At 43.2% G+C, this 120,861-nt stretch overlaps 1 protein-coding gene across 2 annotated transcripts; it reads right to left on the bottom strand.

The window, feature by feature from the left end:
* Positions 1–44,284: 44,284 nt before the first annotated feature.
* On the bottom strand, positions 44,285–120,207 carry MICAL2 (microtubule associated monooxygenase, calponin and LIM domain containing 2). 2 transcript variants are annotated; one of them, XM_058806461.1, is made up of 27 exons: positions 120,175–120,207; positions 96,057–96,408; positions 78,539–78,746; positions 77,791–77,907; positions 76,733–76,834; positions 74,743–74,898; positions 73,441–73,541; positions 71,024–71,281; positions 70,133–70,248; positions 68,977–69,103; positions 68,698–68,788; positions 68,458–68,605; positions 66,424–66,623; positions 65,429–65,541; positions 62,298–62,369; positions 61,573–61,722; positions 60,354–60,458; positions 58,944–59,162; positions 58,640–58,741; positions 57,914–58,042; positions 52,279–52,377; positions 51,786–51,866; positions 50,249–50,435; positions 49,084–49,172; positions 48,660–48,759; positions 45,748–45,805; positions 44,388–44,470 (listed from the first exon to the last, which is right to left on the bottom strand). In XM_058806461.1, exons 2-26 carry the CDS (start codon positions 96,318–96,320, stop codon positions 45,765–45,767), a joined length of 3,375 nt encoding a protein of 1,124 aa, XP_058662444.1. In that variant the 5' UTR covers positions 96,321–96,408; positions 120,175–120,207; the 3' UTR covers positions 44,388–44,470; positions 45,748–45,764. The 2 variants fall into 2 exon arrangements, with proteins under 2 accessions (XP_058662445.1, XP_058662444.1); XM_058806462.1 differs by lacking the exons at positions 51,786–51,866; positions 52,279–52,377; positions 57,914–58,042; ... (1 more) ...; positions 58,944–59,162; positions 60,354–60,458 and having other exon boundaries at positions 44,285–48,759.
* Positions 120,208–120,861: the final 654 nt, after the last annotated feature.

Below are 120,861 nucleotides of genomic sequence, written 5' to 3'. Positions count from 1 at the left end.
TGCTATCAGTTATAAACAGGAATGAGCCCGAGGCTGAGCACAATCCTTTCCTTACATTTACCCTCTGGTTCTAGCACCAGTTACTGTCTCAGGCCTTTTCTCTTTGGATTTCAGCCTGAATTTCACACATTATTCTCTTTTTGCAGAAGTGCTGCTTATACAGTGTATGTATCATTTTAAATAACATAATAAACGACAGCTTCAAAAGGAGAAATACAACATCATGCACTTTTTAAAATATGCCTGTAAACCTGTGCTATTTACAAACAGAGCAGTGACCCAGCTGAATCTCCATTTGGAGCCAAATGACTATGCATGGATGTCAATATAGGATTTTGTGGGCACAGCAGAAGAGAGAACATTTTGGTAAGCACAAGTGCACTTGCCTTTGTACCCCTGTGTTTGTGGTAAATACAGAAGGAACAAGCCAGATACCTCACAAAGAGCAGTGGGTACTGAGCTGTGCAGTACAGAGTGGTCAGAAATCAACAAACATTTGTCAATTCCCTCACAAAACTCTTAAAAAGACACAGAATCGTTCCTATTTCTCAGCACTCAGTATATGTAAATTAATGATAAATACAGTGTTACTTATTTGATAGCCTTGTGAACTATGGGAGTTTGACATCACAAGGTGAAAAAAATTAAATGAAACAAAGTGTTTAAGATGAAATTTATCAGATCCGGAAACTCAAATTCTGTGTGCTTTAAGTAATGATGCTAAACATCATCCTGGTATTCACTACTTTTGGTAACATGTTGTTACATCAATTAGTCATTCATAAAAACTGGGCCAAGTTTACCTGCCTTTACAACTGTCCTTCTTGAGATAGCTTCAGGAAAAAAAAAATCAGTATTATGTTTTTTTTTTTCCTTAAGAAGTTTCAGTTGTAGCCTTTGTTTGGGCCTGTAGTTATGTACAGGTGTGTTACACAAATGTTCTAGCAAGCACAATACTGGCATGCAGTGACACCATGATATTCCCAGAAAAATCCCTTCACCAGGATTTTTCTCCTGAGAAGCTGAAAGCCTCAGAAAAGAAATGTGAACAATAATTATCTGATTGCTTGGAATGTGGTCTGGAGGTTGCTCGAAAACAGGTACATCTTGGATTGCTTCCATGTGAATTGTTTTTAATTAATGAACAATCCCAGTCCAGCTGTGTCAGACTCTCTGGTCAGTCACAGGTTTTTATTATTCATTCTTGTTAAGCCTTCTGATGTCTCCTTTCTCTTTCTTTAGCACAGTTTTAGTATATAATTTCTTTTAATATAATATAATATCATAGCATATAATAATAATAAATCAGCGTTCTGAGAACAAGGAGTCAAATTCTCATCTCTCACCTCATCCTGTGGTTTCTTCTGTTACTCATGAGAAGCAACAGAAGAAACCACAATTTTTCTCATAAATATCAGGCAAAGAGATCTGTGTGAAGTCCAGCAAGTACCTTGCCCATTTGAAGGAACAGCATTTGCATGCTGCCACGGCAAACCCATTGTGCTAAACAATGCCAAAATGTGTGGTCAATGAAAGCCCAGCAGGGACAGCTTAAAAACAAAAATCTTAACAGCAGCAAAGTCACAAAAGCTACACAGTGTCTCCAATCTGCTATGCCACATCCTGTTACTTGCTCAAGCAAGGAAGAAAACAGTGTATCTCTCATGGAAAATAACTACTAAACTAATGCAAAAATCTTAGTTGAAATCAGAATGCATTGGGCTACAAAACAGAAGTTTCAAGGCACAAGACCTTTAAATTTGTTTCCTATGGTCAAACACACTGAAAATCAGTGAGGTGTCCTTTTACCTTGGAGGCAAATGGGTTGGTCTTGGTTCAAACAGTGATTTACAAAATTGTTTTCCCCAAGCTTTTTATAGAATCACAGAATTGTTTAAGTTTGAACAGACCTTTAAGATCAAGTCCAGCCATTAACCCAGTGCTGCCAAATCCACACTGAACCACATCCCTAAACACCAACTGAGTTTCTTTAGACCTGTGATCTTTTGAAAAGGGGATAAGGAGGGTGTGTGCATGCACTGTGATTAGAAGAGCCCCAGTAAATTCCTGTGGTGGCATTTCTATTCTGCTCCTGGGACAGAAAAGTCCACAAGATGGAAGGGAAAGGACATGACAGTGAAAGGAAAATCTCAGTTCAAAGATGCCAGAAATGACACTGACCTCTGAAGAGAAGCAGCTGTCTGTCAGAACCCAGGAAATTCCTCTGGCTGCCCCGGAGGACTCAGGACCCTGCCCGGGGGGCTCAGAGACCTTGGCACAGAGCCCAAGACCCTCCCCTGTGCCTTTGATTTAGCCCTTGGAGCAAATTACCACCTTTATCTGAAGAATTACAAGTCAAGAGAGTTTAAGTAAAATAATAGTTTGTCACAGGGTGAAAAATAGGATTTTTGGGTTTTTTAGAATGGGGGCTTGGGGTCCCAAGATGGAGGAATTTGGGTGTACCCTGTCCTTCTTCTTTCTTCTTCTTGGCCTCCATCTTCCGGGTGATGCTGGCACTTTTAGATTGGTTTAGGGTAGAAGCTCACTGTCTAACATAGGTGATAGGTGTTGGGAAGTTATGGTAAATAATGTACACGTAGATTTTAGTATAAAAAGATAACACTGCCCGAGGGTGTGTGCCTCTGTCCTGCTGAGCAGATCTCAGCAGGCCAGAGAAAGAATTTCATAGATAAAAAACAATAAACAACCTTGAGAATGAGAACTGAAGAGCTCTGACTCCTTCTTCGACCGCCGGGCTGGGAAGAGAGACTTTCTAACCCATCTCGGGTCACTGTGAGCAGCAGAGATTCTGAGAGCTGTCCGTCTGTCCTGTGAGGAGGAGAGACCCGTCCATCAGTCCAGAGTCACTGAGCAGGGCACAATCATGCTGGCTTATCCTCTTCTCTCCTCTGGGCAGCACATGGTCTGGGTCAGTGAGACTCTCCCACTGCTGGAAAGCAACAAAACAAGATGACCTGATAGAGGGAAAGTTAGTGCCATTGGAAAATTGACAATTAATTGGCAATTATGATTTTGATCACCATTTTGTCAACATTTTTCCTTTGAGTCTTGAAGGAGCTGTTGTAATTTGTGTGTCAAGCCCAAGGAAAGCAGCTGGTGAATTCCTGTGTAAGTATGTGTGGAAGTTGTTGGTCTCCTGAGGTTTGTAATCTCTTCTGTTAGAGATGCCCCCTAACCCCAGTGTCATTATTTCTGAACCACAAAAGGAATCTGTGCGTGGCAAGATGCTGTGATTTACTTACCAGTACATGAGTTCAGAAAATGATTTAATTTCTTTAGCTAAAGATCTGTCCTCATCTCCCATTATTGTGCTGTAGGTATCAGTAGAAAGAAATTTCTATGGAAATTATCTGGGGACTTCAAGAGTGAGCCAGAATTTTATTCTTTCAAATAGATAATTTCTCACAACCAGCCCATTTAGACACACTCAGTACATTCCAGCACATCACGTTATACCCCAAAATGACAGTGCTATACCCCAAAATGACAGTGCCATCAACTTGAAAATGAACAAATCTATTACAAATGAGGGAGCCAAGTTACAGAAAACATTGAGCAGCAAGAAAACTGATAACCAAACCTGTGTTTAAATACATTTCTAGTAGCAGCCAACCATAATAAATTGACCTGGCAACAGTGCACATAGCTTCTCCTTTTTTTAACACCCTTCTCTACTCTCACAGTACACAAAGACCTGCTTTAAACGACTTAGGAGTTTATGATTTTCTAAGTCACTTGCACAGTTTATTTTTGGGTCTGATCTTGTGAGGTAATTAATATCAGGCAGGGCAGCAGTAGCCTGACAGGTTTTTCCACCCAAGAGCAGACAGTTTTGGGTGGAACCCATGTAACCACCACAGGGCATCTAGAAAAGTGCTTCTTTAGCAGAGAATGTTTTTGATGTCCATAAAGTTCTGATGGCCCTCAGCTCCTGCAGACTCTGATACTCTCAAGAGTGCAAGTCTTTGAAGCTCAAGGGAAAGCACCCTTTGGAGTTTGGTTTTATAGCTGAACAGGTATCTATCTGCTGTAAACTGAAATCTCAGGGCATATTTGCAGCAGCAAGACTAATGTGAATGGGACTACTTAATTGTAAAAGTGAGGTGAGAAAACCAATCTTTGATATAACTGGAGATTTCTGCAGAATTCTCCTCCTTTGCCAAGCTCTAAGAATTTTGCTTTCAAACTTTTGAAAAATACCTTGAAATCATTATGATTTTCACAGAAAACGATGACATTCCCTAGACTGTCTTTTTCTACAGGACTGCATGAGGGAGGATTGGGGACAGTGATAAAACCCAGAAATTTTCTCCACCGAACTGGAAATACCAGCAGATCTCAACAGAGAAAATGAAAATATTTATTGCTGCTCTGCCTCTCCTACTTTGTGTCAGTCTTAAGTAATAGAGTTAGTTTAAAGAATCAATCACTGCAATCCATCTCAGTAAAAATGCCATCTGAAGATCAGGTATGCTTAGCCTATGAATGAGAGGGGGAAAAAGTCTGGTGGTAAATTTTGGAAAACACTTAAGTATTTCTTCCATATCTTTTCACTGTGATGGAAGACAAATTGTATGTTAAAGCCCTGAATGCTGTGTTTTAAGGGTATGCCTTCAAGTTACAGTCACTGAGAACACTGTTTAAAATCTTAATTCATATTTAATTGCTAATTATGTACCAAACCTGTAAAGCTGTCTACTCTACAAGGCATAGTTTTGCTGTACACAGCTGTTAGAAATACACATTTTTCAATCAAAATCAGAGACAACATCCAAACTGTAAGATGCAATCATACACTCTTACCCTCTCCAAACAGTCTAATAAATAGATATAAATAAATATTGCAGAGCAATAGTATAAAGCTTGCACCAACAGAGGTATATTATTTATCTGTGACCAATAGCAAAAACTTGCTTTTACCTTTAGAAAGGATATTTCAAATTTCTTGCAATAAAGAATGAAAAACAAAAACAAAACCAAACCAACCCTAAAGATAACTCAGAAATTATTGTGACAGGATCCAGTGTGTCTGTTACTTTACCAGTACCCACCAAGAGGTTTTTCAGTTTAAAGCTTTTTTAATAGGAATGCTTCTATCTTTGGCTGTACCACAGGCAGATGCTGCAAATTTGCACCATTCACAAAATAATGAGAACATCAAATCTTCTCAGAGCACGAGGTAAAATGATAGTCAAAAAACAGTCTTTCAGTTTCTTCTTGTTTTTTCCAGTTAGAAAATCTAGTGTATCACACATACAGCTGGGAATATTACCAATCTTAAATTGGCAGAATTATCTCAGATTTAAGAAGTTATTTAAATTAGAATATCTGCATGCCTTTTTGCCAATATCTACAAATGCATGTACAAAAAAGATAGGAGATCGTCCCTTTAAGCAAAAAATATGCATATATTCTCAAGCAGCAGGATAAATGTAATTGAAATACACTCACAATATTTTCTATCAAATGTTGATACTAAAAACTCAACATTTTTGCAGTTCTTTTATGGGATGGTTCTCGGGGAAGTCTTTAACTACTATACCATTTATTACACCCAACAATACAATTTGTGATGTGTTTTGTGAAGAAATTGTAAAGTATGCCCTAGTAAATTCTGCCCTATAGTCCAATTGGGACTGAATTACTATTTTTAAATTATCTTTTTGCTGATTTTAAAGACCTTAGTCTCTGATATACAGAAACCTTTTTGTGCATGTAACAGCTGTAAGGATAGTCACCCCTTTGATAATCCCTTACACTTTTACAAAATGCAGGCATTTAATAATGCTTTAACTTCTTGTTCAAAAATACACAGTGCAATAAAACTTATAAATACCTGAAAAATTAATTTCTGGTGTTGCATTTACAGTAGTTTTAGCAAGTGCTCATATGTAGTTATTAGTCAAATGACTCTTCCTCCACCAGAAATAGAGACTAACCCTATTTTTATGAGATGCTTGTTTTCTGACTTTTCTATACTTGACCACGGCTTGGCTGTGCCAAAATATTAACAAAGCCACACAGAGATTCAGACAAACAGATGGAGAGTAAGGCTGTCTCAGAAATACTAAATGATGTCATCATGTTCCTCAGAAACTCTACTCTCAGCATTAAAATAAAATTCCAAGAGCATAATGGAGTTCTGATTTGCCTTTCACTGGCCCTGGTGCCTGTCAGACAGACACATTCAGTCCAAATCTGGATCCCAGTGATCCTTTGAGCTCACAGTGAAATGACTGTCTCTGGTCTAAGCAAAAGACCTGCTTTAAAGCTTTTGATAACAAAATGACGTGCTTCCCAAATAAGTTGATTTAAAATTTGAATTCCTTCATTTTCCAGAAGAGTGTATCTCCGTGAGAGGGAATACTGCTGAAAGGATGTTTATTTGCATGTGGCTGTTTAAATCCTGCTCAGCTGATAACCTGTAGATAAAATAAGGCTTTCAAAGTGCTGGTCTTCTGCTCTTTCTTTCACTCTCTGCTCTTCTAAGGCACATACGAGTCTGTCCCTTTCTTCAACCACTTTCATCATCTCGGTAAAAATTTCATCCTCCTCGTTCAGATCCATCTCATCTTTAAGGCTGTCTAAAAGGCCACAAAAAAGAGGTTAAGAACCAGATCACTGTTTGCATTTTAACTGTTGGTGCACAGCTTGAATTAACATTATCATCAACGACAAATGTAGTCAGTAGCAATTAGTATGGTTAAAGTTACAGCTTAGGAAAATTTTCTCCTGGATTTGGGCCACTTGAAGTTGATCATTTGGGTTCCTAGAGTCTATAGTTGATCTGGTACAAAATTTAGACTGGAAGGGATAGGAAAAGCACTACTTAATTATAGAAGCAATTAAGCTGTAGTTTAAATTTAGCTCACAAGGTAAAAATCCCTACATGAAATGTAGTACCTGTAAGGAAATGGAAAGCATTTTTCAGAAAATGTAGTGAAACCTGCCATCACTTGCAATCCACATGCCTAGAACAAATCAGGATATTTTGGGATACTCAGTGCTATGGAAGCACTCTTCTCCCTGCATTGCTCCTCCCCACGCTCCTTTTCAAATCCCAAAGGAAAGGACAAACCCAGGCTGTAATCCCAAGTACTTCACAGCAGTCCCAAAACACTGTGGTGCCCAGCAATACTGCATAAGAGCAGAAAATCTCTTAGGTGACAGAAGAAGTCACTTTCCATTGGTGTCCATCATCAGCTGGCCTGGAGAGCTGCCTGAGGGAGCACAGGAGCCTCAGCCACCCTTTTTGGAGCAAGCAGGGTTGGCACAGTCTGTCCCTGGGGGCTGCAGCACACTGTCCCCTCTGACTTACCATCAATGGCCATTTTCTCTCTCAGCTTTTGCTCCAGCCTGCTTTGGTGGTCCTCCAATTTTAGCTCTTGGGCTCTGGGTGCAGCAAAAAGTATGTTAAAGAAGCAGCTTTTTTCAGTGAAGACATATATGTTAACATGATTTCAATTCTGGGATTCTGTGTTGTGTTTATCTGGTATTTTCTCTTGCCAAAGCTGAAAGGTCTGCCTGTGCCAACATCTCCAGAGCAGCTCCAGGAGTACCACTGCCACCTTTTACATTAGGTATGGGGTTAAACTCCCCCATGCACAGCAATGCTTAAGGCTTTGAACCACCTGTGCTTTGCTGGTGGCACCCACATTGTAATTCTGCATAGGGCTGAACCCACACATGAAGGGCCTCCAGAGCTACTCTGGATTTTATTCCTCAGCTGTCTCAAATGCAGCACACAGGAAGGTGTTCAGGTGTATTGTGAGTTGTGAGTACATTTTTCCCTCTCCCCTCCCATCTTTAATACTTCTGCTTGTTCTTACTTACATAATCAGGAGCTCAGACTCATAACGCATTAATTTATTCTTCTCCATGACCAGCTCAAACCATTCATGTAGCATCTGATTTTCATCCTTTGTGCCTGAATCTGTGGGAAATAGGAGACTTCAGTGTGCTTTCTTTCCAATGCTTTTGCCAACTAAGCTCTCCTGTGTAAGCCCACATGACTCCAAATGGAGATGGTTTTGGTATGACTTACCCCAGTAATGGCTGAGTACAACAGGTATGACATTTTTGTCTATATTTGGTTGACACTTGTGGCTTATTGCAGCTAAAGATGCATTGGATTTAAAAAAACTTTCGTCCTTAAGTTTTTCCTTTCAAATAATCACATATTGGGCACTATTTCTGTCTCTTAGCTCAGTGTCTCCTTTGAAACTGGGCTTCAGAGCTGAACTGTGTCTTGGTGGATATTCCATTAACACCATCTGCCTTCAGGATGTGCACACTGGCAGCTTAATCCCTGCTTCCAGTGGGCATCAGACACACCACTGCAAATCCTCTCCAAATTTCCCTTCACTTGTCAACTGGCCTCTAAATCTGTATCTGCTTTCAATGACAAATCTATGATAACTGGGTGGTTTTATAACACAGGGCATCACTGATGGACAGCCTTTCTCCCAAAGAGCTCACAGCTTGACTCTGCCTCGCTGTAGAAAAGGGTGGATCTCTCTCACTGGGTAAGGACCTTTACTCTCCTAAAATACCATCTGAACAAAACTCCTTGGCAATGAAGAACCCCTGGGTGTTTTCAAATGGCAAGTCAGAGCACATATGTATTTCTTTTCCTTGCTGTCCTTTTTAGCATCCTCGTGACTTCACATTTCCCATTCATTTTTTCACAAAACAAAGCCACCCCATCTCCCTTTGATGCAGAGTTACAGCAACACTGATGGCACTGCCAGCACACCTCCCACATCTGTTCTGCCTGTTCCTGCTGCTGCCACACTTTAGAAACTCTGTCTCTCTAATAAAAGACTGTGTATTGTAGCTTGATTGAGGTAAGCAAAGATACTGCAGTTTGCAAAAAAACACTCGTTTTCATAAAATCCACAAAAAGATGCAATAAAAGTAGCCCTTGTTTTGCCTCCTCCTCCATCCCACAGAATCCCCCTAAGTGTTCCCAGTGGCATTTTTCCCCTGAGCTTTTCAAATGTTTGTTACTAGCAATTTAAATACTTATTTAAGTCTGATGGAGCGCTCAATGCCTTCCAAGGGCAGAACAAACCAAAGAAGCATTTTGGATGATACAGTTTGACAGATATTTTTAATAGGTTAGAGGAAAAACAGTTTGTGAGTTTGTTTTGTGAGGCATGTTGGCTTTTCCCTACAGCATTGCTAAAGCAAACCTGTCCTGGTTTACCCAAGTCTCTTGACTGAGATCCATTTGAAAGTCAGCCATTCTTCTTATTACATCAGAGGCATTTCTATTTTCATCACTTTTGAGGGAATTGTATATAGGCTGTGGAGGAGTATTTACTGAACACTCCTCTCAAAACCTGAACCTTCTCAGACTGATGCTTCACTGTCCCTTCTTACAGTCATCACACAGTAAAGGGATCTTGGCCAGTTTGCACCTTTTTAGGTACAGTTAAACCTCATATTCCTTATTTCTATTGCACCTTTTTAGGTACAGTTAAACCTCATATTCCTTATTTCTACAGGCTTGCAACTGATTTCTTTTGACTCTGTTGAAAATTCCGAGACACCTCAGATATGTTTTTTGTGAAATCAAAAACTAGCTCCAACATGTGCAGATATTTATTCACCTTCCAAAGCATGGAGACATTTCCTAATGTTCTCTCAACATAGGTTTTCTTCTTTACCATCATTGTTCACGACTTGATTAGTCAACTGAACCCTTATGCTAATTTCAGTGGAAAACGTGTTTTGAGATTTTTATTTCTGTATTTTCTTGTAGGCAGAAGCTCTCCATAAGCCTTCACAAATGTCAGTGAAAAACAAAGCAATGGTACATCACTGATTTATTATTTGGTATTTTGAAGCAGAATAAAGGAAATAACGAATATGAAAAATTATTCATAGGACTGATATTATTTCTTCTCATTTTTGGGGGTGGCTTTTTTTTGGGGTTTGTGGTTTTTTCCCTAATGCATGAATTATTGTCACTACAATTACAAGATCATCAAAACCTCATTTTGCTCATCAGTCTTCATGGCAGTTGTTTCGCACCCACGCATGTTCTCTTCTAATTCAGTTGAGGAGCTAATGAATAACTCCCCCTAACAAAGAGGCCATTCATCCCAGGCTTGCAGAATTATTAGAGGAGAGTTGCGTAAATGTCACTGCAAACTGCTGTTTGCAGGCCTGCCTCTAAATTTGGTTATTCACAACCTTTGCAGCTCAATATTATTGCTGAACTGTGATCGTTTTCTAATTACCTTAATAATACCTATTAAATCACTTGAATTGCATAAGCGCAGACCTGCTTAAATACAACTTAACCTAATAAACACTAGTCATTCATTAAAAAGTAATGCTCATTATTTTTAGGAAGCTTGAACAGAATATTAAACTCAGCAGTTCCTGCATCATTACACATATGTTATTGTGAGCAACAAAGCACTCACATTTTGTCTGGGGAGCTCATGGCTTTTGCACCAGAAGAGTTATTGAGAGACAGTAACATCCTACCTTTCAGTATCTGCCCTATTTGTAACTGGCCACCTACACACAAACAATCAACAGGGAGAAAAAAACAGTACTTTCACCTTAATGAGGGCAATCCAATTACCAGGGATGGTAAGAGAATGAGAAGTATCGATCTCTTGGCAGGCAGCCTTCTTTAGGAAATGCGATTGTCAAAACAGCAACAACAAGAAGTGGCTCTAGGCCATTTATCCTGGCATTCTGTGCCTATCCCAAGAGCTAGAAGCTTCTCGTCCCTCTATATTTTTGAGGTTTACAAAAAAGAACCGCCTTCATAAAAATCAGAAGAAAAAAGCTAACTCTGTAATTCTCACAGCCTTTTTAGCAGACTTTCTCACAGGCAGTGAGTGGAGTGCTATTTGATAAAGGGTTATGATTTCATTTAAGAAAAATAGATTATAAATTTTTAGATAAAATTTGGAATAGGCTGACACAGTCAATTCTAGGAAATTAGTTAATAAATATGAAAGGTTGGGTGAATGCTCTCTTGCTGAACTTAGTGTTCAGAACAGGGGTGAGAGCTGCTATGAAATGTGGTCAAAAGACCAGCATGGAGGGGTTGGACTGGATTGCCTGGTTAAGACAACAACAAGATCAGGTGCCAAAACATATCTGGGTTTTCCATGTTGTGCAAGTGCCTGTCAGGAGAACACAAGGCTGCCATCCCCTGCCATCCTCTGGGGGAAGAGCTGTGCTGGTGGGGTCTGTGCCTGTAGCCTGCTGTTGTTATAGCATGGCCACTGGCTCTAATCATATTAATGGCATTTCACACTCCAGGAAAGTCATTAAAGACTCTGTTACTAGGCACGGGCTGCTGCTGGCTTGGTAACTGAGATACAGCTCCTGGAAACCTCACTGGTTCCCTCCACAAGATGAAATTTAGCTCAGGATGGGACTTAAAAAAAAAAAAAAGTGTGGGGGAGGTGGTGTTGGGGGAAATGTAAATTCACATTCAATAGCATTGTCATTATTTCCAAATCTATGATAACCAACAGAAAATTTAAAGTATTCAATGTAAAGGTGCTTGAGCTAACAGAGAGTTTGAGAAAAAGGTTTATCAATCATTTTTGTCGTGCCAGTTATTGTTCCTTTTCGGATTTTGCACCAAACTATTTCCATGACAACCATTAAAACCCTGTGTTTTGGAACAGGTTAAAAATCCCACCACAGGTTAAAAATCCCACCACTGAACAAGCAAACTGCTTTGTGTACCTGCTTCTCCTCTTAGTTCTCTCTCCAGTTCGACACCAAAAATCTCCAAAGTTCTTTGTCTTTCCTCCAGTTCTTCTAACTGGCGCTGGATTGCCTGCAAAAATGTAATGATAGAAAAGCTACAGACACAGCTTCAAAATTCAGAGCCAAAAGATGGCCTCAGTTCTCAGAGAAACAGCTTGGAAAGGTCTTGGAGGAGTCGTGGCTCCTGCCAACTCATTGCGTGTCCCAGGCACCTAAGCAATTCAAATATGCCACCAGGTGCCTGTCACAACTTTATCTAAGTATCACAGGCACCAAAAGAACCTCAGCTTTTTCTGAGTTGTAGCTCTCCCATTGTAAAAAAAGAGATCACAACATTTCTGTGTCTCACAAGGTGCAAAAAGTCAATATTTTCACATTTAGAGACATAGATTCTGAGATATTACATTAGTAAAGCTCATATAAATAGGGAAGGTTTACAGCTGGAAAGCTCTGCTTGCTTTTTTATTGTCCATGGGAATTTTGTTTGGTTTGCTTTCATATTTCACCACATTTTGACCCAGAAAGAAAAGGATCTAATAGCTGTGACAATTCAGTGGCACTTCAGGAAGGATTTCTACATCCATTGTCCATTCCCTCTGAAATAAGACTTTTAGAGGTGTGGTGGGGATAAAAAGCATGAAGCACCTTAAAAGGTTGAAATGTCAAAGAGAGATGCTCAGCAGTTCCCATTTCAGTCTGTGTTAGGGCATTCCAAGCCAAGCCCTCAGCAACAGCCTAACAAATACAAAAGATCATTCAAAAAGTTTGGATTTCATTGTCTCCACAAAGCATTGAAACAAGAGTAGTCACATATGCATCTAATGTCACCTGGAGATCATTTACAATTCTGAGATAAAAAACTAAAACACAGCTTCTCTTCCCATGTATTGAGCAGGATACATCTGAGATCAAATTGTGCAGAAGTGCATGTACAAATCTTAAACTGTAATTGGAAATAATCACACATCAGTAGAGTCCAGAGCTTTCCTAGCATGCTCTGAACAGCAGGGCCTGTATAAAATGAAGTGGCTCTCTGTCATTAAGGGGAAAAATGATTCACTTTCGTTGTTGTAGCAGGGAGAGAACAAAAGCCATCACTGCATTTTTGTATCCTCCTGTCATGCACAGAGGTAATGGCTCAGTTTCATACATTCTACAGGGCTGATGTTACTTCCCCTTTCTATCTCTCTCCCTCTTCAGTTCCCTTCTCTTATTTCCAGCCACTATTCCCTCTTGTTCTTCATGCACATCTACAAAATCATGATGCCAATTATGATGATCTCCAGGGACTGACATGGGTTTGTCAGGGCCCTGGCACAGGCCCCTTCCTGCTGCTGCTGCTGGGGCATTTCAGCACAGAGAGCAGAGAGCCATGCTGAGGAGTGAGGGGAGCTGCAGAGCCCCTTTGGGTCCCCCCATCCTCACCAGTCACTCCTGGGGACAAAGGGGACGTCTGTGAGCTGCATTTTCACCTGTGCTTTGTGAAGCCTCTTCAGCTCCTCTTGTTTAATCAACTGCTTTGTCTCCTTCTCCAGCTTCCTTCTCTTTCTGAGAGCCTTTTTTGCCTATAAGAGACACAGAGGGAAAGAAAAAGGCAATCAAAGCACGAGTCTGCCATTGCAGCTTTCCTCAAAGCTCCCCCAGAACCACGGAGCCCCTGAGGGTGGGACTGACCCTGGGGACAGTCTGAGCCCATCCCCTGCCCTGAGCAGGCTCAGCTACTGCAGGCAGAAGGGAAACAGCCATGTAGGAGCATTTACAGGCATTTGCTATGCTGCCTTTAAAGCTTTACAAGCTCCCAAGGAAGCCCTCAGTGGGTGTCAATAAAACATTTCCAAATCACAAAGCTGGCTGTATACAACATCCCACTATACACGGCCATGCAGAGGCTGGGGAAAGCACCAGTTTAAGGAAATGCAACCTATTTCCCTTGCTGGAGCTCTAAAGTGGTGAATTCACATCATGGGACACTACTTGAAGCCCTGTGAAACCTTCCCTAACGCCATTGCTGTGCTGCATTACAGAGACTTTTGCTTTTCCCCAGGGCACTTATTGCTGCTGTTGGGAGACCAGGACAGCACAGGGAATCAACTGCCAGGGAATCACCTGCCATTTCTCCATCTTGCCTTTGACCCAAGCTGTCCTGAAGTGCTTCAAGGCTGTGGTGTTCCCATTTTGGAGGAGGCAGGATACATGAGCACCATAGACGGGACAAAATTAAAAACTTACCCAGCCAGGAAGTCACTAAAATTATTCCCACCAAGTTTTGCCAGACACAAATGGTGGCACTGGCAAAATAGCAGCCAGAAGTGGCATGAAAAGGGATGGTAGGAGACTGCTGAAAGAAGCACACCGAGTGGGGAATGTGCATCCAAACTGAGCCACTGGTAATGCCCATGTGCAACAGCTGCTCCTTCTTCCCCTTTCTGGCAGCTTTCCTGGAGCTCTGCCTTCTCCCTGCCCTGGTCCTGCCCTGCCTGAACTGCTGGGGTCACTCCTATCCAGCTTGTTCCCATGTCTCCCCTTCTTTTCTCTATTTTATTTAAACCTGCTTTAATTCCCCATGACATTATTGTACTGCAGATTGCCTTTCCTGTAACAGGCAAGATGAATGAAGAATTCCTGCCATCTCAGCACACCCTGACACAGAGCCACTGGGGACAAGTGCTGCCACACATTGCTCTGCTTTGGCTCCACTTTTTCCATTCAAAGTCCCACTTGGAACAGATATTTTTCAGTCTTTTTCAGTACTTTGCTTTCCTTCCTCTTCCCCCCCACCCCCAAAGGCATTAAATCAAAAGGCCCCCTCATACTATAAATCACATTTACTGATATCCTACACAGGAAAGAGATATAACACCTTTCTGGTGGGCCTTCAGACAACAGAAGCTGTGTTTCCTCACCTCAGAGCTGGGTTGGAGGGTTCAGGGGGCTGTAGCCCCCAGCTCCTGCTGTCAGCCCTTTTGGGGTACAGGGCCTGGGGGGGATTTATCCTAATCAGCACAAGTGGGTGAGCCACAAACAGAGTGTTTTCCAGGCAACCTGCCTGCAGCTCTTCTCCAATGAATCTGCATTCCCCCAAAGGAAATCTGCATCTGTTTGGTTTGGTTTTTTTTCAATAGCTTGCTTGTTGGGCTACTTATTTAAGGCCACTTAAGGATCAGCTTCAAAGCAGCTTCAGTGAAACATTTCTGTTTGTCAGATGAAGACCTCCTCTGTCAGTGCTGGTATAACCAGGGGAAATTGAAGGTCCAAAGAGGCAAAAGAATTGTTGATGTTCATCAGTCTTAATGTAATGACATGTAACCTCCAATGTTCCAATCCCCACTTTGAGGAACTGCTGCATGTTTTAGATCAAAATCATATGACGAATTTTCAATACAGCCCAACTAGGGAAATACCTTTCTGTTTCCAACTCAAATTACCTTGTGTGTTAATGAAGGCTTGGATTCAAACTCCTCATCAGAGGATGAAGTAGAATAGTCAGTAGCTTGTTTTCTGACAGGTATGTGTTTATATCCTAAAACACAATAATAAAACGATCAGTGAAGCAAAAAATACTGTTCTTTAACTTAAACAGACACTTTGCACCTGCCCTGAGTACTAATCAGCAGCACCTAGAGCAATTTGGACATTCAACTGACAACACTAATTAAATTTTTTATCCCTGTCAAAAACTGTCTGGCCATATATTTTATTTTTTTCTAGGTACTCCAAACAAATAAATTAATTCCTTGAGCACCCTGCATGTAGCACGCTGTTCTGAATGCACTCAACATTCATTAAAATGTATATCTGAAGTTAGCCATATTACCCAAATGATTGTATAAGGCTCACTATACAGTGTAATTGAATGCACAAAGTCTGAGCCAGCTCTTAAACAAATTACCCTTATGTGGCTTGTAGCATCTGGCACCCATTTTTACTACATGACATCTGCTCAGTGTAAAATAGTTGGCGTCAGAATGTCTGGTCATATAAAAAAATCACAAATGTAATCAGAAGCAAATGGACTAAGAGAACAGGGCTTTATCACACAGCCTCATGCAACATAAATATTTCATTAATTATGTCTAAACAAATGTCACTTATTTTTCTGCTTTAGGAATATTATCACATCATTGGGCTGTTGATTAAAATGCCATAAGAAGTCAGGAAAATCTGTACATCACAACAATACACTCCATAAGGAAAACTCAAAGTCTGCCTTTGGAAGAAACATGCTTTCAGAATTATAAATTAAATTACATTTAATTGCAGCAATTTCATCTTGCCTGTTTTTCCAGCATCTTGTTTCAACTGGGTGTAAATATTTGAATTTCTTCTTAATTTGTCTAATGCGTAGCTTCATTCTCTTTAATTCAGAAAATAAAACCTCTTTTGGAACATCTGTCTCTATGCTTCAACCTGCTGCAGGGTTAATGATTAACAGCTGGCCATCTTGGAAATGTACATAATTTAAAGCTAACACTGTTAGTTTTTCTTTGTATCTACAAGGCAACAGTTGGCTTTCTAGGTGTGTTCAGATTGAAATCTCCTCCCCTTCTCCCAGTGTAGATATTTCTTCTTTGCCTTGCTCTGGGTCCCAGGTCTGAATTAGGACTTTTGCCTCCAGCCCTCATTTAAACTCAGAATCCATGAAACGTTGTTCATCCCATTGTCCTCCCCTTTGGGTGATATCAATAATTTAGGAAGCATTACAAGGTCTGGAGGAGAAGCAGCCTGCTCCATACAATGAGACAAACAAGCAACAAAAATCCCCAAACCAAAACCCAAAAAAACCCCTCCAACCAAACAGGGTGAGATAGGCAGAACTTAGCCAACAGCTGTGAGAATTTGGACAAAACAAACATAACAATGTTCAAACTTAGGGACTTTACTGAGTCATTAAGATCTGACATTTAGAACTGCAGTACTAAAGTTAGATGATAACAATTTGCCTCCAAATATGACAAGCCTAAAGCTTGAGCTGCTGCGGAGCTGATATCAAAAATGTAGGTTCTTTTCCAAATATTAACTCAAGTCCTCCAGACATGGGCTTTCACTTTCCAGGCATCTCATTCCTTCAGACTGGGAGTTATTTATTGCATATTTCTTATTTCCTGAGTACTCTAGCATCTCCCTCATTTCCAAATTAGCATATGTCATGCTAGAGCTTTCCCTCCCCATGGAACAAGCCCTCAGATGGAAGTGCAGTGCTTTTGAGAACCTCTCCCTTAACATGAACACCCAAGGTACTCATGTTCCCAGGTAGCCTGAGGTCCCCTGGAAAGCAAGGGAGCTGTGATGTGAAGAGCTCCTGAGGTGATGCCCTGAGTTAGATGTGGGAGCATTTCTGATTGTCCTGCAGATTCCCAGGGAAACCCAGCCCTGGTGTCCATCTGCCTGTCACAGCTCACTGCCCTTTCCTCCCTGGGCTGTTTTTGTGCCATGCAGCCTGAACACACAGAATGTCTTGGAGCAGGAACTGTTCTGATTACATGATGCTGTATTCATCTCTTGGCTTCCTCCACAACTGTCCAAGACTGCATATTTTTGTAAAGTCATGGGATTAATCCTGACCACTGTAAGAACTTCAGTGTTTTACAAGAGAGAGAGATAAAGTTACACACATCTCCTGGGGCACTGGTGTCCAAAATGAGATGGAAGCTGGTAGGAAATGGAAGGAATGGTCAGTAGGAATCCAGAAGAATGAGCAGCAGAAAGAGAGGACTTGGCTTGGTTTCATATCTCTGCTTCTCCACAGATTTCTCATGTGGTCTTATGCTTGTAATGAATTTTCTAGTGCCTCAGCTCCCCTTCTAAAATACAAAATCAGTGCAAAAGCAGTGTCCTCACTGAGCAGACACTGCAAACACACAGAGCTTCTGGGGCACAACAATGCAGTAATGGGAACCTGAAACATTTGCAAGCAATCCCTTCCCAGTCTGAGTGAGCACAAAACCAGCAAAGAGAGCTCACAGCACGTTAAATTTCCTCATCAGCTGAATTGGCTATCCTGCCTAAAGTATCAGTAATTAACATGGCACTTTGGCATTTTTTTTAATTTCAAAAGGTCAAGTAGGCTTAGGAGAGAACAGTTAGCCATCTGATTGAACAATTTCATTGATCAGTTCTTTGGGGGCAGTTTTACTGCAGGTTGGAACACAAAGGAAGCATCAGAGGACAAAAGCCTTAAAGATATTTGTGCAGTAAATAAAAAATCTGAAATAGGTGCTGGGAGTACTTTTATCCCTTAAAGAAATTTTCTGAAATTTGTAGTAAATTTCAAGAGAGGAAAATAATAACAAGAAGTGTGTGCCTAAAGCTTGTCATCACTTCATGGCTAAAGTTTGCCAAGCCTGGGCCTCTGACAAGGGCCTGTATGAGACAGAAATGCCATTTCTGAGAGTCAAACAGGACTCAGCTCTTTACTAGTTTTACTATTTACAGATTTACTCAAATATGAATGTTTTAAAAACTTCAGAGAGCTACAATGTTGAAACATTGAAGATAACAGATTACTGGGCAAATCACTAGATTAGAGCTTCATTTTCTTTTTTTTTTCTAAACAGATTTTGTATTGCCTATATTCAATAATTGTAATAATTTAATAATTTCTCTTCTGGCTTGGACAGCAGAGGAATCCAACATGTTACACCAGCATGTTATTTCAAAATATTTTCAGCATAAATCAAGTATAGCATTATTCAAACTTGCAAGAACTTTTCCCATTTCAGTATGAGCACAACATACCAATTACTGCAAAAATATTTCACACCTGAATCTGTGCTGCACTTAATTCTTTCTGAGGCTCTGCTCACATCACTCAGACTGCTCTTGGTCTGGCATCAATATTTCTTGGACTTGTCTGCAGTTTTAATACTAACCTTTCTCTAGCAAGCAAACAAGAAAATTGATGCCTTTTAATCACTGCCAAGATAGACTCACAAATAGGTCAGAGGAGGTCAATAAGGTGCTCTCTCCTCTCAGATTGAACAACAAGGGGATATTAATGACACTGCAAAGCTCCCAAAAGTATGTCCACAGTGGTCACTGACAGCAGAGCTGAGGAGACACGTGCTGAGGAAGCACAAACACAGAGCAAAGCTTCTTGCTGCTGCAACCATATTGCTTCAGTCTCTGGTTCCTCATGCAGGGAAAACAAATATACTCTGCACTGCAAAAACTGGAGCTTTTGGTGCTTGTCCTTCTGCTTGCCTGCTCTCGTCCCCCTTCCACAGCCCAGTGTCAGTGCAGAAGCTGCTGTGCCCAGCGTGCCACTCTGCCTTGCCACCCCTGACCCAAACATGTCCCAGCAGCAGGGAGCAGCAAACCAAACTCTGGTCCAGCAAGATGCTTCTGCTTGCAAGTCCACTCCACTCCTTTAAATCTGTAGCAACTCCTGAACTTTAGCCACAAAATTGTAGGAAATACCTAGAAATTAAACATAGCACACCACAGGTGTGTGCCTGCACGGGCATGCACAGGTCTTTCAAAGGTTAAGTGCTATTACACAATAATAATAATAGTGATGATGATGATAACAGTAATAATAATAATAATAATAAAGTAATTCCTCTGGTGTCCTCACCTGTGAAAGGATAGCACAACCTCTCTGGAGAATGGTCCTTAAGGACAGGCAGAGATGACACCAAGGAATTCCGTTCCCTCTCATGAGCTTTGCTTCTCAGTCTGTTGAAGAGTGACCCTTTCTGTGCACAGTCACCCAGACTGTCCTTGGGCTCTGCAGATGAAAGGGGAGTGGACTTTTCCTTACAGACACATATTTCATCCATGGGAGTCCCCAGAGGACTGTCCTCAAAGGTGAACTTTTCTAGGAGTCCTGGGACCTCCTCCATCCTAGTGCAAGCTGGTTTCTGAGGTATATGGGCTGTCTTGGAGGGCCTGTGGGGTGTGAAGGATACCTCCTCCCTGGAGTCCCTTAGAGATATCCCTTCTGAACCCACAGAAGAACGAGACTGATTTGAGTAAGGGCTCCCATCCCCTACATATTTTCCTGCCCACTCCCTTATTTTAGGATGCTGTAACTGAGTGTTGTTGTTGTTCCTGTTCCTTTGGCTCAGGGAATACCCAGGAGCGCTGGGGAAGCTGAAGAAGGCTTGTTCTGAGGAGGCTTTGACTTTGGTGTCCAAGTCCTGCTTTAATCCTTCTGGAGCTGAGGTCAGAGGCTCCCAAATGGACCTTCTGATGGCATTGGCTATGAGCCTCAGTGGGGACTTTGGCTGGGTGGCTGCATGCTCCCTGGACACCACATCTGGAGCCCTCAGAGCACCCTTGGTGTGCACTGATGAAGCTGGTGGAGAACCATCTGCAAATAGGGGCAGTTGTCCAGGGCAGCCAGGGCGTTTGAACGCTTCTTTTGTCCAGGCAGCATCCCTTTTGTCCAGAGCCATGGGGGCTCTGTTCTTTGCCCAGCCTGCACTGCTCCCTCCTGGCTCTGTCCTGTCTGAGCCACACAAGGGCTGCTGCTGCCTCTGTTTTGCCTCCTTAAATTCTTGCTCAAACTCCTCTTCTGGGTGCCTGGTGGCTTTGCCATCTTTCTCTTTCAAGTCCAGAGATGACTGTGTGTTTGTCTCCCTGTTAAGGTGCTCTGGTTCAAAGGTGTATTTCCATGTTTTTTCCTTCCAGCCCCAGGCTGAGCTGTCACTGTCTGTGTCTTCAGGCTCAGGAAAATCAGCAGCCAGTGTCTGATTCCCAGCAGGGCTCTGTGGAGAGCCCGTGGTGCTGCTCTGAAAGGGACAGTGGGGAACATAGCAATGGGTGTCTTCAGGCATCCCCCTGGCTTTTTCTTTTCTTTGAAACACCGGGCTGCAGGGTTTGAAATGTCCTCTTGGAATTTCTGGTGATTTCTTGTAAGAAGCCAACTGTGAAGTACATTAAAAAAAATTATTTTAGGGATATAAAAACACTGCTTTGTGTAGCTTGTATTTCATAAAATATTTTATTCCACTTTAATCTCAGCATAATAGTAATGAACATAATGTTTAATTTATACACAAATACACGTGTAGATGATAATGTGAGAAAAGCTTTTCTCCCTAAAGGGCTAATATTTCTCTAGGAGTAGCAATCTAATAATAGTGGAAATTTTAATAGTCTAAAAATAATGTTATTCATCTTTATGAATTACCTTTAATATTTTCTTTAGAAAGAAACAATCCTATATCCAGGAAAGCAGACAAGAGCAGATCTGCTCTATTCTCCTGTGCATTCCAGTTGCATCACCTTAGAGTTTTGAGCAAGCAAAAGAGACCATTATCCATCCTCTTCAAATTTCTAATAAACACTACATGTTTATGTAGTGCAGGTAGGAATGGAAAAAGTGACCCAGGAAAGATTATAAAATGTAAAATGGTAGTTTTATACAATTAAATTAGTTCCCTCTCGTGGTTATTTTTCCTTTGGTAAAGGCTTAAATTCATTACTCCAGCCACCAAAATCTTCTGCTAAAGATAGTAACAGGGATAAATACCCACTTTATGTAGCCAGCAGAACAAAACTAGAGTTCTTCCTTCCTTCTTAAAAGGGAGGCATTTTATCATCAGTGCTATGTGATAATGGATGCTGTGAAGATTGAATTCCTGCTTCCACTTCTGTGCCAGATACCCAAATTCACATGGGTGAAGCCATTAATCTGTCTGACTTTTCACTTCCCAGAAGCAGCAGAAGCAAGGCAATAATGATTGCACTTTGTTTGATGACTAAAGTTGTTACTGGCCAGGATTTTGGATTAAAAAAGAAAAAACAAAAAACCCACAAAACGTAAGAAACAATAAACAAATAAACACCCTGTTAATCCTTGCTTTCCAGCGTAAGGAAAAGGGCTGTGAGCAGTGCTGGTAGGGCAGGAGCTGAATGGAGTCAGGCAGTGCTGTGCAGCTCTGCTCCCCTGGGACCTTCCCTTCCTGGCCCCATTGTCCTGCACCGGATCTCAGCCACCACCATGGACGTGGAAGAGTTCATTTTTTTCCCAACACAGGCCCAGAGGTCAAGTAATTTTAGTCATGTTTAACCCAAGGGTGGGACAAGTGTCCAGGGCATGGAGGATGTGTGCTGGTCCCTGCTCCACCTGGCTCCAGGGACTCTTTGCTCAGGATGGGCAGTCAGGACTCCTGCACTGCTGCACTCATGGCAGGCCCACCCTTCCTCATTCTTAAAAAAACTAAAAATAAAAAGCCTTCAGAAAACACCATGGAAATCTGAGGTCCTGAAGGACCCAGAAGATGCTCCTGAGCAGTGGGAGTTGTGAAGTCCTTTTCCAGCCTAAACTATTCTGTGATTTTATGACTGATGCGACAGATTAGTGGCTAACTCCTTGTGTGACTGAGGCCTGAGTCTCACAGACACTTGATTTGGGAATGATCACATCAAATCCAAGTCTCTTCCCTCTGTACAGCACAAGTCTGGCTCCACCCTCAGTGGTCACTGTGAGGACCAAAGCTCTTTAAAGGAGCAGGGACAGCTTGCTGAGAGTCCCAGCCATCCTGCTGTGCACAATTCCCTTTGTACCTGTGTCTGGGAGTGCTTCTCTGCAGCACCATGCTGGCAGCTCCCTGAGCTCTCCTTCCCTTGTGGCCCAGGTCTCTTGCTTGACAGCAGAGGAAAGCCTGCAAAATACACAACTTTTACCCTCCCATTGGTATTGACTTTGTCTATAAATATCTAAAATGAAGCCTGCAATTGAAGAAGAAGAGCAGAAGATTAAACAGCCTCCTGAGTAGAGTTAAACCTGAAGAACTGACCTGCAGCATGGAAGTTTATGGCCTCACTCACATATGTGTGTGCCTGCTGTGCCAAACACATGTTGATATTTTCAGTTCAGGACCTGAACTGCTTCCACTTCAGGGCTGGATGTAGTGAAGCAGCTTTGGAGTTCCAGGAAACTTCTGGAAAGCCAGTCCTCTTTAGAGGGCCTTCAGGCCTCAGAAGCAGAGGCAGTCAAAGCAACCTGTGACTTTTGAACTTTGGGTAATTCCAAGAAATGAAGGAAATGGATGACTCCTGAGAGGGCTGTCCATCAGAATGGGGACAAAATAGGAGATGCATCCACCTGCAGGCAGCAGGGACAGAAAAAAAGTCCCCCAAGTCAGGACAACAGGCAACAAGATCTGCTGGGATCAGGCAGGGTAATTAATTACTAAAGGAGGCAACACCCACCTGAAGGGAGGCAGGAGAACTTTCCCTACTTGTGCCTATGGGAATTTTACATAACAAATAATCTTTGGACAAACAAAAGTATCCTGATCCAAGATATTATCATGTCCAGCTATAACATGACAAGTATATTCACAGCTCAGTCATTAACTCCCAAACCCAAGCATTAGTCTATGGGGAGAATTCCTGCCCACCCCAGCTCTCATGGGCACACATGAGAACATTGCTCCACACAAAGCCACAGCCCCCACCTGTCACAGGGAAAACAGTTTCGTTCCCACCAAGATGCTGAACCTGTATTTTCAGCTTTGCTTTCAAAACAGGATTTAAAATTTTAAAAAAAAAAGGTCCCTAGGGCACTATCATGATCTTCTTGGCCCCAAATCCCAAGATAAATTAGGAGCACGGTGTTCCCTGTGGCTGTGCATGGGGATTAAAGGTTTTGAAAGGTAATATCCTGCTCTGAGCCTTTCAGCCAATATAGCCATGACACTGATTTCCTCTCCTTGGCTGCCTATCCTGTGCTGTTTATGAAACATATGTGTTTGGGGAAATATGCCTGAAAAGGAGACTGAGGTTTTTTTCATGTGACTGATGATCACATCAATTCCTTTAATCAAATTGGATTAAATATAGAAACTACGACTTACAGTCTTCCTCCAGAGAGTAAAAAAAGCTTTTATTCTGCTCCCAGTGTATGCTGACTGTGCTTTACACCTCATTCTAACAGCATACTTGAGCTGCAGGCAGACTCATGCAGCACATTGCTTCCCTCTCAAAGGCTTTTAGCTCCCTCTACAGCCCTCGAGCACACGGAAGATTTTAACAAAATGATGGAAAAATTAATTGGCAAACCTGTAAGTAATGCCCTTGCTGAGAACAAGCTGAAAATCAGTCAGAATTAAGAGTGACACCCCCTCCAGTCTTCTCTGCTTTCCTCTCTAACAATCTTTCTTACCCCACACACAAACCTGGATCAAGAACCATTATTGATCTTTTAAAAACTGAGATCAATTCAGGCAAGACTTTAAATCCAAGCCTTTGGTGGAGCCAAACTCTGCTGTCTCTGCCAATTCCCACGTGCTCTACAGTGCTCCAGAGGCAGAGCCAAGGCTGGCAGGGATGCCAGGAGACCCTGGGGACACCGTGTCCCACCTGCTCATGCCAGGCATGGTGGGGCACCCCAGGAGCCTCTCAGAGCCTCCTGGCACAGGCAATCCCAGGGCATGCAGCCCTGTCTGTCTGTCTGTCTAGCACAGCTGCCTCTGCAGGAACAGACCTTCACAGAGCTTGTGGGAGCCTCCTCTCAGGAGCATGGAATGGCTCTGTGTGTGCCCTACTGAGATTTACGGAGTTATCCTGAGGCACCCAGGCCTCCAGGGCACTGTGGGTGGGCAGTGACAGTGCTCATGTGCACCTGATTGAAGGCAAGGCTGATGCCAGGAAGAGGAAATGCATCTTATCTCATCATTTGAGATATAAAAATTCATCCCACAGCACAGGGACTTGACAATAATCTCAAAGCTTTCTTGTGCATTCAAAGCAAGCTGAAATGCCTCTGCTTGAGCACCGGTCCCAGCATGGGCACAGGGATCCTGCCTGCTTCAGCAGCAAAGCCATAACTTCTCTGGGATGCTGGGCAGCAGCAGAAATGCCCCTGGCTGCAGAGGGCAGCTTGGGGCAGGGTTAAAGAGCAGCTGTCCCCACCATTCCCAAATCCTGCTGTCCCTGTGCCCAGGCACTCAGTTCCCTGCACAGATCCCACCCTGCTGCTGCTGGACACGCACGTTTCACACTCCAGCCTGCCAACACCCCCACTCCCAAACACAGCTGCACCTCTGGGGGGCTCTGGGGGCTGCTGGGCTCCCCCAGCCCCTCTCTGGTGAGGCCATTCCCAGCAGGAACCTGCCAGTCCTTGGGGCACAGGCAGGGAGGTGGGGGCTGTGCAGGCACGAGGGACATCCAGCCCCAGGCAGCAGGGCTGAAACCAGGGCTGGTGTCTGTGCTATTCACATTCTCTGAAATATCCCCTCTCCCAGGAGTTTCACCTGGGAAGCTGGGAAGCCTCAGAGAAAAAGGGAAACAATTCTTATCTCATTTGCTTCTCCTGTGTTGTGCTCATGTGCAATGTGTTTGGAGATTGTTTACCCACAGGTGATTGTTCCATTGGATTCTGCTGTGAGTTTCACTCTTTGGCCAATCAGGGCCAAGCTGCGTCAGGACTCTGGAGAGAGTCACGAGTTTTCATTATTATCTTTTTAGCCTTCTGTAAGTATCGTTTGTGTATCTTTAGTATAGCATTCTTTAATATAATGTAGTATCATAAAATAATAAATTAGCCTTCTGAGACCATGGAGTCAGATCCATCGTTCCTGCCCCCATCTGGGGGGAACCCAAATACAACAGGTGTATTGTCTGGGGACCCCAGCCCAGGAGGAAGGTTACCTCAGCTGGGAGGGGTGACCACACTGTGTATCAGAAATTAATAGAGACAATCTCTGTCAAAATCACTGCATTCCTGTGTGACTCCCACAGGGAAAGGCAGGTCAGACCAAAGCAAGGAAAACTGCTACAGGACAAGAACCACTAACACTTATTTTCACCATCTCACCTCTTGGGATTGGCTTTGTCCCTTTCACCAACCCAGAAATATCACCTGGGGGTTTTTTACCCAACAGAAAAGAAGTGACAGCACCAGTGGGAGTGTGTCAACAGGCACCTCCAGGAGCACTTCCAGTGAGTGACACCAGGTCAGCCCCAGAGCCACACCTGATCAAAGACAATCAGTGCAGGCAGGCTAGAAACAAAATCTGCAGCTCTGGGACAGGACTGTGTGTTCCCACCTGGAGAATGAAGTGGACACCACCTGCCGAGGGTGCAGTCACACAGAAAGGGAGTTTGATCTTTTGAGGGTAAGAAAATGGAAAGAAACATTTGGTGTGTTTTAGATCTCTTGTTTTCTCAACTAGTGACTCAAAATACAAAACTAGTAGTGACTAGTGACTCAAAACCACAGAAACTCTAAAGGAAAAGAGGGAATACAGACAGCTAAAGGACAAGAAAACAGCATGAATAGTAGATACAATCACTTCTCAGGCTCTACTCACTTGTTTGGATTTTTCTCCTCCAATTCTGATACTTATTTAACGCCGTGGACTGGAAACTGTTGGCTCTCTGGAGTGCTGGGCAGAAACAGAGGGGACACAGGGTAAGCTAATGCAGCACAAGCCGGAGAGCAAACGTGGAGCTGGGGAGAACAGGAGGCAGGAGGAGCAGAACCCCAAATTCCTGGGGCAGGGGCTCCGTTCTCCGAGCAGCTGCAGCCGGGAGAGGGCAGCGCGCATCCGCAGGGATGCAGGAGCAGCTCCGAGCCCTGCCTGACCCCGAACCCAACAGGGATGGGGCAGGAAAACAGCCCAGCAAACAGGGATCCACCCCAGCAAACAGGGACGGGAGCAGTAAAAACACCCCAGCAAAAGGGATGGGGGCAGGAAAAACACCACAGCAAGCAGGGATGGGGCAGGAAAACAGCCCAGCAAACAGGGATGGGGCAGGAAAAACAGCCCAGCAAAAGGGATGGGAGAAGGAAAAACCCCCCAGCAAACAGGGATGGGGCAGGAAAAAGCCCCCAGCAAACAGGGATGGGGCAGGAAAAACAGCCCAGCAAAGAGGGATGGGAGAAGGAAAAACACCTCAGCAAACAGGGATGGGAGAAGGAAAAACCCCCCAGCAAACAGGGATGGGGCAGGAAAAACACCTCAACAAACAGGGATGGGAGCAGGAAAAACACCTCAGCAAACAGGGATGGGGCAGGAAAAACACCTTAGCAAACAGGGATGGGAGCAGGAAAAACACCTCAACAAACAGGGATGGGGCAGGAAAAACACCCCAGGATGGAGCAGGAAAAACACCCCAGAAACAGGGATGGGGCAGGAAAAACAGCCCAGCAAACAGGGATGGGGGCAGTGGGAAACTGGGGACGAAGAGGGACAAAATCCTTTGGTGGCTACATGGAGCCACAAGCTGCTGGGCACCTTTTGGTCTGCTGCTGTCCTTTTGCATCAAACAAGGGCTCCTTATTCAAGAGGGGATTTAAATTGCTGTGTAAAATTCCCTCTTTTCTGCTAGGATTAAAAATGCATATATGGATGTGGGAGTGGTGGGAGATGGGAAGAAAGGAACGCTGGCAGCCTTTTATTTTCTGCAGAACCATGTCTTTGGCTGTTTTGTGCACATCTTTTAGTTGTGACCAGCTCCAGAGAAGAGTTTCTTTCCAGTCTTTGAAGGCAGACTGCTCCCAAACCCCTCCCCACCTCCCTGCTAGCTATGTCCTTTCCTCCCTGTGCTTTCACTGGGCACAAAACCATGCAGCAGCTACCTGTAGAAACCCAAATTGTTGCAAGCAGAGCTCTCCAGTGATTCCCAGCCTCACCCTTGCCTAGGCAGTGCTGCAGATTACCTAACACCACCCTAACAGTTTACTGGTGGGAAAACATCCCTCCCACCCCTGCAAGCCAAGCACGAGGCACAGCTCCTCCAGGCTACCCTGCGCTGTGGGAATGGTGCTTTTGGGCAGAAAAAAGACAGAAAACCCCCCAAAAAGACAACCTGGCCACACTGCAGGAACAGCCTCCACTTTGAACAGTCTCCCCCAGTCCTACCTGCACCCTCAGAGAGGCTGCTGGAGCACCCCCACGCCAGGGTACTGCTTACCATCAGCCACTTTGGATGTTTTGGAGCTTTCCTGGGGCACCGTGGGGCTCCTGATGAGCGATGCCCACCTCGGGATGGGGCTGGAGCAGGCGGGGGGCGAGGCTGGCACCAAGGGATGGGCTTCACCCACCTCTGAGCTCGAGGAGCCCCCGGGCACATCAAACTCCAGCTCAGAGCTACAGGGGAAAGGGAGAGAAAAATGCGTGATTGGCTTTTGGCAAATATTGAAATGAGTATTATATGGGTTGTGTTAGAAAGTGATGCTGTATTAATTCTCTTAAGCATGTGGTAAATATAGTTTTAGGTTATAACATCATGTTAAAATAGAAACTATGCTATGTAGGGTACTTTTTTTTAAAGGGAGGACTCACAGTGAGACAGCAGCCACAGGACACCTGAATCTTTCAGAGAAAGAGAATTTATTGCTCCATTAGCAGAAGAAATGAACTTCTTCCCACCTCACTCAGCCCTGAAGATGCCGTCAGGATTCAGAGGAAGAAGCTGACACTGCCCAGACAGAATCCTGTGTTTGAATGGAATTTATGCATCATGTATGAGGTGTATGAATATGCAACAGGCTGTTGCTTTTAAGGGTTAATCCTCTGTTAACGTGGGTCCTTTTTCAGGCTTATTTTGCCCAGAAAAGGTACCTGGATCATCCATAACTCTTTGTTTTTATTGTCTCAAATTGTTCTAATCCAAATTGTCCAAATTATTATTACTCTAACTATATTACTATTTATATAACCATTTTATTACTATTAAACTTTTAAAAACAAGGGATTGGCAGTTTTCACAAGGGCAAGATGGAAGTGGGACATTTCAGGGGGTGCAACCAGCACCAGCATGAGCCCTGACAGCAGTGTGGGTGTTTCAGAGGAAGAGGTGCCTGGCAGCCAAAGCTGATGGCCTCATTTTCCTCCTTTCATCACCACGATGCCAGGACTGTGATTTGCTGTGGGTGCTACCCAGCTGAGCTATCCCCATTGCCATCAGAGTCTGGATTTGCACTCACAGCCACAAGGTTCAGCACCTGGGATCAAACCCCTCAGTGCTCACACAGCAAGGCCAGGCACTTCTGCCTGCAAGTATGAACTGAGGGAAACAGCATTTGCAGTGCTGGGATTGGCCTGGAAACAATGCACCGTGCCCTGTTCACATTTTTCCTGCAGATTTGTGAAAATATGAGGAGAAAGGAGCCTGGAGGAGAGGCGTGAGGACAGCCACAGGCCCAGCAAGCAAGGCTGAGTCAAGAAGCTGGAGAAAATTGTAAGCATAAGTCTAGAGAGAGAGGATTGGGTGAAGCTACTTAAGCAGCCTTCAAACGTGCAAAAGGTGTCTGTAGGAAAGAAGGAAACAAACTCTGCTCATTCCTGGGAGCCACTGGGCCAGCCCATGGAACAGTGAGCAGCACAGGGAGGCACCTGAGCTGATCAGAGGCAGATTATGGCATCCCCTTGAGTAAATGTAATTAAAAATACACCACACAAACACACCATGCACATCCTGACCTTGCCTCAGGGCACAGCAACCTTTTGAGGTGATTATTAGCCCTTTTTCTAGTAACCAGGCCATTTTTTTCATTTCTGAAGTCCAGGCTGTAGGGAACAGACACCATCAGCCCTTCTGATGTGACCACGTTGCCATTGCAGCCACACATGAGTGCACTGCAGCAGGATCCCTCTCAGCCTCTTTTGCATGCCAACAATACTGCCAACCTAATTTATTCCCACCTAAATCTATTCCTCTGATGATTAATAGCTGTGCCTCAAAAGAAGAGGATTTCACATTGCGAGCAGTCCTGCTGGCATGGCAGGAGAACGCTGCTCTGTGTTTGTACAGAAGAAAGCAGGGTTTTGTTGTCACAGCCCAGCAGGAAGAAGAGGAAGAGGAGAGGCTGCAAGCCTGTACAAAGGCACACATTTGGGTAGCACCCACCAGTGCTGGCCCCCAGCTGCGCCCAGATCCAGCCAGCAGTGCAGGGAGGCCAGGGCAGGCAGGACAGCAGGGAAGTGAGCGCCTCTCCAGGTGCACTGCTCTCTGAACAGCAGGCTGAACCACAGTGGCCTCGAATGTCATGCTAAAACACACTTTTTAAGCTGCCTTTCAAGCAAAGTCAACCATACAGATAGATACAGACATATATATGTAGAAGTATAAATATATGAAGTCTTTGACCCTGTGTGAGACCCGGTGTGGATGGAGAGACACCACACTGAGATTGGGCAGAACGCCACACCAAAGGAAAGGAAAAAGCCCTGCCATGAACATTGATTGATATCTTTCTGTTTTAAAGAGCAAAACATGTATTTTCCTTGGCCAGCAAGGAGGTAAGTGCTCTAGTATGAGGTTTCTCCTCTTGTCTCTGCTGGAAAGGGGGTCATTATTCACATTATTCAAAGCCTGAACTGCACAGCTGTCACTGCTGGTTTTCCCAGTCCCCCCGAGTTCCCTGCAGCCGGCCCAGCAGTGCCATTTGTCACTTGCTGTTTCTCTTGTCCCCCCTTTCAGGCAGGGACTGTCCTGCTGGAGCAGAGGGGGCATTCACTCCTGTGCCACTGGCACCCTCTGTGCTGTCACCCCTGTGCCAGGTCCTGCTGTCCAGCCCCAGGGGAAGGAGCTGATCCCTCAGATCAGGGGATTAGCTGGCTTCCATCACTGCCAGGACACCAGGAGCTGCAGGGTGCTAGCAGGGGATGCAGCACATGCTCTGCAGAGGAGCTGTCAAACAGGCAGGAAACCCTCCCCTGTGTTCTCCATTTCCTCATGGACAGGCTCATCCTTCCCTGTAAGAGGACCCAGCACTCACAGGGCACAAACCCCATTTACAGCCACCTCAGGGAACAGCAGGAGGTTGCATTTCTCAGGGCCAGGCTGCTCTCTAAAAGCTGCACACAGCACTACAAGTGGGTGTTTAGAGGGTGTCAGAAATCTGAATGAGCTTCCCAGCAGAGCAGCAGTGTTTGCATCAATTGGTCTCTTGGGTTTGCCTTTTCTCCTTTTTGTTTTTCACTTCCCCTCTTACTGTTTAGTTCTCAGTAAGGAAAACTGCTTTACTCAGGGGAAACCAATCTAATCTTCAGATGGAATGAACTGCCACAGAACCCTGCCCAAAAGCAAATATATTCTCATGACTATGTAGAAATTGGGCTTCCTCTGACAGCTCCCCAAGGTTCATCAAATTTCAGATTTCTTAGGGATGGGCAGGCTCTCAAAACCCAGGAGAGGCCCAGGGTGTGGAGCTGCAGGATGGGCCCAAGGTGGGAGGTGGCCACGTCACAGGATGCACCTTTTGCCATAACACACCCACTGCCCAAATCCCAAATCCCTGTGTAACAAAAACTGTCCATTCCAAGAGCTGAACCCAAGCTGATCACAGCAATGCTTTACCCTCTGATCCAGGCCCCTGTGTGGGATGGGAATGTTTGAACATTTCCTGCAAAGTGATTCATGTGCCTTGTAGGGATTTATGGTTGCGGTTAAGAACAACTGTTATTCTGAGCATTTGTGAGGTTTTTTTTTTTTGTTTGGTTCTTTTCTCCCACCCTCCTTTGTTGTACATACATCCAGTACTATATTATGTTATGATTTTCTTTAGCATTCCAGAGAAAAGCAAACTGCTCTTGCAGCTTTAGTTGTGTTTTAGGTACCTGCTAGCATCACTGGTGACTATGACTCGAACAGCCAGGAGGTTGTGCTCAGCCATCTCCTCCTCAGGGATGACCCAAGGAGAAAAAGGAAAAGCAAACTGGTCTTGCAGCTTTAGTTATGTTTTAGGTACCTAAAAGCAAACTGCTTTTGTAGGTTTAGTTGTGTTTTAGGTACCTAAAAGCAAACGGTTCTTGTAGCTTTAGTTGTACCTTAAGTACTGCTAGCATCACTGGTGACCATGACTCGAACGGCCAGGAGATGCCCAGCCATCTCCTCCTCAGGGATGACCCAAAGAGAAAAGCAAACTGCTCTTGTAGGTTTAGCTGTGTTTTAGGTACCTGCTAGCATCACTGGTGACCATGACTCGAACAGCCAGGAGGTTGTGCTCAGCCATCTCCTCCTCAGGGATGACCCTCACGATGGCCCACTCGGGGGAAGGGGGGCACAACCAGGGCTCCAGCTCCTGCTCTTCAGGGATGCTCCTTGCCTTCTTGGGGGAGCTGGGCTCATCAGCCACGGGCAGGCAGCAGCCTGGAAGGCACAAAGGGGACAGCAGGCTGTTAGGGGAGGAGGGAGTCCATGGGGCACCTTGCCCCTGCACTTGAGTGGTCCTTGGCTGGTGGTTTCTGCCTGGGGTCCCCAAAGGCACAGGCAAAGTGTGTGCACTGACAGCCTGGCATGGCAGAAACACCCCTCCAGCCCAGGACAGCCCTGTCAGGGCTCCTCAGCTTGGATCCAGAGAGAAGGAACCTTCAGGGGCAGCCTCAGCTTCTGCAGCTGCGGGTCCGTATTGTATTTGCTGGCACCCCCGTGGCAGGCAGGAATGATGGATCTGACTCCATGTTCTCAGAAGGCTAATTTATTATTTTATGGTACTATATTATATTAAAGAATACTATACTAAACTATACTACAGAATAGAGAAAGGATACTTACAGAAGGCTAAAAAGATAATAATGAAAACTCGTGACACTTTCCAGAGCCCCGACACAGCTTGGCCCTGATTGGCCAAAGAGTGAAAACAACTCACAGCAGAATCCAATGAAACAATCACCTGTAGGTAAACAATCTCCAAACACATTCCACATGAGCACAACACAGGAGAAGCAAATGAGATAATTATTGTTTTCCTTTTTCTCTAAGGCTTCTCAGCTTCCCAGGAGAAAAATCCTGGGTGAAGGGGTTTTTCAGAGAATGTGACAGGTCCTGTGATATCAGCCTGGTGCCTGGTGGCAGCAGTGCCACACGTGCCAGCCACACAAGTAGGGATTTATGGACTTTTTTCCAGCCTCTTATGGACCTGTGTGCATGGCAGGAGGCAGATGAACCAACCTTGCTTGGATGGCTGAACCTTCAGCCTCACCCTGCAAGTTTAGGTCAGTTTAGGACAGCGGGAATGAAGAAAATAAACACAGACCTCCTCAGGTTATTTTTGATTGCGTACAGCAAATACAGAACCTGGTTTGTGAAAAGCAGCAGCATCCCAGCAGCTGAACAGTGCTGTCCCTGAACTTCACATTCAGGCAGGGGAAGTAAAGAGTAAAGCCATGTTTCCCTCGCTCAAGTGGTTGAGACAGGAGATCATTTCTCCCTGTGAAATCCTTCACTTCTGAGCAACCTTTTCTACCCACAATTTCCCACCCAAGCAGATACAAACATATCAGCTGCAAAGTTCCCTGGGGCTGGGTGCAGAAGGGACAAATGACAAGCTCCAGGAGAGTGGCTGTGCCCATGTGTGGTGCTTTACCTGCATTCAATTCAACACTGTCCTTCTAATTTACACCTAGACTGGGGGAAAAAACATCAAACTTGGGACATGGCTTATTTTCTGATCTGCTGGAGCAAACCATCCAGTTAACATCAATTAAACTATTTAACTTGCAGTGCCTCCATTTATTGCAGGAGTGCACTCACTCCATCCTTCTGTTTGCAGGAGTTTTTAGCTTGAACACGCTCAGGCCCTGCATCCAGCTCAATAGCACCACAGCAGCCACATGTTTCTTGACTGCAGAGGTTTCATTTCCTCTGGGAGATGTGAGGAAATTCATACCTCTCTGATTTTTATGTCTGACTTCTAGTTCGGCCAAACCAGGCCACCCACCCAAGGATGCAGCTAAGGAAAATTCAGTGTTCTGAGCCAATTTGTAAACCCCAGATCTTCCAACTCAGCTTTCTCCTTAAAAGATGGTGCATTTTACATGAAAATCAGAGAAGCAAATGCAAATAATATTTTACCAGCTCGTTCTATAAGTTCTGCACCCATGCTGGCAATAAACACTGCCCAAGGTCACTTCAAGGGGCTGCCAAAGAAAGTCAGTTTTGCCATCGGCTCGCACACTCAGTGTGTTCCTTCCCACCCCACTCTACTATGCTTTCCCTGCCACACTACCAGGAAAGAGGAGAAAACATGTTTATGACTAGCAGACACACAGCTGGAGACCATCAAAACCCACAGCCAGCCAGACAGACAGACTACCTACAGTGATTGCTAGCACGGTTCCTGAACGTGAACACATTTCCAGTCAACACGTCCCTCTGCAATGCCTTGCTGCACATCCAGTTTCCAACCATAACAGAGCTGGTGAAGGACCTCAGGGTGCCACCATCAGGACACCAGATGACAGTGATGGATGGCACCATTACCTCTCTGAAGAGGTAAATTTCTGTGCTTGCTTTTTTCTATTGCATTCTTCTTTTTTTTTTTTTTTATTTCTTTCTGGCATTACAACCTCTCCACTTCTTGAACTCTGCACCCAGGAGCTGACCCTCCCAGCAGGCTGTTAAAACAGCATAGTCCTTTCTGAGCAAGTTCAGTTTACATCCACAGTGATGCCAAGCAGGTTCAAGACCAGCACCCCTGCCCATGGCAGATCTCTGTAGATCCCTTCCCACTCAAACCACTCAAGGATTTGAAAGCAAACCCACTCCTTACTAACATATTTTATCAGTATTTGTAGTGAGACATATAAATTGAATAAATTACATTGCACTCAGCTCCATCAAAGCAGAAACTTGACCATCTTGGTGTTCCTGTGCGTGGGACACCCACATGGGCATGTGAACTCCAACACTGGCTTACACATTCTGCAGGGACTTCTTTACAGCTCTTATTTTGCACAGCTAGAGAAGAAGGGCTATGTGAACTAATTTCTGCTGAATCAGCCCAGAGGCTGAGTACTCACACAAAGGTGAGGCACACATTTATGCTGCTGGACAGATGTTAGGCTAAATTAGAAGCAGGTCATTCAGAAATTTCCAGCCTCACAGCTCTCCCTGAATCCTGAACAGCCAGCCATCCTTAGTCCTCAGTGAGATGTCAGCACAGCAAGGCTGAGCAGGAGGACCCTGATTTTCTGGAATTCTGACTTCAGGGTGGAAAGCAGGCTGTAAACCTCAGTGCCCATCATAGTGCAGATTGAGACTGCCAGGACCTCAGAATGCCAGTGAAGGACTTCAGGCTGCTGTTGCTTGAGTCCTTTACTAACTCTGTGCCTGGCTCTTGAGTATCTCCAGCAAGGGACACTCCACACCCTCCCTGGGCAACCTGCACAGCCACTGCACAGCACAGAAGCTCTTCCTCATGTTCAGGTGGAACCTCCCGTGCACCAACTTCTGTCCATTGCCTCTTGTCCTAGTGCTCAGCGCCACTGAGCAGAGCCTGGCTCTGCCCTCTTTTCACCCTCCCTTCAGATACTGATAGACTTTGATTAAGTCCCTCTCAGTCATCTGTTCTCAAGGCTCAAATCTCTCAGCCTGTCCTCATCAGAGGATGCTCCAGCAGCCTAATCATTTCCTCCCCAGGACAGGAGGTTTTTGACTAGAAGCCAAGAGGCTGAGTCAGAGGAACTGAGTTTATCTAAATTAAAGCTGCAGAGGCATGGTGTGTGCAGGATGGAACAGGCACAGCCCTGTTCCTGCTGTGCAGAGGGTGCCATGCCATGACCTCTGCGGGGCCTCACCAGAGGAAGCCCCACTCCTCAGGAAACAGGCCCTCAAAATAGCATTTGTGTAAGGAATTACTTCATTTCCACCGTGCTCACTCCACGCGTCCCACTCCCTGTGCCTCAGCATCCTACAGACTTCCAGGAGGGAATTTGCCTGCTACACAGCACACTTTGGGCTGGAGGCCCTGCTAATCCTTGGCCTAAACACCCAATTGACCCAGGGAAAGGGGGTTTGTCATAGATGCTACGTATAAATTCGTGCTGAGGCTATAGTAATCTCACCTGAAGAAAATCCTGGCATGCCAAAGGAGGATTATGGAGAAATTCCCTCTGATGAGATTGCAGCAATATGCACCAAGATCCTAGCCTGAATATTCATCTCCAGAAATGTTGATTCCAGAGGATTATTCATCTGACCAAACCCCAGCAATATGCATTGAATATGCATCATCAGTAAGATAAATCTGTGTCTCCTAGAATGTATATTGCAGGAGATTTTCCTCTAACAAGGTGAATTATTTACCAGCTTTGGGAAACTCTCAGCAAGAGCAACAGCAAGGAAGGAAAAACTACATGAATATGCCAAGAGGATAAGATCAACATAAGAAAGCATGAACCCCTTCCCAGCAACCTTCAGAGCTTGGAAATGCATAAAACAGACTTAGTGAGAGCTGTCTCTGGGTGATGCACAGAGGAGAGGAGCCATAGTGGCCCCCCATCTCACCCAACGCTGTGAGCCTGGTTCAGCACTGATCTGAGCTTTGCTTGTGGCCTTTTTACCTTTGTATTTAAATTATGGAATAAATTCTCCTTATTAATCCAACTGCTTAATTCTTTTATAACAGGCTGCAGGAGCAGGACAAGGCCCTGTGGGAAGGTGTGAGCATTGTGTCACCCACATATGATGATCCTTCTCATCCATAACCCTGCCCCAGTCTTTGGCTGACTTGCATTTAGAGCAAAGAACATGGCTTTAGAGTTTGTGGGGTTTTTCTGTTTGTTTGCTTGTTTGGTGGTTGGGGTTTTTAACTTTTTTTTATGCAAGCAGTGAAGCTTAGCTGCCTTCAGCTGCTTAAGAGCAGCAACACATCCAGTGATTTGAACAGAACAATCACATATTCATCTGGCCTTCCCACTCAAACATGATGAAAAATGTGGATAAAAACAATTTCTCCTTTGTCTGCATTTCAAAACTCACCTCACCCTCCTCACATGGGCAGAGAAACGACTGTTTTCCTTACAGGGCAAGGATTTAGCTAAGCCCTGTGGTAACTGAGAAGTATTCCCAAGGCTTCAGCTTGCAGGGCTTGTACCTGGGTTGGCTCTCACCCAGAGGTCAGAGCTGGTCAAAACTGACTCCTATCCATGGGCTTGGCCAAAGAGCCCCTGCAAACCCCAAGGACAGATACAGATACAAACCCCTTCCCTTTAAAACATAATTTTTCTCTCCATTAAGTGTCATGCCAAGTGTTTTAATTCAATGTTGTGCCAGCTCATCTTGGTATTAAAGACAGAAATGTCTGCACCAGGCCTTGAATTAGTCAGAGATGCAGCAGTGAGGGACAAAGACATTATAAAAGACCTTTCCCTCCATCTCTCTGGAGATGCTTTCCCTGGCTGAGCCCTTCAGGAAGCTCATGGGCTCAAGGCCTTGTCTTGCTAACCAAAAGCAGGCAAACTCAGCACAGCTCTTCTGCTTGCTCAAAGTTCAGTGCAACCCTGAATTTGCAAGCCTCTCTCAATGACAGACTTGTAAAATTCACATTGCTTACAGAGTGATTATCCACCATAACCTAAAAAGCATTTCTACCTTTTTTCTTTTTTTAAATAACTTTTTGTAATGGCAGCCTCAGTCTGGATGCATTTCAGCATCTAACAGGGCCTTCATGCAGCACCACTGTCCTGCAAAGGCTCGGTGCCTGTCGCAGACATCCTTTTCACTAAAAATCCTTTCTTTAGGATTTTCCCTTCTGGGAAGCTGAAGGCCCAGAAAAAGAATGGAAACATTGGTTATCTGCTGCTGTGGAATGCAACAGGTGCACCTGTGATTGGCCCATGTTGGATGTGTATAGTTAATGGCCCATCAAGGACCAAGCTCTCTCTGGGACAGAGTGGGAGAGAGCTCCTTTGTTATTCATTCCTTTTCTATTCTTAGCTTAGCTAGCCTTCTGAGAACTTTTCCTTCTATTTCTTTTTAGTATAGTCATAATGTACTATATATATATCATAAAATAATAACTCAAGCCTTCCGAACATAGAATCAACATTCTCGTCTCTCTCTTCACCTGCAAATCCTTGTGACCACAGTCACAGGTGCCCAAGGCAGGAACATGGCAGTGAAACCTGATGTCCCCACAGTTGTTGCCTTTCCTAATGGAAATTCTTCCAAAACCGTGCCTTGGATCAACCCATTTGGAGAGCCAAAGTGATCCCAAGGTCCAGAAACAAGAATAGAGAAATCTCCTGGGATGTGGGGTCAGGGCCTCTGGCACCTCAAGAGGTTTTGCTGATACTTTGGGTTTCCTTTCTTCCCTGGGTATGAGGGCAAAGCTGACAGTGCAGCAGAGCAGTGGAGAGACCTTCCCTGTCTGTATTGTGCTGCCTGTTGCAGACACGAGCCACATGGATATTCTTACAGCCTGAAAGCTTGCAGTGACACCCTGCTCGGAGGTGAGATGACAATGGGCTTTGCTGAGCTGATGAAAACACCCTGGGAGTCCCTGGCACGGGTCCCCTTCAGAACCGTGCCCAGCAGCAGTGTGCCACTGCAGCTGTGCCAAAGAAGCTGCCCTTTCCAAAGGGGCTTAGCTCTACCCACCCGGGACACCCTCTCTGATTCCCAAGGCAAGGCATTGATCACTGCAGCATCCCAGTGCCCCCAGCCCTAGGGCCAGGGCTGGCACCAGGCACGAGCAGGAGATGCTGGGTGTGCTGCCAGTCCTGCCACACAAGGCAGCCTGACTCCAGCCCTGTTGGGGAAGATGAAACAGGAAAGCCTTGTAAATATGATTGTCTGGCAAAAGATTTTGAGAATATGGAAAGTATAAGTGAGATTGAAATGAAAGCAAGCTTTGAGATACCTTAGCTACTGAACAACTGGAAAACAATGGTGTGGCTGACTGAAGGCAATCCCCTTTTGATGGAACAACACCCTCTGCTTGCAGACAGGCCCAAGGCTCAGAGCAGACCCTACAGCTTGGCAGAAGGGGCCCAAAGAGGAGTTTCAAGGGTTTAAAATGTAACACAGTATGGTAATGTAATGATTCTTATAGGCTGTATGTAAATGCTATAGGATTTGTATCTTGTACTAGATTGGTTAGTGAGAATTAGAATATTCAGCACAGAAATTATTTATGGTATTGTAAAGGGGACCTCGCTCTCTTAAGCTTTTGCTCTCTTACCCCTTTTTACTCTCTTATCCTCTCATCCTCTCTCCCCCTCTCTTCTCTGGGCCCTGCTCTGAGCTGTGTTTGGCAGCTCCCAGCAGGGCCCTGCACCCAGGCCCTTTGCAATAAACCCCAAATCCCAGCAGGGCCCTGCACCCAGGCCCTTTGCAATAAACCCCAAATGCCAGCAGGGCCCTGCACCCAGGCCCTTGGCAATAAACCCCAGTTCCACAACCTGGCTTCAGAGATCTCTGCTCTCTGTCTGTCCTGACCATCCTACCCCCAAAGCTCCTATACAGCCTGGCTGCTGCTGCTGCTCCTGACTCATGTGCCAAGGCAGATGACACTGCTGTGACCTGGCACGGAGGTGACACGGCCCTGGGAACCTGCCAGCTTCAGGCAGAGCCAAGCTCCTGCTGGGGCAGCTGGACTGGGTCAGCCGCCTCCTCCCCTGCCCACAGTGGCACAAAGCCTGGGCTCTGCCAAAAACCATTCCCCTCCCTGCCAGCAGCCACGCAGCTCAGACACCAGCTGGCCCAGGGCAGCTGCCTTTGATCAGCTCCTCCCAGGAGTGGCTGCTCCCCACGTGCCTCTCTCCAGCACGGACAAAAATGGTCAAAGATGCTCCAGTGAAAATCCCCAACCAAGGCAGCTGCAGCCAGCTCTCCATCAATTGGATGCTGCTGGGCCACAAAAAGCAGGAAGTGTTCCCATTTCTCCTCCCTCCTCCTCTGTAGCTGGTTTTAAGTTATGTGAGGGGAATTAATTTTTAAGCAAATCCTGTGGGATTTTTTGGCTAAAGTGAGTCAGACCAAACGGGAGCCCCACATAAGAGGAAAGGGGGAGTGAACCTCACCAAGTCAACCAAAGTATGAAAGCTCACACAAACCCAGAGAACATCTCTGAAGGCAGATGAAAAGCATGAACAGAGGCAGGAAACAAATTTTAAAATTATATCTACCTTTCTTTTTTGGCCTACAGCACACTCAAGGTATTGGTGGTCAGGAACAACCAGTTTTATGGGGAGGGTGGTACAGAAAACAACAGCAAGAACTCCTGATCTGCCCAGCCTGGGGTCCCCACACACAAACACAAGGTCTGGGGGCTGACCAGGTGGAGATGCCCCAGCAGGACCCTCAGAGGGGACAAGAAATTATCCCTCCCTGCTGCTGGCAGTGAAAGGGGACCTCATCCCTGCTCCTCAACTATGGAAAAGTAGACAAGAAGCAATTCCTTGTGAGCCTTGTTTGGGGGATAGGGAAGAAGAATGAAACCTCCTGAATTAGTTATCCCAGCCTGCAGTGGGGATGTGATGTTCTGTGGCACACCTGAGGGCTGTGAAGCAGGAACAGTACAACAGTACTTACCCCAGGAGCCCCAGCCGCTCAGCACTGGCACGGGGCTTTCTGGTCCTCAGCTGAAAGGCACCACCAAACACAGAGCAGGGTGTGGGTGCCTGGCACCCAGGGCTGGCAGAGGGCTCACCCTCCCTGCCTCATTCCAGGCTCCAGCCTTGCTGGCACCCTGCGTTCCCCGCTGGCAACCCTGCGGCTCCTGGCCTGCCACTGCACTGTGTCACCTCATCAGTCACCCACAGGGCAAGGGCACCCTGCCTGGCCTTGTATGGAGCTGCTGACTCAGGCACTGAGAGCACTGGGCAGCTCTGAGGTGGAGTTACTCACAAACGTGGGCAGCTCTGATGGTGAAAGCAAACACCAGCTGGCATCACACACCGGCATTAGGAAACTCGGTCAGCAGACCACAAATTGATCTGCAGCACACCCAGCCCGCTTACTGCCTGACTCCTCACTGTGCAATAAACCAAAAAAGCAATCTGAGTCCAGCTTACGAAACAGCAGTGCTTCAGGAGAGCTGTGGGGACAGAAGGGAGGTGTGCCAACAGCAGAGCTGTGCAAGCACTGCTGAAATGAACCCAGTGAGCTCAGGGGCAAGATCCCGAGCAGAAAGCACTGTCCAGGAAAGCACAGCCCACGTGGGACTGGCAGAGGGAATGGGAAAACACCTCCAGCTTGGTCAGACCTTGGTGTTGCTGAAATACAGGGCTCAGCAGCCCACACGAGTGAGACCCAAGCTCAGAGCTGTCAGAGCTTCAGCTGCATCCTGCAGCCTGAGCTCAAAACACACAAGGCTGCATGGGAGCACTGCCTGTGTCACAGCTGGAAACTCTGAAGGAAGACATCCCACTGAGGTATCCCACAGATCTGCCTTAGGAGGCTATCAGGCTTCCAGCAGCATTCCCAAACTGATGTCCTGTCCCAACTTCAGCTTTTCATCCCACCTGCGAAACCACCAGGTAGGTTTTTGCCCTTGGAAAAGGATTCGTACAAAAGGTATGGTGGCTGACATTTCACAGATTTCAGTTCTTACCACATCTCCTCTTCTTCCTCCTCACACTTCTAACAGAAGCAATTTCCACTTTGTTGTGGCCAGCACATGGCGAAGAGTGAAGGGCACTGCTGCTCCCATTATCCATGGGGTGGCACTGAGCACCAGATCAGCTGCCTGCCTTCCAACCAACACTGCCTACAGAGGCTTTCCTGCCACCTCTTCCCATCCCTGGTGCAGGGATGAGCCCCCTCCTGCTGTCCCCATGCCAGGAGACCATCTCCTCACTCTCCTGTGAGCCCATGCCAGCACCTACACAAGTTCCTCAGCAGCAAAACACTTTCTCCAAGTCTCCATCACCTACTTCGTAAACACTTCTGAATTCTGACACAAAATAAAACCATGGAATTTGGAGCTCTCAGAGCCAGCCAGAGACTCCCATGATTTTTTAATGCATCTGAGGGCACAGTGCACATATATGTGCTAATACAAACTGCACAAAAATTAACAAAGGAGAAAAAAAAACAACTTAGAGGAAACCTATTAGATATACTGAATATGTGTCTTTAGGAAAAATTGATCTCAAACAAAACCTGCTATGATAGCATACTACTTCTATCACTTTAGAGTAAATATATATTTAATTAGAGCAATCTGTGTTAGTCTGGTATATTAAGGCATGTATTAGTTATGAATTTGGAGTGCAGCAACACCACTTTCAGTTTCCAGTGTCCTTCAAAATAGTATTTTTGGACACAGATTCAAAGCACTAAAAACCTTAAAACAAAGACATGAATGAATGAATACCTACAGAACAAATGCTGAAAGGGCAAATTCAATACTATAGCAACACAGAAATTTCATCATTTCACATTTCAAAAAAACAGTTCAGAAATTCCATCAATTTCAAACAAGTTTGGAGCCCACCACCTGATGAGATTAAAGCCTCACTTCTTTTATGTGAGCACAGCTCATGAAGTAAAGGAAAGAGACTTGGGGAAATATTTACATGACTAATATGTATACCTGCATCAGGCATTGATACATAACGTCTTCTTATCTTCAGTGACATGATCTTTCAGGCAAAAAAAAAAATCAAGTCATCTGCAAACATATCATGTCTTTGAAAACATAAATATTAATGCAGAACTCAGTGCATTTCAAAACTCAGTGTTTTGATTGGAATGTGAGGAATGAGTGAGCCAGAAGTGAATTAAAGCCAATTATAGTAACTAATTGCCATAATGCTGTGGAAAAATGCAGATCATAGTCTTTGCTTGAGGTTGGAAGACATACAGAAGCAACTTTCACTGGCATTTTACAGCTGTAGTAATTTAGAAGAAACTCAGAGGAGCAGAAATTACTCTTCTTGGTAATGAAAGGCTGGTGTTTGAATTTGAGCAATTTTGAGAAGTTTTGTCTGTATTCTTCTATTCAAATCAAGTATGTTTAACACCTGCAAGATCTTTTTAATTTTAAAGGCTTAGCACAATTATAATAAAGGTGGGTTACCTTTAGTGGATGCTGACATGTTTGATTTTCATTAACAGACACCTAGGCAGTTAATGCTGCTTGACTTTGAGGATGAAAGGCTAGCCTGGCTTTTCAAAAAAAGAAAAGGCTCTGCAGAGAACTCCAGGGCACAGCAGGAGGAAGATCCAGGTCTCCTGCTCACACAGCAAGAGAAGGAGTCCCAAACCAGCTTGTTACATTCACACAGCCCTTAACCCACCAGGCTCTCCCTTCAGCAGCACCACCAGCAGCAAAACAGGGAATGTGTGGTTTTATTGTGTACTAATTTGGACCAAGAGCGAGGGAACCAAGACAAACATCCTCCTCTCACGCTGATCACTTTGTCTGTTTTATCTCTTATCCATACACTGTGTCCTGCCTTGCCCACGAGTGCGTGGGCTGTCTCCTGCAAGGTGATGCCCCTGCTGACAGGATTGCCTGTGTTGTGACTGCCTGGGCCTCCTGCACCTCTGGGAGAATAAACCCAGGCTCTAACGCCACCCCAGTTCCAAGTTACTGCACCGATATTTTAGCAGGAATGAGCAAAACTTTATGAGAACAGCATGAACAGCTGATGCCTCTCAACGCTTCAGTGCCACACAAATCATCACCTTCTGCAGGCAAAAATGCTCTTCTGATGTTTCCCTGTCACTGCCTCGGCCTAAAACTGTAAACTGTGCAGAGAGCGAATTCAGTTTTACCCCAATTGCTTTGTCTGATACAATCAAGTGCCAAGGATTGTCCTCAGTGCCATTTGTTGCCCCATGTTTTCATAATGGATATCATCTTCCCCTCAGACAGCAAACTTTTAAATGAGCCTGGTGGCTTTTCCTTTGGCAGGGAAGATGGAAGAGTTCATTGAGAATAATATTTGCTATTCTTTGGCAATGATGTTGTCTTTAGCAACAATTTTTAAAAAAATAATTTCTGTCATTCAAACAACCCCAGTGAGGTTCAGTTTTAATTCATTAAGAAAAATAAAACCACACAATCTTTCCATTAAACTCTTGGGACTATTCTTTCTGGGATTTGTTTGTTTTCTGTTGTTTTTTTTTTCTTGAAATGCAAAGGAAGAGATTATAGCTTAAGAATTGCAGAGTAAGCAAAAGAAAGAAAATGAAGGGGAGGAAGACTTAGGAAAGTTCTTTTGGAGAACCTGTTGTTTAAAAAGAATTCCACCACCAGCTTAAAATACAAAAATTAAAATAAAATTTTAAAAGAGTAATTAAATAAAGCAAGGCAACTGTTAACAGGCAATGGGTCACCACCAGCTTCAGCTTCCAGAGGTCCAGCAGGTACTGGGAAGAGCACTCCAGAGCGAGTAGCAAAGGTAAAGATTTATCCTGGGTTATTGCCTGCTTTTCCTGAACAAAACAAAAAACCCAAACACATTAACTAATTACCTTTATGACATATGTTAATATGTAAAATAGCAGTGTAAGGAAAGGTAGCAGAGGCCAAAGAGAGGAGGACAGCGCTGTTTGTGTGTGCCCCCATGCCCACCAACACCAGCTCCTCATCCCCAGGAAGGGTGAATCCCAGCACCAGTCACCCTGGCCAACTCCTCAGGGACCTTGATGTGCATCACAAGGGACACACATGCAATGACACCACCACAGGGAAACTCTGGGGCCTCTGCTCGGGCCACAAGCAGGGTAACACCACAGCATCCACCACAAGAGGAAGGTGCAAACCCAGCGTGAAGTCACTACTAAGTCTCTGAACCCAGGAAATCTTTATAAAAGGAAGAGATGAAACAAGGAGACTTATAAAGAACTACATTTATTTTTGTTTACAGCAGATATCATAAATAAAGCTAAAACAATTTTCACCATGTGCAAAATACAGAATTTCCATGTGAAAATTTAAATACAGAGTTAAAAACTATTTAATAAAAATATTCAGTTAAGATTATAAAGTAAAATGAAGACAGAAGATTTAGGAAGAGAAGGACAGAATCCTCACTGAGCAGGAAGAGCAAGGAAGACTCTGCAACAGAGAGTAAAAAAGCAATAGGAAGGGTTTGAAATGGCAGACCTTTATGTCATTACCTTCATATTAAAGCATGCTGAGCTTTGTAACAACACACGGCAGCCCTGAAATACACTGGGAGTCACATCCCAGCCATTTGTGCAGGAAATGACGTTTGAAACACTGAGAGATTCTGTGAGGGCACAGCATGGGACTTTCAGAGCCATCAAGTCATTTTAGGATACCCACACAAATAAATACAAGTGGCTGAGTCGTGCAAATGTACAGACCAGCAAGATAAGAGCTCTGGCCCTGCTGCCTTCCACATTCCTGGCTGAGGTGTGTGAAATGGAGTAGATGGCAGAGGATGTTTGGCCCCTCCTACAACTGCTCCTAAGATCAATTCCCAAAGGCCCTTCCTTCCCTTTGAGAGGGGTCCTTGGCAGGGACAGCTGGGTTATGACCACATCAGCCAGACCCTCAGTGTACTTGCTGGTCACCCTTGGGTCTTGCTGGGATTCATTTCCCCTTCTAGACCGTCACCTATACAAACTGAACCTTATGTAAAAAATTCATACAAAACAATGGTGGGAGTTGGTCATGGAGAGGGGAGCAGCAAGAGGAACCCAATCATCAGAGTGCCAGGCAAGGCCCAGGCAATAAAACCACCCAAACCAAAGCACTCTGGCATGTTGGTAGTTCAGCCTGAGAACTACATGCACTTTTAACTTATTACCTTTATGACATACGTTAATATGTAAAATAACAGTCAATTTTAGGCCTGTCTACAATGTCACTTGGGGTGGAAGATTAGAACTTGCATAGTTTAGGCTACTTTGCCTACAGAACCTTTTACACCACACTTTTCCAGTAGGAAAGCAGGGAAGTGCTCAGACACTGCTTGCTCATTGGGTGTGTGAGCTCAGTGCAAACAGGTGCTCATGTTAACCCGGAGAATCAGCTGGGCAATCACACCCTGACCTTATTACAGATCTTTCCTTCAGTTCTTTGAAAGAAATAAGGCTTTAACAAGTTCTTTCAAGAAACCCTCTACTGTCTAACTTACCTTAAAGGCACAGGGAAGCGCACATGCACAGACACAGAGAGAAAAACATTACTTTTTCTAGAACTGTGAACTCAGCAACAGGTTAAATAATCATGCCAAAGCTCTATTAATATACCAGACACACAGATTGCTTCAACAGTTAAAAAAAAAAACAAACCAAGAACACACAATGAAATGCTTTCAAACAACAGGGTTAGTCATGTAATTTTGGAACTGGAAAAAAAATCACCTGAGAGCAGAAAGGCTTCAGCCAGTGAGCGGGTGCAGCACCGGAATGTTGAATTGGACTAAAAGCAATGAGGGAGATTGGCAGAGAAGACAGCAGGGAAGAAAACACAGAACTTCACTTGGTTATGTAGGAAAGCATCAGGAAGATTACATAGGTACAAAGAATAACTGGCCAAAATGGAACTGCCTTTTTTCATTTAATTATCAACGAGGACAAGCAGGTATGAGTATTACTAGCACAACAGCAAGATGAAGAAGTCAAAAAATTGAGCAATTGGAGTAATACCAATAAAATAACCCTCCCAACAGAATCATCTGCAAAATCCCAGTGGAATATGCATGGCAATTAAGATTCCTCAGGAAAACATTTTCATTACTCAAGTTCCTGAACTCTGCTGTGGAAATGTAGGGATTTATGCCCCATTATACAAATCTATACAAAATCAATACCATATTTTAATTTGTTTTTAATCTTATTTTTACACTTTCTACTAGTAAGATTCATTTGGTTTAAGTTCATTGGCCAGAGATTTCCAAGTTTCTTGGAAATCTTCTACATCTTCTACAAAAACTTTTGTAAATCACCATTTTCCCTGCGTTTACCCTTATGCTCTCTCTGCCATAGTAAACAGCAGGAGAAAACTTTAGGAAGAAGTGTTCCTAAAGACTCTCCTATTGACAAACTGAAACCAAAACTGATGGCAGCCCCAATTTGGAAACTCGACTGCCCAGCAGTTTGCTGTGCTGCAGGAGTAACTACACTACAGACTGCCTCCTTTTTAGGGTGAAACAGTTTCTATCATTAGAAAAATTATTAAAGAGAGTACAGTGTTTCCAGGTCAGGTTTTTTAAGTACTGTAAGAAAGGTACAGATACATTACATATATACAGATGGCCACCATGTAACTAATTAGTGCTGTGTCCACTCAATGTCATAGCAAAGTTTGGCTGAATACATGTTTGAGCATTAAAGGCAATTTTTGTCAAAGGAATGCTACCTTATATCTAATAATTTTCTTCAAGCACTTTTTCAAGTTCTGTGCATAAAAATAACATTTTTTACCCCAAAATACATAACCACTCTTAAATGTGAAAAGCTCATCCTCATAGTTTAAACAAAGTCAAACTATCTAGTAGGAAGATCCAGTTTGCCATTTATTTTAAACAGCAGACAAATTTCCTTTTCATACCGAAGAGGCAAAACAATTCAAATCATCTTTTCCCACATTATAGCAAATCAAATCAAATCAAAACAAAACAACAAACCCCAAGGCCTGCCAGCCCATAGGCAGCACTGTCATTTGGGACCACTGGCAGGTGATCCTCAGTTTTGGTACTAACTGAATGCAACAGTATTTCCTATTGTTTATGACACATTCTTCTGGCTACAAATAAATGCTACAGATGCTTTTCATTTTAGGCTACACATATTAGATTTACCTATTTCCTGGTAAACTTCTGAATATAAAGAAGTACTTGAAAGGCAGGGAGCATGCTTACCTCGCTGGCTAACTAGGCTGAAAGTAATGAGCATTGGGATGTCACTGTGTCCTTGCTGCTTAACAGATTAAGGCAGACCTTCTGATTAAGGCTGAGGGACATCTGAAAGAAATTTACTCATCTGCTGCTCCAGATAATAGAATTTCACCTTTCTGCCACTAGGTGCACACGTTGCAATTAATTACCCAAGTAAGAAGTTATCACCTAAGAATACATTTTTTGGCTTTTGATGTTTGTTCTAAACCTGCATTTTAAAAAAATTCCAAAAGAGACTGGGAGCAGTGCCTGCACAGAGGCACAACAGGAGTGACTTCACTTACAGAGGAGTGCTCCATAAATTGATATGCCTCATATCAGCCACCAAATGAGGAAGCCTTGACTTGAGGAATGTTCAGTCTACTTCTTTCTACCAGTTTCTTTGACTTAAAATTTCAATCAAGTCTTCACTCAACTATCATTTGCTCTTCAAATTTATTGAAAAACTTCAAATAAATTAGTAGAACAGATAGTACCCACTATCAACAAAAGGTATCCATCACATGTAAAGCAATGTAAAAGGCATTTGACTTGGAGCAATGTGAATTATGTACACTATTTTTTTGAAACATATTAACGCAAGTAAAAATCTCATAACCTAGAGCAAAGATGAAAGCAAGAAGAAATAAAAGCTACGTGCTTTACTCAGGTTTCAAATCCCAGCCATTTGTCAGAAATATTCCTGAAAGAACACACATTTTTTCATGGTCTAACGGAAAAAAGAAAAAAATAAGCTGGGGAGAATAGGAGGAAAAATGGTTTCAAAATGTACCATCTTCTCCAACAGTCTGATCACAGAAAATAACAGAGAGGAAAATAATCTAGAAAATATCCTTCATATGACTCCATGTTATGGAAATGTGTTTGGACACTGTCCTTCATGCTCTAACATACAGTACATTTTGTGTTGAAAATTTCAATTGTACCTCGCTTCCATCAGAAGGAATCTACCATTCAATGAAGTCACGCGTCACATTGCACGAAGAGCAAAAACAAAGCCCTCCAAACCAAAAATTCCCCTCGAGAAAATAGCCAGGCTGTTAATTTTGAAAATTTGAAAGGCACAACTGAGCAAGACACGCGGAAAGATTCAAACCCTACAGAATCTTTTCACCCATTCAAGCATGTTTTCAAGTGATAGCTCTGCTTCCCGGTACATGTGAGTGAGTACCTCTAGGAGAGCGCAGAGGAGTGGCACCCCAAGGCTCAGGAGTTCGTACAGGTAGGTATAGTTATATGCATTGTCCCTGAAATGGAGGTGGGTAGCGTGCAGGACACCATGCATCCAGTTAGACAGGCGGCTGGGAATGTCAAGCAGATCCCTGGTCACCCGCAGGGGCCAGCTTAGCGTGCCCCCTAAGAAGGAAGTCAGGATACCTGGGGACCTGTCCTCTGGACTGCTAGCAGTGGACAAACTGCTTTCTGTGGTGATCTCTGTGGGTTTGGCTTCCACTTTCTTCCACGCGTCTATCGCCTCCTTAGGAAAAGCGGTAATAAAATAAAAAGTGTTAAATATGTTTCTAAAGTATGTAAGTCCAGTTTCTGCTACTGTCTTCAAGTCTTTACATACATTTTCATTTCCAGTTGCTCTGAAGTTCAACTTTACTTTGCATAGAAAAGCTAAATTCCATTGAGAACCAGATTATTATTAGATATGCCAAGCTCACAGAAGGAGGAGGTTTGTATTTTAGCACTGATTTTCCTGCACATGAGGTAGAAAACATCCACACACACACATGTATTTCACTTTGCCCCAGATAAAGGTGCCTCAGCATTGCACTGACAATAAAATTTTCCATACCTTTCCATGGATCTGTATTGTTGCCCTTCTCTTTCTGTGTTTCGTACTGATTTTGCAGTGTGTAAAATGAGGTTTACAGTAAAATTTACCTACAAGAGGGAAAAATCATCAGTTACAGGATATATTATCTATACATATATGGAGTGAAAAATCACTGTTGCATCTATTAAAAAAATGAAACCAGGATAATGAACAGTTGGGTGGCAAAAGGAAAGGGAAACCTGGCACTGATTCTGACTAACAGCTCTGAATAGGTTTCTTTTACAGATTTGCACATTAGTTCAGCAACACAAGATCATTTATCTACCTCTCAGGTATAACATTAATAAACAGCAAAAAAACAACATCCCATAAATACAAAGTTACAAACCAACACAAGACATCAAGCAGGAAAAAAAAGAGGTCAATAATCTGCTCAGAAGACATCTTTTCAGAATCTCCACACTTAAAAAGAAAAAGAACCACTTTGACCTTGAATCTTTAGTATTTTTGCAGAGGGAGATCAGGTTAATACTCTGATCTACTCAAGTACTTTGGAAGGGACAAGGGAATTTCAATTCAGTTTGATAACTCCGTTCCAAACTTTAAATGAAAAAAACAAAAAAAGAAAAACGAAGGAAACCCCCAGGATTTAGGTGGGATGAAGCACCCAAGATCTGAACCTCTTGTTCTACAGCAGCCTGGAGCCTGGAATAAATCACACTGTGCTTGGTCAGTCCTACTGCTTTCAACTCCTGACCATAACACTGTAACAGAAATAACCTGCATCCATGTAAATCTGCCACTGTTATGGCTTGTCCTTATAGATCATGTTATTTAATGGCCAGCTTTAAATGGAGATAAGAATAACTTTACATTATTGGAGAAACCTCACCCCTTTTTTCCCCCCTTACTCTGACCTGTGATTTGACAAAGTGCATTTTGGTTACTCAACTTATTTTCCACTGAGGATTTCTTCATTTACAGCTCAGGTCCGTTATAACTCAACTCTTCTGAAAAACTAGGACTGCATGTACAAGGACTCAAAGATCAGCTGGGACACAAACAGCACACTTGGCAGACCTCCTCCTGACCGTGCTACCAGGACAGACCTTTCTCCTTAGTTCCAGCAAGAGCATCAATCTCAGACATTTTAAAAATACTCCCAAAATAGCTCCTCCATTACCTTCTTCAACATCAAAGGCATAAATTCCTAAGCGAAGTGTTGTAGAACAGATTTCACACTTGAAGCACTCCCTGTGAAAGAAGTGGCCCTCTGCACTCAGCCTCTCCATGACATAGACCCGTTTCTTGCAGAAATAGCAGATGTCACTGCCCCCGATGGACTTGGGGAATTCTTTTCGCAGAGAACCCTGTTCAAAGATAAAAACAGAACATAAAGCTGTGGCTCCACACCCAGATATAAATCCTTATGAAAGAGGCAGCTGCTTTAGCTTCTTGAACAGTTGTACAGCACCCTCCAAGCAAAATTACAGTACGCATCAGTCAGCTTTTTAATTAATCATTATTGCAATTCTGTAGGTTTATGCAAAAATTAATAAATCAGACATCACAAGGACTTTAAAGGGGTGACTTTGATGCTGGACTTGCATACAGTTTCCCTCTGGGAGTCCACCAACATTTTGATTACTCAGGTCCAAGAGCACCATCATCCCTGAGTGCTCCCTCATCACCCTGCACCGTCCTGGCTCCAGGACTCGTGTCTGTCTCAGAAGGTAAAGACACACCTCACCAGCCTCAAACAGCAGACTTGCATCTGCAGCCAAGCAAAAAAACACCCTGAACTCAGTTCAGACACAATCTGGAGGAAAATGCAGGCTTGTGCTTTAAGTTCCAGGAGGAAAAGCAGTCTTCAAACACTCCATCCTTCCCATGGCCACAGTCGTGCCCTCCCCTCTCAGCCGTGCTCCTCCTGAGACCACAGCCCAACCTGGGGCTTGGTTAGCTTTAAAAATCACTTGGTTTCCTACCATACACATTCAGAACATTTTTAATGCATTCAAAATACAATCCATATTAACCACATGAAACTATTTTGAAAGTTTGCTGCAATTAGGCTGGTAATGAACATTCTTTAATTGCCACAAATTTCATCCCCTCTTACATACACATGCAAAAGGTACAGAAAAGTGAACTAGAAATTGATTGGATGCCACTGGACTTCCCTTTTCTTATTAGAGGCAGGTATGAGGGTGTTACTTTGAATTACTGTATTATAGTTGGTACAGGTGAGCGTGCTGTGCCTGCCACGTCCATCACCACCTCCCTCCCCTTCCACTATCCCTGCTGCCACAGGAGAGTTACCACATGTGGCATGGAGGAGGAAAGGTCCAAGGCATATTCAGACAGTAGCACACAGTCCACACAACTCATCTTCCATTTGTGAGCAAAAGGCAGCCTTGGAACAATTTTAATGTTAAGTAGAACTCACAAATGTCATTGTCACGTAGTCTTGTGCTTAAAAGTTGAGAATTCTATATCAGATCTGCCATTAGTAACCCATTTTGCTCTGATGGATCATTTTAGAGCATGAATCTTTCCAAACAAACCACCATGCAAATGGAAAACCACACAGATGTGCTTTTAAAACCATGGTGTTAATAGATCAGATAGCTACAGTGAAGCTGAAACAACTGAGTTTAGTGCTGGCTGGTAAGTAAAGTGTCATCAGAACAACACAACCTTACTTGGCTTCCCAGTACCTGACAGCCCTGAGTGGTGGAGGCAGCAGATGGAAAGTGAGGAATGGGGCAAGAACCTGCAGCTCTGTCCAGAGACCGCTTCTGAATTCAAATTCAACACAGAAGAGTGTCAGAGTTGAGAAACAGCCCTCTTCAAAACGAGGCACAGTGATTCAGCACTTGAGTGTTAAAAATAACTGCATAAGCATGTACTGCACAAAACTATCTTTAGAAGCCATCCTGAGTAGTAACTGTCTTCTGTTACTACTTCTACAGTAATTACATTTAATAAAAGCCTCCTGAAGTTTTAATTCAGTAACAGAAATAGAAATAGAAGACGTGGAGAGCAACATTTCCATCAGCACATTGTGCTGATGTGCACTTGATTCTTTCATAAAGTGTTAGACCTTTCATAAGGCCTCAAGTGCTCCACATCTGGGGTCTTAATCAGGATGGCATTCTGGGAACATTACTCTAAAGTCAAGTTACTGTTTCTTTGTGGGTTTAGTCTTACCAGTTCAAGCTGTGGCTTGGGTCTGTGATCATTCACATACAGATTTACAAGAACTTCAGCCACAGCTCCAATTGCACGTGAGACCTTTCCTACAGTCATCTAACCAGGAAAGGGAGGAAGATGAAGAATAGAAGGAAGAGCTTTAGTTACCCTTGAAAGAGAATTTAAAGACAAAAAAGGACAAGAATGATTTGGGCACATGCAAACATCGATACAGGGAGGCAGGAGAAAGAGCAGAGGGGAAGCCCAGCAGAGCACAAGCATGTCCATGCGTGACCAGCGTGGGGCCACAGAAGGCTTCTGTGCAGCCCACAGACTTTTCCCTGAGGATGATCCTGATGGGAACAAATGCTTCTCCTCAAGGCTTCCTGCTGTGTCCATGAAAGGCTGAGCTGGGAGCCACTGCATGGCTATCTGAGCTGGACGTTCTGACATTAAAAAAACCCCTATTGTTCACTTCAACTTCTCTGGGACTTGGTCATAACATTTCAGAACAGAGGGTGGGATTGAACTCCATATTAACACTCCCCAAACTGTGACATTTCAGGGAACATTCTATGAAAATGTATGAACCAAGTCCCACACAGAAATGTTTTGTTGGTGCTCACAGGGCAATCATTTGCCCTCTCCCCAGTGACTCATGGCAATGCCAGGGAAGACTGGAGAAACCACGCTCATGAGAGGGAAACTTCTCCTTTAATCTGCTTCATCACACTGCTGCAGCCATGAAAATTAGGCTGTTTTTAACCAAATGCATCAATCAGGCCTGCAAGAAGGCAGCAGTGGCTTAGGCTGTGCCTCCAAAAGCTCAGGAGACAGACCAATGACTGCATGGCGTGTGCTTCCCTGCCCAAACCCCTGCCTGGGCACCGGAACAGGGGAAAAGGGTCTGTGCATGAGTGTGCAAGGGGCAGCAAGCAGGCAGGTACTCTGCTTCTGGAAAACAGACAGTAAAGGCTTCACAGATTCACAGAAATATCTTCTGCTCTAAATCAAATTTTCTGTATTGACTGGGATTCCAGCTTTCTAGTCAATGTAAGGTCCCACAGTGTCCCTGGCAGCAAATGCAGCAAGGGCCATCCTGGTCTGGCCAGGGGTCTGGTACTCTGCTTCTGAACTCAAGGCACTGCTTTTTTCCATGAGGACAGATACATGACATCATATCTAACACTCCTTTTGCCTCTCACAGAGCCCAGATTTCAAGGAAGTCACCCTCTTCTCAGTGAAATAATTTGTCTACTGCCACCACACCAAGTCCTGCTAATTGAAGGTTTTAAAGTACCAGAGAGTTACCATGAAGAAAGGAAAAAATATAAATGCAACGGTATTTGGAATACTTTAAAACAATTTTAAAGCATTTTTGATCAAGTTTAAAAACACTTATAATGCACTGTGGGTGTGTTTTCAAAAATTATTAGGGATTAAAAAATTCAAGGGAGTATGTCCAACCCTTTACAGCTCCCCTTATCTTTTGAGAGTTATCTCATAATTAACTTGATGTCCAGGCAGGTACAAAATATACACATTAAGACTACAAAGGCTATTTAAGGGACAAATTTCTTTCCTGTTTGGTTTTAGTTAGTATAAAAAGACTTAAAAATATTATTCAGTATCTGGACAATTTGTGGGTAACAACTGCAAAGTGAACTGCTAATTTCATACTACAACACTGTCCCAAGTGGCACATCAATTTATAAACCCCTACAAGAAGTGCTACTTGCTACTACAGGAAAACTATGTTCCTTTGATGTTCCTTTGATTTTTTTTTTAAGAACATGGAACAAAAAAAAATTTCCTCCCCAAATTCTGCACTTGTGAATATCCAGAGCCATTTCCAGGCCATGTTGTACATGTACAAGTAATGTACATGTAAATGTACAAGTTCTTGTCCACAAGATCCAAGGTAAAAGAAAGTGTTCAAAGTCAGTTGAAGCAGAAAGTTTTCCTTGAACTAGATAAATACTGGAGCAATCAGTTAAATAACAAGGTTGTGCTTCAATTTCAGGAAAAGTATCCTTGAGCCTGAACTACACCTTGAAATTCTTCAGGTTGGCTGATTTCTGTTCTCCATCCATTGGAACAACCTATGTCAACATTAAAGCAGTCAAAACAAAAAAAAAAAGCATGTTTATACACACTTTAAAAATGCTATTAAAAGGAAATGTTCCTATAACAAATGTGAATTCACATTCCAAGTAAAAGCAAGTGAGATCTCACTTTAATTTAGCAACAATGCCCTTAAAACCATGCTTTAACTTTTGGTCAGCCCTGACTTGGTCAGGGCACAAGATGTTTGCTGTACATCCCTTCCAATAGAACTACTCCGTTCTGCTCCAGTGCCACTCAGTCACCAAACAGAAGCATCAGGGCAGGATGAGGATCCATCAGGGCAGCCCCAAGGGCACCTGCCACCCTCAGAGACACCAGAGAATGTCCTCAGTGCCCCTGAGGCTGCTGCTCTACTGAAGGCACACACAGCTTTGGATTGCTGGGGCCACTGTCTGTATGGAACAGGCTCCTGCTCACAGCTCAGGCACCTTTAAAGCCCTGGCTGAACAGGAATCCTAAAGAGTTACCTTACATGGTGAATATCAGGCGACAAGCAGAAAACACTTAAGAATCCCAAGAGTTTGTGATTTCCTCAGACTGTTGAGCTGCAGTGGCACACTGCTTTTCAGCAGGTTGACCAGGGTGGTTATTGCCATGGGAAGAGAAAGCTGCCTTCTGTATTTCCCTGTGTTATTATTCAGAACTGCACAGCCAGCCAAGTAAGCCTCAGTAGCATTCTCATAAAACAAAGGAACTATGCTCTCTGCCTCCAACAGCATACAATGCTTTCCCTTTGTTCTTTCATATCCTTAATGATTTTCCTGGTCTTATTTTGCTTTGAGGGTGATTTATTTACTTTGTGTACAAGCTGCTACGTGTATTTTCCCTCTGAGATAAACAACATTTGAGTAATAAGTTACTGTGTGTAGGAAACACCCCAGCCCTGCTTACTGCTGGCAATTAGAGTCACGTCACTGAAGGGAAGTTGTTGGTCCAAGCTCTGCAGGGAGTAAATTGATTGCAAAAACTTCCCAGTTCTTACAACACACAGTGAGGACTCACTCATACAAAGCTCAGATGAACAGTGTTTTCTGAAGGTCAATTCAACCTTGAGCAGAAAACAGGAATAACCAAAGCCCAGCCTGTAAAGTAATATATGCTAACTCATTATTCTAGCTACGTGAATTTTGACAGCTGATTGAAGCTAGAAGGTACTTTTGATTACTATTGACATATTGCACACAGAAGGTAATTCTTACTAAGTTGTAATGACTGCATGTCTTGAAAGAAACAATACAGTCCCACAGTCTTCTTTTCAAGTGCTCCTTGCAGGACTTAGACTTAATAACAAGTTTCTGTAATTACAGAGTATGATTTCATAGCCACCCTTTTCAATAACTGTGTCCCCATAACTAACACTGTTCCAAGCAAAACTGAACAGGTGCAATGGTTTGTCATGTCTGGTAACAACCTCAGAACTCACCTGAAATTTAAATGACAGCACTAGCTATTTAAAACCACGGGAGGGTGCTGATATTTATAGGTCATACATCATGAAGCCTTACAGAACTCTAAACACTTCTATTACCTTCTGTCTGTCTGCCGGGGAAAAAACAGAAACACTGACAGCAACACACAGCAGATCTTCCTGTTGGTTTATCAATCCCAAACCACTTTCTGATACTGAAGTCTATACTCAGCTAATGATACTTCTCAGAACAGAGAGCAGAAATTCACATTTTGAGACCCATAATCCCCCTCCTCAAGATAATGGAGAAATAGGCAGTTCCTGGCATATTCACAGCAGAGGTCCAAACATACTGTTGAACAGCACTTGAAAATGCACTATGTGCATCTGAAATACTGTTGAATTTTTATTTATATAGCACTGCATATTTAGTCAGTGTTTTATAGAGCAGGATAAAATTTTCACATTCTGAAAAGTGTGCAATCTGTAAGGATAAAACACAGGGACAACTATTTGACCGTGAAAGGGCAGGGACAGATTCTATTACCACCTGTGCCCCTGAAAGGAGGAGCAAAGATCACCTGCTCATTACTAGACCTGCTGTTTAAAAATTCTCCAAAATGCCACACAAAATGCACCACATTTACACCTATGAAATGCATAGTGTACAAGAGGCTGGCAGCCTGTACAACACATGGAACTGGGTATGTAGGCATCAAAATGCTCATGCATGTAGATCTGCCAAAGTGTAAATGTAGACCTACTTAACCAGCCAAATATTTACCCAGTGAGATGAACGTGTATTTACTGTGCTGGTGACAGAACTCGATTTTCTTGCTTCAGCTGAACTGCATTCTACCAGTATCTCTAGAGAGAGCACTTTTCAGCTGAAGTAAGCCCAGCCTGAGTGAAACCAAGTAACAACAAACTATTGCCACACCATTTAAGTACAAAGGCAAACTAATCAAGGCAGGCAGTGCACTGTAAACAAAATCCAGTTTTTAAAATATCCAGAAAAAAGATTGGTCGGGACAAAGGTTCTCCAAGAAGTGATGTTAAAATCCCAATGAAATTATTTCTCACAGAGTTCCCATATGATTAAAAGCCTATTTCTCATATTCTAAAGGGTTTTTTCAGATAGCTTGGGTTTGAGTTTTGGGGTTTTTTTATTCTCTTTGCAGAGTCACAATAGTCCTCCAAATCAAATGAACATCAGCTCCCAATCTTTTGGAAACCATGACTTAGCTTAAAACCCATCACATGCTACACCTCTTAGCTCATAAAAAGTAAGAGGTAAATCCAGGCAAAGGAATTACTTTGAAGCTGAATGAAGGGAATTAGGGGATTACTGCAGCAAGGCACCTGCTGAGCTTGCAGTGTCCTTGAAGGGCCGTGTCCCCTGGATTTCCCTGGGGACTGGGAGCCAGGCAGTCACTGCAACGCAGCCCATGAGCATCAGCCTCTGTAGTAAGAACTGAGTATCTCTGACCCAAGTGTCACCTCCTTCTTTCCAAGTATGGATGTTTCCAGAAGTTCTGCGGCTACAAAGAAATGTATTCTACCTATTCACATGCAGAAGCAAGTTTAAAGTACTAATAATTAAACAAACAATAATTAAATGTCTGTATTGGTAAATGCTTGTACAATTCTAAGACATGTCCAGTCTAAGATGGGGTTAAAATAACCATCATTGTGCAGGTTTTCCCCTGCAGAGCAGATGGATATTCTTATGAAAAGAAACATAAATGCCACCCAAGAAAACTAACCAACCCCACAGCACACAGTTTGCTTTATAATGTGAAGCTTTCCTCAGCATGCCTGTGGTATCATTCTACAGCAGATCATTTAAAATAAGCAGCGATGTAAAATTTTCAGAATTGAAGTAAAAAAATGTTAACCATTTGCTTTGTTCTTCAGCTTTTACCTAAGCCATATCTGATGACAACATTTCTCTTACAAACATGCAGAACTAACAACAGCAAAAAAAGGAAAGCTTGATTTAAATGTGAATTACAACCCATACAACAGGTTTGCTGGCTGCACCTTCCATCCAAGCCATTTCTCAAGCAGCTTGAGCACAAGTCTGGGTTTTACATGAAAAATCTCTTAATAGAGTACCTGTTGAGAAGAAACAGCAGAGGAAGCTGAACCAACAGATGATGAAGCAGCAACAGCTGAATGATGAGGTGGAGGGCAAGAGGGAGTTGGGGGCTGAGAATGGGGTAAGCCTTTAGTAGGTAGCTTATTCTGTGTAGAGCAGAAACAGGAGAGTTATCCAAGAGACACTGACATCAACACAGGTTAAGTTCACAGTCATGCATCAAAAAAACCAGAAACATAACAATGACAGATCTACTCTTCTTGCTACCTCTGCACAGTAAGGGCCCGTGGAAATCATCATGGCATCTTCATGGTAAATGGTATTATTGTACTATTTCTTTAATAGAAATATTCACAGTGGGCAGTAAGGTAAGATAGTACTGGGAGAGAGCATAATGAAATCCAGCAAAAACCAGAGTGCACCAAGTACCATTTCTCAGCAGCTGATCAGAAACTGTGAGCCAGCAGTGTGTGCTTAAGCACAAGACAGTTTATTTGAACACATTTCTCTCCTGCTAAAGCACTCTGATTAGCTTTAGGATTCAGATTGTTTCACCTCAATTGAACTATACAATAATATTTAAACAACACTTTTTACTGGTTTCAGTGGAACCCACATTACTTTTCAGATCCACACAGAATGAAAGGAAGTTAAAACCAAAACTACTTTAATTTCTTTCCCTTCATGAATTCTTATACATCTTCCAAATAAGCAGTTCTTCAGGTGCAAAACTTAAAATTCACCTTTGGAAACTCCATGTATCCAAACATTGAGGCAAGATGTGCTGCTTTCTCTTTAATGTTCTTTTTATGGAATTCCCTATTTGCTATGGTCTGAGCTCTTTTCTGCAGTGACAGCCAGGGAAGGACAGCCAAGAAAAGAAAGAGAGAGATTTCAGTTAAAACCACATCCATCAACAAAACACAGAAGTTTGTAGAAAGACATCTTATTGTCTTAATACAACCTACAGTCAACAGAGAACAAGCCAGCAAAACCACAGTACACAGATTATCACAGAGACAGAAAGGAAAAGAAGTTGCTTGTCACCTGTTTCATTTTTTCCTCCAGGTGCTGAAGACGCTCAAGCACTCCAGAAAGTACAAATGCAGCAGAACAGGCAGAGGCGAGATTTTCAGAGGTTTCTGACAGACTGGGCTGGGGATCTGTTTTGTGCACAGTCTTTGCTCTCCTGGCCATATGATCAGAACCATTTAAAGACTGTTTGGGTTCCCTGACCTCGTGCTCACTCCTAGCTACCACCTGAAACTGGGAAACACTTGAAGTGAACAAAACTCTGCTTTCTGCACTACCATGCAAGATATGCAGCTTTTAAGGATGCTTCCAAAAGAACGGCGCAGTCATGCACATAACCAGAAATAAAATATTCTCACATCACTCTTTGCACACTGTCTACTGCACTTGTGGCGCTTGTGCACATGCACTGAAATAAATCAGTCCTACACAACTTGTGCAGGCCTTGACATCCTTCTGTATACTTGTGAGTTTTTGTGAGTAACCTTGGACAGCAGCAGTGCAGAAGAACATTTTACTCTAGGGTTTACAGCAAAGGTTTTGGGTTGGGGTATTTTAGCAGCACATCTGCCTAAAACTAAGCTTGCAATTATATTTATGAGGATTTCAACAGTCATTCCTGTCATAGTTCTAGATCTAGTCTGACCTAAATCAGCATATCATGTATTTCAGATTTAAGGCATTTTTTGAGGAGTTCAGAATGCATCTCTGAATTTGAGTTTTCATATAAAATACGTTCTGATCTGCTGATTTCCATATGCAACACGGATCTCATTTCACTGCAGACTGCCCTTGAAATGCCATTACAGGATGCTTACTTCAATTTAAAACTCTGATGAAAAGTGAGTATCAATACTGTTTGAGATGAGATTGCTTTCAGTCAAAGTACTAAGAGAAAAATTTAGACTACATTTTTCCCCATATATGTGATGCTGCAAAAGAGCCTTCAGCAGAAATTCTTACCACAAGTTTTACTTATAGAAATAAAATACCTGGGCACCAATATCAACTTTTCCATGCTCAAGCCAGGTTTCTCTCTTAGCCTTATCATTACAATAACCCAAAGCACTGGGTATATGCACAAATTTTCAGGTACTGCTGTAGTTTTCTCATATGTTAAAAGCAGCTGTGTAATTACATTCATACAATTTGGAGTCTAGATACGGTAACACAGAAATCAACACTTATGTTTTCAGGGTATTTCCATACTTTCAGAGAGTTTTCTTGTCTGGCAAAGCAGATGTAAAATAGCCTTTACTTTCTACTGGCATTTTTACAATTCTCAGCTAAACGTGTCTGTGAACTCTGCAGTTTCCATCCAAATATTGCTTTGTATCTTATGTAGCTCTGCAATAGCAGCGAGTTCCCAGCAGTGAGAGAAATGCTGTGCTTGCCAGGTGTTTGTTACCCACAGGAGCTTCCTACCTGCCTTTTTGGTTGAGGTGGAAGAAGGCTTGGATCCATAGGTTTAGCAAAGCGAGGATTAACAGGAGGGTCAGAGGAGAGCAGGGCTGGTCTATCTGTTAGCTCCTTGTAAAGCATTTTTAAAATTGCAAAGACAGAATGAAGGAGAAGAAAAAAAAAGGAAGACAGTAAATAGGATTCAAAGAATTTCTGAGGCAGAAAGAAAGAAAAGCTTATTTTAAAGACGCATTACTATGAAGCTTAACAACACATTTTGCATATTTTTGCCACCTACCCATTTTATTAGCAACTTCTACCATCAAAGATATACTTCAAGATGAACACATTCAGTACTTTTAAACAGAGTTTATGATCAAAATAACTCCCTTCAGCATGGCCAAGGAAATCCCTGGCCACTTACCACACACTGAAAGCTCAGGGCATTGACAAGTAGCCAGGCAGTGTGCAAACAACTTTGGCTCAAGGATAGACAAAGTCACTCGACATCTATAAAGCCTACAGTACTGGAGGACCTCAATATTTCAATAAACAAACAGATACAAGGATGAAGAATTAAGAAAGTCACCATCTTTGTCAAAACATCCACACTTTGCTCATCCTTCCTTCAGGTCTTTCAGATTACAGATCTAAACTCTGCTAATTCCAGCTGTTTCTGGCTGAAGTGTGATTTTGAGCTTCTCCCCTCTACCTTGGCAGCATGGGATTGTTTTTAAAATACCTCTAGTCACACTAACAACAAACCATGAAAACGCTGTACAACGCACAAAATATATTCCACTCTGCCTAGTTTTGGAATGGAAATGGCAGCCAGACATATCTTGCAAGAGATTAGGTTTCCTTTTAACACTTCCTAGGTTTTCCATAAAGACAGACTCCACAGGATATGCAGTGTCCTTTATTTGAAAAACACAGGCCACAACAGGCCTTCTGCAATACTGTATGCAGCCACCTTAGACTTCCAAATAACACAAATTCCACAGGCTGGCCTCCATGAGATTCCTAGACACTATAACACAGCAATATGTTATTGTTAGATGCATTAGTCAATCTATATGACTTGTATTGAGAGAAATACTTTTAATTTGCATAAAGTATTAAAAAAGACAATCCACTCCAAACACCTAAGAGACTCCTGTCTTCCTGGGAAATCTGCATTACCTCCACAAGAACGGACTACAGCTCAATTTCAGAGATGCTTTCATGTTCATCTCTAACCTACCTGTCTCCTCAGAACTGTATTTGAAGCATTCTCTTCAAACTTTGCCAGCAGCTGAGTTGCCATAGATTTGACTTTGTTCTGGTTCACTCCTTCTCTGCATTCACTCTGTTCTTTCCCACTGTTTGTCCCCTGGCTTGGAAAGCCTGAAGTCTGCAAGGAAACAACAAACTGTGTATTTCTTATGTTTCCTACAACACTCATGAAGGGAGAGGAGGAAAGAGGTAACATCCTTTTCAGCAAAGGGTGAAAGGAAATATAGTCTGCAGTATATTAAAATGACATGTTTAGCATGCAAAAGTCACCCAAAAAATATTTTCTTGGGTCCCAGAGTACAGTAAAAGGGAACATTAATCGGTGCTGCTAATCATAAAGCAGAGTCACAAAGGTGACTAATCAGAGAAGGGCTGGAAACCAAGTTGCAATGTAAACTCTTCAAATAAAAAATTGTCTAAATAGACAATTAGGAAAAGGAAAAACAAACCAATACCTTAAATGTTCCTGTGTCAGAACAAAAACTAGTGTAATTTAGTTAATGCTCTACTCCCTCCCAAATGATTAAAATTAATTTAGCTCTTCTTTAGTGCACACCACAGTAAATTCAAGATTTCAAGGGAGAGGATTTTTCTGTGCCATGCTCCAAAGGCCAAACCTCGTCCCCCCAGCTCCCACTGCTTTCCCAGCTCTGGTGCCCATGTGGACACGGGTGGGCACCCCTGAACACCAACCTGCTCAAAGACACCAAAGAGGCCTTTCCGACGCCTCTTGTTCGTCTCATTCTCTTCTGTTTTCCCTTCAGCCTGAAAGGGCAAAGCCAAAACAAGTTCCATGGGTTACTGCAGCAATTCCCAAGTTTACCCCAGCAGCTCCTCCCCAGGAGCCCAGGAGAAGCTCCATCCCCGGGCAGATGAGTCTGGGCTGTGCTCAGCCAGGCACACACGGTGAGCAGTGCCAGCATCAGGGGGTCTCGCTGTCCCCCTGTCAGAGCCCCCAGCTCACAGGACTGCTCCCCATGCAGGCGTTGGGGCAGTAAAAGCCATCACACAGCCCCTGACTGGGAGCTCTCACTGCACTCCAGTGCATGAGAACACGTGCTTGTACACTGTGCTGAACAGGCCCCACAACTTGGTGTTTATCTTTCCCTCTTTCAGTGCTGAGGAGTTTAGAATTCATAAAGTATTAACACATCCTTGAAGAAAAAGGTTTTACAGCATGAGTAATTCTCTGAATTTCCAGCTAGACTGCACTGTTTTCCAGAGAAGTAACAAAATCCAGAAACCCCTCAATCTTTGACTGTAACCCCCAAATCTCTCTTGAACCATCTGTCTGCATGCAGATCATGAATTCATAGCACAGTCATACTTTCATTTTTGGCTGCATTAAAGGTCTGTCTCCCTCATAAGGTTCACCTCCCTGACTATGGCTGAACATTACAGCACTTAAGCAAACAAATTGCTTATTTTATGCTCGAGCCATGAACATATTTCACTATTTTACTCAACTAGAGATTACACAAATCAGTAATACTTCATACTCAGTCTGCACAAACTTGAAAAGTAGTCAATGCTGGCAAATTTTTATCACTTCTTATAACATTCAGTCGTGATGATTTGATACGGTGATAATTTATGAACAATAAACTATACTCCACTTATTGGCATTTGCCCACATTGTAACTTAGTGTCGTGTCTGCTCAGCCAACTTAAAAAACAAATAAAAGGAGTAAAAGGAATTCCTTAAAAAGAAATAAAGAAAGAGCAAAGAATGCAGGCTTCCTTTTTACATATAGACTGTAATAAATCATTATGCAATGAAGACAAGTAATCCCAAACAACCTGTGGGCAAACACCAAAGGATTCAGATGACAATATTTCAATTACTTTGCTTTACTACGTTGTCTTTCAAGCAGCGGCTCAGTAAAACCCAGCTTTGCACTACCTACAGTCATCAGTCCACCCAGAAAGGGTGAACACAGAGCAGCACAATGTATTCTGCATAATAGCCTGGGCCACATAAAAGCAGATTTTGCTTGAGTGAGTGGAGCAAAGCAAGATGCTGCCTTTCAGAGATGGGGCAGAAAGGACTCTCATTAACACGCTGACTAAGAAGTGAAAGACAAAGCAATTTAATTGCCGAGCAGGACTCCAAAAGGGCTGCGCCCTGCATTGTGTAAACACCTCCATTCATTTATTAGTCTGGAGCACAGGAAATCTCAGTTCCTCTCCAGCCGGGCTGACACTCCGAGGAGAATGGAAAACATGACCCAGCCCAGCACAGGCTGCCAGAACAGCCACAGCCAGCCCAGCTCCAGGCCCCGCTTCCTGGTCTCTCACAGCCCAGATAAGGATCCCTCCTCCAGCCCAATCCAAGGACAAACTGCAAGCCATGGAAGTTCAGAGAGCAACACTCTCTGCTCTGCTAAAGCCTGGACAGAACATTTGATATATATACACCTTGATAATGCTCAGCACCATTTTCTGCAGGGGAAAGAACCCTAAAACTGAAACCACAGCCAGACCCTGAACTCAAGCAATTGCTTTCCAAGGAGCTTAATCTCTCAGCTAGTTTCAGCTGGCTATGGCACTCCCAAGTCTGTCCTACTCCAAGAACCCTAAGCCACCTTGCTTGGTTTCACAGCCCATCCGTGACAGAGCTGCAAAACCTCGCACACAATGCCTTGTTTCCCAAGCTGATTTGGGAAATAACACTTCCACTTCTCATTTCCAATGGGCTCCCCTGGTGTGAAACCAGAGGGGCCCTTCAAAGCAAATCACCTCGTGCTTTCATGTACTGCCAAGAACTCCAGCTCCTGCTATGACAGAAGGCTTATTTCATGACAAGAGGTTAATCAGAGGCTCTATGGCTCAGTAATGGAATGCTCTCCCCACTGCTAAAAGTCTGTTTACTTCTGCAAACAACTCGTTGAAAAACAACACTGTGGTCATGATAAAGGTTTTCTTTCTAAAGAAGTCACCCACAAGAAAAAGCAAAGTTTATTCTGCCTGTTTGGTTTCTCACAGCTTGGCTATCTGGGAACCATGTCACTTAGTTTTGTGTATATGTGGGTGGGAGGAAAAATTATTTCCTAACAAGGATATTTTAAGTTACTGGACAATTGATCGTCCATAAGTTTTGAAAAAGAGTTTGCAGGATGGAAAATATTCAGGACAAAAGTCAGTGTAGGAAGTATCTGGAAATTCTGGAGTAATTCTTCAGGTGAAAAAAACAGAAATCACATTTCTACAAGACAAGAGAGCAACAAATTTAAAAAGCAGTATATTAAAATACTGAGAAATGCAGTAGATGTGTACATGTGTTAACTCAGGCCTCGGCAAAGCTTCAAGGCTCTGTAGTCCTTAATCACAGCATACATGGGCATGGGGCTTTTTTTATAATACAGGGATATAACAGGGCCTGTCAGTAAGTTTTCATTAATAAGTAACCAAGAGAGAAAAGTACACGGGCATGACTAAGAGATTGTTATCCCAAAGTTGCTGATCAACCTGCCCACTGTTTGTCACCATTGCAGGTTTCCTCTGTAGGAGCTGGAAAGCTTCTCTTCAGAACCCTGACAGCATCCACAAACTGTGCAAATCACTGCTTTTTTCAACAAGCAGCACTCCCTCCCAATCAATAAACAGTCTAGCATAGCACTGATTATTTGAACTGGTATAAAATGAAATGGCTGTATATTTAACTCCAGGAATACAGAGCTACAGGACTCTTTCTTACAGGTAGAAATAGCTCAGAAAATTATAGCAGTGTATATATAAACCCCTTATTTCTGAGTCTGAAAGGTTATTTTCATCTTTTCAGAAAAAAAAAATATTCACAGGGCAAGTCTTGCTTCACAACTCACCTTTGGTACTCGTTTTCTTGGTAAAGTTAAATTTATATAATTATTAAAGATGAAATTTGATGATTTTAGTGAATCAGGATCATTATTTTCTCCATTTTGCTTCTCAGCAGCATCTGTTGAAAAAACAACTGCTTAGGATATTTACTTAGATTTGTTTTTAAATTATTCTAAGCCAAAGTTTTCCAGTTGAGTGCTGGTAGCAATTATATACAAGAAACACAGACAAATAAAAGTAAATACATACAATGTAGGGTGGCTTTTTAAAAAAAGGAGGAGAGAAACACAAGCATCAATGTGCTACCAAGGAATCACACCAACAACTTGATACATGCCCTCCATGATGTCAAGCAGCAGTTATCCAGCTGCTCCTACTCCCTGAAACCACCAAGGACCCACAAAACCTTGGTCTCCAAACAAATTCTCCCCCATTTCCTGTGTTAAGCCCGAGGTAACTCTTACAGGCCTGAAGGGCTCTGCTGGTGATTTGTGGGAGCAAACAAACTCCACAGCTTTTGTGGAAGTCGTAAAGCCGGTATGTTTATTACAGTGCTGGATGTGGGGATCATCACCCTAACATGACATGCGTACCTCTGGGAACTCCAGATCCTTTTTTATCTCCCTCTCAAACACATATGCATGCAATGTCACAATAAGTTCATTTTACTGATTTCATGTGATATCTGCCACTAATTCTTCTTTATCAGAAAGAACTCCTGGCTCATTTTGACCCTGGTCTGTCTCTCTGCCCCCTCCTTATCTCTGTCCTTCAGCTGAAGCTGTTTCTCTGAGCATAGGTTTTTGCGAGAACAGGCAGTCAGACTAAACAGCCATGTTTGCAAACGACAGATTCAAAGATGTACATTTCGCCTAAATCAAAATAGTTTGATTTAGGCGAAACAGGATTTCTCTTCTGGAAAATTCCCACTGTGCCTCAGCGGGAAAAGCCTGTTGGCTGGAGAGCAGTGCCCATCAGCCGCTCGGGGCGCGGCGCTCACCGACTGCGCGCAGCGGCGTGCCGCGGAACAGCTCGTAGAACTTGGACAGGTAGAGCACCATGCTGAGCTTGTCGGGCTCCCCCGCCGAGCCCAGCTCCTGGCCCGTGGTCACCGGGGGGATGCCGAACTCCCGCTCGGCCACGTCGAAGGCCAGCTGGTTGTTCCTCACCGCGTCCTCTTCGTTCAGCGCCTCGAAGTCACTGCGGGGACAGACAGACAGCGGCATCGCTCGCTCCTGCTCCACTCGGGGACGCACCGCGCTCCCGTGGCACAGCAGCACCAGCATCTCACTGGGCCAAAGCTACAAGAGCCTCACACAAATCCCCTCATTGCAAATACTGACTTTGCCAGAAACAGAATTTAAAAGCTTTTTCACTGATGTCCTTGATGTGGCCTCACAAAAAAAAAATCTTTTATTTATTGGAGAGATGCAATTCTTCCTCAGAAGTGCTAACAAACCTTTTCCTTCTCCAAATACAGCTGAACTACTACAGACTTCATCCATTAGCAAGAGATTACTTAGGTTCAATTAGTTTTATAAATCATCAAAGCCAGGAGGAAGACATTTAGGACAGCATTCTATGGAAGTAGCATATTATGTGTGCACACACATGCACAGACACTACCTTTCCTTTTTTAACGTGTTACGCACACGGTTTGAGCAGGGACCTCCTGCCCAGGTCATAACTTAATTTAGCAGCGCACTAAATAAGTGCATCACACATCTGGAACTCTGTTATTCACTCTCTAATCCATTTTCTATGAGATCTATTCTAAGACTCTGATCTTTTGAACAGCTTCCAAAATTCATGATTAAAATAACCATGTAAATAAATTACAAAGCTCCAGGCAGGGAAGTTTCTTTCTCCTCACAGTGGAATGCGAGTTTTTGAATTCCCAAAGAATTTCTCCTCTTCTCTCACCCACCCACTGCCCATTTCTGGAGCTAGGAGCTGTCACTGGCAGCCACCTCTCCTGCCTGCCTAGCTTTCATCCAGCCAAGTCCTTCAGCAGGCTCACTGAATGCAAGAAGCCAACAAGATCCAAACACAACATTAATTGAACAGCAGGAGGTCTGTTAGCTCAAGATAAATTTATCGACCTTGTAGAGAGCACTGTAGAGAACATGTTTTCCACAGTCAGCAAAGATTACTTTGCTTTCTGTATCCACTCTCCCAAAAACATTCAGAATTCTAATTCTTTTAAACCAACCGAAGGCCAAAAAAAAATTCCTGTTCTTAAAATCTCAGCTCTTCCTCTGGCAAAACTGTACAAACAAGCACTCTAGGTACCACTCCTATTCTTTTCCAATTTATCACACCTCATAAAAAAGTTCAATCATTCCTTTCATTTACCCACAATAAAGGGAGGATAACAGTAATTCATGTGTGACTCCTAAGGCTCTGCAGGAAGACAAGAGAATGCATCCACTGCATTTTGGAGACTGGTGAGAAGAGAGAGTCACCCCGCCGACTGCACCCAGCAGTGCCAGCAATTGCTATTTCCTGACACCTGTTACACACTGACCTTCCTGTATCTAACCATGGGACATTACAAAATATTCAGATGCATGGAGTTGGGGCATGCAGCACTAGGACCCCAGAAACTGTGCCAGAAGGGGAATGCTGGCTTACACACAAGCCCTAGGACAGTTAATTTTCAAGGCCCAGCCCTTGCTTTGCCCAAGTGAGAGGACTCTGTGCTCTCCTGGACAGACTTGTGCAAAATCTCCATCTCCACAGTCCAACATTTCCCTCTTTGACTGCCACAAACACGATAAATCATAGGGTTCAAAACCCTCCTAGCTCTTTGAAAGCACATCTGTTTCATTCTAAACAGCATGAGATGAGCAAGGACATCTAGAAGAAACACAGCAAACCCAACCCCATCCTTCCCCCCTCCACACCTGGCCATGGTGCGCAGTTCCTTGCAGAAAGCAGCCACACAAGGGGACTGCAGAGCGCCAGGGCTGCCCTGGTCTTACCCTGCCCTTTGCAAATGCCTCAGCCAAGGAGTTCCCCTGCTGTCACTTACATGAGGTCAGGCCTGAAGCGATGGATGATGGCACACAGGGCAAGGCCACTTCTCCAGGAGTTGGTCAGGTCAGTGACGTTGACATTTCGGTATCCCTCCGTCTGCTTCTGGCACCACGTCAGAAGCTTGTTAGGTCGAATATCTGACTCTGCAGAGAGGGGAAAGCAAACCTTGCAGTCAGCTTCTCATGCTCAGAAGGCCACAAATGTTAAGCCACAGCAAACAGGAGATGCCACTTACCCTGTCTTGTGAGGTTCACTGATCTTCTAATGGAGCTCACTCTCTCAAGAGGACACTGCTGTAGCTCATTGGTAACATATAATTGTCTCACCTACAAGGAAAAGCAATCACCAGCATAACATCAGACAAAAAACCAGTTCTGTTTCCAGGTTAACTTTATCAGCAGCTGGTTCTAAATTAAGGATTCTCCTGAAGGTTTTGTTTACACACCCCTTGCAGCCCTATTTACTCTTGATAAAATAAGAACTGATTTCACAAACAAGTCTTTTAAGTACTGACCTGGTGAGGTCGAACACAGCTCGAGTTCAAGTTTGGGTATCTTGTTCCTGGGTCAATGGTGTACTGGTCAAAGTTCTTATTAATGTTTTCAGGGGTCGTCTGAGGCAAGAGTCGATAAATGCTCTCTCTTGGAGAGGAAAAAGATGCAAGATTTATGTATTAAAATAAATATTTATTTATAAAAGATCAGGGGTTTTTTGCAGCTGCCTAAACTTCATTTTGTTTCTGCCAGGACAAGTGTTAGGGACCAAATGCATAATGTATTCATCCCATTCCTTATCCCCACTCAGCAGAAGAATGCCAGGCAGAAAAAGGACAAGACGGACACTCAGAGATTATGCCCACATTTTCCTGAGGCAGGAAGTGAGCAAGAAAAAGGAGGAAAAAAAAAAAAGAGGTTACATCATCTAGTCATCTGGTTTTGCTTTAACATCTACTCAAGAAGTAACTTTTTTACCACATAATAGCACTAAATCCTGTCATCCTGCAATTCCTACAACCACCACAGCTTTTTTTACTATGCTGTTCAATTTTCCATTTGGGATTAGGCCGTGTTTGAGTCATCCCACAGGCTTCTACCTTAAAAATTCCCAAAGTGCAGTATTTAGTAAAGCTCCTGCTTGCATTCCCACAACCATGACTTCCCCAAAACAGCCTGGGCAGCTGTAGGAGAGCAGGGTGGCTGCCAGCAGGACCTAAGTCAGCAAATTCAACCATCAGACCATGATGACGCCAAGACTGCTGCTGTACTTAGCAACAGATTTTGTTGCTCCAGTCAAAAAAAGTTTCTGGTGCAGCATTATAATAATTCTCCACATATTTATCAGCCTAAAGAGAGTACCACTATGCCAAAATGCAGAGTTAAAATCACAGAGACCAACTCTGAAAGCTGTTACTGTTGAAGAATTTATTTAGACTCCTTTCACGATTTTTATTTTGATGATAAAAAACAGGTGTTGAGATGGCTGGAGGTTCAGGGTTTTTTGATACAAGGTCTCTTTGGTCTATTTCTTTAAGGACCACACTTTAGTGCCATAAATCAGTGATTTAAACCCTAACACTATTTCTCCTGACAGCACTCTGACATCCCCTGCCTCGCAGCCCTGCAGTGGCTCTTTAAAAGGCTGGGAATGCCGGGGAGCAGAGCAGCACTCACCGTTCAGCCAGGATCTCCAGCGGGGGCTTCCCCTGCGCCCAGCCCCGCACCATCCACGCCGTGTCAAAGGCAGCCAGGAAGCCTCGTGCACAGCCAGTGCCCATCGGCCAGAAGGGCTGCAAGGAGCAGTGACACTTTAGTTCTCTGCACTTCCTAAGTTCTTACCACAACAGCAACTTTCAATGTCAATTTGGAGTCCAGGGTTACATACTGTCTCGGAAAAACAGCTCAGAAAGAGTCAAAATGCAATACAGGTTTTAAATGTGCCTCTCCTTTAAGTCTTAGGCAGGGGAAGAAGATTACTTTTTTCACTTTTTCCTTTTTTTTAACTTCTATATATAGAAACAAATTTCTTAGCTGAGAATAAAAAGAAGACTCAAGAATGATTTAAGGAAAAAAAAGATGCCCTTTTCACCTCCTAAATTTGCTTTGGACTGCTCTTTTCAAATGCCTCAGGCTGTCAGCATGAATTTAAAAAAAAAGTTGCAGCATACACTTTTCACTTCAGAAAGAAAAAAAAGGGAACACACTAAGACAAAGTGACTGCAATAATAATTTGGATCAAGTTTTTGTCTATGATGGAATTCAGTAAAATTATGCCATGCACCCAAGCTGAGGACACGGAGCTCACAGTTTTCAGACAGAAACACAACTTGCATAAAGCAAAATGGGATCTCAGCCACAGGCTGCCAGCCAAGCATTAGCTATGACAAACTATGGCATAATAAAGGAGAAAAGAAAAAAGGGGGAAAATCTATTCCAAAGAAGGCACCACTGTTTCAAGACATGTAAAAGACGATATTTTATACAGGAGGCTAGATTGAATGGTTGGATTAAGGAAGTAAAGTAAAAAACCTGAAAATACTACTTGGAAGGCATTCCAAGATATACCTCAAGCAAACTATCTCCAACAAGAGCCACCAGGAGCTGATGTCTGTGCCTCTCTCTCACCAGCGCAGCGTTTTCAGATGCATACATGGAGGTAAAATCAAACATTGCTACATCTGGTTGGCCATAATGATTAATTGCAAAATCCAAGGAAGGCAGCTGGTAGTTGGTTGCAAAGTCAGCAGCTTCTCTGGCGTAGGACAGCAAATTGCTCTGGTTCACATTTTCCCCACAGAGCAGCAGCTCAGTGTCAACAGAGTCCTGCAAGGAGAGAAGGATGTGGGATGAGAGACTCCAATGTCCTCTCTGAACTGGAACACTGCAGTCTCACAGCAGGACTGGGAGCCACACATCTCACAGCAACAAGAAACAAGTGACACTTGTCATCTCCAAAAAGCCAATGCACAAGCACAGGTACTGCCCCAAACAGAAACTTTCCTTGCCCACACTGAACGAGCAGCTTTGTTTGCAATGGAAAATTACAGCTCCTCCCGGTTCCTTGGTGATGTGATCTTTTCAGAACATTACTTCCCTCACATCAAAAGATGTCATCCACATCACTGCAATGCTTTTCTGCACACGTACACCCCCCATCTGAAACCACAGGAGAGCAGAAGCACTGATGCTGTGACATGGGAGGCTCAGCCTCAAGGCTTGACTCGACATCTCAGTAACAACTTCACACTCAAACCTGGACTGTAGCAGCTTTTCTGTTCATTTTTGGGCCAGGTTTTTCCTTGGGGAAGAGTGGTAAAGGACCCTGCCTTTATAGGTCATCCTACTTAAAGGCAGTGATTATTAATGAGGCAGGTTCTATTTCCAGCCTAATCATGGATGAGACCCCTAATCACAGATGATACCACAGAACTGCTATTAGCCCAGTTGCACCAGACACACTGGGGTGGTTGATTTTTTTTCCATTCAGAGCTGAGTAGGTCATGAAAGCAGCTCTGATGAGCCACAGCTGCTGCTCCTCTGCTCCAAACTCTCCACAGATCCCCTGGGACTGCCCTCACCTACAAACACCAGCCCCACAATCTCAGGGCCTACACATATCAGCAGTGATGAATCATCTTGAAAACATCATCTTAAACAGACACCTTTTTATGGAAACAGACACAAAATCACAGAAAGTAAAGAGGATTTCAGAAAATTGCTTGAAATGAAAAATACACAATTGATATTAGTCCCTCCATTTCCAAGCTGTTATAACTTCAAAGCGGGGTTCAAGTAATCTAGTGAGCCCACAAGAAACTGAACTCAATGTCATAGGTCATCTTTTACAGAACCACAGGTATGTGAAAAATGCCATGGAGCTTTTGTTTATTTACTTTATTTATTTTATTTTGTGTTGCTTGGTGCATTTACTGTACAGATGAAGTTACTTGCACTTAATAGAAAAGAAAAAGAAAAAAAAAAGAATAAAGAGGGAAAAAAAATTGCCTATGTTTAAACAAAGCTTGAGGCCAATGAACTCCAGGAGGTAGAAGATGGTGGGTTTGATTTACCAAAGCCCATTAAGAGTTTAAGTTAGAATGCAAAAAAAACTTGACATAATATTTCCTGAACACCATCCCTTGCAAGCTCTAGTGGCACTGCATTTAGACCAAGGGGTTTGACCCTTCCTCTCTCCTGCCCTAATTGGTCATGGACAGCAACTCTGCCCTGGGAGCCCCTGGCCTCCAAAAGGGCAGGGAATCATGGCCCTGAGCTGAGTGGTCCTATCAGAAAGCCAAAAGCCCTCTTAACAGCTCCCCACAAGTACTTCCTTCAGGAAATTACACTTGGCTGTTTTGGCACTGCTTTGTTTTCCAAGAAAAATTGAACTCTTTTGGGTTTCCAGAAAGGGAAATTTAAGTGGTGCCATAACACTTCCTAGAAACAAAAGAAAATAAGCCCTGTATTTTATAGAAGAAGAAAAAAAAGAAAGAACAAAATACCTCAAAATCACACATACCCCTGAAAGGTCAGGCCATCATGTTTATAGCCTTCTTCTATTATGTTTCACCCACTTTAAAGAATTTGCAATTTCACCTAGGGTAGGGTTTTACACTTCCTTACTTGCCTGATAAAACTGAACATAGCTGTGCTAAGTTCACCCTTAAATAACTGAGGTTTTTATTTTCTGCTGTGACGATCCCACCACGAATTTCCAAGGTGAGTCAAGATCCCATTTCAGCCAGTTTCAAAACTGATTAATTTAGGAAGTATTGTTTTCAGTTCTCTATTGAAACTTTGAGCTGACTGAAGGGAAAAAGCAAATCCTAAAAATGTCAGAGTAAGATCCAAGTGGCCTCAGCTTGAATGAAGTGATTAAGTCTATAAACACCCTGTCTAACATCCAGCAACATTTATGCACATGTTCACACTTACTCTGTGCCAAGTAAATAAAACAAGGTTTAGCCAGCATTTTTACATACGTTAATAATCACTCCTTTGTCCAGAAGACTCTGCTTTTTTGCTGTCATCACAAAATAATGCGTGCTGTCTTTATAGTAAACAATATTCTCCAGGTCAATCCCTGAAAAGAGAGACAGACACATTTGTCACTGAACGCAGAGCTCTGCCCGTGTCATTCACCAACAGCACAGGACTGATCCCAGCAGGTGCCTCTCCTTCTTGGGCTGCATCCCCTCTCCCAGCTGGGATGAAGGATTAGAGGGCAGAATGCTGTGAAACAAAACAAGAGAGGACAGTGGTCTCACCCCTATCACTGTGGGACACAAAGTAACACAATGCAGACATGCAGCTCTTCCAAGGGCAAAAGAGAATTTTTAATTTCTGACTCCAACATTTATAGATTTCCAAAAGTGACAGTGGATTGGAGGGTGACAGTGCCACCTCTCCAATGACACTGGACAAACCAACAGTCCATCAAATTTCTCCTCCTCCATAAAAAAATGCAAAACAATGAGTTATTTACAGCAAGTGTGTGAGAAAGTTTGTTACAAGAATCAGAAGGCATAGAAAAACTTAAAAAATCAGGGTGACATCACCCAACCGCAGTTTTTTCTCAGCACAGTTTAAAGTTACTCAGCATTCTTTCAGGGAACATCTAGTTAACTACAGCATTAACAGCTCCTGAGGTAGAACTGGGTGCCAAGGGAGCAAAGTGTTTTTCAGGTTGCCAGGGCTCTGGCACTGGGTCTAACCAGGGGGTTTGGTTTCAATTACAATAGTAATTTTTTTAAAAAACAGTGAATGCAACTATTCTGAACCCCCTTTCCATTAAGATGTGTTTCACAGTTTATATTTTTAGTATTTATGGCAGATTCTAGGTCTTCTCAGTTTATCAGCTCCACACATCAAAAAGCAAGAATGAACTCCTCCCAGAAGGGCAGAGATTTTTTCAAAGGGTTTAAGCTGTTCAGCATGTGAACGGATAGAAACAAAACAAATCATGTCTTAAGGGAAAATCTCTGGGCCCTGAAAATGCTCTTCCAAATTTGTTCAACATAGCAGACATTTTTGCAGTTGAGAAAAACTTAAACACTAAAACAAGCCATGATGTGGCAACACCCAAGCTAAAAAAATATCCCACTGTACCATAAATGGACACCTCCATCTGCAAGCTTCTGACATCAACAGTATTTTATCACTTGGAAATATTTTACACAGATTATTCAAAACTGATGTTACCAGGAACAAGAGGGTGGCCTGGCACATAGAGTTCCCCTGCTGCCTCTTGTATTTGGTAGTGGAAAAAATGAGGATGCACTCACCCGTTTCCTCTTTCAGGTCCTGGAAGAACTTCTGATTGAAGATGAAAGCAACCCCACTGATTTCTTCTACCTTGGCTTCTGCAGTTGTATTTCTGTTTATGAAATTGGCAGTGATTGCTATAGCCAGCTTTCCACGAAATTCCTTCCTCCTGAAGCCTGCGGAGCAAAGACAGGAATTAAAACCACTGCAAACCTCAGACTGGACTTTCAGGGAGGGTCAGCTCAAGGCAGCTCTATGTCTTTCCTACACTTCATCAAACAACATGCCGTCAGTAGATTCCATCATGCCTCCAAAATTCCTTTGAATGTAGAGTCTTTTCTCCCCATTTTCAGCTGCAAAGCTAGAGCTGCATTCAAGATAAAGTCTCATTGAAAAATGGTTGGATGGGGAACTAAGGGAAGAATTTCAGGAAAAACTACGACTAAAGAAAAATGTGAATTTTTTTTTTTTTTTAACATGTCTGGGAATATAACAGGTCAATTTCTGTGGAGGGAGACATTTTTAATATGCTAAATGGCAAGTTAGGTATTTCTTATATAGGCAGTAAACAGCTCTTGAAAAAAAAATGCAAGAGATCAGCAGTCAAAAAGCAGCAGAGAATGATGTGAAAAATAGAAACCTCTGTAGCAGAGCTTAGGTGCACACACTACCAGCTAATGAGATTTTCCACAGGTATTTGGAATTGAAAAATATTTAGTGGGTTAACTGTTTATTACCAAGGTGAGACCAACTGAGAAGCTCCTTGCTCCATCTTTGCTTTCACTTTTAACTGAAAAAAGCCCTCTGAGCCACAATCCTGCAATCACACATTGAAGTTTTTCCATCTGTATGTTCCCCTCATCTGTTACTAAATTATGAAGTAGAACAGAGGATCCTTAGTGTATTTTTGGCTCACTGGAGATGGCATCATATGAACGCTATTTTATAGCAAGAAATAAATTGTTTATGGATTTTAGTCTCTGTGCTTCTTGATATGCTCTCGTTATTTCATTGGGATAGATTTGATAAGACAACACCAGCTTCTGTACATATGTTCAGTGCACCTATCACTCCCCTAGATCCTGGTATGATGATAAACATTAACCTCTTGATAGAGTCTGCAGGTGAGGTAAGAATAATTAGGTTTTGATGGTGCCTGACTATTTAAACAGTGTTTTATGGGGGACAGCCAGATAATAGTGTAGGGAAATTTCCAGTACAGCATTATAAGGAATTAACTGGGAGCACATTGTAGTTGGCAGATAAAAGAATAAGCAGACAAACTATGAAGCCAATAAAAAAAAAAGGAAAAAGTGTACTTAGAGAATGGAAACTGGCTTGGATATAGTTAGAGTTAAAAGGGAAATGCATAATTAAGTAAAAGGTTTGTTCCTGTGATGCAGGAGCAGCTTAGCCAGTGTCTCTCTAAGAATCACAGCTCAGGTGCTCTGAATTCTCAGCAGTGACTCAAGTTCAGGAAACATTTACACGCTCCACTCCCACAAACCTTAGAGCTATTTATTACCTTTTACCATTGTTTCTAAAGGAGCTGCTTCTGAAGCTCAGTCTCATTTACAAAGAAGTAAAGCCTCTGTTGCCTTCATTAAATACCTGACAGTCACCTTTTAGTCACGAGTTCAAGCACATAGGGCAAATTCACAGCACAACAGCAAAGGCTATGCTATTCCTGACCTATATCTTGTCAGCTTCCTTCAAGTTAAATCATCATATAATTACTTAACCTTGAAGCAAGCCAAATGGCACCACAATGCATTCTGTATGCACTGCAAACACACAGAGCTCAGAAGCAGTAATGACATTAAATGTCTTTTACTTTGAGCTATAACTTAACAACAAAACCAAAAGGTACCACATAAAATAACAGCTTTCACACAGACTTCCATGGATTGAAAGGTAACCTGCTGCTTTGTTTCTTTCTTTGCTCTTACTTTCAGATCTTTCAAGGTACCCTAAAGACAGTAATAAGGCTAAAAACACACATTCACTCACCTTCCAACGTGTTCCTGCGGCCATCTGCACCAATGATAACATCAAATTCATACTCTGACAAAGGGTGATCCATGGGGAGAAACTCAGCTCTCCAACCCATCTCTGAAAACACAAATAATATTTATTAATTCTTCAGTATTACAACAGAGAAGAGATTTCAGAGTCTGAGGAAAGGGCACTGAGGTACAGGGGTACATCTCTCATTCTCTGGATCACCTAATGCAGCAGCTTCCTCCCAGAGCCACACCACAAGAAGATGCTCAAGCACTTGATTCTCACAGAAACAACCCCTCAGCCACCTTACCAGGGCAGTACATACATGTGCTTTCTGCAAGAAAGAACTGGCTACTAAAAGAGGAAAAATAGCATTCCATCATCAGTGCTTTTGTCTTCTAAATAGAAATTAAATGGAAGCTTACTCACAAAGCTAAATTTATTCTTTTTACAAAGCTGATTATGTGAAAGTGTTTGTACTGTCCATGTTTTAAAATTATATATACTTTATTTAAACTAATCTACGTGTTCTGCTGTCACTATGTGACCCTTTGAAGAGATACCACAGAGTTTAAATTAAAATTTTAAAATATTTTAGTGATACTACATCCAAAAAACTAATATTAAAAAAAAAAATAGAGAATTAGAATATTTTTCTATTGTTTAAAAATCTTGCATAAGAATGCTGATAAGCCTCTGTGTGCCAGTGGGAGTTATATCAAATGTGAATGCAAAAACAAAGCCCTGGGCACTTCATCCATCCTCAATATTTATATTATCAAGAAGATCCTGAGAAGCCACACCAGACTCCCTACAAAGCCTCAAACACATGCCAGAAGGTATAGTGCAAAACCTGAGCTTCTCAGCCTGGGTTGTGTTTTAAGATTTATCAGTGCTCTGTCACACTGATACTCATCACACTGCACAGAACAAGGATGGCTGAGTAAGAAGGGCAAAAAACTCTTTATTTCTGTAAACAGTGTTGGACTGCCTTATGCAACTTCGCGTAACACCTGGCACAAAAAGAAGTTGCTGTGAGCAGAATGTATTATGATAAATAATACTTTGGTTTTCTTGATCTTCAGGAGGCTCCAGGACTTTCACAAATTCCAGGTTCACGTGAATTTCCACTCCAAGGATAAGTGCAACTTTGAAGAGGATGAGTTGAAGCTGTCGAATACCTGTGGGGAGCAAGTGACAAAGATGTATTTGATAAGTAAGCAACCCCAGCTGCCACCAGCCTGCTACAGAACTGAAATTCATTGTTAACACGAGTGTGTAGCATTTCTCTTTCCCATACTGTAATGAATGCAAACATAGCAACTACCACAGGATGTTGTTCTCTTCCACCTCCCTTTCCTCTTGCAGCACAATCTTGTTGGCAAAACTCATTTCAGCTGAGTTTCTTAGAATACTTTTGTAGAGGTTTGCCTCTTGATGATATTTAAAATGTGCTAACCAGCACATTTTAGAATACAAAATTTTACAGCATATTTCCCTGTAAAATAGTCCACTCTGTTATTTGTGTCTACCTTCAACATACTGGAATAAATATCAATATTCTTCACAACTCATAATCAAAACCTGTTGTTTAACCATACCAGACTAACAAGAAAATCTGCTCCATAAGACTGTGACTTGTTCTATTTCCACCTTGCTTAAACAAGACCATTTTTTTCCTCTCTGTGTTCACACATGCACTGGCACATGGCTAAAGTAGATGAACTTTCCGCCAAACCACGAATGTCTCCACCAATCTTCTGATCCTGGCAAGCTCTTATCTCAACAGTGCCCATGCCCTCAGATACTTACTGATGTGATCAATAGATCCTGCGCAGAACTTGCCATAAAATTTCTTTGCTCCCAGTCCCCGAAGGTCGTGGATGGTAAAGGGCCAGAGGTGCAGCACGTTGTTCCTGGAGAAAGTGTCCCGCTTCTCCACCACGACAACCTTGGCTCCCAGGAAGGCAAGCTCTATGGCAGTCCGCAGGCCACAGGGGCCACCTCCAATAATTAAACACTGGCAGAGAAAAGGAGGGGTGGGACACAGGGTTTTGGATTATTTCCACACAGTTTCCATCTTGCTCTGGTTGGTATGACTTGAAATACAACTGGACTTGCACTACTGAGAGCACAAACAAGTAATTTACTTAAATCAACGGAATTTTTCTTGTATGTGCTATTCAACCTATGTAAAAAGAGGATAAACTGTGCTTAATGCAGATACAAAAGCATCTGACGAAGAGAAGTAAGAGAAAAAAACGACAAAAAGCCGAACATTTTTGAGCATCTGCTTGCACATTTCTAACCCTCATTTAGCATTTCTCAAGTGCTTGCAGCTGTTTCTCAACAGCATTACAGTTGTGTAAAAGGGAGGGGAAAGGAAATAAGTGGTCTTAGTGTAGGCTTTTTTTATTTTAAAGAGGAAATGGGTGTACATTTACTAGATTTGTTGAACAAACCCACGATAAGCCAGTAGCCTTACACTATTAGCTACTCTCTTTCAAGTGAGGGTGGATGTAACAGCCTGGTTCACCCACTGATGTAAGGAGGACATGCCAAAGGAACTCAGCAGACTTGCCCTCCTCTGCCAGAGCCAGGGAACTCATCCTGTCCTATTCTATTTCACCCAGTGCTAAACATCCTCACTTTCAGGAAAATCACACTTCAGAAGCTTAAATCTATGTTGGAAGAATCTCTTCCAAAACAATTACAGAGGATTCCTGCCCAAATTTTAGTTGACAGCTGTAATTTTTCACAGACCAACAAGGAAAGGATTTCCAGAAAGCAAACTAATTAAACCCCAAGCTATCTAGTGCTTACATTCCCTTGACTGATTACTAAAACCTGATTAGAAGCAGTCTTACAGCTGGACAATGCTGTTGTTCCCTATCTCCTACGAACCCCTTCCACTCCTCCAAACGCCCCCAGATTTCACAAAATCCCTGCTGTGAGTTCCAGCTGTGCCGTGGCTGGAGCAGGGACAGCTAAGGTGGGTCTGGGAGGACGGGAGAGCTGCAGCACAGCCAAGCTGGGCCGTGCTGCCCATGCCAGACCTTTGTGTCAGAGGCCAGACACGCTGCTGGGTGTCCCACACACAGAGCCAGGCACTGACTGCAGTTTCAAAGCAAGCCAGGCTCTATCTGCAGCCTCGCTGGATTCCAGTCTGGTTCCCATTACATTGCAATTGCAGAAAGTAGAGTCATTTGTTTATTTTGGTTTGGTCATCATTTGTTTTCAGATCCAACAACTTGAGCAAAAAGTATCTGGTGCTGACTTCTGTCCAACCCAAATCATAGAAGTGCAAAAATGTCTTTTTTCAATTTAATAAATAATTCTAATAAATTCCCATTGAAAGAAAAACTCCTGTGAGGTGCTTTGGCTTTGCTTTAGGCAAGTGTTTTGTTAACCAGAGATATTAAAGTTAGGCTGTTGCCTTAGCCACTTGGCTTTGTTCCTTGTAAAAGAACATATTTAATTCACAATTTCTGAAGAACACTCCTTGCTGCATGGTGAATATTAAAAAAAAAAAAATAAAAATCAACAGATGTAACAATATAAAGGAAGAATAATAGAGGGCACATGAAGCCTAGCTGAAGAGGACCTTTTTGCACATGCTCCTTGTGATTAGCATGGGAACTCTGAGGTCTGACAAGTGAGTGACTCAATTGAGCCTTCACAGCTTCCAGTCATGTTGAGCAGGCAGTCAGAACCATTTTACAAAGCAAGCCCATACATGGTCTGATAAGGTGAGGCTGGTTTTTTTTCGCTTACAAGCTGTATTATACATAAATAAACGCAACTTTAAAGAAAATAAAAAATAAAAAGAAACAGCAGTCTTTGGAGATTTAGTCATAGCAGACCCTGCCAAATAACAAAACCCACACAGAAAACCCTTCGTTCCTCCTGGTGCTTTGCAACACACTATGTTAGCATTTTAAGGAGGATTCTGCCCTCTTCTCTCCTCCTATCACATTGACAAAGTATCTTCATAATTGCATAGAGACACCATGAAAAATGGTTGTATGTTTGCCACCACCCGTGGTTACCTCCAGAAACACATTTATCTACATCTCAGAGCTATTTGTTCCAAGATTTATTGAGGATGCTTCCTGCTGGTGTAGAATTTACTCTTGGCACTTCTTCATCTAATTTTGAAACTTCTGGGGTCAAAACCAGTACAAAATCCTTGCAAAAGTAATTCTTACTACATTTGTGTTCCTAACTTTATTAAGCAAGGGAAGGGCCCATGCCACTCCCCTGTGGTCTGCCTGCCAACAGACTCCCAGAAGAAACCTTCCTGCAGCCAGACTAGCAGGAACTTTGAATGGCATCCTATTTTCCCCTCCTGTTATCCCAGCCTCCTGGCTCATCAGAGCCTGCTTTTGGAACTAATTTCTTGCAATTTAACACAAATCATGACAGCTGGCATCACACAGGGAGTCTCAAACAGTCAATCCTGAATGAACAAATGCCAAGGGCTTCTTGACATCCTCATCACCATTCACACATCAACTGCCTTTTAACAGTGCCAGATCATCTCCCACAAAGCTAAAGGACAACTTGACTTTTCAAAGCATCTCTCACAAATTATCCCAAGTAACAGTTGCTGAAAAGAACAGACAAAGAGCTTTTGCATATTTCTTGCTCAAGCTGGAAACGAAGGGAGAAAGTCTTGCTTAGTTTTATGGAAGAATAGGATCATGACCAGACTTCTATAACCTGCCTGAAGAATCAGTATCATGTTGGATGTTACATCTTGTTTTACCACTGAGATAATAATACTGAGAGAAGACATTTTTCTTGGTGAAAACCTCCTAGTGCAAATGGCTGATCTTCTGTCTGCAGATGTGCATGAATATTTTCTGTCAAAAGAGAAGCTTCATTGAATTTAACATATTTCCCAAGAACAGCACCTATGTTAAGGCAAAATTACAGAAAGAATATGGGTTACAAAATTCCCATTGAATGAAACTAATGTAAGTTTCCAGGCCAGTAATAATTGCCTAGTGACTAACTTGGGACTATTTCAGTTTAAATTCATACTTAATAAGTAAAGGATGGACATTTTTGCACTTCACAATAAAACACTAATAAGCCTATGCATATTTTATAAAAGTTGTTTATTCAAGTTGCTGAGTAAATAGTCTGTTTCTATGATACTGTTAAAAAGTATTGTACTCTTCCCTAAAAGATGATTGTTTCTGTATAAATCTTGTCCCACACTACAACCAAGCACAGTACACAATGCATTATTTATTTTCAGACAGAAATAGAATTTCACTGATTTTTTCCTTGTGCAATTTAAATATATCAGAAATTTCCACTTATATTTACTAATATAAACACACATAGCATTTGCTAAGTCTCATAAGCTTGATTGCACTCAAGGGTCAGGCTGACTGTAAGAGATGCTACTTTCTCTCTCTATGTTTAGGAAGAGCAGTGCCTTGAAAATCTTCAGGAAATATTCCCAGTGCTGAGCTAAATGGCAGCACAAGTCACCTCTCCAATAGCAGAATGGCTTCTGTGCCAGGCACAGGATTTTGATATGATCTCCTGCAGATAATGTACTCAAAATAGGAGGGAAGGGAGAGGGCCTCTTGCAATCCCTCCTTTCTCCTGCTATTAAATCAGCAGCAGCCTGTGAATCCAGGCACCTGCATCCCCTTGTGGAAAAACCATATGCAGTTAAACAGCTGAACATCACCACTATGTTTAACAAAAAATACCCAAACAAACAAACCGAAAAAACTCCAAACCAACAAACAAAAAAACCCCACAACACCAACAAAAAATGCAAAAAAAAACTACCTCAAAATAACACTCCACAACAACCCAGTCACAAAAAATCTCATCCACTATAACTGAAAGGCTGAATCTATTCATTGACCTTGAAAAATTAAAAAAACATTAGCTCTCAGCATTTAGATGCTCAAGGAATCTAGCAGGTGGTAGTAGCATGGGGGTGGGAGATACAACAAACAGCATCTCTTGGCATAGCTAAGAGCAGACAAATCCTGTTGTGGCCCAGTGCGTTATCCCATGGCTGTCATCCCACTCTAAACCCCTCACTCCTCTCCTGCCCAAGGTACCCAAATATAAAATTCATCTTGGAAAATAAGGGGGTGTTAAATGATGATCCACTCCCTGTATGTCCTTGGGATGAAGACAGAAGCTTCAATAACTCCAGGAATCCAAGATTTCCTAATTTCTGCCTTTCAGCTGTTTTCGAGGTGATAAAAAGGGGATTATTTTTAGCCTCCAGCTCAACAACAGCTGGACAGACACAGGCACACCCTTTGTTGTCTTATGGCATGCCAAGCCAGAAGCATCACTGCTACTCTTCAGTGGAAATAGTGAAAAACCAGCAAAACCCATCTGCCCAGGTTACTGAACTGCCTTTAGCCAAACCACCAAATGGAAATTGAACTACAGGCATGGATCGTGCTCCCAGAAAGGAGCAGAAAGGGGGGGCTTTCCCACAAGCCTCAAAGCCCCCCGATCATGGATCATGCTCCCAGAAAGGAGCAGAAAGGGGGGGGCTTTCCCACAAGCCTCAAAGCCCCCTGATCCTCACAACCACAGGTGCCCTCAGCAGCTGTGGGCCTCCCCACCCAGTGACAGGAGGCTCTGTGCAGGACACAGAAGGACAGTGCTTTGCTTTTCCATGGCAAACATTCATTTCCATAGTCACCAGGTCGGGGACCATGAGAGAAGACAACTTTCACACCGGCCCAGGCCTTTGTGCAATACCCAGAGTGACAGGGGTGCACCAAGGACTAATTTGGCTGATTCCAGAGGGTCACATCCTGCATGGATTTGGACAAGTGCTTATTGGTGATGGGGCTTAATGTGCTGCAACATGAGACAGGCACGAAACAACACATTTTCTGTGCCCGTTCCCCTGGAAAGGCTCCAGACAAAAGCAGCTGCACAAGCAGCTAAGGCAGAGGCCACCAGGAGCTTCCTCCACCACGATGCTTTCCATGCCATCCCCTTTACTAGAGATGAAAATTCTTCTGGCAAAAATAGGACTGCTCAGCAGGACATTCCTGACTTACTGACTTATAGTTCATCTCCCACTTGCAGCTCCAGATTTTAGCACATAAATCCACTGACAGCCACCAGATTCAACACTGCAGCCCAATGCACCCTGAACCCACCGAATAATCAATTTAAAGTTTGAAACATCATAATGGAAGATACTGAAAAATGAAAATCTATATGCCACTTCAGACAACATTAAAAATGGCACAGGCTGAAGCTTTATTGTTAAGAAAAATAAATTCTTCCATCTTCTCCCCCAGGAAAGGGGGAGAGAAGGCCTAGGAGTAATTAAACTTGACTACAAAGATTACGTAATCTTTAAAAGGGTTTTTTCTCTGTTGTACTGTTTAATGAGCTCCTTATAGAATTAGCAAGGTTTAAAAAAAAAGTCATTTGACAAAAATAATATTCACTTAGATGTATTTTAATGAGAAATCCTAACTCTCCAAAGGGTTACATGAACAATTCTTAAATACACTACAGATAGGTCTAAAAATCTACCTTAAAATACTATTAAGATAATACTATTAGCTGGATCTTGCTGAACAGGCATTTTTGGAGAGTGAACACCACATAAATACCACTGCTGGGGAAGTTCAGAGGTACCTGGGAACAGCAAGGCTCACACAACCCTAACTGCAACAAAACCTTGCGCCAATGCACGAATTCAATGCCTCACTACAATTCCACTTCTGCTTTAAATCCCTCCAGTATTTTACCCTTTGTACTCCCAGCTGAGCACCTCAGAAATGTGCAGTTTTGTCCTCTCCCAGATCAGTGATTGGCAGAAATGGAGCCACAGCTTTATTTTTTTCCCCCCTCTAAGACTGTACCATGGATCTGAGGCCACCCAACCCAGGGTGACTTTGGCCACAGCTCTTTCCCAGCAGCTGCTGCACTCGCAGCTGGACGCAGCACAATCCAGGGATCAGAGGATCTATCTTTACTGCCCTCCTGTTTTATTGAGTCAAAATGCCAGAAGTGAAACATTAGCACATTTATTGCATTCATCTGGCTCATCTTTACCGGGATTTTTTTCTCTTTTTTGGAAGATAAGCTTCTGCACGGAAAAAAGTACGTGCCTTCATTTTTCCTGGATGTATTTGGACACACTTGTCCATCCATCCTCTCTGTCACATGGATAGATGAACTAATATTAGACCTGTGTATTAAAAAAAAAGCTCTTTCCATAGTTTGAAATTAAAACAATGGTATGAACAACATCTGTAACTCATATTCTATTCTATGCCACCCATTAAAGAGGGGCAGTGTGCACTCAGGGTGTTAGAAAGTCAAGAGTGCCTTCCATGATGCATCAGAGCTGTCAGGACTTTGGGGCTTTTCTGAAGAACTCAGGTGGCATTTGTTGTATTTAAATCTGGTGACTTGATCTCAGATCTTTTAGAAGAATATGCAAAAATACTTCTTGAAAATTTGCAACTGACAGTCATAATACAGCAAGAATGCCTGGACACTTCCCGTTGCCCTGCACCAGTTACAGTTATCCAAAAAACCTAGACATTACTAACAAAAAAATGTTACACTCATTTCAGTAAACATATCCACCAGAAACCTGGCAAGTGCTTTAATCCAAAAATCTCCTCAAAAAAAGCACAAAATAAGCCCTCCAACATCCTTTGGAATTAAGTGTGTTTGCTGTTCTCTTACCTGCCTTTCATTGTAATCAAAACACAGGGAAGAAAAAAAGAACAAGTCCACACCCAAAATCCAGAAGAGATTGCTTTCTTTTCTTTTTTTGGCCAGCTGCTTAAACAATCAAAACGAAAACAAGATAAACCTTGCAGAAAGAATGTTGCCTGACTATCCCAGCCATGAACGTGGCTGGCAGCATGTAAGTACCTGGCCTGTCACACCGAGATAGTGCTCTGAGGCTACACTAAAAACTTGGCAAAAACAAAACCACAAGACAAAGAATTCATCCCAGAAACAAAAACTGATGGAGAGAGATAAAGGCAACAAGAGCCTCACCTCTGAGCATAGCAGAGACCAAGCCATGAGTCTGGGGAGCTTTGTGAGCAGTGACAGAGAGAAAATGGTTAATCCCCTCCCTGGTTTCCAGGGGCAGGGGCTGTGCTGGGCAGCCAGCAGAGGAGGAAAGGATTTCTCATGCTCTATGGCATCTAAAGCATGCCGGCAGGTTGGTCAACAAGCACGGCTTGATTTCACCAAGAGCTTGGTAACATGCTTTAAAAATACACCCCTGCTGCTCCAGTCCGGCCCATCGACAGAGAAACCTGGAACTTTTAACCAAACATCACAACAACCTAACAAACAAGCTGAGCTTCCACTTGGAAACTGGCTTTTTCAGCTAAGTGGGGCGTTAGCTTACTTTGAGGGTATTTCACAGGATATTTTAAAATACATTCTAAAATTCACTTTTCTATTAGGTGAATTGTTAACCAATACTCATTTAAGACATGGTTTTTAGAAGCCAGTCCTGAGTAAATGAGCTCATATAGATATAGATATCAAATCTGAGTCTGAATCCAGATTTTCAAATTTTATTTATTTTTAAAGATTCTAATAATTTAATCCCAGTATTCCTAACTCTCCTAAGCAGAATGACTGTACAGCAGTGTACATCAGCTACAGATGAGCTCAAAGTGCAATACAGTACCAGAAACCAACAGTTCTGGGCTCTTGGAGTCCTTTTTTTCCCAGCTCATCATGCAGCCTTCAAAGTCACTGCATTTCTACTGCTGACACTCACAGATATTTAACTAGCAAATCTAAATACAGGTCCAAAAGAGTGATAATCTGATTTTTTTTTCTAGTTTACCTAGTCACTTGCACAAATCAGTTCACCATAGGTAGATAGTGCCTTTAATTTTGACACTTTTTCTTACAATCTGAGAACACTAGGAATTACTAACCAGCACTTCTTATTAAGACAGCATCCAAAAGTGCCAGCAAGCAAAATGGACTTGAATGTTCAAACAACCAGAATTAAAAATATTTACCTTTAGCACATTTTTAAGAAGGCTTCTGATAGCGGGGAAAGTTAACAGCACTCACAGAACCCACAAATCAAGCTGCTGGCAGCATATCACAGTGAAAGTTAAATCTTAGCGCTTCTTGCTCTTATTTCCAAAACCTTTTTTGGCTGAAAACAAGGGTAGTACATAACCCTTATTACTAAGCAAAAGACTCTCAAAAAATAAATATTAAATAGTGAAAAAATATAAAAAGATGCACACATCAAAAAAAGGGGCAGAGAGCTGGAAACAAACTTTGGCAGCAAACTGCACAACACGAGGCGCAACACTCTCTTCTACACCAACATTCCATCCGACACAACAGAAAGGAGATAAACATACAGCAGTGTTTATTTACACGTATTAATGAGTCTGTTTTCACATTCCAGGCTGGGTGAAATGCAGATGGAGGCACCAGCCATGCTTGTTCTGCCACTATCAGGGCTCTAGCTGGGCTGCCAGGCGCTGAACTTCCTAGGCCAGGTGCCTCCAGGCAGGCAGGGCATGCAGAACCACGGCAGCAGCCCCACCAGGAATGGCTTCCTACCCCATCCCATTGTTTCCTACCTTGCTAAAGGACAAGTAAGAGAAAAAGCGAGGAGAAGAAACCTGAGAGAAATGTCTTTGCTTTCCACTGAGTGCTTGCTGATCTGCATAACTTGTCATTACTGCTCTGGGTGTGTAGTCCTTGGCAGGAAGCTCACTGCCATCTCCTGAAATGTCTTCTAATCTGAGTTGCAATTTACCCCGGAGCAGTTGTTTTATCTGAATTGTAAATCCTGCAAGGATGGCAGGCAGGGTGCAGGCAGGACAGGACCAGGAGGAAGGAGCACTTGCTGTTGCACAGGTCCCTTCAGAGCTGCTCTCACAAACCTTTCCAAGGGGCAGGAGAAGCAAGCAGCACAAGGCTAACTCTCAGCACAGCAGAAGCACATGGTTTCTGCTCAGACAGTATCTCAGTCAGATGAACAAATCCAGAGAGTGCTGCAAGACAAGGCAGGCAGTGTCTCTTGGCTGGTTTGTCCATTGGAAACAGCGTGCCCTTGGAAAAACAAGAGCTGCTCTTCAGGAGCAGCAAACGTCCAGGGCAAACGGCAAACTTTGAAAACCTAATCAGAACTTAATCTATCAGCAAGATGACAAGAGGCAGAAGGAGAAATGCCACAGCAGTTCTGTATGGCTTGGCACTCCAAACACTCCCATGGTGCTCCCCTTGGGCCTTCCCTAGCACAGATTAGGCGAAGGTATGGAAGCCTCTTCTGCTGGTCCCGTTCTGCAGAGCTCTGACCATTCCTCCTGCTCTGCTCTTGCTCCACTTTACCTGCCAGAACATTCTAGCTGGGGTTTCATCTGCACTAAGGAGGTGGCTGGATGTGTGGGTCCTCAGAAGCACCAGATAATTTTCTGCAGCATATTCCCAGTTTCCTCAGAGTATTACACTCCTCTAAGGCAAAGTTCATCATCTCCAAGTAGCTTCTAGCAATTTTACCCTGTTGATCCCAGGTTAAGACACAAATATCCCAGAGACCTGAGATGCAAACAGTGTGCAGAAACCTGGTTTCTTGTAGAAACAAATTCTGTAAATGCAGACTTGTTAGGGAATGTGGAAATTTCAAGAACCATCTGACAAAAATAACCCCTCTTTAAACAGCGTAGCAGAGAAAATAAAGCAAATTAAACCAAGGGCATTAAAAGGGAATTTCTACTTTTTCTTTTCAACAGATACCAGCTAAACTTCTTTTTTCACCATGAATGCCATCAATATCATGGCTTTTTAGAGAGAAAACACAAATAGAAATTGTCTTGTTTGCTTATGAAGATAATCTTCTACTAAAATATTTTACATTTTCTCTTCTTGTACAGCATCTTAGAACTGTGATATTTTGCATACTGCAAAAAGAATATTCAAAGCTATCTGCACTGAGGCCTAAGCAGCAGATAATGCAGAATTTTGTTTGTCAGCAGAAAGAGAGCAACCACATCCCCAAACCCCTGTTCTCAGGGCAGACATGGGAACCTCAGGAAGGACCTCAGCTGCAGGAGACAGGAAATTACCTTATTGTCTGAAATCTGGGGTTTAGCAGCCAAGTGTTTAATCACTTGTTGGTAGCAAAAGCTCTGTATTTCCTCACTTATCAGTACACAAACATTACCAGAGGGAGGCTGGAAGCGTAGCTAATAACAAACCCCTGATGACCACCTTTGGCACCAACCCCACAACAACCACATGCGTCTCTTGGAAGGCAGGAGAAAGACCTGGCCCAGCAAAGCATCCTGCCCTGGAGCTCCCCTTGCCCCCCACACCAGCCTCCCTGGTGGATGGACACAGCCCAGCTGCTTCAAAGAACCAAACCCCAAAGCCCCGCAGAGCCAGGGCCATGGGAACACACCCTGTGGTAACCTTTTGTTTCATTCAGACCTCATTAAGCCACTTGTGGTGACAATAGTGCTGGTTTGTGTGAAAGTAACTGTGTGTCACTCCCTGTGGGAATCTTCATAAAATATCTAGGAAATCAGGTCAGGGTGGGACAGCTTCCTTCTCTCCATTACTTGCAAAGCCATTAAGTGAGGGACAGAGAAACAGCACAGTTCTGTTAAAATACAGATGTAAAGCTACTGTTACCTTCCGAGCCAAAAAAAATTTAAATTCCACATGCCTAAAATGTCTTATCTAGCCTGTCTGATTGCTCTGCTTTGGCCAGGCTTCACTGCTTTTCATAACTGATAAAGCTGAAAAAACTGTGTGTTTGTGGAAGTGTCTCCAGGATAATGAAAATAAAGTGATTTCATTACCAAATCACATGCCAAACATTTGCTTTTGCTGATGTAATTTGGCCCAATCTTAGCTTAAAACACATCACAAAGAGTCAAATACTTTGTTTTGCTTTCAAAAAACTGTCTGTTGTGTGTCCTGTCATCACCCCAGCTTCTGCCTATCCCCGCTCTCAAAATCCTTGGAGAAATGAATGTGAATGCAGTGCTCAACAACTGTGGTTTCACTGCATGTTCATAGGTGATTTACTGGTTCTCCACTCATCTCAAGCAAACCTCCCCTGCCACTCATCCTCATTAGTCCTATGTTTTCTAGAGCTTTGAAATAGAAGTTGCTTATTAAAATATTTAAAAATAAATCTACAATCGAAATCTGGTGCAAGGCTTTAGAATCCCTGTCCTAAAAGGCAAAAGCAAAGAAGCACCAATATCAAGATCAGCAGCTTGTCTTTCAAGTGTATGAAACACACCCAGGTGCCACTTAAAATGTCAGTAGAATGTGGCCTTCAATATTCCCAAAAACCTTGACAGCTTCTGGATTCCACTATCCAAGCATTATTTGTTTGTTTCTTTAAAGAAAATACACACACACATACAAAGGAGCTGAATGCCTCTTTGTAAAAAGCCACAACCTTTCATTCACTCAGCTTCCTAACTTGGCAGTCATCTTCTGGCTGACTAGTTCAAGTTCTGTGGACTTCACAGGAATGCTTTTTTATTAAAATAAGCAAGCCAGCAACACTATCTAATATATCTGCAACAAGTTTGGTGTGTTCATTATAAACCCTGATTATCAGGTTTGGAAATCTCCCTATTCCAATAATTATTTTGAAGAAAATAGTAAATCTGGCAAAAGGGATCGGTATTTACTCTTTATAAGATGAAAGAGGTTACAATTTTCATTATAATATGGATATTTTTTCTGTTGGAGCATAACTGGCTTTGCCTTCTTTCATCTTACAATTCAATTACTCAATTAAAAACCAAATGTTTGTCTTGAGGGATGCAATCAGTCAGGTCAGTTGAACACTCAAACTCACTGGCTTCTGTACCAGTACATACAGCACTGGAGTAACCTGGCCGAAAATCCCCATTGCCTCTGAAGGATCAACAAATGCCAGCACTTGGGGAGGAAATTTGGCCACTTTACCTGCAGGTTCATACACGCTGGATGATTTGCTTAATTAGGAGACAAGTATTTGTTAAGCAGGACAGAGGAAGACATGTGGAATCCAATCTACCTGATTTACCACGAGGGGCAAGGCTGCAGAATGGGATGTTTGTAATCAGCTGAGGACTGGGAGGAAGGCACTTTGTACCCAACAAGACCGCAGAATGGGATGTTTGTAGACAACTGAGGACTGGAAGGAAGGCACTTTGTGGCCAACAAGAAGCAGAGAGACCTGGCACCCTGTGCTCATCCTGCCCATTGCCCCACGGCTACGGAACAGGGCAGCACCCAGACACACCAGGAGCTCCTTTCCCTTTCTCAGCACCAGCAAAGTAGGTTTGGTAACTCCCAAGGTATTCATTTGGCAGTCTTTAGAAATGGAGACAATGTGAAAAGCAGTGGAAGGGGTTTGCAGATAAAGACCATCCCCCGTTTTATTGCTGATAGGTACACCAGTCTGGTTAGAACAGGGAGACGTGGCTTGGGTTCAGTCAGAAAACCTCCAACCCCAGCTGTGACCCAGGGCTCCTCCTCTGCTGACTCACACCCTGAAACCACAGGCTCTCTGCACTGCTGTGCTGGATAAAGCACCACCATGGAGCCCTCTCTGCAGCAGGGACACAGATGCCACCGGGTCCTGGTCAGACTGACAGCACATGACAGTACCAAAAAGAGCCACTTCATCCTTATGTAAGTCCTGGAAACACAGTCAAAAACAATTTTAGAGTCATTCTCTTGCAATAAGTCTCCCAACAGGAGTTTTTGGAAGGAAACCTCATCTATTGTAAAACAAGATTTGAAAGGCTGAGTTCAGGAATGAGTAAAGGAGAGGCATCTGAGGACCACATTTAGTGATGAACACAGTGGTGTTGAGTTAACCAGCTGCACTCAATCTTAGAGGCCTTTTCCAACCTAAATGATACTATTATAAACTTCAAGACCATTGAATTTGTTTTTTAGGGTTTTATATGAGTCCATACACACACATACCTACAAATGCACATATGTATGGTTTTAAATGCACAGCTTTCAAAAGTTCTTAGCTTAATTTTATTTCCTTGCTTTATGCTAATATTGTTCAGCCTCAAAACAGCAGCTCAGACTGTACAAGTCTCCCGCCCAGGAACTGTGCCCAAGGTAGGGTCCAAAATGCAGGCAAATGCTCAGAAGAACAAAGCTGCACCCAGGCATTTGTCCCTCCTCAACTGTAGCTTTGTCCCAAAACTCAAATACCCAGAGAGAAATGCCAGAGTCTACCAAGGCAGCTGATAATTACACAGTAGCACTTCAAGCATAGTTTTCTTAGTTCTCAAGTGTAAGCATGTATTTTGCAAAAACAGCATGCACCTTTGAAGGGGAAGGCAACACCACATTTGCATGCTTCAGAGAACTAACACCCCCTTCTCAGAGTGAGCCTGGGATGTTTCCATGTGCAGAAATTTCTGCTCCCCTGAAGCATGGGAGAGCCTGAATTTCGGGTGCACAGCATGAGCCAGGTGCTACCCCCGATACATATTCATAACTATCTCTAACATCAGTGGGAGCCTCATTTACATCTGCATGCACATATTCCTATCATTTACACAGGTAAACTGAAAGTAAATGTAAATTAAGTGCAAGTAATGGATCTGCTCCATACAGAGAGGCAGCATTCACAGATGTCTTAAAAAGGCTAATGAATATACTAACACTAGCTGGATATACTCTTGTTCATTATTGCATGATGTTTTGCATGTTCAAAAATTTAGACTGATATACAAACTGCTAACGTAGGAAACAACATGCATTAAACCTTTAATGTTCTTTGATTGTCCAGCTCCATCCCCCAAAGAAACAAATAATCACTTCAGAGTCCAGCCATGCTCCTCTGCATTAATTAGTAGAAGATGAAAACCAGAGAGAAATTTTGTCAGCATTAAAAAATTGTGCTTTTTCTGCACATATTTGCAAAAGAAACACAGTGCGATATCTACAGTTTTGCCTGGTTAGTACAAACTTTTGTTTCTCCCTAATGCTGGTGAACTAGGCAGGTGCCAGCTCCAGAAACAAATTTTGAACAGGACTCATTCCCATCTTAGAAGTTCAAGATTGAAGGAAATTTATGTTTTGTGAAGATTTAACACTCACACAGGCAGACTCCTACAGTTTCAGAAAAATCATTTCTGCCCCAGTTCTGTTCATGTCTTTCTTCAGCAGTCTGGCTTTATTTTGGGGCAGGTGGTTTTGCTTATTTTCCTACAAAGAATTCAGGGAAAATAATGCTCCCAATAAAACAACTCTGAAATAGCAGTGGGTTTAAACTTCTTGAAAATTGCTCAACCAGTTTTATTCATCCAGTTTAAAACCGTATCATTGTAGAAACTTTGAAAGCCATATTTGGCAATGTTCTTCAAGAGCAGTTAAGACACAGGATTATTGTTATTTAGCTGGAGTGGAACGTTCTGTATGCATAAAACTTGTGCATATTGCAATGAGTAACTCAAGTGTGGCTGAAGAGTTTACAAGCACAAAGTCAACAAGTACAGCATTCAGCTCTTAAATACCATGCAAAAACAAAAAGAAAGAAAAAAACCAAAGCCCAGCAGTTTTGGGATGAGGCAGTAGATTTTAATTTTGTTTTAAAAAAAGCCTCAAAAAAAAAAAAAAAAAAAAACACAAACAAAAAAACCAAACAAAAAAAAAAAGCACCAAAAAAACCCACCCCAAAATATCCAAAAACAAACAAAAAACCCAACAAGCCTCCTCTGAGTCATTTAGAACCCAACTGCATCTTCTCTATCTCCTCCAAAGATTGGGAAGATTGCAAAGCCATATCTAAGAACCATGAGCTGCAGGCTCATCTACAGCATTCAAGGCCACAACCTCATTTAAAGCCTTGAAGTCATGTATTTTTTTTTAAGTGATGCCTACTAGCAACCTTGGCTCTGCAACAACAAAAATCCACTTAGCTCATTATTTCTCAAGTTGTGATGCTGCTTGTTAAAGCAGGGTTTTTACTTGGGGCAGATGTGCCTCGAGCAGCCCCATGGAGGTGAGCACTGGGCACGGCTGCCAGCTGTGAGCTCCTGTTCCACCACTGCAAGCAGCACAGAACGAGACACAAAGCTAAAATCACCAGCTGCACTGCAGGTAAGGGTGCTGTGCATGCTGCAGCCTGACCTCTCTGCACTGCCTGGGCTGCCAGCATTTCTGAGAACCCCTTATCTGTGAGCGGGGCAGTCAGAGCCCACCGCCGCAATGGCTGGGGGGCACACTCCTCTCCCAGCACAGCAGCCTCCCCTCCTGCAGGGCCTGTGATTCACACCCCAGGAATGTCTGGTAGATATCCCCACTGTGGCTGCTGCTCTCTCATTGCCAGCAATGTGAAGATTCATGTTTCTCTCGTTAAATCAGCGATGACACGCTGAAGTGCAGGGCTGGGCACGGGCCAGGCTCGTGGTGAACATCTCCAACTATTTCACGGAATATCTGTACCCACACTCTTGACATGCAGACATTCTACAGCCATTTGCAAGTTGGTCATATGTGCATCATAGAAATGTCCATTAATTTCTGCAAATACTTACACCATGCCACTAAAAATAAATCTTTTATCTCAAGGGGCAGTAATACCATACTTTCAACACTGTGGAAGGTGTTGATTAGCTTCCTCCTTGGCAACACTGTAAAGCATTACACAGACTATATATTTTATGCACCAACCCATTTCCACAAAATCTTCTCACAAAATAAATATTAATCACTTTGCTTAGGAAGCTTACAGAACAAAGCCTTGGCTTTGTAATGTCACCATTTGAGAGAAGACTTAGTTTTTACATTTCACATGGGTCTTAAAACTGCTTTTTTGTGTTGCAAACACTTCCCCAAACTTAGCACCACAGAAATTTGGACCTGGGGCTGTATGTGTATGGTGAGGTACGTGTGGAATATTTCCTAAAATTTGTTAATCATCAGACACTTTCTCATTCCTTCCCTTTCCTGTCTGTTTTCATCACAAAGATGTTCCATGACATATGTTGAAGGACTTTTCCAAAGAACAAAAAGGGAGGAAGGAAGCACAGGTCAAAAAGGGAAATGAAGGGAAAAAGGAGAGGAGAAAATCAGAGCCTGCCAGGAACACAGTCTAAATAGCTGTGATGACACTCCTTTACTATGTAAAACTATATTAAGGACCCTTATGACCTTAAAAAACATTAAAAATCATTGAGAGCTTACGAAAAGTGAATAAAACCAGAGGACTCTCTACGTACTGAAGGTAACTTGGTGTTCTTCTCATGCTTTTGAGAAGTTTCTTCTGGTTTGCATCATTGACAGAAAGAGACTTGCAACACTACCTGTCTACTGAGTCCATGAAAGAACACTTCAGTGATAGTTTTAAATAAAATGCTTCACATTTTGGTGTCTAGTTATACCCCAGTATGCCCCTCCTCTCTGTTCTACCTCTATATAGTCAAGTAGCTTCTTAAAAGTTACCCTTCTTGGGGCAACATTTAGCCATCACTTGGCAGAAAATGAATGAATTGCTCTTGGGACAAAGCTAGTAGAAATATTCTGTGATAGCCAGATGAAACAACTGGCAGGAGTATTTTGTACAGTTTTGTCAAGATTTAGAGTGCTCATTGGTGCACTCTATCAAAATATGTAGTGCATGCTCTGTGAAAAGATCATTTCCTGTCCTCTCCACAACCAAGCAGACCATTTCCCTCAGTAACTACCACAGAGCAATTACCCACACTCTGCCTGTGAAAAAACACTACCAGGAAAGGACTTCAATCCATAAAGAGAGCAGGATTGTCTTCTGCTGTTGTACAGCAACTGGAGCCAATGCCAGGTGACACCAGGTGACAGAGACAGACCCCCAGACCTCCAAGCAGCCCCTTCAGGGAGCAGCTTAGGAACTGCTGCTGAAACACATTTGGCCAGCCCTGGTCTCTTACAGCATGCACAAAGCTGAAGAGCCTGAATATGTCACAGTTTGTACTTTGCAAACCCCTGTTTAATAAAGCAAGCAGTTCTTGAGAGTCTGTAATGAATGCAGCCTATTTCTTCAGGAGTTTGCATCTTACACCTATTTGGTGATGAGATATAAAAAGGACAAAGTCTAAGACAGACTGTAAAACAGGATGCTTTAAGGCTCACTCATATATTGTGAGTTTCCACCGAACTTTCAGAAAAAAAAACACTTTAAAATTTGTCCAAAACAGTCAATAACCAGTTTCAGCATATTAAAGGAAGTGTTACTGAACAGACACACTGTATGTGACAGAATAAACCTTGCTTCTGCAGAAAAACAAGTTTAAAAATTCCTAAGCTATGAAATCCAAAACTCAATTCTACTTACCTTAGTGTTCATACAAGACTTCCCACGTTTATACTCTTTGTGACTTGCTCTCTTATCAAGCTTGTTCCACAAAGCTTTGGCCTTCCATGTGGTCACTCTCGATTTTAGTTTGGTGTAAAAGTTTCTGTTGTCCAAAGGATCTAAGTCAAGTTGGCGAGTGAGAATATTGAAGGCCTGAATGGTGCCTTTGCATGTTGATGCCTGTACAAAGTTCTCAAATATCTGGCCAGCTTGATTGTATTTTTCATCATCATTTTCCTCCATGTTCTGAGAGCAGAGAATTATTAAGCTGGAGCTCTCGTGCTGGAGTACAGGTGATCAACAATAGCAAGTACTTCCATGCATGTTATTCCTAGAAAAGATAAACGCAAGTCATATTCAAGCAGGTTCTGTGTGGCAAAATTAAATCCACCAACTGCACATACAATATGAACATAAAACCCCAGCATACAGTGACTAGACTGTTGGGAAGGACGAAAGTTTGACAAGAAAGCCTCACAGATATGTGTGCTTAGCAGAAATATTTTTAAATGTAGAGTCTGATGAAGGAATAGAGATGGAAGCAAGTTTTGATATAGAAGAAAAGAATTGCTGAGCCAGTCTTACTGGATAACCAAGGAGGCAAAGGTTGTGTATGTGTGTTACAAACAAACATAACATATCCGCGCTGTCACGACTTACACTCACAAAGACTGTTATAAAAACCCTGCTAACTCAAGCCTACTGCTACAAGAAGAACCAGCTTCACTGAGAGCTTGAGGATTTTTTTTTTGTTCAGTCCTAGATAACTGATGTACAAACCCCAGAAGTCCAGATTTTTTCCCCAAGCAGAATTTATGTAACAGCAAGTGATATTTTGGTCTTAAGAAGTCATGGAAACCTGCAGCCAAAAGTCAACATGGTTTGATGGATTTTTTTTTTTTTTTGCTGTTGCACAAGTTAGGGCCGAGGGTGCAGCTTACCCAGAGCAATTTAGAGTTGGCACAATCATTTGTCACAAGCAAATGTACAAAACAGGCTAAGCAGAAACATCATCACAAGTTACACCAGAACAAAAGGAACCAGAAAACAAGTAATCACAGAGAGCCCCCCCTTTTCCTAACACTCTTGCCAAAATGAGAAAGGGTTTGGTGCTCTAGCACATAGAAAGGAATTTTATCTCCACATCTCCACATGCTCCATGCTGAAGTTATGTGTTTGGAGTCTTACCTTGTCATGTGCTGATGATATAAAGTAATGATGTTTGTCCTGCTAAGCCCCACTGGCTTTTCCTAGTAACATGATCACTGTTAAAACTGTGCCTGATATTCCAGATTAATGCCCTTACATTCTGGAAGAGCAATGCTATTCTAAATTAACACAAGTTTCAAAGAACTAAAATACTTTCATTGTGGCACTCCCTTATCCTTCTTTAACCTTGTTCTTCATCCCTAATGGGGAGCATCTTAGAGTCAGCCAAAGTCCACAGAAAGTATCCAAGTGGCTTTCACATTTTCCAAGAATATTGTTACAGGTTATGTATAAACTTGTCCTCAGAAGAAGGTTTACCTGGACTCAAGTTCAGAAATGTAAGTCATGTATTCTTTTTCTTGCTATTAAAGAATTATCTGCCAGTCCAAGAAACCAAAAACTAAATCAATGCTTGCCTAACTTCCCACATAATTAGTTATTTTACTTGGAACGTCATCTGTTGGCTGATAGTTTCAGAATAAATTGTTAGAAAGGCCTTTGAAGTCATGCTTCTCAGTCTAACACTGTTCACAAACTACTCATTCTCTGCTTGCATTTCCTCCAAAGAAGAAAAAAGAAAACATAACCAGCGTATTTAGGTAAAGAAAAGTCCCACCATGTCTGTCTTACCATCTTCTAATACAGAAAAATATTATGCAACTTATTAAAGAGATCCCACAGGGAGATATAAGGAAGCATTTGGAATACTCACATTCCCTGTCTGTGCTCAAAATAAATAACCTTTGTATGCACATCATCAGTCTGTTGTGGGTTTGTGGGTAAAATGAATTGGCAATGTTGAGAGTTGCACATTTTCTAAGACCAAATGTCATGATTAAATGTTTGGTGCCAAGAACAAGTCAGGAAATTTTTGTTTTCCCCTCTGAATACTTCATTTATAGTACGTTTCATGCCCTCTTCTACAGAGCTTTGTGAAGGAAAAGCACAAACGTTTTACACGCCCCACCTTTCAGAAGATCTAATTTTTCAAGCAGCTGAGTACCACGAACTCCCATTGCCTCAGAAGGAGCCCAGGCACGGAGCACTTTCCCAGGTTGGAGCCCTGGATGATGAATGAGCAATGTCAGCAGGAGGGAGCCTGCCTTTGCCAGCCCCGGGCAGGTGCGAGGGAGGCCCGGCATTCCCCTCACCCTGCTGCCTTTGGGAATGAGAGCACACAAAGGGTTTAGGTTGGTCCAAAAAGGACCAACAGATCCAAAAGTTCCACAGGAAAGGCAAGGAACAACCATGAAACACAGCACAAGGTGCTACCAATGAGGCTTGAACAGCTTGGTGTGCATGCACCTCAAGATTTGAGGCCCACTAAAAAAAATACTTAAAAATCAAGGCTGAACACTTACTTTACCCAACGTTTATACTTCCCTGAGATATTTCACTAACAGAGAAGTATTCATTTTCCTTTTCTCTTAAAATAATTCCAAGTGGCTTCTCAGGGAGCGGGGCAGTGTCAGCAACACATCCCGCTGAGGGCACGTTGCTGAGGGTGGGAGCGGCAGCCACACACGCTCTCCCCTTCTGTGCCATTCACATTCTCTGAAAAACCCCTTCACCCACGATTTTCTCCTGGGAAGCTGAGAAGTCTCAGAGAAAAAGGAAAACAAATTCTTATCTCATTTGCTTCTCCTGTGTTTTGCTCATATGGAATGTGTTTGGAGATTGTTTACCCACAGGTGATTGTTTCATTGCATTCTGCTGTGAGTTGTTTTGGCTCTTTGGCCAATCAATGCCAAGCTGTGTCGGCACTCTGGAAAGAGTCACGAGTTTTCATTATTATCTTTTTAGCCTTCTGTAAGTATTCTTTCAGTATTCTTTAGTATAGTTAAGTATAATATTTTTTAATATAATATAGTATCCTAAAATAATAAATTAGCATTCTGAGAACATGGAGTCAGATTCATCATTACTTCCTGCCACAGGGCACCCTGCAAATACAGTACTCTGCCACCAGAAACTCAAGTTCTGCTCCTGCTTCCTCTGCACTGCTTTATTAGCTCACCCCAAGATGCTTGCATTCATAAAACACAAATATCTTTGAAAGGTAACTCTTGGCATAACTGGTAAGCGCGTGTGATCACCAGCTCTTAACTCAGTGCCTTTTCCAGCTCCCAGAGACTGGAGTTTTATGGCCTCAGCTGCTGCCGTCCAGCAGAGAAGTGGGGGAAGAGCAGAGCTAAGAGAGGAGAGCAGTATCTGAACCAAGCAAAGAAGAACAGCAAGCATGAGGCAGTGCTGGTAACAGCAGGGACAAGGCAGGACCCACTGCAGACAAAGGGAAGGGACAAAAACATTTTCAGCATGGAGTGGAAGTAGGTGCTGTACACACACAACCCTGGCTTAGCCTTCCTCTGCCTTTCCATTGGAGAGGACAGGCAGGACTATCTCCAGCCACAAAACCTCCCTTCTCCAACACCACTGGGACTACTTTTTCTGGGCACAAAATCTTCTCCTCAGGAACTGCCAACACACTCCCTTCTTGCCCATACTGACAAACTGAGGAGTGGCACTGGCATCTCGGTAGACATTTGCTCACTAGTGAAGCATTTCTCCTTGCTGTGTCAGAGGTCACATTCTCCAAAAAAGTAACATTTTGTGGTCAAAAAAGCAGATGAGACAGGAGACTCTGGTTACTAAGGTTTCTGGATTGCTGGAAACACCACTTAATGTCTCCTTTTTTTTTTTTTTTTTTTTTGGCATGAACACTGTGTTGACAGATGACAGAGCTGAAGATGGTGCTCTAAGTATATGCAGCTGATGGAAAATTATGCATTTCTTTCTGAGGAGTCACTGATATTTCACTGCAGTACTGCAAATAACTCACTAGAAGCAATGTAATAAGGATAAGGAGTTCACCAGGGTCATTCTTGCCTATAATTATAAGTTTCCTGTTCTGTAACTGTCTCAAAGACTTAAGAGGCAATGCATTAACTGCTTACCTGTAGCAGAAAAATTAACAGTGTTTGGCAAAGTACTTGAGTTCTTAGAGTATTATAATTTATCCTTTTACTTCCTTCATCATATAGATCACTCTAGGGATGAAATATAGAGCCAAAAATCTCATCAAGGTGACTATTGATGCTGAAACTGCAAACCATGCTTTTTGAAGTGACTTGTAAACTTCCTCTAGTAGCACAATCCAAAAATAAAATGCATTTTATTTTAAACTTCATTGAAGTGGTGCAGAGCCCAATAAAAATTTGGGTCAGTGAAAGGAAAAGAATGAGAGAGCAGGAAACAGGCTGCACAAACAGTTCTTTCAAGTCAGAACTGAAGCATCTGTGGCTTAGACAGAAGAATTGCCATTTTAGGTCCCCTGCATGATGTATTAAGCACACACAAGAACTTGGCCTTGCACACAGCTTCCCATGGCATTGCAGGAGTCTCTGGAGGACACAAAGTACACTGGGAAGAAGAAGGGCTCCATTTCCATGGTTCCTCCACTGTCAGAAGTTATCCCTGGCTCCTTTCTGCCTCCAGCCAGGGCCAACAGGAATGTCAGATAAGGAAAGCTGAGAAGTGCTGCTCATGCCTGGTGGCTGCCCAGGAAGAAAGTGAAGATCTTGTTACAACCAAAAGGAAAGCAGTGCAAAAGAGGCAGAGAGAAAGCAGAAGTTAAAGCAATGGCACGTGCACAGATGTATCCATAGGAAAACTAATGGCTCCAGTCTTGGCTGATATTTCCTGTCAGCAAAACAAGCTCTGCTACTGCAGACAGTCTTGAGAATACTGAAAAAAGCAGCTCCACTGTCAGGGCAATTCCACTAAGTGTCTCTAGTCAGATGGATGTATGGAGCTGGCTCACATCTGCACATGGAGTCTCTCAGCAGCAGCTGAGCAAGCAGTAAAGCTGACATATATGAGTCATTATAGGAAAATAACATAACTTTTTGACAGCAGCACCGTACAAATTGCTTGTCAGCAAGGTCTCGAGGTACTACCAACAAAAATTAAAACCCTCTTTTGGCTTATGTGTCCCACTGGAACAAGAACAACCCTAATTTAATTCAAAATTGAAGCACTTAAGTTCCTCCTCAGTCCCTTAATGCGCTGCTTCTAATACTTGAGAACATGTTCCTTGGGGAGATCAGAAAAGGATTCAATTCCCAGCACTCAATATCACTAATCCTGATTCCACTTTCAATACAACCCTAATTCTGCAACGTTTACCAAGAATAAATTCTTTTCTTGAGACTCCAGTTTGGCACACAGGATACAGTACATTTACTGTTGGCTTAAGGTTAGAAACAACAACAGAAACAAAAGACTGCAGCAATCACAGCAGTCATCTACTCCAGCCCTTCCTCATCATGAGTTTAAAGCAGAATATTTCTGCTGCCTCTTTCCCTGACTGAACTAAGAGATCAATACCATCATAAAATGTGAAGTTTGCAAGTGAAACTGGCTGTGTTACAAAACTTTGAGTCTTTCAGTTTAGTTTCTATTGTGATGCACTTTGTTTTTGTGGAGACCATTTTAAATGTAAACATTTCTGTCTAAAGGAAACACAGCTTTTTGGTGGTTTGGTTTCTTTGCATGCTGTCCTAAAAATGACATAAAATGAAAATAGAATTCGATGTAATTCTGGTAACAAGTGAAGTTCTCATTTGCTTTGCTTATAAAACTAGTTAAAAGCATGTTAGCCTGAAATACTAGTTTTGTGCTGGCCACAAACAGACAACCCATCCCTTAAGATGCACAGTCCTACCACAAACATCAGTGAAGGGAAGCTGCCTCTGAACAAAGCTTCACAAACTGTCTCTCTAAACAGCCAGATTACTCTTCTGTATTTTTACAAAAAGCCAACTTCCATGGAACCCCTGCAAAATAACTTTTTTGGGCCAAGTCTGGAATTCCAAACAGCTCCTGCTGAGACACTGTGTGCCTGTGAACTTACAAGGTTACCATGCACGCTATCAGCTTGTTTTGCAGTGGTTATATGAGACATTTCAAACACAGCCTTCCAGCAAGTGCTGCTGTGCCCGTTTAACCTGCTGCAGCTGGAGCACCCACGAAAAAATACAGCTGGAAATGTGCCCAAGAGCACTAAGGTTTAGCACTGGGTATTTTAGATTCGTTCACAGGAAGCATAAAATAAAATGACCTATCTGCAGGGTTTTATCTGCCACAACACAGACTGAGTCACATTCCACACATTTTAAAGCTGGAAGCTTTAAAAACAGTCGGGTTTGTTTCTTGGTGTTACCAATCTGAGCTTTGCTGTGGGACTGCACTAAGGACAAATAAAGTGAGATCGGCCCCATAAGGCAAACAGCAGCCTGCATGTGTCCCCACTCATGGAAACACACGGTGCTGGCAGGGGTGAAGAGTGGGAGGCTGCCCCAGGGGCCACATGTGCACCCCAGGGATGGGGGCTCAGACCTCTGCTGGGCCCAAGGACACAGCACTTGCCAGCTTTCAGATAAACCCCACAGAGAACTGGCAGCCACAGGGCTCACACTGTTCTGCTGCCTGCACAAGGAGTCCTGTCCTATAAACATCACTAAAACCCTCAGATACTCATTTTGCAAAGCAAAGGCACAGATTTTTCAAATGAACGACAATACATAATTTTGTATTGTATATATACTCAAAGTACTCATCTACTTATCAGTAATACCATCATTTCTGAAGAATAAATTATAAAATAAAGAAATTTTCTTTTTATTTTAAAGCAATGTTGTTGTAGCTACACCAGTGGAAATTATAACTAAACCTTCAAGACCAATGGTTTTAAGGAGAAACGTCTCCAGCTCAATTCTTATTCTGTGCAGGTTACAGTAAGTACTTTAAAATTATTTTTTACAGGCCTGCTAAAAGCTCTGCTGCAAAGTCCAAGTTTCCATACAGTCTGCATCTTCAAAGGTAACTGTAGATGATTCTACCACAGTCATTTGGGGTTAATGCTATGCATAAACAAGATATTAAAACCTGACTCTTGTTTAGACTGGTTATGAGGAAGAACATTTTTCAGCTCTGGTGTAGTAGATGAGAAACACAATATAAACAACAGTAGAAAGTTTATGCTGATGTTTTCCTAGGTTAGGATCACAAGAACAAAGAAAGACAGTATACCAGAAGGGTAACATCAGCCTACCTCTTAAGAAAAAGAAAGCATACTCTTAAGAAAAAGCACCTGTTATTTAAGCTAGAAAGATGTTTTGGATGTAGTCTCAGTGAAAACAATTTAAGCTCTTTGAAACTCCTGCCTTTCTTTTTCTATAGTGACACTTATAATTTCAAGCTCACAAGCTAGAACAGCATAGATAGTAATCACAGAATAGGCAGTGCTGGCTGTCCTTTGATCAGCACAAGATTTTCTACTTTCAATAGGATGTTTGGAACACTGAGCCAGACTAACTTGGAGAGCAAGTAATACCCTATTTTCCATTCCCAAAATCACAGCAGCAGGGAGATGGCAAGGCCAGACACACTGAGCAGGGATGGATGACACAAGAGGATGATGGAGAGGGAACTCTGGCACCACTCCTGCCCAGCTGCCAGTGGGAACTTCGACATCCCACTTCTCTCACAGAAGTGGGATCCTCCTGCATCCTCCTCTCTGTTCCTCACCCTCAGGTCACAGGCAAAACTTTGATGGCACAACTGTGACCATGAGGAAGACAAATAAAAGCATACCCTGTAGCTGACAGAGCCCTGTCAGCAGAATCCCTGCTATATAAGAAGTTAGACCAACAAAACTGTGCCACATTCGGCAGCAGTTCCTCTACTACAGCATTCCCTTTATGCACGGGGACATAGTTACGGAGGTAAACACACCATAAAAGAGAACAAACACATGAAGCAGTAAAAAGCAGACTCTCTTAGTCAGCAATCACAGAAATGATGCTGGTTTATGGTACTTGGAGAATAGGAATAATGCAGAAGGACGGGGCAGCAAGACAGGCTGACACAGCAAGGTGACAGTGCCAGAGCCCAGGAGGGGCCACCTCATTGCTGGTGGACCCAGCAGGGAGCAAGGCACAAAGAGTGCCACCAGCCTGGAATCCTTGATGCCCACACACAGCCCATCTGTCCCCTCACTGATCTCCCCCAACCCAGAAAGCAAAACAGAGCAGCAATGGTGCTTCTCTGAGAGCTGCCCAAAAATATCAGCTGGAGACACCAGAAAGTGCCCTCAGAGAACACTGGATGCCAAAGCAAGGCTGTCTTTTTTTTCTCCTCACAATTTCTGTGAGAAAGGAAATTAATATTTGTCCAGGGTTTTTTGAAGCAAAAATATGAAATTATGGCTGTGCTGAAGCAAACACTCCAGGCTATGTCTTGGGGGAGAAAAAGAACAGCACCAGCATTAGTTTTCATAGATTTGTGCCAAAAGCTCTCAGGAGTGTATTTCAGATCATCTTTCCAAGCATGGATCTGGAGATCTCTGCTCTCCAGTATGTGTCCCTCTGGTTACTGGGGCTGTGGCAATTACCCAAGAGGAATACACAGCTGGCACTGGGGCTGCAAGACCCTGAGGGCTCCAGGCCACAGTAATTCATTTGGCAGGGCTGCCCTCATCTGCAGACATCAGACTTCCAGATCAGTAGCGAGGATTAATCCATTGAAAACACAGACAGGATTGCTTTGCCAATGATCAAAGAAATGCAACGTTCTGGGCAGTATTTCATATGCATACACACACATTTTTAGGAATCAACACATTCCATTTTCCATTACTGCAATTTTATCTTTTTTCAACACAAGGTATCACACAGTTCTTCCTGTGTTTTACTGGGGCATTAATGTTATCAGTCACACTGAAATCCATGGAAACCACAAAGTTAAAGAATCAAAGATGCCCAAAACCAGTTTTGAGTTGTAAATGAGGTTCCTTGGGTGCAGCAATGCCAATTCCAAAAAACAAACACCAAAAACCAGCCATTGAATGACAGTGAAGAACTGAGAAGCTGCATCCAGACAAGTCAGCCAGAGGGTGATGGGAAACCAGAAGATTAGGTTAAACACAAAACTCTGCTCCAAGGAGTATTTACATAAAAAGACAAAAACAGAAAGCAAGCTACTGTGTTAGTTTTGTATCTGTTCTATGTTTTTTGTCCTTGTAAACTGGACCCACAGTTACCAGAAGAGATTGGAAAAGACATAGTTTCTGAAAGTAGAAACAGTATTTTTGGAAGAAAATGTGCAGGACAATTTCTACCCTCCCTCTGCCCAGACTTCCCAAAAAATGAAGAAAAACAAAGTATAAAAAAAACCTAAATGAAGATGCCAAGAGAGTTACAAAAACATAATCCATTTCTGCTGCAGAAAAATCCTCCTGGTCAAGCTATAGAATACATCTTGAAATATTAGTTTTGGGACATCCACCAGAAAAAGAAAAAAAAAAAAAGACCCATGGGAGTAATATGCTAGGAAGTAGTCCCATCAAGAAATTAAAAAAAAAAACAACTCTGAGGGCAGAACATCATTAACCAGCAACAGGAGGGATGGCAAATGCATCACTGTTTTTACAAGGCAAGCTGAGATACAGTCATGATTACATTATGATTCATCTTCTCCAGCACAGCAAAGTTTACTGGAAACTGTGAAATACCAAAAAAAACACTTCTTAATCGTAATTGTTCATCACACAGCCCAAAGTTTTTCTCTTTGTAAGTCCTATCAGTACTGAAGGTCAGAGGTTGTACCTTCTGTATTGAAGTTTTTATTCAACAATGGCCATTTGCTTCCAGTCACCTCCCAAACTGAATGACCTGTGCTGTAATATGTAGATGTTATCATCCTGCTCTTCATTAGTCATCCATTCATTTGGAAAACTTACTTTATCATGCACGTGTACTTCACTGCATGTAAGTGGGCAGACATTGTAGAATGCAAGCACTTGTAAAGTGCCAAGGCAAAGGACAATGTGGATTTTTTTTTTCCTAAAAGGCTCCTTTTCTCACTGTCATCTAGTCCTAACATTCCTTTTACTGCACAGAAGAGCCAAAATCTCTCAGTGAAAGCATCTGTGGCTAGCATCAACACACATACCTGAAAGGCAACGTGAACAGGGCATTTAAAGAGCTGAGCCTGTGTAAGTGCAGAAACATCACAAGCATGTCACACAGACCCAGGAAGTTTTGAGGCAGCACAGCCACTTCATTCCCATTTATTGCCATGAGGCTATGTGGAGCAGCCACAGCTGACTGGGGATCCTGAAATGCTGCCATGTGTGACTGCATGGTGCTCACTTGAGCGTGGTGTTTTCAGGGCAGAGGAGATAAGAGGCATCACATTTCCCCCTACAGCTACAGGAAGCCAGAGCTAAGCTGCTTTGGTGCCCCAACTCTCAAAGAGCCTGTAATTTTCAGAAAGGGAAGCGATTAATTTGTTCTGGGTTCACAGAGTGCCCAGTACCCAAGGTGCTGATTAGAACTGGCTTTGTTAGAGAAAACAACAATTTAGGAAGGCAAGTGGTTTGCAGAAAACGTCTTGGGTCAAGCTGGTTTTGCTTTAGCTGATCCCCTGGGCATCACATTCCTCCCTCACTGTGCCTGCTCTGCCAAGAGCCAGGACTGGGGAATGGGGATGTTCAGCACACGGGAAGTTTTTATCCAACTGCTGATCAGGAAACCCAGAATCCATTCATCCAATGTACCTACACAAAGCAGACCAACTGAAGACACCAAAGATGTGTTTCACTATTACAGTCCCTTAACAAATAGCTCCAAGAACTTTAGTATTCCCCAATTGATAGAGACCAAGAAGAACAGAGAACAGACCTTCAAAAAAAGGACGGAGAGAATAATGTGTGAATCTAAACTATCCACACATAAGAAATACTGTTTAGTTCTCCACTTTACAAATATGATTTTTTAAAAAACTTTTTGTTACTGAGCCCAAGACCTTATGTTGGCTTGGACTTCATTCTGTTTCTATATTAGTACAGGTTTCTCCCTCTCTTCTGCATGCAGGTGAACAGTATTGCTTTTATTTCACTGAAATGTGTAACCAGATCTTTATCTATGCTCCAGTTATCAAGGTCTAGTTTACTAGGAATAAGGAGTTGGCTAATGCCCTAATGCTGTATTCCCAGTGTGATTAAATACCAACACTACCAGCGCCCCAAAAGCCATATGCACAGAACAGCCTTTGTTGCAGTGTCTTTCAAAAGAAGGACATCCTTGGAGCTCACTACATGGGCTCTGAGGTCACAAACACATGAAAACAGCACAAAAACTCAGCTTTTCTACCCAGATGGGGATCTTTTTTAATATATTTTATCCTCTCCCAACAATTGCTTGGAACTGCTACTTGGAGTACCAAAGAGAACAAGTCAGTGATATACTGCATAAAAAAAAGTTTGGGACAGTTGGCACACCCGGTCCAAAAGGATACAATTTACACACTATGAGCTCACCCACACCAAGGGAAAAAAAATTGAGTCAACAGAAAAACTAAATCTCAGGTGAACATTAAAGGATATTAATATCAGCTCTGGAAACAACATTTTCAAGAAACAGTGCTTTATTTTGCGTGCAAGTTATACCACAGATAGATAATAGATACTACTTCAAAGAAAACGCTCACACCAGTAACCAGAGTAAAAAAAAAAAAAAAAACAAACAAACAAAATAAAAAAGCTCATATGCCAAGTATTTCCATAATGCATTTCTAAATCAGAAAACCTTATGAAAGGAAGTCTGTAAGTGACTGCAACAGTCACTGAGTCAGCCCATTTCCTTAAGGTACAACATGAGAGGTTTTACCCCTGCCCTCATTCCCGCCAGTACAGAGCACTGTGAAGCACATGAAGTTCAAATCCTCCATCACCTCCTGAGTGCAGCACAGGCTGGGAACATCCCTGTCCCCTTGGTGCTGCTCCTGGTGTGGCTGGGCAGGGCTCTCAGCCCTCCTGGTCCTACCAAAGCCAGACTGAGCACAACTTCTCCACTGATGCTATCAACTTCAGGCAATTCCTTCCAAACTGGGCCCATCACACAGACCAGTCTGTGCCTGTGGGAAATGGGCTCCTCTCTTGGCAGATTAACCTGCTGCTGCCTCAAACTGCCTGTTTAAAACCACACACACACGTCCAGGCAGTATGACAGTGATTTGGCTTGGGAGCACATATTCCAGCACTCCTGCTGCCGCTAATGACGTGGAGCCTTCCACAGGAGAAACTTTTTCTGCATTTCATTTGATGGTTTATCCGTCCTCCACGATCAGAATTCTGCCTCCCTCCAACCACACACAGCAAGGGCTCTTCCACCCCTGCCCTTTGCTGACCACCAGCCCTGCCAGACAGCACAACCAGTGCCCTGCCTGGGGGAGCAGCACAAGGTAACACACAGAAAAACCTTGGTAACCAAGGGTTTGCTTACCACATACCCCAATCCATAAATCAACCACATCCAGAATAGTTTAGTCCTAGCTTGCTGTCATTGACAGGACAAGCTCTTAGTGCTAGAATCCTGTTTTCTTCACTGGCCAAAAGATGCCATAGGTTTGCATAAAAGAAGACTAAAAAAATTGCAAAGAGGTACAAATTTGTAAAAAATAGGTTAAAAACTGTTGTAAAACAGTTGATAGATCGTTAAGCATGTACTGTTAGTGTGGTTATTATATTGTAAAAGGGTTAAAAGGGTAGTTGTAAGAAATAGGGTACTCAATATACCATATTACAACTAAGTAAAGTGCACCACCCCCAGAGAAATGAGCCCGCCTGGACAGAATTGTAATGGGCCAATCCAGTGCCTTAAACCTTCATGCAAATGAAGGATCCAAACAGAAACCAATCCAAAGGGACAAAAAACAGGATAAAAAGGGGCTTCTGACCCACTGAATGTGTGCTGCTCCATCTGGGATATCGGGAAGTTACAAATGTTGAGTTGGCTGCTAAACCCTGCTTATGCTGCCCATGAATGTATAAACAGAGTCTAAGGGAGACTGCTAGAAAAAAGTGCAGAAGGCAGCACTTTGTTGGATTCCTAATATCCAGCATATCATCTAATTATGAATCAACTTTTGCAGAGCCCATTTCCCCAAGGCATCTTGGCAGGCAGGGCATGGCAGCACATGAACAGTTCACCTCAGTATTTTCAGGTCAGTGCAGCACCAGGCAGAGAGCACCCTTGCTTTCCAAAAACAGGAGCTGACAGCTTTGCACAGGCCCCTTCCAGCCCGAATTCTTGCTGCTGGGGCAGCTGCACTTAGGCGCTGGCTCCTTTACCTTTCCTGGCAGGGCCACCCTGTCTGGTCTGGCAGCTCTTAGGGCAGAGCTCTGATCATCTCCAGCGGGTTAAAAGGTCAGCTGAGTAAATCTGCTTAAGGCAGAGCCCGGCAGGCAGGGGCAAGGATCACAACAAGGACATCCAGCACAGCCACTTCTGATGTGGCTTCACCACTCCCAGTCTGCAAGTGCTGGACTGGGAGAGGAAACACCCTGGGCATCTCTGCTCACCTCTGTGGAGTTTAAATCTAGACAAATCTGGACAAAATAAAACCTGAGTCTGGAAGAGGCACTGCATGTACCTGCTACAGCTGCTCAGCATGGCAGATGTCTGAATTTTGTAGCAGATTAAACAACATGACTGTGGTGTATTGATAAAAATCAAACCCACCTGCCTTTTCCTGCAGAAGCAACATGAAAGGCTCCATCTCAAGAGCAGTCCCTGCACACTAACCCTGACTGGTGCAGCAGTTTGGCTGCCAAACTGCCTTCATGTACCTGCAGCAGCACAGAGCGGTGTCAGGAAAGAGAACTGCTCTGGATCAAAGAGAAAGGGCTCACCCATTTCCTCATTACAAATTCTTGACTGGCAATCTGGTCTCTCTTTGTTCAGAGACTTGAAATTTTGCCTTTAAAACACCTGCTGGAAGAACATCCACCCCAATAATGACTCAGTTGACATTTCTTACACATGTGCCCATAAGAGCATAACAAATGTTGTGAGGAACAGTGATGAGGGGGAAGAGCGCACCCAGCTCTGACACACTCTGACTGCACAGGCACAGACACTTCTGGGGTTAAATACAATAAATACAACGTCCTTGCACTCCCAGACAGAAGGATTTTAGCAACAGCTACCTACACAAATCCCCTTTCTTGCCTACACCCTATTTTTCTGAACTCTGCAAGGCTGCATTCACTGGTGCACCTCACAGCTCAAAGCTGACAATTTTACTGCTGGAAGTCTAGTCAACAGTGGTAAGAACATAATCTAGAATACAGGCTTAGGGGAGAAAAGAAACAGGTAAAGGCAAAGAAATGGAAAAAGCAATTAAAGTAGAATTTGGGCGGAAGAACCTTTAGCCTAAGTCTCAGTGCCACTCTGACACTTTGCGACAGAAGTTCACAACAGCCTTGTAAGTGACACTGACCAAAACCTTCAAGTCACAGCACCTCTAGAGAAATTTCCAGCAAATGCAATGCCAGCAAAAAGCTCAGCTGTCCCCACCTCTCCTGAGCACTGGCAAGGTTATCATTACAGTGTCAGCGCTGTAAAACAAGCCCAGTCATCTACAATTGCAGCGGGGAGGGAGGCGGTGGCTCTGCTGAGAGCAGGGCAGGGACTGCCCCGGCCAGGGTGTGCCAAGCGAAACTTGCCATCAGCACGGCACATGACTAAGCACACACTGCCCATGCCAATACCCATATGGAAGAAAGGGAATTTCTCCTTACCTCCCCCTCCCACGGACCAGTGAATACGGGCAAGCCGGAGCACTGCAAATGAAGCTTGAGAAACCTCATGAATAATAAAAACAAAAAAGGCCAACATATCACAAGATGCAAAACAAAAACAACTCTTCATCCAGGACAGTGGCGACAAATACTCTTTTTAAGATTAAACTTTATCAAGTAAGAAATATCAAATGTGGATTCCGTTGACAAAAATAGAAAGGAAATGCATATACAGTTAACAGAGACTCTCCATGTGAATACAGATCTGTTTGGTAATTAAATAATTAATGTAAATTTTACCTTTTTTTGCTTCATTCTAATTGTGTTGCCAATACTAGTTTCTAGTCATGAGGTCCAAAATAATCTATTAGTTTTCATTTTAAATTCCCCAAACCTGGCAGAAAAGAGACAAGCACTCACTGCTCTGCATATTCTTCCTGAAGAAATCAGAATCACCATTATAATCATACTAAAATCATCAGCCAAAAGGAAGAAAACACTGTTTGACTTCATCTGCTCCTCCAAAATTAAAAAAAAAAAAAACACTTATTTCAGCTCTGTGACTGGTAAAATATCCCAGCTAAATATTTTACAACAGACAAAACCCAAAAGAAATGTAGAAAATTTGGACTGAAAACATGAGGTGCTTCTTAGTATGACAAAGGCGCTTTTTTTTTTCTTTAGAGGAATCAGTTATTAAAACTAATGTAGCGATGGCTCCATGAACTCACCAGAGGCTCTGATCACAACCTTACACTGCCTCATGAAAGCCAGCAGGGAAGTTGGGCAAAGTCATGAACTAAGTTGGCTTTGTAGAAGTCCCAGTAACTCTCTCTTGCCCACACTTCCAATAAATTTTGCATGAGGGTTGGCCTACCAGCTGGATAACAACCAATTAGGGAGAGAGACAAGGAAAACCCCGCCATCCTTTGCTACTTCAGTAGGACAAATCAAACTGAAAACCAGTGATTCACATTCTTTGTTCACTAGAACTTATTAAGGCAAAAAAACCTCTGATATATCTGCATTAATATTTACCTCTAAATTAAATCTTGTGTGCAAGTGTAAATCTGCTATACTACGTATGTTATTCCTGCATTTATCTTGGAAATTAATGAACTAAGAGAGACACTCCGATAATTTCACAGTTGGTTTTCAGAAGCCAGTGGCTGTAGTTCTATTGGCTTGAGATTTCAAATGAGCCAAACTGCATCACAAACATGTATCCTATCAAGTTCTGGGTCGCAATCCACAAAACTTTACAACAAAAGGCAGAAGTTTCACACTGACACTGCTCTGCAGAACCACCTGAAGGATGCATACAGGTGCTGCCTTAGAAAAAGCCGAGGCAAGAAACTCTGTCAAACGCAGCATTAAGTTATTCATGTGCTTTACTGAGTGTCAGGCAGAACCCTGGACTAACCTCTGCAAGGGAAGAGTATTGTGAACAACGCACAAAAATATCTCACCTTGCTCTGAAACAGCCATATGGTTCTTTTCGGTCTCTATTAATGCCTGATAAACAAAATAATTGGGAAGACATGCTTTGATTCCATAACTGAGTTTCAAGATTCTTCTACACACAGGTTACTAATACCATCAATCATTAAGTCAGGTAGGAGCTGAACAAGTAGCTATAGACAGGTGTGGTGGTCCATATCTAAATGCATAAATAGGGCATTAAGGTGTCAAGCTTCTGCAGTTGTCATGAAATAGAATCAGAAATTCTGCTGGAACCCTCTAAGTGCATGCACTCTGCAATCCTCTGTGTGAACATATTCAGCCAACAATCACAACTCCTTCCTCAGTCAAAAAGAAAACAGACAGAAAGAAAATAACATTGCCCTCTGCATTTTTGCATAGGGAAGTGTGAGATAAAACCTTGTGGCCCTCCTTTTCCACATAAATACACAGAGGTGAATGCTTCACTGTGACTTTTCATTCCCAGGTGGGAAGGAAGCCAGGAGGAAACCCTTCTCTCAGAGTGAGGGTGCAGCACCCAGCCCCTGACACTGCTCCTGGTGCCTGTGCCAGCATCTCCCAAAGCACACCTCCCTCCCGGGGCTGCCAGCCCCAGCTCTGCCCTGAAGCACAAACCTCACTGCCCGAGGTCAGCATCCCCCTGAGCCCCCTCCAGGGAGGAGTAACACTGCTCTGTTCTGTGCTGTCTTTAACCTGACACTGATATGTGAAGTAGCCGTCAGAATTACTCCACGGGGGATACCAAAGGCAGTCCTTTCCCCGCAATGTGCACAAGGCTGGCCTGGTGCACATTAACCTATTTCCCTGTCTGCTTATCTAAGCATCCCAGCTATAAATAAGACGTGGCTGAGCTGTGGCACTCGTGGTTGTGCCCCCCTGCAGTGTGCAGAGCAGCTCTGCAGTAGGTGCTGGGGAGGGCTGTGAAATAGGGGTCTCCTCGAGCCAGGTCTCATCAGCTCTTGGAGATCTAGTTCTCACCCAAGATAGCTCAGCTGCCTTGGAAGGCATAAAATCAGCAGGATGGCTTCTGTGGTTTGTATTTCATACTTCTAAAGTCCCGTACCTTCTCAGCAATATTTCTTGGGGGCAGTCCTTCACAGCACAGACTACTTCTTCTGCTCATTGCTGCTTCTTAGTCAGGGCTCCTTCCAGGCTCTCCCTGACTGGCCAAGCCCACCCCCTTTTATCACAGTTATCTTCACTAGCTACAGCTGCAGCCCAATTAAGGACATCACAGCCCATCAAGAACAACCGGGGCTTATCAGGGCAAGGCCTATAAACAGATATTCAAATACAATACAGATATTTTACTAGGACTCCTACTATACTGCGGTAGTGTTGGAAACAAAAAAGTTTTAATAAAAGGCAAAATAACAAAACTCTTTACGAAGAAAAACCGAGCCAAGTGCAAAAAGTTCTTGCTTTTAGTAAAACACCTCACAAAAGCAATTCATTGTTTTCTTCTCTTCTTTTCCTAGTAAATTGCTCAAGACTTTTTAGCTTCTGTCCAATTGGCTGTCCTTAAGTTTAAAGTGAAGTCCCCCAAATCCTATGAAGTGTCTTCTCTAAAGGAAAAATCTTGTGAGCATTTTTCTTTTTTGAAAAGACAAAAGCCAGTTTTGTCACTCCATCACCAAAGAGCCATTCCCACAGTGCTGTATGACCCATCACCGCTGTGCTACAGCTCAGACACCCACTGCCAGACAGATCCCAGGTAGCCAGGACAAGGCCCAGCACACCAGGGAATATTTGCACAATTCCCTCTGCCACACAGGGTTACTTATACACCGTGGCAGGGCAGCATCACAGTGCTGTGTGCCAGCAGTGCAGGCAACAGATTAATCCAGTCCCTGCTCCTTGACACTTTCACAAGGAAACAGGTCACAAACAGAATGATACCTGCTTGGTGCACTGAAAAATGCGTGCTGTTCGCTTCCAGAAAATAAAATTAACCACCCTACCCCTCTTCCCTCTCATACACAGCCCTCTAACAGAAAGATGGTTTCTTTTGTCTGAACAGGTTCACGGTCATGTATTTAGCTCTCTACATAAGCTTCGCTTTCCTAATGCATTTTTGGGACACCTAATGTTGACTTGGTGCAAGGGCAGAGTTTCTGAGAGTACAGCAAGAATATATCCACAAACTCAATTTTTGAATGCACTGATAGTTCATATTTATGGAGCTTGTGTGCAAGCCTTAAATATGTGCATGTTTCTGACATTCAGTCAAGCACATGAATGTTCTGAACACAAATATTGTACACAGGAGTGTCAGCTGTTACTTTTAAAAATCCATATATAGAAACAGGAGGAACCTACACTCCACATTCACACTCTGAAATCTTAAAAGTGGCTCCAAACTTCAATATTCTTCTGTCCCTACAGCCATATAATTACTGAAACAATTTCTGAACTGACAGAAACAGTTGTCTGCATTGGTGGCAACCATAGGAATTTGTAGCACTCAGAGAAAGGGGAAAATCAAATACCAAGCAGAAGGCCAGGAGATCAGATCTGAATGAGAACTCGGTCACATAAATTATCCAAGCTCAGATATCACATTCCATCAGAAGTTCTTGGAGTTCACCTGGGATGGAAATGAGACCTGGAGAAGTAAGCTCTTGTGTCAGCATGCTCACTCCTCCACTGCCTCTGCAAGGAGCAAAGCAATGGCAAAGCAGATCCTGTGTCTGACCCACAGCTGGGGTGAATGATGACATGGGGGCAATTAGCACTGACTGCATATTTACCACCATCAAGTCAAGCCCAACACCAGCCCATTTTTTCTTCCAATCAGCTCAGTTTGCCATTTTAAATTATTCCCCAGATCAGCACAAGGTGCTGCAAAGACAATCAATAAAGAACAGCCTGATAACAAGCATGTACAACAGGTGAACCTGTACGAAAGGAGGTCAAACTATGAATGAGCAGAAGCCAAAAAGTATCTTGTAAAGCTCTTTAACCAGAGGGTTCCTCAGCTAGAAAGGGTGTCAGCAGAGAACATTGCATTCCATTCTGAATTCCTCCCTTTGCCTTTAGCAGCTGCCTTCAGAGCCTGCACTTGTTTCTGTAAACCCCCCTGTGCTGCTCCCCGTGTGCGTGAGTTTAGAGGGCAAGGGTACTGCACATCCCTGACCCACTAACAGATGGGGCTCACCTCAGCCAATAACACAGATTATGGGCTTTGCAATACACTCTTATCCGATTACATGCAAAAAAAAATTCCACTATCTGCCAAACACGAGTCTTCTCAAAGAGAGGGGAAAATTTGTCTTCTGCTCCACCTTCTGCTTTGCTGTTAACAAAACTGTTCCTTGTTTTCTTTTCCCCCCTGGACTCCATCATACATGATTTGCACATCATAGGCTAGGAAAAAAAAAAAATCTTGGCAGACTTAAAATGTTCCAGTTAGCTATGGGAGTCACCTATTTAGGTATGAAAATGGCAAAATATGTTATCAGAATCAGGTATTTTAACGTCCTTAGTCTTCTAAAAGTAACACCATATAATAAAAATATCATGGTTCCGGTGTCTCACCACCCCCACAGCAAAGAATTTCCTCCTGATAGCTTATCCATCCCTCTTTCAGTTTAAAGCCATCACCTCTCATCCCATCACTACCTGCCCCTGTAAAAGGTCCCTCTCCAGCTCTCTTGTAGCCCCTTTTGGTACTGGAAGGGTGGTCTAAGGTCTGATGAATTAGCACAGGGCTATTTAAAGCTAATTACAAAGCATCCCTACTTATTCCCAACAAAAATTTCGCATGGCTTTGGAAATTCTATTTTGATGCTTGTCGATGGCAGCAATAGAGAATTAATTATGAACTGTAGCACCCCTTTGGGCATTACTGAAGTCTAAACAGGCAATAAGCTGCAAGCTTAAAAGGTCTGAGAAGGATTTATGGTGGACTAACAGATCCAAAGAAACTGCTTTTGAGGAAGCTAAAACTCCACGACAACACAATGCCAGGCAAAGTCACTTTAAAAACTGAATTGGTAATGTCCCCTCGGCTGAATGCAGCAATTGGAGAGGCCAGAGCCAAGAACAAAAGTTTAAATCTAGTCCACATAATTCCATCACACAATTCCATAAACCACCTGCCTCACCACGTTTTGCCATCCCAACTCTAGGGGGCCAAAAGCAAGAAAAAACAAACTCAAGTTTTCTCCGAATTACATCAGTGTTACTGGGACATTGAAATAAGAACAATCAGAATTTAACTGACTATAAGCTATCACAGTAGTGTCTTTCTAATTTGTGTTGTGGTACCACCTACCTTTCCTGACACAGAATGGGGTTGCTCTTGTTCCTTTCCCCACACAGTAAACTGCCCACAAAAATGTGGAGGAGATAAATAAAACCTCTGAAAACCTAACCCCCACTGAACACAGGATTATCAACCCAGAGCAGAAAGAAGGCTTGACACCACACAGCTCAAATTTAGGGACAAGTCCGAATTTTTTTCCTTTCATGGAACTAGGAGTCTAAAGATAATTTTGGGGAAGTTTTTACTTGCTTGTAAACGTTAACTATGTATACATGAAAGAGTTAGTCATCTTCTCCAGGTCAAAAATAAACACAGCAATTTCCACAATGTGTCACAATACAATATTAACTGCGTATCTGCACAGTCACTGAATCAGTGGACGCTTAATAGCCTTAATTTAGAATATGTATATTTTCCAGAATCAGACTTCTGAACCCTGAACTACTAACACCACTTCTGAAAGGGTCAGTTTGCTGTATAAACACCTCTAAAGCTGGTGCCAGTGATGAGAAACAAGCAGTGTGCCCTCCCTGACACAGAGAGGAGGCTGCGCTTTCCAAGTCCATGGGCTCCTCACACAGAAAGAGCTTGAACAGGGAACGTGCAGCCAAGAATTTGCTCACACACAAAACTCACACCCCAAATTCCTGTTATATAGGTACACATCTATTCTAGAGAGGCAGGCAAGCCAGGCTGCCAGCACAGACACAGAAAGCAGCCCCTCAGCCTTCCTGTAGTTCCTTGACTCTGGATCCAACACGAGAGCAAGCTGAGAAAACAGAAGGACCACGGGGAGGCAGATCTCAGTTTCAGACACCTGAAATTGTCTTCATTTTACGGGAATCAAAACACACCGTGCCCTTCAGATGCAAAGCCTCTTTCACTAGGAAAAGAGAGCTTTTCTGCTGACACCAGGGGAAGCAGAGGGAGGCAAAGAAACAGACACAGGTTACCAAGCATTCACAACAAATGAACCAGCCACGTGGGAGAGCCCCAATGGCAAACATATAGCATTTCAAAGTTTTTCCTTTTTTCCCCCCTTTTCAAGGTACTAGTTATAAAATACCCGAGCAGTGAGACAGCTGGAGCAGATACAAGGCATGTGCTAAAAGAGGTGAAAGACTTCAAGCATACTCATGAAGAGACTGGAGAGCAATCACCTCTGTTTTCTAGTTTCTTACACTTAAAGAACATCTCCAGCCAAAACATAGGCTCCTCACATCCACAAAAAATGGGATATTGACAGGAGACCAGAAAACCCTGCTTCAGCACATCTTAACAAAAACAAAACCTTTTCAGACCATCCGTCTAGATTCTAGGCGAAACTGAAGGAAACCTGATCTCCCCACAAACAGCACCACCCTGATATCAGGGCAATTAATTAAAAACAAGCAAAAAAAGAAACTCAGAGTGAAACAGAGACAACTTCCCATTTTTATATGATTTCCTTTATACTAATTTGTTAAAAAGTCACCTGATTTTACAGACAGGGCAGGCAAAGTCACATCACTTGTGGCAGACCACACGGCAAGAAGAAGTGGAATGAAGAATGCTTCAGTTCCCCTGCAGAACTTCATTCCCCCACCACACACACACTCTGAGATGCAGCTGCAATATTTTTTCCGAGCACCATGAAAAGAACAGCACCAGCAAACATCAAACAGTGCTTTAAAAGGTATCAGCGCTGGTTGATCAAGGTTCATCAAGGCTGTCGGGTATCAACGCTGCAGGTCCATTTAGCACGGGGAAGGACAATTCTGCAGCCACAATGGTGAAAAGAAGTGAACCAAAGGGACGAGCCAAATGCCGTGTCACAAAGCAGCCTCCCAGAACACAGACCCGATAAGGCAGCAGCGATAAGGAGGAGATGGGGCAAGACTCAAGTCAAGGGAGTAAAGTGGCTAATTACTCCTCTGAGCCGCAAGTAAAGCGGTTAAAAATATACATTTTATACTCTAAGGCTTGTATTTTCAAGGAAAGAACTGTAAATTTGTATGTTTCCTCTATTTCTAAAGAAGCAAAGCATGACAAAAACGGAGACTACGGTAAGATTTAGGCGGAGTAAGATTTAAGATCAGGGACATGCTGAGAGTTGAGTCAACAGTTTTAATTCTTAAAACCTTTACTGACCTCATAATACACAGAGAAAAAACTGTGTAGAGTTAGGAGCGAAAGTCTGTTGCTGCTTCAGTGCAAATTCTCATCCTCCAGAAAGGACAAACCCCGCTGTTTTTAGAGAAACACCGGACACCTCAAACTAAGCATAAGTGGGCACACAGAGTGCCCGTGTCAATGATAACAGACATGAAATCCAGTTCGGTTGTCAGCCAATCTGCTTTCCACCCATGTAATATAATTAGCACCCAAAATAAAGTGGCGAAATAAAGAGGGAAGCAAGATGCCCTCTTTTCTGCCAGATCAAGGCACTTCGTGAGCATCAATTAGATGTTAATGTCCCTGGGAGGCAAGCGTGACAAGTCTCATTAAGCCATTTTAAAGATTAGAACACTGAGTCACAGATTAAGAACTTCCTCAAAACCAAAAGCAGAGTCAGAGAGGGGGGCAGCTACACCCCAGCTGGGACTGGCAGCAGAGGACAGCACCTTACTGAAAGGTTTAGAGTCTCTGCTGAGAAAGAAAGGCAGGGGGGAAAAAAAAAGTTCACGCTGCCACGAAGTTTCCTGTCCATGCCAACACGCCTATGTTTTGACCTGCAAGGGACCATCTTTAGGTACAAGAACGCAGTTCCATTTCCACGCTCAGATCTCGTTTCGGCTGAAGGCACCAACAAGGTTGCCAATTGTAAACAGCTTTTAAAGACGACAGAGACCTCCAGATCTGTTTCAATAAACTTGAGAGAGAACTCAAAGCTTTTTGATACTGGCTCAACTTTGCAGGCATAGGGGGAAATAAACGTACAGTCACCACTCTACAGGGCAGCTATCTGAATTCAAGTCACATGCTGAATTTAGACACGAAAAACGGAGTGAACACGACAAGACAATCACTGTTAACAAACACTTCGAAGCGTAAAGAGAAACTCGGCAGATGCCGTTCTCAATTACCCCAAAAGGTGAGCAGAGAAGGATGTTACGCTGATTAACACACTCATTAGGACGCGTCCAAACTAATACCCCGCTCCAATCGTTGTAACATGTTGGGAAGGCGCTCGGCTGCCTTACTCGCGGGCTACTCACTGAGCGAAAAGATTATTTTGACTTTTCCTGCGTGGCCGTCCGAGCCAGCGCGGTGCCACCGTCCGGGAGGGCTCCCGGAGCGCCGCACCCGGACCCGCCGGTGAGGGCACGGCACAGCCCGGCTCATCCCGGCACGGTACGGCACAGCCCGGCCGGCCCCGAGCGCCGCCGCCCGCGGAGCAGAGCCCGGTTCGGGGCGCTCCCTCCCTCCCGCCCTCGGACGGACCCCCGTGCCCGGCGCCAGCCCGCGGGTCCCGCTCCGTGCCCCGCTGCCCTCCCCGCCCGGCCCCGCCGCACCTGCTGCGCCTGTCCCGCAGACCCAGCGGCTGCAGCGGCGCCGCCGCTCCTCATGCTGCCGGCGCTGCCTCGGCACGGCTCGCCGGGCTCGGGGCGGGGCCCGCGGCCCGCCCGCCCCAGCCCTGGCCCTGCCCGGCCTCGGCCCCAGCCCTGGGTGAGTCGGGCGGAGCGTGCTGAGCCCCGCGCAAGGTGTGCGTCCCCCGCCGCCCCGAGCGGGGCTGTTTCTGAGGGGCAGTTTCTGGGGGCAGTTTCCACGGGGCAGTTTCCACGGGGCAGTTTCCACGGGGCTGTTTCCACGGGGCTGTTTCCCGCAGCCGTCCCAGTGGTTTCGGGCCCCGAGCGGGACGAAGCGGCCCCACCTGCCATAGGGGAAGCGCTGCGAGGGACAGCGTGGGAGCCCGGGGCGCTTCCTCTCGGCTGCTAAAGTTCTGGTTTTGAGAAGGATAAAGGTTGTCACGTATTCGGCATGTTCAAGAAGGTTTCGGTCTGCAGGCAAACAGAAAAGCACTGGGGAGAAAGTTCAAGATCAGCTACCTGCGCTGGCGCTGTAACTCCCAATTCCCATCGACAGTAACATCTTGCTGACGGCAGATGTGGTTGTATAAAAGAGGAACAAAGGAAAATAATCAGGAATTACTTGAAGTGCAGAAAGGGAAAATGAGCTAAAGCCCATATCTGCCAACCTAA

The sequence above is a fragment of the Ammospiza caudacuta genome, chromosome 6 (genome assembly GCF_027887145.1).
Source record: "Ammospiza caudacuta isolate bAmmCau1 chromosome 6, bAmmCau1.pri, whole genome shotgun sequence".
NCBI classification, from domain to species: Eukaryota; Metazoa; Chordata; class Aves; order Passeriformes; family Passerellidae; genus Ammospiza; species Ammospiza caudacuta.
The sequence above is the reverse complement of the archived record's forward strand: the minus strand, read 5'-3'. Positions and strand labels throughout refer to the sequence as shown.

Coding starts and splice junctions, on each gene's coding strand:
- MICAL2 (XM_058806461.1), bottom strand. CDS start 96,320: ATGGAGGAAAATGATGATGAAAAATACAATCAAGCTGGCCAGATATTT. Junction 77,908..78,538: donor AGGATCTATTGATCACATCA/GTAAGTATCTGA, acceptor TGCTCCCCACAG/GTATTCGACAGCTTCAACTC. Junction 66,624..68,457: donor CGCTTCAGGCCTGACCTCAT/GTAAGTGACAGC, acceptor CTGTCCCCGCAG/TGACTTCGAGGCGCTGAACG.